The sequence below is a fragment of the Equus przewalskii genome, unplaced genomic scaffold, assembly GCF_037783145.1.
Source record: "Equus przewalskii isolate Varuska unplaced genomic scaffold, EquPr2 ChrUn-6, whole genome shotgun sequence".
Taxonomy (NCBI): Eukaryota; Metazoa; Chordata; class Mammalia; order Perissodactyla; family Equidae; genus Equus; species Equus przewalskii.
The window spans coordinates 2,882,129-3,026,307 of record NW_027228754.1 but is presented as its reverse complement, the minus strand read 5'-3'; the positions used below and the strand labels follow the sequence as shown (position 1 = coordinate 3,026,307).

The window sequence follows — 144,179 nt, the reverse complement described above, 5'->3', positions numbered from 1 at the left end:
AGAGCGAATGGAGATGAAACAAAGGAGTTAATAAGGACTTGAAGAGATTCAGTGATTCCTTTCATAGATAAAAATTATTAAACATGGACAAAAACATTAAGAAGAAAATTCTAAGTGACTAGAAAGTGACCAAAGTCAATGCGAAGTTTGAGAAAAAGGAGTGACATCATATCATGGTGGAGTGAGCTTTTCCCCTGGGCCCTAGCCCCTAAGACATAATGAAAAGGACGTTCATAATCAACAGAGGACATCCACCCAACACAATAGAAGTTTGACACATCCACATAGCAATACATCTAACAGTGGGGTTATGGACCCCCCAGAAGGTATAGGAAGGAGGTGAGCAGATCACCTCCCGCTCCCCAGTGGCAGTGATCTAGGTTGCAGGATTTCATGTGGTTGATAGTGTGCAACTCTGAGAGGAGAATGGGGAAAATGCAGCCCTCTGCAGGAACACTTTTGTTCTCAGAGTTGCTTCCCAACCTATGGGGACACCCCACAGGAGGCGGCAAAGCCATCATAGGGGGAGTACCCCCAACAAGCTGAGCAGAGCAGGTAAGCAGGCAGTGAGTGGAAAGCAGGAGCATGGGTAAGATAGAAGCCCCTCCCTCCCTCCCTATGCATCAATTTGGCTGCTCAGCCAGAGCAGGGGATCCTCACCAGACTGTCTGCACCTGTGTCTGTGAAGTAGCAGTGGCCAGATGCAAAGTCCTATTGTTACAACTTCCCTGTGATGGGCACAATTACCAGGGGTCACAATGGGCGTGGAAAACACAGGTCCAGTCCCCCTCATTGGTGGCAGGTGGAATCTGTGACAAGATCCTATCACTATTCAATGGCAAAGGTCCACCCCATCAATCAACATGAAGAAATAGATTAACACTCCAGACCAGGAAAAAAAGGCCAGTATGTAGAAACAAATCCTGAAGTCACAGAAATTTATGATCTAAAGGAGAGAATTCAGAATAGTTAACATAAAGTAACTCAATGAGTTAGAAGACAACTCAGAAAGACAGTTCAATGAACTCAGGAATAAAATTAATGAACTGAGGGAATTCTTCACAAAAAAGATTAAAACTATAAAAAAAAAAGTCAAACAGAAATGTTGGAGATGAAGAACACAATGAATGAGATAATAAAAAAAAAAAAAAGAAAATCTGGGGATTGGCCCTGTGGCCAAGTGGTTAAAGTTGAATGTGCTCCATTTTGTTGGCTCAGGTTCACAGATTTGGATCACAGATGTGAACTTACTCCACTCAACAGCAATGCTGTGGAGGTCTCCCACATAGAAAAATGTAGAGGAGGATTGGCACGGGTGCTAGCTCAGGCCAACTCTTCTTCAGGAAAAAAAAAACAACCCTGGAATCATTAAAAAAAGCAGAGCTGTCATTATGGAGGACAGAAATAGTAATTTAGAGGATAGAAATATAGAAGTGCTTCAGGTGAAGGAGAGAGAATAATGACTAAAAATAAATGAAGAAATTCTCCAAGAAATATCCAGCTCAATTAGAAACTGCAGTATGAAGATTATAGATATTCCAGAGGGAGAAAAGAGGGCGAACAGAGCAGAGAGATTGTTCAAAGAAATAACAGCTGAGAACTTCCCAAACCTGGAGAATAAACTAGTATAGATGTAAATGAAGCTAAGAGAACTCCTAATTACATCAATGTAAAAAGACTTTCTCCAAGCATATTAGTAAAACTGGCAATAGTCAAGGACAAAGAAAAAATATTAAGGGTGAGAAGGCAGAAGAAAATAATCTACAAAGGACTGCCTATCAGTCTCTCAGTGGATTTCTCAGCAGAAACTTTATAGGCCTGGATAGAGTGGTATGATAGATTCAAAATACTGAAAGACAAAAACTTTCAGCCAAGAATAATCCATTGAGTGAAGCTATCCTTCAGAAATGATGGAGAAATAAAAACTTTCCAGAGAAACAAAAGATGAGACAGTTCATTGACACAAGACCCCCTCTACAAGAATGATAAAGAAGGCCCTCATATCAAAAAAAAAAAAAAAAAAAAAAGAGAGAGAGAGAGAGAGATAAAGGGTTTACAAAGCCTTGAATAAGGAGATAACTATAAAGACAAAATCAGAAATTTGCAGATCTATATCATCACAGGTTAACAAACACTTAATTATAAATTAAAGATAAAGGGAAAGAAAGCATTGAAAATAACTATAATCACTTCAATCACAAACTCACAACACAAAATGGAATAACAATAACACAAACTCACAACACAAAATGGAGTAACAACAATAACTTAGATGGGGAAGAGGAAAGATATAGAACCTGCTTAGGCTAAGGACATAAGATGCTATCATAAAATGGACTATTTTGTCTGAGATCTTTTTATATAAATATCATGGTAGCCTCTAAAGAAAAAATCAGAACAGAGACACAAATGATAAATAAAGAATAAACTGAGAAAACCATCATAGAGAATCGTCAAACTGAATTGGCAGGTGGAAATACTTTGGACAAGAAACAAGGGAAATACAGAACTTTCAGAAAACAAAAGATAAATGGCAGTACTAAGTGCTTATATATCAACAATCAAGAAGAAGAATTAGACGACTTCCTTAACAGGCTGAGTAGATGATTGTGATAACTTAGGTAGGTCCCAGACTCAGTCACTTGATATCCATCTGCCAATCTCCAGAAAAAGATTAATGGTACAGGCTCCTCCAGATGTCATAGCGTAGATGCTTCACTGACTTCTAAGGACATTCAATCATGCAGCAATAATCCAAAACTATTTTTTAAAGGATCTCGTCTTTGCAAATACCTTTCTAAAAGCAGTCTTCATGTCCTTATTCCTGAGGCTGAAAATGAGGGGGTTTAGGAATGGGGTAATGACAGTGTAAGGAACTTCTATCAGTGTCTCATCTCCCCCTGAGCCTTCAGGCTTCAGATAAACAATAGAGGCAAAACCAAAGTGGATGGTGACCACTGTGATGTGGGAGGCACACGTAGAAAATGCCTTCTGTTTACCCTCAGCTGAAGGGATCTTGAGGACAGTGGAAAGAATGAAAACATAAGTGAGGATAATGAGCAGGAAGGTGCCCAGCAAACCTGACATTGAGATCACAGTTATAATCAATTCTATGAGGTCAGTGTCTAGACAGTTCAGCCTCACAACTGCCTGCATATGACAGAAGAAGTGTTTGACAAGTTTGGGGCTGCAGAAAGAGCCCTTGAATATCAGTGCAGTCTCTGTCAGAGAGATAAAGAAGCCTCCAGCCCAAGCAGAGGCCACAAGTTGTCCACATACCATGTTGGTCATAAGCAGTGGATATCTGAGAGGGTTGCAGATGTCCAGGAAGCGATCATAGCCCATCAACGTAATGATGACACAATTAGTGCCACCAAGTCCCAAGAAGAAACACATCTGCAAGCGACAACCTATGACTGAAATGCTTCTACTTTTGGCCAGAAGATCTGCCAGCATCTTGGGGATGATGGTCAGTGTGTAGCAGGTCTCAGAGAAGGAGAGTGCACTGAGGAAGAGGTAATGGGGTTGTGGAGAGCTCTGTCCAACCAACTAAGACCTATGATGGCCAGGTTACCTGTGAGAGTGAGAAGGTAGAGGCAAAAGAAGACCACAAAGAGGAATGTCTGTACATGTGGGTAAACAGAAAAGCCAATGAGAATGAATTCCTGCAGCATTGTCTGGTTGATCTTCATTGTTTGAATGTTTAGTATCTGAAAGAAACAGCAAGTAAACATTTACCCCTCAGTATGGTTTGAAAATTGTGATGTGAGTAAGAAAAATGATAAGAGTTACCAAGTGCTTTTTTAATTTAGTTTAGCAAAACACCATATATATGTAGGTGACGTGTTTCCTAATTTTTAATTCATTCACTTCCTGTTTATTCAGTAACCAATTACTGATTGGTTATGTCACAAGAAGACTTTTTCTGGACTATTTTTTAAAGAATTTTATTGGCTTTTAATATAATAGGGGAAATATTCTAATTGATATCCAGATGAAGGAGATGCGGGTGTATTAAGAAGCCAGATTTGAATCAGATTCTGAATGCTGAAAAAATTACCACATAGCTAATAGACAAACAGAGTCAAGGTTCAACATGGCAACTTTCATGTAATGTATGATCTGTAAATATCTACTGAGTGAAGTTTGATAGTTGACATAATAATTAGGGAACCAAAGATAAACAATGGCTTACAATTATTAGAGAAGTCTAAAGTCATTATTTCTTCTGAGAGAAGATATTTAGATCTGGTAATCTTAAAGGAAAGAAAGAACATGCTCCCTTTCCTCCACTCTGAGGATAAAGAAAGAAGATAACACATCCCAGGACCCCTAGGATAAATAGTGATTAAATAGAATATGTTTCTGTATTGATAAACAGAACATTTATCCAAGCATAGTGCAGCTGGCAATTGAGATTGTTCCCATTTCTTCAACACCAAGCTCGGCATCTGAAAATGATAAAGGCTAGTCATTCTATGAATTCTTTGATAATTCCACATCTGATTTAATCTCATCCTCCTCTGATTTCTACACCATGTTGTTTTTCTCTTATATTTAACACATTACTTCAGCTTTGTATTATATCATGCTATTGTTTCTCCTGTCCCACATGCCAACATGTTTAATAACTAGCATTTATAGAGTCTACATTTTGCCAGATTCTTTCAAAGGTGAATTGATTTTACTCTTCACAGCATAAATGTGAAGTGTATAGGACAGCTGTGAAATGTATAGGGCAGCTGTGATTATTTTACTTATGTTAGAAATAAGATAATTGTACCTATGAAATGGCATATTTGTAACTAGAATCAAGCTGTCTTGATTTTAAATGTATATTCTTTTCATTTATCAATGTTTTCTTCCTCAGGAAGGAGACCCTGAGCAATATATTTCTGTGTTTCTTAGGGTGATGATATAGAGCATTTTAAGAAGGTAATAATTCCCTATACATGTTGGATGGATAAGTTAATCATAAAAAAATGTCCTGAATCTATAAGCAATTTCTGTTTCACTCAGTTATTCAGCATTACTCAGTATTTGATTTTGAGCATGGAGATGAACATATTTTCTACTCCTAATGTAATTTAGTTCAGGCTAAAAATAAACTTTCTCATAGCAATGTCTAGCTGGTCACTGACAGAAGAGGAAGTAGGAAAATAGTCTAAACTGTAAATGGTTCCAGAAATAATCCACAGCCCTATAGACTTTACTTTATAGGTCCCTTTGATTCTTTTGCCTTAGAGCTGACAAGACCCTTATTCTTTCAGTCATACAGGAATCACATGACAATCTTTTCTTATTTCCTATCTTGCTCTTTTCCTGTTACCTCTTCTTCTTTTATTGTTTCCCCCTTCTCTGTATCCACACCTTCTTATCTGTGAGTAGTTATCTCCCAATGAGAAGACTAAAGTGTATTTTTGTCTTCTTGCATAAGTATAAACTATGAGGAACAGTGTCTAAATGATTCTTGAGCTCCCTCATGAGGCCTTTCAGTATAAGCCTCCTTAGTGTCCAAGTTTAGTGTGAATTTCCTTGGTATCCAAATCCATACTTGCAAATTATTATTTCACTCTTCCCTATAAACAAACTTCTGAGGAATTCTGTACTGTTTCAGAAGACTTTCTCTCCATCTCAAAAATACTTGGTCCCAATACATCCTTCTACTTATCCTTAAGCCATGTTGGAAAATTCCTTCTATCACTAGAGCACTTTATATACTAAGGTTCTTAAATTCTCTTAACTCTTCACAGTAAGTCTATAAGAAAGGAAATTATATGGATTGTGGAACTAAAAGATTAACTAAGTAAATAAAAGAGAAAAGAAGAATATATAGGCAAAACAGGAAGTTGTTTTAGTACCTGGTGCGATGGTGAAAACCTAAGCTCTTTCTAACGTAACTACCTGCAGAACAGCCTGATTTCACATAATATGCCATATGTCCTCCAAGACAGCCAAGAGGGTTGTTTTGAAATCCATCATGAAATTTAGAAGAATTTTGAAAATGTGAAGAATCAGCAAGACAAATTCCAAGAAAGGCTCTTTCTTATCTAATTCTTAACTTTGATTGTGTGCTAAATACCTACTTGGTGGACCATAAGAAGTGGAGTATGAACATCAGGATCTTCACGTACTTTTGGCATATTCCTAATGTTTGCGTAGGAGGTGACAGTGCTATATCCCACCGCACTCTCACCTAAGTCTGAAGTTGTCCCCAAATCCACTTGCATCAAATTTAATTGGAAATAAAGATCCACGAACAAAAGAAACACACACTCTTTCCAAAGTCAAAGAGAAATGACAATTTGGAGAAAATTTAGCGACAGTAAATTATAATGAATAGAGAGTCAAACCATGTAGAATATTTTCCCACCTTGTGTATTTTATCAGAGCTCCAAATCCTATTCAGTATTAAGAGTTATTTTCTTCCGTGACAGTCTTCACATTGGTGGAAGCATGCTTTGTTCTCCACTCAAAGCAGATAGTTTGACTTTGTATGAAAATCACTGGTCTAAGATTCTGGATGCTTAACTTTATCACTGCTAATTTAGTGACATTGGAAATTCCCTGTGCCTTCTGGTTCTAAGTTTCCTCAGCTGGAAAGTGAGGAAAAGTCCTGATTTGGTAAAAGCTTCAGCTTTCTATGACTCCAGAGTTTTTTAACATGAGTTGTGAGGGTAAGCCATATGTGCTGTGATCCATTCTCATCACTCACTAAGTCGCAATGGTTTAGACTCATTCTTTCTACTAGTTTAGAGAGATTGTCTGATTATCATGAGGTCCCAAGGTTCCTCAGCATTAGAGATTTAGTTCTCATTAGGAGACTCAAGGAAATTCCTGTCTTCTTTCATCAGAGGGAACAAGAGAATTTTTCCACTCAACTTTGTAGTTTGTTCTCATTAGTTACAGGGCTTTGTGTAACATATGACTTGGGGAATATGACTCCGGGAATCTCTGGGGATTTAAAACGTGCAGTCCATATCCTGCCCATAAACAAGGCTTCCTGCTACTTTATAAGTTTTATTTTGGCAGGGAGGAGAGTGCATGAGAAGTTGCATCCTAATGCCCATTGAATTCGCTCTCTCACTTGCCACAAACACACTTTTTCTCTCTCATCATCCCTTCCTGGATAGTAAGAGGCATTTACACTGTTTAAAGACTGTACTATGGGAGAACTCAGAAAAGTATAAGGAATAGTATCTTCTTAAAAGAAGATTTATACTTCAGTGGTGGAAAAAAGTGCCTATGAAAAATGAATTATACTAGTTTGCCTTTACTCACAGAGAATACGTTCCAAGATCCCCAGGGGATGCCTGAAATTGCAGATAGTACCAAACTTCATATATACTATGTCTTTTCCTATACATACATAACAATAATGAAGCTTAATTTATAAATTTAGAACAGTAAGAGATTAACAATAATAACTTATAATAAAATAAAAGAATTATAACAATATACCATAATGGAAGTTATGTGAATGTGGTCTTTTGCTCTCAAAATTTATGGTACTGTATTCACCCTATTTTTTGTGATTCTGTGAGATGATACACTGCCTACCTGATGAGCTGAAGTGAGGTGAATGTCAAAGGCATTGTGATGTAGTGTTAGGTTACTATGGGCCTTCTGACAATATGTTTGAAGGGGGATCATTGGTCCATAATCATGTCAGTGGTTAGGTATGAGGAACAGATGATGTCAATGGTTAGTTGAACAGAATCATTGTGATACTTCAACGGTCAATATGATAACTGAGATGACTAAGTGCCTAACAGGTGGCTAGCATGGGTAGCCTATATAGCATAGATATGCTGGACAAAGGGATGATTCACATCTTGGGTAGGATGAAGCAGGATGACTTGAGATGAATCATGCTACTCAGCATGAGCTGAATTTAAAACTTATGAATTGTTTATTACTGGAATTTTTCATTTAATGTTTTTGGACCATGGTTGACAGCAGGGTGACTGAAATCACAGAAATTGAAACCATGGATAAAGGTGGACTACTGTGTGTTGTAGTGTGCTGAAGACTAAAACAATGAACAGACAAGATAAGACAAACTGGACCAGGGTGGTCAGAGAAGGTTCCATGGAGGAGGAGTGTAGGGAAAGGCTTTTAAAAATAAGGGTTGGAATTCCCATTCCTCGTAGAATATAATATCTTCTTGTAGTCCACTACTTCCAATTATGTAATGACTACATAAAATTGATTAAATAAACATATTTCAAAAGTATATAATATAATGACAATGAGATTTTAAAAGCACTCAAAGAATATACATACTTGGGGTATAAGCACTTGAAGAGATGCCCAACATGATCAGTCACTAGGCAATAAAAATTTAAAACCAATGTGATTCTATTAAATGCTATTAGAATTTCGAGAAATAAAAAAATATTGACTATACTAGTGTTATTTAGGATTTGTAAGAATTGTAACTTATACACTGCTATTGGGGATGTAAAAATTATAAAAAAGCTTGGAATTTTGGAAAATAGAGTGCCAATTTCTTAAAAACTTTAATCTATTCAGATTCCAGAAAAACGTGGTATATATTCACTTTTCTCTACTCTCCCCTTTAAATACAACCAAATAACTTGGAAACAATTCAACAGACAATCATAAAATGACTGCATGGTGAATAGGAGAACATTATTTAGTATAATTAATAATAATGTATTGCATATTTGAAAGTTGCTAAGAGAGTAGATCTTAAAAATTCTCATCACAAGAATAAAAACAATTGTAACTGTGCATGGTGCTGATGTTAACTAAACTTATTCTGGTGATCATTTCACAATAGATACAAATATTGAACACCTGAAACTAATATAATGTTATATATGAATTATGCTTCAATTAAAAAAAATAAGTAATTTTTTCTAAAAGGAGAAGATGGGTTGGTTAGTGACCTCAGTACTTGAAGAATGATACCACAGTGAATTCCAAAGGAATTTTTTTATCCCCCATATATCCTACACTGGGGTGTGGAGGACGCTGACACTTGCATCCTGAAACTATCAACAGTCCTAGGCAAAAAAAAAAAAGAAAAGTAAAGTAAAAAGTAAGGTCCATTCTCTTTGGCAAAGACCTGGAAAGGGGTATCACAATAGGACTTAATAGGGAGACTCATAGCCATTGGCAGTCGGGAGGCTAATCTGCCTGCACCTGAAGTGTCAGCAGGGCTGATTTCCTAACTCAGCTCCCACCTCAAAAAAGCCCGCCAGGCCTTGTCTGCCCATAGTAGCAGTGCCATAAGAGCCAAGGGAGTAATCCATCCTCAACCTCACACCAAGATAAACCATATCCTAGACCACAAGATAAACTTCAAAGAATTTAAAAGGATGAAAGTCATTCTGAAGATACTATGTTTTCCAGCAATAATGGAATCAAGTTAAAAATAAATAACAGAAAGACAATCATAAAATCTACAAACATATGGAATTTGAACAATCCATGGGTCATAGAGGAGGTCTCAAAGGAAATGAAACATACAACTGAATCAAAATGAACTTACAATGTATCAAAATTTTAGGGATGCAGCTAAAGCAATATTAAACACAAAATTCGTAGCACTAAATGTTTATGTTAGTGAAGAGGAAAAGTCTCTAGTAAGTAATCTACATCTTATCTCAAGAAACTAGAAAAAAAGAACAAAATTAGTTCCCAATTTGATCTATAGGCTAATGCAATTCCTTTCAAGGTCCCAGCAAATTTTTTTGTAGAAAAGAAAAGCATTCTATAATTTATATGGAAAGTCATGAACCTTTGAATAGCTACAACAATCTGAAAAAGAAGAAGAAAATGTAAATAAGTACTCCTTCCAATATTAAGATCTACTATATAGATACATTAATCAACACAGTGTGATACTGGCAGCATTGAAGAAAGAATCTGACTCTTGTTTGATTTCTGATGTCTTTTAAACCTTTAAATGCCTTCCTCTTCTCCTTCTGCCACACGTCTTGGCACACCAATAAGAAAACCTAATGCACCTTCCTTTCTCACCTGCAGGAGGTTCAAACCGTGTGAACCTCTGCATAGAAAATCTCAACCTGCTTCCACTCTCTAGTCACTGTAAAACCCCCAAGCCAGTCTCCTTTCCCTGCCATCTCAAGTTATTTCAGATTTGCTTGGGAAGTGCCTTATAAATTGTGAGACACCTATATTTTTCTGTATATGGGCATAGAAAGAAAGAAAACAGGAAAGAAAGAAAGAAAGAAAAAGAATGAAATAAAGGATATATAATGGAGATATAAACAAATGAACAAATAAGGATATGTGCATATATAATATACATATTTAAAATTATCCCATATATAATATTCCCAGATACTGTATATATTGATATTTAACATATTGCTATCAGCTCATTTTTTTCTTTTTCTTTTCTTTTTTTTTTTGAGGAAGATTAGCCCTGAGCTAACATGTGCCATCAATCCTTCTCTTTTTGCTGAGGAAGACTGGCCCTGAGCTAAGGTCCATGCCCATCTCCCTCTACTTTATATGTGGAATGCCTGCTATAACATGGCTTGACAATTGGTGTGTAGGCTTGCAACCAGGATACAAAACAGCAAACTCTAGACATTGAAAATGGTATTAAAAGATTAAAAAAACATTCTGTTGACCAAGTATTTTATATCCAGCAAAACCATATTTCACAAATAAAGACAAAATGAAGACATTTTCAGATAAATAAAAATGGAGATAATTTGTTGCTAGCAAACATGCACTATAACTGAAGGAAGGCTGAAGGAAAATAAAACCCATGGTAACTTAGATATGCAGGAAAGAATGAAAAGCACTCAAAGTGGTAAATGTACAGTCAAATGTAAAGATCATATATACAGATATAACTTTTAATCTCTTTAAAAAGCCATATGCCTGTTTAAAAATTAAAACAAAGTGTTGGTAGATTTATATAAAGGGAGCTATGTCATTGCAAATTTTCTGTATTTTACTAGAAGTAATAAAATATTGTTTAAAAACATTAAGTTAAAAATATAAGCTTTAATCTCTAGACCAACAAATAAGACAATAGTGCAAGGAAAATATCTCTAAAGCAAACAGTTATACTAATGTTATACTAGTTTTCACTTCTTACTCAATTTTGGATCTTTCTAACTAATACAGGTTACAAGGAATGGTCTGATAGTTAAGAGAATGGGCTCTTTTATTTTTAAGTTTTTCTTGTTGTTTTTATTATTGTTTTAAATTTTACATACAGTAGAATTCATTTTGTTATGGTGTACAGTTCTGAGTTTTAACACATGTATCATTTCATGGAACTACCAGCACAAACATACAAAAAAATTCTATCACCTCCCTCAAAAGATATTTTTAAAAAAATTTAATTTAATTTAACTTAATTTCATGATATCATCCATCTATTCCACTTCTGGGTATTTATCCAAAGAACATGAAAAGACTAATTCACAAAGATATATGCATCCCTCTGCTCATTGCTGCATATTCACAATAGCCAAGACTTGGAAGCAAAGTATGTTCCCATCAATGGATGAATGATATATATATATAAAATTCATATTATGTATATGATATATATATCATTAATATATATCATTCATATTATATATATAATGGCATACTACTCAGCAATTGAAAGACAAAATCTTGCAATTTGTGACAGCATGGGTGGACCTTGAGTGTATTATGCTAAGCAAAATAAGTCAGAGATAGACAATTACCATTTAACTTCACTCTTGTGGAAGATAAACAAACGAACAAACACATACATGCAGAGAACAGATTGGTGGTTACCAGAGGGGAAGGGGGTGGGGGAAGTGCAAAAGGGTTAAAGGGGTGTGTATGCACAGTAACATATGACAATTAGACTTTTGGTGGAGAAGACGATGCAGTCTACAGAAGTCAAAATATAGTGGCATATCCCTTAAATTTATATAACGTTATAGACCAATGTGACTTCAATTAAAAAAAAGAGAGAATGAGGGAGTGACATCAGCATCATGGTGGAGTGAGGTCTCTTAGAAATCTTCTCCCTCCAATATACAATGAAAATCATCCATACTCCAACAAAGGACATCCAAACTCAACACAAAAAACATCAGAGAGATCTGCACAGCCATGCAATGAAGTGTGGAGAGGCTGGAGACCTGCCTGGAGGTGGAATGGAGTAGGAGAAATCTTCACTCCTTCCCCTAAAGACTGCGATCCATGACTGCAGGAGGCCTTCTAGAGGGAAGGAATGGGGGAGGGGATGTTCATCCACGGAACACCAAAGACTCCTGAGGGCCTTTGCCACCTTGAGGGAAGCCCACTACAGGGGTGAAAGCTTTCATTGGGGGTAACGTCATAAAGCCAACACTCAAGGAGAGCAGAGGGAGAAAACCCTGAGAGCACACAGGAGAAAGTGCCCCTCCTCTCATCCACTTAGAGTGGCTCCAGCCCCTGGGACTTCAGCTGAAGTCAGAGGGCTCAGAATACATGGCTCTTGACCCCCACCCAGTGGTGACAGCTGGTAACTATGATCTAATAATGCCAGGATGTGACAAAACAGAGCCTCTAGCAATATCAAACACAATATTAGATCTCCAGGTCAGAGAGAAAATGACAAGTATCCAGAAATCAGTCCTGAGGACACAGAAATGTGTAATTGAAATGACAAAGAATTCAAAACAGTTATCATCAAAAAACTCAACAAGGTAAAAGACAATGTAGAGAAACAATTCAACAAATTCAGGAGCTACTTCGCAAAAGAGATTGAAACTGTGAAGAAGAATCAATCAGAAATATCAGAGATGAAAGACACAATGGAAGAAATAAAACAAAATATGGATTCCCTGAACACTCAAGCAGACACCATAGAGGAGTGTGTCAGCATAATCTAAGATAGATATGTTGAAGTGATCCAGATAGAGGAGATGAGAGAACTAAGACTAAAAAATAATGAAGAAAGTCTCTGAGAAATATCTGACTCAATTATGAAATGCAACATAAGAATTGTAGGTATTCAAGAAGGAGAAGATAAGGAGAATGGAGCAGAAAGCTTGTTCAAAGAAATAATAGCAGAGAACTTCCTAAACCTAGGGAAGGAAATCCATGAGGAAGAGGCTGACAGATCTCCTAAATATGTCAGTGTAAAAAGACCTACTGCAAGACATATAGTAATGAAACTGGCAAAACTGAATGACAAAGAATGAATACTAAGGGCAGCAAGGGATAAGAAAATAACCTAAAAAGGAACCCCCATCAGGCTTTCTCTTCCGAAACCTTACAGGCTAGGAGAGACTGTAATGACATATTCAAATCATTGAAGGACAAAAACTTTCAGCCAAGAATACTCTATCCAGAGAAAATATCCTTAAGATGATGGAGAAATAAAAACTTTCCCAGACAAACATAAGCTAAGGGAGTTCATAGCCATGAGACCCGCCCCCCCCCCCCACAAGAAATCTTCAAGAAGGACCTCATATGTGAAAAAAAAGGTGAAAAGTGTTACAAAACAGAGAGTAAGGAGTTAAATAGGAAGACAAAATCAGAGCAGGATAGCAAATACTCAAATATAGCATTAAAGACAAAGAGAAGGAAAACACCAAAAACAAAGATAATCTTGTCATTTTAACCACAATCTCATAACACAACATGGAATAAGATTTGAGAAAACCACTTAGGAGGGGAAAAGAAAAGGGACTAAATCAGTTTAGTCTATGGAAATTAGAGGCCATCAGAAAAGGGATTATCTTATCCATGAGATCTTGCATAAAAACCTCAGAGTAACCACTAAACAAAAAAGCAGAACAGAGACAAAAATAATAAATAAGGAGAAAACAAGGAAACACAACATAAAAAAAAAATACATAACTCGATTGGTAGACCAAAATACATAGGAGAGAAACAAAGAAAATGCAGGAGAACTGGAAAATGAGTGACAAAATGGCAGAATTAAGCCCTCATATACTGATAATCACCCTAAACATAAATGGATTGAATTCTCCAATAAAAAGACAGAGTGGTGAGATGGATTAAAGAACAAGACCCAACAATATGCTGCCTCCAGGAAACACATCTCAGTTCCAATGACAAACGCAGGCTCAGAGTGAAAGGATGGAAGATGAGACTCCAAGCTAATGGCAAACAAAAGAAAGCAGCTGTCGCAATACTTATATCAGACAAGGTAGACTTCAAGATAAGATAGGCAAAGAGGGGCAATATATAATGATCATAGGGACCCTCCATCAAGAAGAAATAACACATAAATATCTATGCATCCAACACACGAGAACCAAAGTACATAAAGCATCTATTAAAAAACCTAAAAGAAGGCATTAATAATAACAATGATAGTAGGGGACCTCAACACTCCAGTCTCATCGATGGAAAGATCATCTCAAAATAAAATCAACAGAGAAACAGTGGGATTAAATGAAAAGCTAGACCAGATGAACTTAATAGATATGTATAGAACACTCCATCCAAAGACAGCAGAATACACATTCTTCTCACGTGCACACAGAACATTCTCAAGGATAGACCATATGTTGGTAAATAAGGCAAGCCTCAATAAGTTTAAGAAGATTGAAATAATAACAAGCATCTTTTCCAATCACAATGCTATAAAGCTAGAAATTAATTACAAGAAAAGAGCTGAGAAAAGGACAAAGATGTGGAGACAGAACAACATTCTATTGAATGAGCAATGGATCAATGAAGAAATTAAAGGGAATATCAAAAAAAATCTGGAGACAGGTGAAAATGAAAATATACCACACCAACTCATATGGGATGCCACAAAAGCTGTATTAGGAGAGAAATTCATTTCAATACAGGCTCACCTTAACAAACAAGAGAAAACCCAAATAAGCAATCTCAAACTGCTCCTAATTGAATTAGAAAAAGAAGTATAAACAAAGCCCAACGTTAGTAGAAGGAGAGAAATAATAAAAATGAGAGCAGAAATTAATGCTATTGAAACAAAAAAGCATTAGAAAGGATCAATGAAACAAAGAACTGGTTCTTTGAGAAGATAAATAAAATTGACAAACCCCCAGCCAGACTTAGAAAGAGCAAAGGAGAGAAAGCTCGGATAAATAAAATTAGAGATGAAAGAGGGGAAATAACAACGGATACCACAGAAATACAAGGGATTATACGAGAATACTACAAAAAAAGTATATGCCAACAAAATGGATAATCTAGAGGAAATGGGTAAATTCTTAGACTCATACAACCTCCCAAAGCTGAATCAAGAGGAAATAGAGAATCTGAATAGAGCAATCACAAGGGAAGAGATTGAAACAGCTATCAAGAGCATCCCAAAGAATAAATGCCCCGGACCAGATGGCTTCCCTGTAGAATTCCCTGCTTCCCTACCAAACTTTCAGAGAGGACTTAATATCCATCCTTCCCAATCTATTCCAAAAATTTAGGGAAGATGGAAGGATTCCTAACACATTCTATGCGATCAACATCACTCTGATATCAAAGCCTGACAAGAACAACACAAAAAAGGAAAACTAAAGGCCAATATCGCTGATGAACATAGATGAAAAAATCCTCAACAAAATATTGGCAACCTGAATACAGCAGTGCATCAAAAATCATACATCATGGAGCCGGCCCTGTGGCCAAGTGGTTAAGTTTGTGTGCTCTGCTGCAGGCTGCCCAGTGTTTCATTGGTTCGAATCCTGGGTGTGGACGTGGCACTGATCATCAGGCCACGCTGAGGCAGCGTCCCACATGCCACAACTAGAAGGACTCACAACTAAGAATATACAACTATGTACCAGGGGGCTTTGGGGAGAAAAAGGAAAAAAAAATTTTTAAAAATCTTAAAAAAAAAAGATCATACATCATGATCAGGTGGGACTTATTCCAGGGATATAGGGATGGTTCAACATCCACAAATCAATCAATGTGATACACCACATTAACAAAATGAGGAATAAAAACCACATGATCATCTCAATAGATGCAGAGAAAGCATTTGACATGATCCAACAGCCATTTATGATGAAAACTCTTAACAAAATTGGGATAGAAGGAAATTACCTCAACATAATAAGGCCATATATGACAAACCCACAGCCAACACCATACTCAATGGGCAAAAACTGAACATCATCCCCCTGAGAACAAGAACAAGACAAGGATACCCACTATCACCACTCTTATTCAACATAGTACTGGAGGTTTTGGCCAGAGCAAATAGGTAAGAGAAAGGAATAAAAGGAATCCAAATAGGGAGTGAAGAAGTGAAACCCTCACTGTTTGCAGACGACATGATCTTATATATAAAATACCCTAAAGAATCCATTGGAAAACTATTAGAAAAAATTAACAACTACAGTAAAGTTACAGGGTATAAAATCAACTTACAAAAATCAATAGCATTTCTCTACTCTAAAAACGAACTTACAGAAAGAGAACTCAAGAACACAATTCCATTTACAACTGCAAAAAAAGAATAAAGTACCTAGGGATAAATTAGACTAAGGAGGTGAAAGACTTATTCAATTAAACTATAAGATATTATTGAAAGAAATTGATAATGACAGAAAGAGATTCCATGCACATGGATTGGAAGAATAAACATAGTTAAAATGTCCATCTTACTTAAAGCAATATACAGATTCAATGCAATCCCAATCAGAATCTTGATGACGTTCTTCACAGAAATAGTGCAAAGAATCCTAAAATTCATATGGGGCAACCAAAGGCCCCAAACTGATAAAGCAATCCTGAGAAAAAAGAACAAAGCTGGAAGCATCACAATCTATGACTTCATAACATACTACAAAGCCATAGTGATCAAAACGGCATGGTACTGATACAAAACAGACACACAGATCAATGGAACAGAACTGAAAGCCCAGAAATAAAATCACACATATACGGACAGCAAGTCTTCAACAAAAGTGCCAAGAACATACAATGGAGAAAAGATAGTCTCTTCAATAAATGGTGTTGGGAAAACTGGAGAGCCACACACAAAAGAATGAAAGTAGACCATGATCTCACACCATAAACAAAAATAAACTCAAAATGGATCGAAGACTTGAACATAAATCCTGAAATCATAAAACTCCTGGAAGAAAATATAGGCAGTACACTCTTTGACATCAAACTTAAAAGGATCTTTTTGAATACCATGTCTTCTCAGACAAGGGAAATAAAAGAAAAAATAAACAAGTGGGAGTTCATCTGACTAATGAGCTTCTGCAAGGCATAAGAAACTAAGATCTCAACCAAGACAACCCACTAATTGGCAGAAAATATTTGTAAATCACACATCCAACAAGAGGTTAATCTCCATAATATATAAGGAAGTAAAGAATCCATTAGTTGGATTGAACAACAACAAACAACCCCATCAAAAAATGGGCAGAGGATATGAATAGACATTTTTCCAAAGAAGATATACAGATGGCCAATAAACACATGAAAAGATGTTCAATATCACTAATCATCAGAGAAATCCAAGTCAAAACTACACTAAGATACCACCTTACACCTGTTAAAATGGCTATCATCACTCAGACTAAAAATAATATATGTGGGAGAGGGTGTGGAGAGAAGGAAACCCTTATACATTGAGGTGGGAATGCAAACTGGTGAAGCCACTGTGGAAAATAAAGTGGAGATTCCTCAAAAAACTTAAAATAGAACTACCATATGACTCAGCTATCCCACTACTGTGTATCTATCCAAATAACTTGAAATCAACAATCCAAAGTAACATATGTACCCCTATGTTCATCGCAGCACTATTCACAGTAGCCAAGACATGGAAACCATCCAAGTGCCCTCAACTGATGATTGGATAAAGGTTGTACATATACACAAAGGGATACTACTCAACCAGAAAAAAAGACAAAGTCATCCCATTTGCAACAAGGTGGAAAGACCCAGAGGAAATTATGCTTAGTGAAATAAGCCAGACTGAGAAAGACAAACACCAGATTACTTTACTCATATGTGGAATACAAACAAGCACATGGACAAAGAAAACAGTTCAATGGTTACCAGGAGGAGGGTAAGGGTAGGGGGTAGGCCAAATGGGTGAAGGGGAGCACCTATGTGGTGACAGACAAGAAATAATGTACAACTGAAATTTCACAGTGATGTAAACTATTATGAACTCAAGTTAAAAAAAAAGAGAATGAGTTCTTGAGTCCACTTGCCACTGTGTCACCAACTGGCTGTGTTATCTTGAGTAACTTATTTAATTTTTCTATGCCTCAGTTTTTTCATCTTAAAAATGAGGGTAATGGTAATAATCTTTAAATATTGTGAGGGTTCATTTCATGTAACAACGTTAACAAAATGTCTAGCATTGAAAATATGTTAACAACAAAGAACTAATACAGCTCAACAACAAAAAAACCAACAATCCAATTAGAAAACGGGCAAAAGATCTGAACAGAGATTTCTCCAAAGAAGACATACAGATGGCCAACAGGCATATGAAAAGATGCTCAACATCATTAGCTATCAGGGAAATGCAAATCAAAACTACAATGAGGTATCTCCTCACTCCAGTCAGAATGGTTATAATTAACAAAACAGGAAACAACAAATGTTGAAGAGGATGTGGAGAGACGGGATCCCTTGTTCACTGCTGGTGGGAGTGCAAACTGGTGCAGCCACTAAGGAAAGCAGTATGGAGTATCCTCAGAATATTAAGGATAGATCTACCATATGATCCAGCTATTCCACTGCTGGGTATTTATCCAAAGAACTTGAAAACACAAAGGCATAAAGATCCTTGCACCCGTATGTTCATTGTGGCATTATACACAATAGCCAAGACATGGAAGCAACCTAGGTGCCCATCAAGGGAGGAATGGATAAAGAAGATGGGGTATATATACACGATGGACTATTACTCAGCCATAGAAATGATGAAATCTGGCCATTTGTGACAACATGGATGGACCTTGAGGGTATTATGCTGAATGAATAAGTCAGAGGGAGAAAGTCAAATACTATATGATCTCAGTCATAAGTAGAAGATAAAAACAACAACAAAAAGAAAAAAACATAACATTGGAGATTGGACTGGTGGTTACCATTGGGGAAGCGGGAGGGGGGAGAGCAAAAGGGGTGATTAGGCTCACATGTGAGGGGATGCACTGTAATTAGTGTTCGGGTGGTGAACATGATGTAATGTACCCAGAATTCGAAATATGATGTACATCCGAAAAAAAAAAGAAGGATGCAAACAGTCATGTGAACGTAATAATGATTTTTTAAAATATAGCAGATTCATTTTCTAAAAGATTAGTGAATTTAATGAATACTAAATAGGTGTATTGAATAAATGTTAAAAAAAGAAAATATGTTAATAATTATCATTATTGTTTCTATTGAATCAGTGAGTGTGTGAAAACGTGTATTGGAAGTATAAATCTTCGCATCATTAGTATATTAGAGAAAAATGCGCATTGAGAGTAAAGAATTAGATAAAGTGATAAACCTAGATGGACGTTCTGGACATTTTCAGGTTTTAGGACAATTTGAGCGGTAGAAAGTAGATTGGAAAACTGGATGCAGATATTGCAGTATAGTAGAAAGAAAAAAATAAAAAGAGGTTGAAAATAAGGTAAAGTTGCTTTCAAAAAAATGTGTCTGAGGGGCTGGCCCCATGGCAGAGTGGTTAAGTTCGCGCGCTCTGCTGCAGGCGGCCCAGTGTTTCATCAGTTCGAATCCTGGGCGTGGACATGGCACAGCTGGTCAAGCCACACTGAGGTGGCGTCCCAAGTGCCACAACTAGAAGGACCCACAACTAAGAATATACAACTATATACCCGGGGGCTTTGGGAAGAAAAAGGAAAAAAATAAAAAATCTTTAAAAAAAAAAAGATGTCTCTGAAAGAAATGCAGTAGATAGATATTGATACAGGAAGAAATTGAACCTAAGAGAAATCAGGATATTCTTCAATGTGTGAATATGAATACGTATGAGACTTTGAAACTCCAAACACCTCAGAAATGGTCCTCTCAAGCTCTTGAGACAACAGTAGGGGGAGATGAATTTCTGTTTTGTTACTATACATATTACAGTGTGAATTTAAAAGCATAATTAGAGTGCTGTGATCTTGAACTGACCACTTAAACTCTATCAGACTCAGTTTCCTCTTCTATAAAATGGAACTATTAGCACTTTCTGTTAGTTGGTTGTAAGTTTTAAAAAAGATTTAACATGTGAAAATAATATAATATTTAGCACATAATAGATATATAAATTATTTTTAAATCATGCTCCTAGCATCTCTTTGTTTACATTTCCTTTCCTATTTTCTCCAAAAGAATATTTCCAGATAATTAAAAGCACAATTACATGTGCTTCCCAAAACAGCACCCATTGGGACTGGAGAGCCCTCAGAGAGAGAAGTTGTTTTGATAGAAGCAGATAGGATTCACCACCTGGGGCTAGGGTGTGGAAGGAGATTTCCTGGTATCATTTGGGACATCACTCTTTGCTCGGAATGAGCTTCTGAGACGGGTCTCAAGTCCTTTCTCCTGCAGGCAGGCCTTCGTTGGGGCAGTCTAATGAGTGGCTGCTGAAAAGCAGGACTTTGCCCTTGCTGTGAGCCTGTTCAGGTGAGTGGAGAATCCTCCCTTACCTAATCTCTCACATGCCTTGGTTCACAGCAGATTTTTCAGAGGCAGTAGAGCCTGATGGCTGATCTTCTGGATGAGCGATACACAACTTGCCCTGAGCCTTGATTCTTCCTTTGGTGCTCCGCGTAGACTCACATTTAAAAGGACTTGGGGAGGGATAACATAAACACAGGGATTTTTTTTTTGAGATTGGTACCTAAGCTCACATCTGTTGCCAATCTTTTTTTTTCTTCTTATTCTCCCCAAACCACTGCCCCCCCCAAAAAAATACGTAGATGTATATCCTAGTTGTAGGTCCTTCTAGTTCTGTGATGTGGGATGCCACCTCAGCGTGGCTTGATGAGTGGTGCTAGGTCCACGCCCAGGATCTCAACCAGTGAAACCCTGGGCCGCCGGAAGTGGAATGCGCTAACTTAACCACTTGCCATGCCCCCAACACAAGGGATTTTTGTTGAACAAGCTGTTTCTTATTCTGTATTCATGTTAGTGAGTGTCCCACAATGTCCGAGAAGATTCATCATTATTGGGAGAAATAATGTTAGATTAGGATTCCAGACACTTTTCTAGTCTTGACTCTGTGTGACTTCAAGCAAGTCACTTGATCCTCTTGGTTCTGTTGCCTGATCTATAAAATAATATCCATCAAGCCACCCTACCTCAAGTTCTAACAGGCAATACGTATGTGTCCAGACGTGTACTCTTATGTGGCAGTGTATGTATTATGTTGGTATGTGTGGTACACATATCTACATATGCATGTGCTATATAAACTTATATGCATTTATAATGTATGTGCATGCCTGATATATGTGTGGATATGATCACTAATGTTAAATGTGCAGTGCATAGTTTTGAATGTGTGAAATGTGCATAATTATGTGTGAGTGCTTTGTATGTGGTATGCATGTTTATATGTGCCTGCATATGTGTAGTCATGTATGTGTTTTCATGCGTGTGTGTGTATCTTTGTATGTCTGCGTGTGCATAAGTGCATTTGAGAATGGACCCATACATCTGTGTATTTAATGTAACAAATACCTTCTGAAGTTTGATGGTTAGCTAAGTCAAAACTTCATTTTTCAGTTACAACAGGAACAAAGAAATGAGGATCCACCTCATGTTGTCTTCTAAAGAAGCTAGGCATCTATTGACAAAGTGGAAGGAATCAACAGATCTATCAAACATGTCACTTAGAATGGAGCACACCAATGCAACCTCCTGGAGGGGCTTTGTCTTCCTGGGCTTCTCTAGCTTTGGGGAGCTGCAACTCCTCCTTTTTGTGTTGTTCCTCTTCCTGTATCTTATCACCCTGATGAGCAATGTCTTCATTATTGTAGTTATCAGGCTGGACAGTCATCTCCACACCCCCATGTACCTCTTCCTTTCCTTCCTATCTTTCTCTGAGACTTGCTACACCTTGGGCATCATCCCTAGGATGCTCTCTAGCCTGGTCATGGGGATTAAGGCCATCTCTTACGTGGGCTGTGCTGCCCAGATGTTCTTCTCTGCCTCATGGGCTTGTGCCAATTGCTTCCTTCTGGCTGTCATGGGCTTTGACAGATATGTGGCCATCTGTGCCCCACTGCACTATGCCAGCCACATGAATCCTACCCTCTGTGTCCAGCTTCTTGGCACCTCCTTCCTGAGTGGATACATATTTGGGCTGGGAATGACACTGGTCATTTTCCACCTTCCATTCTGCAGTTCCCATGAGATCCAGCACTTTTTTTGTGACACTCCACCAGTGCTGAGCCTGGCCTGTGGGGATACAGGTCTCAGTGAGCTAGGGATCCTCATCCTCAGCCTGCTAGTCCTCCTTGTCTCTTTCTCCTTTATCACTGTCTCTTACACTTACATCGTGGCAGCAATCCTGAGGATCCCCTCTGCTGAGGGGCGGAAGAAGGCTTTCTCCACCTGTGCCTCACACCTCACAGTGGTCATTGTTCACTATGGCTGTGCCTCCTTCATGTATTTGAGGCCCAAAGCCACCTACTCTCTTGAGCGGGATCAACTTATTGCTGTTACCTATACTGTGGTGACCCCTCTCCTCAACCCTGTTGTTTATAGTCTAAGGAATCGAGCTGTGCAGAAGGCCCTGAGAAATGCTTTCCAAGGGAGATTTCTGGGTAAAAGATGAGACCTACCTTAATGGCACAGTCTTCTCTCTACAGGATCAACATAGACCAGCAACTCTGGCCAAGGGGCCAGGTATTCAGGGCCTCAGGCCAAAGTTTTCCCACCCCCAAGCCCTGGGAGAGCCCCATCCTGCCTCCTGCACTTCCTTTATGGCTGCTGGGGAATGCAGAGGCAAGACTTCCTGCTCTGTTCACTGTGCTACCTCATGCTAAGCTCAGAATCTGAATTTTCAGATCCAGCCTCATAGATGCCACCACTAGTTACTGAAACCCAACTCATTAAGAATTTTCTGAGTTGAACAAGATGAGGGAAGTTTGGAGTGCTCAAGTTCAAGACAGGGCTGGCTGGGGCCCTATCAAGGATACTGTAGAGATGTCTAAAATCATTACATAATTATATTATCCAATCTATACTATTATTTGAAGATCTGAAACTCATTGAATACCAGTTTGACAAATCAATTTGAATGTGTTGCTAAATGAAAGTTATTTTCTCTCTCTCTCATGGGGTAAACGAGTGTCTTTCATCTTTTTAGCTAGTTGTCCTCTACCTCTGGCTCATTATTGCTTTGCCCTCTTCCTTTTAATTGGCTATTCTAGTTGGGTAGAATCTATTTCAGAAAATATATTTATTGCCTATTTTCCTTGATAATTGCTGTTGTTCTCTGATGGCCTCATATTCTTGGGTATCAGGTACCCTCCTCACTTGGGTCACTTCCCAGCATGGATCCTGTTCTTTAGAATTTTTGGTGGAGCCCTTTACCCTGCCTATTTCACTTCCCACCTACAATACATCATGCATGGGGCCAGATATTCTTAGGGATAAGTAAAGGTATAATGAATTTACACAGCTCTCAGGTAGGAGTTTGAAGACAGGTTCTGAAATTTACTGTGTGACCCTGGGTAAATTACTTAATGTTTCTCAGCTTCAATGTCCTCATTTATAAAATGGTTGTAATTTAATGGTTTGCAGTGTTGACTAACTAGGATCATGCATGTAAAGAATTTAGCACAATACCTGGATCATAACAATATTTAAATAAATATTGGCTGCGGCTATTGATAATGTGCTAAGCAAATGGATATTGGCTTTTGGTTTAGGAAGAGGTTATTCTCAGTGGAGGATGAGAGAAGTCTTCATGTCTGAAGCAGTACTTGAACTTTCTCCTAAAGGATGGGTGAGTTCTGAAAGTAGTAAGTGGTAAGAAAATATGTTAAGAAAAGAGAACAGAATAGCTACAGTCTCCATAGCAAGACAATATAGGCCTGTTTCAGAGTGTGGTGAGTTGTCCAGAGGGACAATGGAATGTTTGAAAATGTCTCCCAGGTGCTGAGATACTAAGTTAGCTTGGGTTAAGATTTCTTTGCAGACAGTGGTTTGAATACTTTGCTTCAGACCTGATCCTTTTGGCAGAGGGGGATAGGACACAGTAAACCTTTGAGCAGAGAGTAGAGCGGCATCGGGGAAGTGATTTGGAGAATTAATCTAGCAGTAGAGAGGGTGATAGATCTCAGCAGGGACAAAACAGAGGCAAGGAGATCAGTAAGAAATCCATTGTCATCATCCCAAAGCAAGGTAAAGAGACCTGAAGATGGATAGTGGTATTGGAAACTGAAGGAAATTACAAACATAGGAGATTTTGAAAATGTAGGATTCACATGATTCAGCAATGAGTTAGGAATGGGGTAAGACTTGAGAAAGAAGGAGGAACTTATGTTGAGGGGATATTCAGATAGGAATCCATATTTTTCCACTCTTCCAGGGAAGAAATACATCCTATAGTTAGGATTTGGTGGAAATCAAATTTGCAAGGAAGAAAGATAAATCCCAGAGAAGAGAATACGTTGTAGAGAAGTTGGAGAGTTAATTAGTCAGACGGTAGAAAAGGCCTAGATCAGGGGAGAAAGGCCGTGTACTCTGGGGTGCTTTTCACTACAGGCTAGAAGTAATCCCCCAATTGCACTGAGCCTGTTTGAGCAAATTCATTTCTAAAATCTATTCTGTCCATCTAGCATAACGTTCCCTAAATTCACATTGAGTAATGTTGAGTAAAGGTGTTCTAAGAATTGCAAAGTAATACTCAAATGTCCGTCTAACTTCTAAATGTAGTAGTGTTAAGTATGGAAGGCTATAAAAATCACTTGGAGGGGTTTTTCAAAATACGTCTTCCTGGGAACCATCTCTATAGACTTTGACGCAATTTATCTGGGGTGGGGACAGGTTGAAATAGTTTACAAAATCTCCCTAGATGATTTGAATTCCCTTTTTTGATTAAGACTGTGACCATGTGCTCAAAAAAGAACCCTCCTTCCAGGTACACACACACACACACACACAGAAAAGTAGAGGTCCCTCTGATGTGAACATGACCACACATGCCCAACTCATGGTCCTTTAAAGAGCCAATTAAGGCCAGAGTCTCTGGAGTCAGACTTCCTGAGTTTAAAGCCTAGTCTTGCCACTTTTCAGATGTGTGACCTAGGACAAGTTTCTTAACATTTCTGTGCCTCCATTTTCTTAATTGTAAAATGGAATCATGATGGTATGTATTTTATATGGCTTTTTTGTGATGATTAATACAGAGTCTTTAGAACAGAGCCCGTATTACATGAAGCACTCAATATAACCATCTATTATTATTTGGAGTTTCCAGATGGTATCACTTTAGGCTGTCCTATTTGTTGCCTAGTTGATGCTGGCTGAAGCTAGAGCCAGCAGTGTCCACCATCTTATATTTCATGATATCACCAGTCAAAGAAAAGCAAAGTTCTGTTACCTGGCACAACGTGTGACTGGAGAAGGTAGGAGGATGGATCTAGACCCAGAGACTTGGGAAGATTAAGTACTGGGAGATGGCTCAAAATATAGGAAACAAAAATGGCTTCCAGGCCAATGTTTGGCATGAGAGAGTCCCATAAAAAGTAAAAAGGAGTGTTCAGTTAAGAGTGGAAGAGTTTTTGAGACCAAACCAAGCACAGGAATCATGAAAGAAAAATCAGAATGTAACCATAGGGCTGTGGCTCAGAGGCAGGCTCCAATCTATATGTTGTAAAGAAGAGAATTAGCAATAAGAAGTCAGAGATGCTGGTCTAAAGTAAGTGAACAGAAAGTCAAAAAAAGATAAGCATCAATTAGGGGAAACTTAACCCTGAGATTGAGAGACACATTTGATACAAGTTCTAATTGTCATATCATAAATTGAATATTTATAGTCCCCAATTAAATAATGTATGATAATTCCCATATTACAATTTTTTGCTTGAGTGCATAGGTAGTCAGAATTTAATTTCAGAAGGAGCTGTGTATAACTCTGACAGTTCCATATTCTTATGGCATTTTTGTTGATTCTTCAGAAAAACATTGTCATCACTAGCTTCTCTTTTATAAGATGGTATAAGTGGTCCTTTGTCTTAAAGAGCATTTCTTGACCTATCACGTGTCTAATAATCTGATTTAGTCCTTGTAGGGCAGGGGTCAGGTAGAGAATGGAACCATACTCACCTTTGCCTTTGGTTATTTCAAGCACACATTTTTTAGATTTTCCACAGTTGGTAAATGTAATATTAAATTATACTGATTTTCTATGCTATATCGGGCTATACTTTTTTCAACTGTAACCATTTTTGATAACTCATAATCAGATAATCAGACATTTAGACATTTATGAGCATTTTTTCAAATACTTTTCTACTGTCATATTTCATAGTATCCAATTGTTTAAGCAAAAATCAGTAAAACCACTTATGAGCAGCAAAGATAGCTTTTTAGTTTTAACCAAAATTCTTTTAAATGGCCTCTGTGATAAGATTTGCCCCGGACTAAGGAATGACTAATTTATATGCAAAGGATAGGATTGAGATTTAAGATTGTAATCGAGTGGCTATACACCTGGATTGAGAGGTGGAGACCGTTTGTGCAGGATATTAGCAATTTCACAACAGGCAAAGAAATGACCTAGGAATTCTCACAGCAAACGATACCATCAAATTTTACAAGTCTGGATGGAACATCACCATTTGAACCTGTTCAGACCAACATGACCTGAGAATTCTCTGAAGATAGTACCATCTCTTCCTGTTTTTTTCTTAATTCTTGATTTATAAATAATTATACTCACTCTTACACTAATAGGAGATGGAAGTAAATCAAAACAAATATTACTTTTTATCACATTAAAATTTAAGAGGAAATTTGGGGACATGAAGGATAAAAGGAAGTCCTGTTATGCTGGAATTTTGCTATTCTGAGAGTAATAACATTCACTCTAATAGGGAAGCATGAAAAAAGACAGATTATGAAGAAAATAGGTGCTATGCTGGCCTTCTCTGTATGGCTCCATTTTACAGATCAAAATATTGGGGCTACCCACAATATCAAAATCTTCATTTTCAAATGTAAGAATTTAAACACACTCCAAAGCTCAAAAGAAATTCTTTGTAAATCATCCTGGGTCTTTTTCATCTACTCTACCATGGCCCTTATTTACAGTGTAATTAGCTGCCCAGATTTATGTAACAGAACAATTCTCAAAAATGCAGAAGTGCAATTCGGTCAATAACATTTTATTTCACACTGCCCTATTAAAAAGAAATACTTAAAAAATAAATGCTTTTTTAAAAAAGAAAACACCTTAATCTATAATCAAAACAAAACAAAATAATAAAGCTATGTTGAACCCAAAAAAGTAAAAAATAGAAAGCTTGGCACCTCTCAGTAGTGACTAGCTTCATACAAAATAAGCCCATGGCCTCCTCTTCTCAAAGTCTGTTAATGCCTTATAGCTCCCAAGCTTGAGATTTTTCCAGGTCCTGCAATAAATGTCGTAAAACACACATACACACACACACACACATACACACACACACACTGGATTATCTTTCCACTCTTCATTCCTGTCTCCATCTTTCCCCAATACTTCCCACCACACCAAGATTTTCTATGATTCAGAAGAAGCTGCTTCTCCATTGGCAAAGTAGGAATTGGTGAAGCCAACATAGTCATAGCCAGAAAGGTGGCTTCGGCCCCGTGGGTCCACATATTGCTGCATATGTGAGGCACAGAATGACACTTGTTCCGGGGTTAGGGCCTGAAACATAAAAAAGAAAGATACAGTTATAAGGATTCAAAACACCTGGATCATTGGGGCTTCCATTATGCCCTAAACCCAGAAAGTGGACAAACTTTGGAAGAAAAAGCCAGCCCTGTTCCTATCGCACACTTTTCTCATAAATCCAAAATTTCTCATGAATAAGACCAATTCATTTCTTCAACTCAGCTCTGACCTCAAGAGTTTCATCTCACTTTGACTACATTATTTATCTCATTCACTAAATTTGATTTATTAAATAAATGGGGTTAAAAAATAGCCTTAAAAACTGAGTTGTAAGTTTGGGATTGACCCTGATAGTCACTAGAGATTGCCTGTAGGTTATTGAGCTTGGTCAAGACAACACGAATTGGTGATCTAAGCAAATGATATCTAGTATAAAGCCATATTTGAGCAAAAAAAAAAACTGGGTTTGGCAGGGATGGTAGTTGCCTGTAGTAGGCAACCATGCTCGAGGTGAGCAAAATCTAGATTATGATGAGACCATAATGAGAATGGACACAACTGGACTCTGACCTGTTTCATGTCCTCTTTGGTAATATAGGCCTTGCCCTCTGCCAGGGCTTCGAAAGCATTCTCTATTTCATTGCTGGACTTGATGTTCTCTGACTCCTTGTCAACCAGGAATGAGGTATAGTCCTTTTTTGAGACATAGCCCTTCCTGTGGGAGAAACGGATCAAGAACTGTGCCTTCTCAAGACAGAGTGAAAGCAGGCCCTTTTCTCATCTTATTCAGTGTGTCAGAGACAGAGGGAAGAAAGATTCTCCAAGTGACTCTTTCAATTCAGCTCTCTGAGACCATGGGCTATGATCTTTATTTGACCCCTCTCCTCATGCTCTTACAGCCAAATAAGCGGTTTCCAAAGTTCCAGCCTCTGTTTCTACAGGAGTCATTCTGCCTGACTCTCTACTTAGAATTTGGGAATTTCCCATCAACACCAGTCTTTAGATACTTCAAGCTCTTCCAGTTGAGTTGAAGACCTTTACTTCTGGTCTTCTTTGGTCCTTAGCATTAGTAAGAATTACTCCCTAAGATAACATGATCCCTCTATGACTCTATTCTACCCCTACAAGCACACAACAACCTCACCCCCATGAGTCAGCCTCTGAATCATCCATGTCTCCTTAGAATCTTACACATGTGAAGGGATTCTTCTCTCAAGGTCCATTCTCAGAACCAGCTGAAATTCATAGATCAACCCTAACCCAGGAATTAAACAAATTGCAGAGCTGGTGCCTGAGTTGTAGTTAGTGCCAGGAACTTCTGAGCTAATTCTAAAAGGGCACCAAAAGCTGCCCAATTCATTCAAGGTAGTCTCCATCTTCCTTTTCTTAAGGTGAACTAATTTCATATTTTATGACTCATTTTACTCTCTGTATTTGTCCCTCCAAGCCCCATTCCCTGCTATGGTCTGGCCCTTGGTCTTCCTCCTACCTTCCTGGATCAACAGCATCTAGGAATTTCTCAAACTTGGGCTCAGTTTCATCCTCCTCCACCATGGGCAAGTAGTAGTTGAGTGCTCTCAGGCAGGACCGGAAATCTTTGTGACTCAAGCGTCCTGTTAAATTCTCATCAAAGTGTCTAAAGAATAAAAAAAAAATTATCAGATTCAATAGAGATCCAGATTAGAATAGAAAAGAACAGCTGTTGGTGCATCAGCTGGGGCTTTATTAACATGTCATAAGGTTATCAGAGAACTGAATGGAGAGCTTGCCTGTGTTTCTGCATTTTTTTAACCTAATGAATGATGGAAAAAGCATAAAATGTTGAACATGAAAGATATTTGTTTTCTAAAGTCCAGGAATCTCACAGACATATTAAAAACCATGACTTGAAGCAAATAACATATTTAGATCTTCATTTAAGATTCTACTAAGCCATACTGAGGGAAAAAAAGAATGTTAGTTATTTAGAGATTCAATCTGAACGGTCTGCAAAACAAAGAACAAATCATCTCTGAAGTTATACTCACTGATATATTGTGCTAAACTCCTTTAGTGTCTCCTCACTCACACCTAAGGTGTCTCTAAAAGGAAAAACATAAATCAACCCATGAAATAAAACAGAAAAATAGCAGAAGACACGCCATTTGAAACAGAGAGGAATTTTAGTGGGTGTTATGCTATTTGAGTCATTTAGTTCAGGCGTTGGCAAACTATGGCCAGTGGATCAAATCCAGTCATTCACTTGCTTTTGTATAGTCAGTGAGCTAAGAATGTTTTTTACATTTTTACATGCTTAAAAATAATCAAAAGAATAAAAATGTTTTATTAAACATAAGAATTACATGAAATTCAAATTTCAATGTCATAAATAAAATCTTATTGGAACATCTCCATGCTCATTCATTATGAATTATCAATAGCTCTTTTCTCTCCACAACAGCAGAGTTGAGTTGTTACAACAGAGATTATCTGGCTCTCAAAGCCTAAAATATTTATTATCAAGCTCTTTACAGGAAAAGTTTTCCAATCTCTGATCTAGATAATAATGCTGTCAAAAAGCTATGGAAAGCTAAAGCTTGTGTTATATAATTAATTTATTTAGAAAAAAGTGAATTTTGCTCTTCTCCTCTATAGCTTGAATGTTTCTTGATTTCTAGACATTTTAGAGGGAATTTCACAAAAGGAGGTGCTTTCTGAAAAGATCCACATAAGATGGTGAGGAGACTCTGAGAACTAGATGATGAGTAGATTCAGGGAGATGGGAGCGCTATCTCCTATTTCCTAATAGATTCCCATATAAAGAAAAATATCATTCTGTGGGTCAATCAAGAGAGGGAATATTAGTTCTGGAGATGATTTGTGTACTATTTCTGAAGCAGCTCTTTTATCCAGCACCCCAAACTCTAGCCCTTGGAATTAAGTTCCTGACACCTAATACTACCCACACCCTTCCCCACCCCTGGCCACAGGTTCTCAGTACTTGGCTTGGATCTGTTGCTCCAGGTTATGTTGCATTTCCATCCCAAGCTGGGAGAGCTGGTCCCACTGCTGGGCCAGCCCAATGGTGCTGTATTTGATGTCCAGGACCACAGCCTCTTCTAAGCTGTCCCCCAGGTCCCCAGTCTTCATCAGATGACGCTTCATCGCCTGGATCTCCTTCTGCTTCCTCTGAAAAGAGACAGAAGAAGAGAGGCAGTCACTAAGGGTAGGAGATACAAGCATAAAGATGATAGAGAAGATAAGAAGTTAATGAGTTTGAGTTTCCCCTAATTGCTCCTCTTTAATTATTTTCAGAAATCTTCCTGTACTCTGTGAAAAATCATTTCTGTATTCCTCATTTATAAAATGGTAGGAAGGTTAAGCGATAAGACTCTGTCATTCTGGTAATATGTAATATATAAATCTAAGAGTTAGTAGTTACATACTGCAGATAGAGAAGAGTAGAATTTCCAGGATCGACGCACCATTAGCTCCCAGTGATCTGCATCACAACATATCTGCACTATTGATTGTGGTTGAGCTTTCAGGCCTACTTAAGCTCCCCATTGTTCATTCTTGGGCCTCCTTCATCTGCTTGGGCAGACTTCCACAGGCTGCTTCTATCATCCAGGTACATTATATTCCAAATTTCTGCATCCAGGCCATGCTTTCTCAACAGGGGACTATTTTTCTCCAAGGAGAGGAGGAGTGAATTGATTCTGATGATGGGGATGGGTGTGAAAACATTTAGATATTACAATGGCTTACAGCCCTCCGAAAATCAATCCTACCCGGTAACATCTTACTCTTTAGTATTTAAGTTCTTTCATTAGGGATAAATTAACTTTAACTAATTATTTTTTTCTCCTTGGTGGGGGCAATAATGAAAATAAATTTAAGAAACACTGTTCTAGCCTATTGCTTCATTCAATTGTCAAGAGATTATCTAGATTCAGTTGGATTATCTTATCATATCGTAAAATAACAGACGTTTGCTGATGCTCCAGGTTGTAGTCTAGGAGTTTTTGCATTTTTTTCTCTTAAAAATAAAAGTAACTCTATAATGTAGATATCATTAACTTCATTGTGTAGAGCAGAAATTGAAGTACAGAGATTGAAGTCCATGTCCAGGAAGTGGTGGCTGATGGTTAGAATGCAAATTGTTGGCAGGGTTGGCACCAGAGCCTTACGCTCTTGACTTTCAGGCCAGGGAGTTTACCTAAAAGTATCACTAGGGTTACCTTTAAGTGTTTTTTCCTTGCATTACTTGTAACTCTGGCAATATCTTCAGCTAATGAAGACCATTACTTACTTTATTTGCTTCCAACTTGGATTCCAGAGTTCCTGTTTCTTTGAGCAAAGATCTAGTTAAGAACGAGAGGACAACATTACTCATAGTATCAGAGGTCAACATTTCACAGAGACTGACCACCTTAAAGCCCCTGTACTTCCCTACTTCTGCTTCTTCCAAGTTATGTGGCCTCTCTGAAATGAGTTTTCATAACACCAAATCTTCACAAAACCAAATCCTTCTGTCTCTTGGCAGCCTTGCCAGACATGCGAGAAGTGAAACAAGGCCTGACCTGGTTCTTCTCTGTCTACAAGAAGGCTTCCCGACCTCCCTCCTAGTTCTTATTTTCAAACATACCCTTAACCTAATGTGGGCAAGACTCCACCTGGTGGAAGGCCAGAATGGTAGGAAGGTTAAGTGTTTCTCTTTTTCACGCTACATCTTTATCTGGGCACCATCAGATTGAGGTGGGATGAAGATGCCTCAGTACTAAGTTCTCCTTAACTAGTTCTTCCAGAATAATATAACAAAACAAGAATGAGGACAAAATACTGACCCATCCAGAAAATAAGCTCTGGACATGGAGGTCCGGCACAGGAATCAGTGGAGAGAAAAAAGAAATCATACGTTAACATGGATTATTTCAATAATCTTCTTTCTCCAAATTGATGAAACATTCTAAATCTTTGATAGCCATAAAATATGAACCTGTTCCACCTATGGATCCCAAAGTCTCTCCCACACTGAGAACCTCGGAGCCTTCTGTGCTGCAACTTACCTTAGGATGAAGAGCTCATGTGTCAGGTGATATGATCAATGTTGGGCGCATGCTGCCAGGGGTTGGGGGACCAAGACCAAGGCAGAGGAGGCTGAGCTATGTTTCTTCTGCCTCTTTCCACATGTTTTCTAGCCTTTACAGGGTTTCGTTTGGTTCACTGTCTGATTTATCCTTGTCAGTGGGTTTGTGTGAACAGTATATATCATAGATTTTCTAAACCACTACTTTAACTCTCAAAATTCTACAATTCTGACCCACCTATTGGGTACAGTCTACCAACTTCATTCATTTATTCTAATGTGTTAACACCTTATAAGTCTCCTCTTTTCCAGGTCACTTGTTCCAGAAGATGTGACAAACGTTATTTTCATATACAGAACATTTGCATTTAATAAAAGCAATTATCATATATTATCTCACTTGATTCTCACCACAGGTTTAGTAGGCAGGCAACAGAATAGCTTCTTATTAGGTGTTCATAGGAGGCTCTGCTTCTGGTTGTGCCAATAAATACACTATATGTAACCTTGAGCAAGTCAATTTATCTACTGAACTTCTTTTCACACTTGGAAACAAAGATAATAAGGTCTGCTCTGTACACTTTTCAAGGTTGCTCTGGACGTTAAGTGAGGCAATGGATACAGAAGTACTTTGTAAAGTACAAAGTGGTATGTAAGCATAAGTGACTGTTACTATTTTTGGACTGTAATTACAAGCAACAGGAGAAAAAGTGAAAGCATCAAGGAGAGAATACAGAATGATACACAATGGGCAACAGGATGAAATTCTCATTTCTTGATTTTGAAGGGATTGATTGAGAAAGCAATCAATTCCAAATATAAAGCACAGGCAGGATATGGTGATTTGGGGACAATATAAATGCTGTGGGAGTCCCTCCTCCTCCCTTCAGATATGTATTTCATCCCTATGGTGAATGGAGTGTGTGACAGGAGGATTATGAGTTTCAAGGTAGCACAACACACCTGTTCTCCGAGACCCATTGAAGGAAGGCACTGGCATTTTGTTCAAACTCCTGGCACATCTCAAAATTCTTGACCTGTCTTGCCTCTTCCTTTTGTAGCTCCTGCTCCCGTTCCTAAAAGCCCAAATCACAGATAGTGGGGTGCACATTGAAGATCTTTCTCTGCAGTAAAATAACTGTTTTGTAGGCTCAGTTACACATCTTCCTTCTCCCAAATCTAACCTATCTTCCAGAGGCATGTGCCTGCATGTTCATATTTCTTTCAGGCCACCTCTTCTCATCTCCAAAAGGTGAAGAAAGCTATGTCACTTCCCATAAGTATTCACAAGTGTCTCTAAGATGAAGCCCAGTCACAAATAAGATAGCAATAAAGGCAAATCTTTATCTTCTCAATTTTTTTCACATGAAAGTTTTATTTATTTATTTATTTTTCTGCTTTATCTCCCCAAACCCCCTCTGTACACAGTTGTATATTTTAGTTGCAGGTCCTTCTAGTTGTGGGATGTGGGACGCCGCCTCAACGTGGCCTGATGAGCGGTGCCATGTCCACGCCCCGGATCCGAACCCTGGGCCGCCACAGCGGAGTGCGTGAACCTAACCACTCGGCCACGGAGCCAGCCCCTGAAAGTTTATTTAAATGAACATAAAAACAGTCTTAAAGGGAAAGGTAATAGTAACAAGCGTTTCCATCTAAAATTGGTAATGTTATGGGATAATATTTCTTTGTTAAACTTTTTTATATTTTCCATAGTTTCTATGATGAACATAATTATAGACAGACAAAAATTAAATACAAACACACAAAAAGGTACTATTGGAGGTGTTTATAAGATAAAGAATGCCTGAGATGACAGGAATATAGACTCTGAACATATATACAAATCCTCATGAACTTTTCATGATTGATTTTTAAAGCCAACTCTTGGAACTTATTTTTGCTTCCCTGAATCACTGCTAAACATCCAGAACCTTAAGGCTCTCTAAACCATGAGGCATAGGGCAATACCTACTGTGAACATACTTCCAAATTTTTCTTAGAAAATCTAATTTGTCGACTGCCATCCCAGTATAATTATTAACAATTTTCCTTTATTTTTCAAAAGTCCCCCCAACTTGCAGAGTAAATTCATTGGTCATGCTCACCATAGCCAAAGGAACTCTCTGCCATGCCCCAAGTTACCTTGATGATGTCAGATAGGTGCTTCCAGATCTTTTCTAGCACCTCCATTGTTAACCAGGTATAAGGGCTGGAAGGCACATTTAAGGCCTTCATCTGCTGGTCTAGCTCCTGCAAATCGTTGAAATCTGCTTGGGCCTTTGCCAAGGAGGCCAAGAAGACCTCATGGTCTTTCTGCAGCTGCCGAATCTCATTCAGGGAGACACAGTGCACAGGCTCTGACAGGTTCTCCTCAGCATTTTCACACCAGTTGTTGAAAGCTGAAGCCTTTTCTGCAAATTTCATGAATAACTTCTCAGCCTACAGAGAAAAAAAAAATTTTTATCTTTCCCAATAAAGCCCCTCAGCAAGAGAAGACTGTGGAGAAAAAAATGGCTGTCTTTCAATATTTTCAAGGTCAGCACTCTAACAGGGCAGAACTAAAACTAATGAGGACCATGTGATCTGATAGATGGACTGTGAGTTCAAGGTACAAACCCTGGTCTTGGTCTCACTATGTTTAATTAGTCAAGTATTCTGTTACCTACAAGTGAGGAGGTTGAATGACTTCTAGAGTTATTTTAGCTCCAAGATTCCCAAAGAGGCCAGGGTCATTTTCAATGATAAGATTTCATGATTTCTTATTATGAAGACTGTGCTCCAATTCTACCCAGTACTTAGTAAACATGCAAAAATAAATGTTAAATGAATGAAAGGATAAATGATTGAATAAACAAATCTTTTATGAGATAGGCAAATCTAGCCCATCCTTTATCCACTTCCTCTTTCTCTCCTCCAATCTTCTGCAGACCGCGCCTCTCTGATGTCTCTTTGTCTACACTGAGTTGCTTTCCTATCTTCCTTCTAAACTTTGTTTATGACTCATCTCATGCACGAAGCCACTGCTTAAATCCATTTCCTACCCTCTAACTTGCATCCCTATCTCTGCATTACTCTCTGGAGTTAACCATGTGCTCTGGCTGACTGAATTTCTGAATTAGAGAAATAACATGGACTCCAGACAGTAGGCAATCAATAATAGCTTTAGATTTAAAATGCGTCATAGATTTCTGGTCAGCAGATTCTACTTCCAAAGAGATTTATGCTGTGCAAACGAGTTTCATCCCCAAACATAGGGGTTACCGCAGAAAAAATTGGCCCAAATAAATGTGAAATTACAAAAGTATTACACCATTACTTCTTGCCTGTACCCACTTCAGCAATGTATATGTTAAAATAGACCAATAAAGAAAAAGCTAATTCATCCCTAGACAGGAAGGACATGAAATCCTAAGTGTTTTGTATTATTTTCATAAATTTATCTATCAACCGAATATTTTACGAAGATTTTATAAACAGAAAATAAAATAACAAAACTCTTTGCAGTTTGAAAATCAAGTAAAATTGAGTCAGAATGTGAAATATCTTCCTAGAATAGATTTTATAAGTGTGTAAAGTTGCCATTAATTGATGTAAATTTTCCCTTAAGGTTTATTTCTGTACGTCCCATGTTCTTCAATAGAGTAGAAATTAACTAAGGGTCCAGATTGACTGATTTTTATTTTTGTTTCCTAATTCCCCTAACTCCATAGCTTAACTTGTTGTTAGGTACAATACTTCTTATGGTCTGAGAGTGCTCAGTGATTTCACTGACCATCTTGACTTCCTTTTACTGTTGATATTTATTTATGATCAATATCCAATACCTTGATGGCCACTACTAGAAAGAATATTTTAATCAGTTATATTGATATTAAGTTTAATGGTTTATACTGCATTTTCCCATCCATTATCCCTTTTAATAGTAGTAACACAGAACAGCAGGAGATGGGTGGTAGCATTTACCTATTTCATAACTGGAGGAATCAAGGTTCAGAGGCATATATGAATTCTCCCAGCTAAGAAAGGTCAATACAAGATGAGAACACAAGTTTTACTTGTCTAGTATTTGAGTTAGAGAAAAGCAAAGGTATAACTTTGACTCCTGCCTGCCAGTTTTAGTTCTTCCATACACTAAGATCTTCCACCCTCTTGTCCTACCTACCTCTTCCATTACACGTGCCTGGCTTTCATCTCAAGTCAGCTGGATAACTGATAAGTCAGTCTAAAAAATAACTTCCTATCAATCTAAAAAAATAAATTACTTCTTGCTCAATAAGAACATCCTCTTGATTCTTTTCAATGTACTAATTCAAATGTCTATGGATTATCCAAACATGTTTCTAGTATCTATTTCTGGATTCCGTGGCTAACATACAGAAAATCGAAGCCTGATCATGGCTCATAAATTTTTTTTTTACCTCCTCCAGGGGCAGCTGTTTCTCTAGCAATTTATGTCTGTGGGCTTTACAGGCTTCCAGCAGCTGTTCCCAGCGCCTCAGCAGGGCAGCATGGCGCTCCTCAATGGCTTCAGTCTGGCTATGCTGAGCTGCCACCAGTCGGTCCTTTAGGTCAGTTATCTTTGGCAGTCTCTCTTTCTGGAAGCTCTCCAGACTGGCATCCAGTGTGTCCTGAGAAAGCCCCACAGAGAGGGTGTGAACAAAGAAATAATGCAGATCCCAAGGAGTTATTCACACTTGGGTTCTATCAGATTTTTATCGTGAACAAGATAAGGACGAGACAAGAGTTCAAGTGATGATGAAGGAAAAGGAAATATGACTTAGAAACTTAAGTGAACACTTAGGATTGGAATTATGGTTAAATTCCAATGGACATATGTTCTGTAATTAGATTTTAGGTTAAGTGTAAAGTTAATATTAAGGGAATATGGGAAGATGCATGATACGATATTTCAAATTTTCCAAATCAAAACTAAATCCTTCCTACAGCTCATATCCTTTCTAAGCCTCTTTTTTATCACTTGTTAGATTTTGTGTTTTTGTTAGTAGCAGTGCACTAAAGGCCTTACATATGCAAACTAACAAAAGACCTCCCACAGGTGCCAATTATACAAATGATTTTTTTTGTGGAAATGTTGATATCAGAATCACAAAATTTGAGATGTTCCATTTCCAGATTTAACAGAATGGCTTATATTTGACCAATTCTCCCTTTGAGAACAACTTTAACTACTTGATGAAAGTACAAAAACTCAGTAGGTTTGAAAGAAATCAGAATGCAACTCAGGTAGCTATAACGTGAAGGATCAAAATTCCAGAAACAAGTGAATAGTATTGAAGTAAGATGGTAATATTCTCTGTTACTTCTCCCTTTGAAGAATAAACTAAAGAGGTTTAGTGGAAACCCTTGAAAGGCCCTAGGTGTAAGAGTAAACTGGGAAAGGTTAGCCCTAAAAAAAATCTGAGTTATTTCTTGTTTCATTTAAATCTCTTACCAAAAAGTAGGGGTTGGGTGGGATGGAGGGTGTTAGATTATAGCTTTAAATCAAAACTGATGAATTACTTTAAATGAAAATGGGCTCACTGTTCCAATGAAATAATCAAATTAGATAAATAAAGCAATGCTTAACCATATGATATTTATAAAAGCACTCTGCACTTCCATGTTCATTGCAGCATTATTTACAATAGCCAAGATATGAAACAATCAGAGTGTCCATCAACAGATGAATGAATAAAGAAGATGTGGTGTATATATACAAGGGAGCATTATTCAGCTATGAAAAAGAAGGAAATCTTGCCCTTTGCAACAACTTGGATGAACCTTGAGGGCATTATGCTACATGAAATACATTAGACAGAGAAAGAGAAATATTGTTTGATATCACTTATAAGTGGAATCTAAAAAAGCTGAACTTAGAGAAACAGAGAGTAGAGTGGTGGTTACCACAGGATACGGGGGTGGGGGATGGGGAAATATTGGTCAGAGGGTATAAACTTCCAGTTAAAAGATTAACATGTTCTGGAAATCTAATATATAGCCTGGTGATTATAACTAATAATACTGTATTATATACTTGAAAGTTGCTAAGAGAGTAAATCTTGTATTCTCACCACACACACACACACACAAAAAAGGTAATTATGTGATGGTTTGCAGATGTTAGTTAATTGGTGGTAATTATTTTGCAATATACAAATGTATCAAGTCAACAAAAATAAAATAAAATATAAAGACATAAATGTTAAAAAAAAACAACTAAAGGATGGAAATAGACACTACAAACACTAAACAAAAATAATTGAAGAGTATACTAGCATGTGAAAACAAGACTTTAAGTCAAAATATGTTATTAGAGAAAAAGAAGACATTTCATAATTAAAAGTATGAATTCATCAAGATGATTTCATAATTCTAAATATCAATACAACTTTTAATCTAGCCTCAATATATATATAAATAACAAAGTATTTAAACAACCTGATTAACAACCAAAATCTGAAAGGCAACATAAACCACTGAAAAACACAGTTTTCTTCAATTGTACATAGACTATTCAGCAAAACAGACCATTTACTCTATGCAAGTCAAGCTTATAAAACAATATAGAATATGTTTTTAAAGTAAAGTGGAATTAAACTTGATACAAACATCAAAAAATATAATGTGGAAATGCCCCATGTTTAGAAATCAAATCATATAATATTGAATAACCAATGGGTTAAACAAGGAATTGCATTAGAAATGACAGAAAATTAAGTGAATGATAACAAAAAAGCAAGAACTTTGTGCGATGCAGCTAAAGCTGTGCTTAGAGAGAAATTTATATCCTTAAATTGATATAATAGAAAAGAAAAAAATGGCTAAATATTTGATAACCTAAATATCCATCTCAAGAATTTTTTAAAAAAATCAAGTTAATCCAAAAGAAGGCTAAATATATAAAAAGGTATTAATGGAATATAATACAAAGGTATAACAGGAACAAAGCAAAAATTGGTTCTCTAATAAAAATGATGAACACCCAGCAGCAAGTCTGATGAGAGAGGGGAAGGGAGGGGAAAGGCAAGTGAGAGAGGGAGAAAAAACTAGCAAGTTATCAATATCAGGAAGGAAGAGGGAACAAGATTACAGGTCTTACAGAAAATAAAACCACAAAATTCAGGAATGAAATAATTCTATGTTTTCAGCTTCTGTGTGATATGGGTCTTGGAGTTCACTAGAACCTGTTAACAAGGAAGACTTGCTCTCACCTGTTTTGCCAGGAGAGCGAGAAAGCCAGCGAGGTCTGCACCATTTCCACTGATCTTCAGGCTTGCTTCCTTCTCAGCTAAAGAGCAAATGTCATTAATTAGAGGGGGAAGATAGTTGGTCTTGTATTAGTCTTGGTAAGGAGAAAAGGAGTATTTACTACAGTCCACAAGAGAGCCTCTTGACTCTCAAAGTGGGTGATTCATTGAAATATGACAGCAATGGGGACCAGTGGATTTTTTATCTAGACTTATAAAGGATAAAACTGACTATAATAGAGCTAGGGCCAAAAGAACTTCTGAGTGTTTCATATAACAAATGAAAATTGCAGATTATACATAAATAATAATTTAATCAAACACATAGTTTATTTCCTAGACTGTATATTTGCCATGGCTCTATCTTTCTGTATATCACATATGACATCACCAATTCCCAATAAATGTGTTTGTGTTTTTTGGTATTATGGTACTTAGTCATCCCATCAGCATGTTTCTGTGTGTGTGTGTGTGTGTGTGTACATGAGTGTAATTGTGTCCAGAAAGGATAGAGTGAGTCATGAAGAAAGCCTCTCTCTTTTTCAAGGTAAGTGAGAAAGCCCCAGGTAACATTCTATAAATAAAATTTAGCAGCATTTCTCAAACCTAAGGCCCCTCATACATCATACCTATCCAGGCTTCTACCACGTCAACCTTCCAATTAAATTGCTGAAAGGCATATTCATCTTCTAACTGTGACTTCCTGGCAGCTATTGCCTTGGCCAGAGAAGGGGCCTTTTCATTCAGAGCATATATCTTGGCAGAAATCTTCTCCTTGTGATGACTTCCCTCCTGCAAAACAAGGTTGAGGAGAGAAGGAGAGAGACAGATATATTGATGAGCATCCAGGGCTAGAAATGTGAATTCTTTAGTACGATTAAAAAGCTCTCATCTCTCTCATTCCAAATATATAATTAATCTTCTCTAGGTCTAGTGTAATTAATATATTATTCATCCATGTCCAAAATGGTCATTTCCATTCCAGCATTTGGACAATCTTCTCATGTTTGCCCACAGAAGTGTGATGTTTTTAGCTGGAGTTGTCTCTGCTTAGGCTTTTTTGTATATCACTTTGATCAATGAGAGTTTGCAAAAGCAAGCATTTAAATAAAAGAATGATTCTCAAATTACGAAGAGGTTTCTCGTGGTATTCCTCCATAAAGCCTCACAAAGAAATGTCTTCACATTCTTATAATACTCTATAACCAAAGCAAGTGATAAGATCTTTATAAATGCCACATTCTGCACATAGTAAGAGTATCAACAAAGGATTTAAGAAAATTTGAAAGGTGTACCTATAAGAACTTGAAAAAAGAATTTCCAGAAAACAGGAATTGAACAGATAATTATTTGCTGACAACAGCAACAAAGACAGCCAGGAAGAAATTGTTAAAGTTTTATGTATGATTTTAGCACTGCTCATGATTCTATATTTGTGCCAATCCCTTTTTGAAAATGATGATTTGACCTAGAATCCCTGGAGGCACTCACCTTGCCCAGGATGTCTTCTCCTTGAGCACACACACTTTGCACTCTGGTCTCATGGACAGCAAAGTCATTATCCAATGCTTCATGCTTCTTTAGCAAGCTCTGAGTAAATGAGTCAGTGAGAATCAAAGCATGCAAGGCTGAACAATCCATCCCACCCGTATTCTGAGTCCCTTTGATGCCATTCAGCTAACTTGGCAGAATTGGTGAGTGTCCACTTCTTCCTGTACATCTCCACTAAATTCTTTTCCCATAACTCTTCACTTGCCAAAAAGGACAATCTTTACAGAAAAAAAAAAAAAAAACAGTCACAGGAATTCAAGTGACACTCCTTCTAACTTACTATGTTGTGGGGGATTGGAATTGGCCACCCCAAGATATGTCTCTTTGGGATGAGGATTATTTTCGGCTGATTACTTTTAAAAACTGCAGACATGAGAGGAACTCTGGAAAGTAGAAGTTACCCTTTGTTAAGAGACATTTACATTTGTAAAGGAAATCTCCATCTGGAAAGGTGTCTCCCTCTCTCCACCAGGAAGAAGAGGGGATGACCTTATCTTTAGAAACTCTTAGCAATACAGAAGGCAAGGACTTAAATCTACATAATAACCTTACTCTTGTTTACTGTACTTTTCTGGTAATCTCCCATGACTGACACCCCCCCACCCAAACATCCTCCTTTGTAGCTGAAGATGGTATTTAAGATGAGAACATTTGCCATTTTGGTGAGTTGGTCAGTTTTCCTGAGTCTCTCCCACGTATACATGTTATAAAGCTTTGTTTAATTTTCTCCTGTTATTCTGTCTCCTGTGAATTTAATTCTTAGCCTAGTCAGCAGGACCTAGAGTGGGTAAAGGAAATGTCTTCCTCCCCTACAATGTGAACTTAAGCTTTTCTGGATTTTGGAATGAGTGTGTTGATCAAGGTCATGTATAAGGATTTCTCCACATTGAAACTTGTATAATTGAATGAAACATTGTATCTAGCAGAAAAATATCAAGAACATCCTATACTAAGAATGGATCCTAAAGGAAGGTAAAGCATTGAGCTGTCTTTGAATATCATTCCAAATCTTCTCTGTTTCTAACTGCTCTCTGGAACCATGATGTCTGTGTAGCTGGTAGGATGGAGAAAGGGGTGAGGAGGAAGCATGACAAGTAGTACTTTTCCATCTTTTGTTGTATTTTCCTAAGTGTCATTTATACCAGCCCTCACCACCATCACCACCATCACTACCATCCACAGCTACCACTGCTACCACTGCTGACTTTCTTCCTCCTGTCATAAAGGCATCCCACCCATTCTTTTCTTCTACACCACATGCTAATCCAGGCTAAGGGAAGAAATGGATTTTGTATGACTAATATAGTTTTTAACTATCACATTTTGAAAATAAAGGAATTTCTAACACATGGTGTTCTTAGGCATTAAAATAAGATGGTTATTCCTTTTAATACAAGATGTGCTACATTATATTTTATGATTTTATTATTTTCATATTTATGCAGAAACTGTAAATGATGATTGGTCAGATGATACACAATAAAACACTGTCTGATTTAGCCATTTTTATATATGTGTGTTTTTATATAATAAATGAAATAAAGTCTCTTTATTTAAGGAGAAGATGAGGTAATTGGAAGCAAAGCTAAATTCAATATTAAATAAACTCTCTTTTCTCATCTTAGCCAACATGTATGGGCCCAGGAAACTAAAAATGCAGAAAGTCAATTTTTTCTTCATGAATGAGGACGTAGAAGGACTATCTAGATAGATATCTTAAGGTAACTCATGAGGATTATTAGCAATAAGTTCTTATAAAGCCTTTTATTGGTATTTGTATGTCAGTTTTAAAACTTATTAAAATGAGCCTTTGAATGTAATGGTCTAAATATACTAATTAAAAGACAGAGATTGGTAGAGTTGATTTAAAAATTTGACCCAACTATATGCTTTCTACAAAAAACTCACTTCAAATATAATAATATAAAAAAGTATGAAAGCAATTCTTCTGCAGTAAGAAGAAAGCTTTTTCAATGAAAGGTGCTAGAGCAATTGGACATTTGTGGGCAAAATAATTAGCCTTGACCTATGTCTCGTATCAGATGAAAATGAGCTCAAAATGGATGATGAGTTTAAAATTAAAATGTAAATCTCTAAACTTTTGGAAAAAGGCATGGGAGAAGATCTTTGTGATCTAGGACCAGGTAATGAATTTTTAGACATTATACAAAAGCACAATCCATATAAAGAACTCTTAAGTTTCCTTCTATAGTTAAACAAATAAAGGAATGATCCAACTAGAAAATGAGCAAAAGACATGACAATATATTTCACTGAAGAAAATAATCAGATGGCAAATAAGCACATAAAATAACGTTAAACATCACTAGCCATTAGGGAAATGCACATTAATACCACAGTGAGACATCATAATAGGCAAGAAATGGAAACAATATCCTTCAACAGGTGAATGATTAAACCATGGTACATCCATACCATGAAATATTACTCAGCGATGAACATGAAGGAACTATTGTAACACACGATAAGCTGAATGAATCACCAGAGAATTATGCTGAGTGAAAAAGCCAGTCCCCCAAAGTTCCCTACTGTATGATTTCACTTATGTAACATTCTTGAAATGATGAAATTATAGAAATGCAGAACAAATCAGTGGTTGTCAGGGATTAAGGAATGGGTAGAGGCAGGAAGAAAGTGGGTGTGGCTATAAAAAAAACATGAGGGATCCTTGTGGTGATGATAATGGTCTGAATCTTGACTGCATCCATGTCAATGTCCTGGTTGTAACATGGTATTATAGTTTTGCTAGATGTTGCCATTGGAGGAAACTGGATAATATGTACATGGGACCTCTTTGTATTATTTCTTACAACTGCATGTGAATCTACAATTCTCAAAATAAAAAGCTTAATTTTAAAAAGGAGAAGCCTTTGAGAGTGTTTGATATGAAACCTTAAACTGCTTGAAAATGTACAGTGGTGTGCACATGTGACAGAAGACTTTCCAAATAAGAGGACTTGTTAGTTTGAATTACATGCTATTCAGGTTTTAAGCTTTCTTTTGCCAGTTTAGGCCTTTCCTTACAACATCTCATAAAAGTGAATTAATCTCCACAAAGAATTCTTGGTAAATCTCCAAGTTTTAAGGCTAGTGGGCACAGTTCTCAAGGTCCCAAAACAGTATTATCTTATAATCCTTCTCTCAAAAGCTGTAAAAATCCACCTTAACTCAAGATCACACTGAAAACTTGTTCATTTCTTTACTGGGAAACTGAATCCTGTATTTAAAAGTATCTTTAAATTGTGTAAATACTCTACGCACCAAACCCTTCTAAAGTTATATTTTCTACAAACTACCACCAAAGGCCAGACATAAGAATTTTTCCAATTCAGTGCAATATTAGCATTTGAGAGAATCTTAGGAAATCTGTCACTATAAGGAAAGACTTTAACTCACAGAGAGAGCACAAAGCATAGATTAAGCTTTCAGCCCTGCGTTCACACCTGATTGGTTCCATGATCTTGGGCAAGTCACTTACATCTCTGGACCTTGATTTTTCATATTTAAAATTGGTAGAATTAGCAGTATTTCCATCATCTTCTCCCACAAGGAAAAATATTATAATTTCCCAGGTGAAAACATGAGCTACTTAAGAAAAGATTCAAATTAAAGAGAAGAAAATTGATCCATTCAGCCTGTTGCTCACCTGAGTAGCAGCCAATGTGTCTCCAGACTCCCCTTGGGCAACGATAGCTTCCTTTTCACGGATCCAAGCTTCCTCTTCCTTAGCATTCTCCTTGAACTGCAAGTATTCTAGAGACTCTGCCAGTTGAAGCCCTCTATAACAGGGCAGTAAGCCCCAGTAAGGATAAGAAGAAATTAGTAGGCAGTGGGAGTGTAGCAGAGCAGCACAATCTCACAAGGCGGCCACAGTTGATCTGGGCCACAGAACAATCTGACATGTGCCTATTGGTCAGCACTGCTGAGCTCCTGTGACAAGCGGGAGACCCTTGCCCCCAGAAGTCCAGTTTTGTGGCATCATCTACTCCCTAGGAATCTTTGTTGGGGGAAGGAAACCTTGTCCAAACCAAATGTCAAGATTTCATAATTGGAGAATAACAGCAGTGAAGCAGTGTCTCTACTCTGAGCACCGCCGTTCTTCTTATACAATGAAAGTATCATAAAATGCTAGAATCTCTCTTTTATTCCCCAGAAAAATATGTCTTCCTACTGCCAACAAGCATGAAATTATAGGCAGAAATTATTCTTCTTGCCTATATGGTTCTAATTGGGCATATGGCTCTAAGGGAAAACATTATGAAGTGCTGCATGCAATGCTAAAACTAAGGACATATTTAAGTAGAACAGACATGGGGAGAATAACCCGGTATGAAGTATAGCATCTGCAGGGTAACAATGATAAAAGACAGCTACAAGTAAGTGCAGGAGTAGAGGTATATTCAGAACACAAGCAGTAATCACTTTTTCCTTGGAGAAATGAGGGAAAGCTTCATGGATGATGTGGCATTTGAGCAGTGACTTAGAAGATAAATAGAGATGCGTAGTTGGGGAGAGAAGTCAATGCTGCATTCAATACCTACAACCCAGGAAGAGAACTGAACCTCCTATCCCCATACTCACCGAGCCTTGGCCAACTCTTTGAGCTTCTCCCAGTGTTCAACAAACTGAGCAAGTCGCTTCTGGATCTCTTCTTGTCCCACAGCAGCCTTGTCACCTAGCTTCTCTGCCATATCCAGCACATTCTGAAGAACACACCCCCTCCATGTTGCATTATCCCACAGTCTCTCCCCATTTAGTCATAGTTTTCTGGCAAAGTATCTAGTCCTTCCTACCCTCCAGATCATTTCTAAACTCCGTGGTTCTTAGGGTTGTCCTGAAAATCTTGGAAAAGTGAAGAAAGTTGCAACAAGATCTATCATGCTAAACTTCCCCCAGTATTTGGACCAATCTCTCAGTGTTTACACTGGGCTACTCTCCATGATCTGCTTTATGGATTATTCACAGTCGCAGGCTGATCCTGCTGCCAAACCAGACCCAGAGTTGCCTTCTTCCCACATGGCTTGGCTCAAGTACAGCTTTTCCAGATGTCCCAACCTGCATCCCAATTGTCAACAACGGTGCCCTGAAGTATAAGAGTGCTCCATCCAGGGAAAAGCACGGGTTCCTGTGCAGAAATCTTCTATTCAAGGAGACAAATTGTGAAGGAGAAGAGAACACTTATGAACTCTATGACTGACTTTCTGTGTGACCTTGGCCTGCCCCTTCACAGTTTGTAGCATCATCCTATTTGCCCAAGAAGGTCTACTATTTCTGACTATCTATGTCTTTCCAGGTTCATATTTGACTATCCATACCTGGATGGCAGGTTCATGTGCCACCAGTTCCCCTTCTAGGCGTTTGTGCTTCTTCATTAGGTTCTGAACCCCCGGCAGATCCTTCACATCGTCCTCAGAGCTCACTCGACTCAACCTGTCCCTGGGACCAAGGAAGAAAACAAAAAATTTAGAGTTTAGACATCTGAGGTCATCCTGGAACAATTGTTTTCTAAGAGTGTATGTGTGGCTAGGGGTGGGGAGGTGGTAAATTCTGGAACATTCTGGTAAAAATAACCACAAAGATAATTAATGCCAGAGGCTTTCAGTGAAATTTCTGACTTATGCCAATACATACAAATTAAAATAACATACTAATCTCCATGATATGCACAGCCATAATAGCCTTCCCATTAGTTCCTCTTCCTGTCTAACTCTGTATCTTTCTGTCTTTGGTCAAGAACATACACTAATATTTTTCTTTCCAAAACAAAAAGTGAAAATTACACACACAGCATACACATATATAAAGAAACACATGTACATATATGACCTTCATGGCTTTTATTATTTTGGCCGTTAATATCAATAATGAGTTTAGGTAGAATGGGTGTAAAGAGCTGATGCTATAGAAGTCATGGCAGGTGGGTTGGTTCTGAGCATAAAATATTTGACCAGCACCACAAAGCACAACCAAACACTACACAGACAAAGTAGTATTATCCTACTGTTTCTAAAAAGGTTCCAAAATGTCCTACTTCTGCCCTATGTACAGTGCTTCCCTCTAATTCATTGATTACTAGTAAGAATCATCGGGTTTGTAGAAGAGGAACATGATGAGGCAAGCTTAATGAGATGTAGAGAAAATAATTTGATTTACTAAGATTTTCTCAATCATATTTTTTACAGCAAAAATAGAATTAGTGGGGCCATCCAGGTGGCACAGTGGTTAAGTTCACACGTTCCGTTTTGGAGGCCCAGGGTTCACCAGGTACGAACATATGCACTGCTTGTTAAGCCATGCTGTGGTAGGCATGCCACATATAAAGTAGAGGAAGATGGGAATGGATGTTAGCTCAGGGCCAGTCTTCCTCAGCAAAAAGAGGAGAATTGGCAGTGGATGTTAGCTCAGGGCTAATCTTACTCAAAAAAATAAAAAATAGAATCAGTAATGAAACTATAGCAGGTACCATGTAACATTCTCTGTACAGTGTCCAGTTTGGTGTCACAAAAGATACATAGGATACAGAAAGAATAACAACAGTGATCTCGTCAGCCTAGTAAGTTGTAAATGCCCAGCTATCTTCATGAGCATTACACATTCTATGAATTGTCTAGAACATTCCTTTTGTTCCCAGAACGTATGTGAACCATTGCCCACTGCATCCATGCTTGTCTCCCTCTGCCTGCATCCAGTGAGAGAATTTGGGTAAAATAAAACCAATGTTAACTTTAGGCTAAGGCACACATGATTAAGAAGTAATACCAACTGCAAGAAACGATTATATATTTCATTTCAGCATCAAATAAGAACATGTTTGGTAGATTATCTATTCTGGATTATTCACACAACATGAGTTGGCAGTACATACTGTATCCAGGATTCCTCATTATCCAGGTCTTGGAAGAACTGGAACAAGGCATAGTCCTCTTTCAGTTTCTCATGGTGTGCAGCTGCTAAGTTCTGGACATTCAGGAAGCGGTCGTTGACATTATCCCTTTTCTCCACAATCTGCTCAACGTTGAATGTCCCACTGGAGAGCAGATCCGTAGCCAGCTGATTCAGGTCCTTGAGTGCATCCTAGAAAGTCCCAGTGCACTCAGTGAATAGATTAGTACAGGCATTAAGTAGATCCTTGACTTTAACCACTGCTGGCTCAAGTTCAAAGACTGGGTCAAATAGATTGTTTTCAAAGATATTGAATTTGATTTTATGCTCTTTTAACTCATTGGATAAGGCCAAGTTCAGAAGACAATATAGATAGCGTGACTACATTACTCAAGCTGCACATTTGTCCTTCTGTGTCCTGTTCTTCTTTCTGATGGTTTCCCATATATTTGCTTCCTCTCCTCAACTAGAAAATAACACCTTGGTGGGTAAGCACACTGTCCCCAAACAGGACCGTCTTCTTCACAGTACTGAATTTGATGTAGATTGATTGGCTGAAATATATAACAAGAACTACTCTATTGGTAACGTTCTTAGACTGGGCACAGAGCAAACCCAGCCTCTTCTGTGTCTGTTTTCATTCTAACTCTGCCTGCTGTCACAGGGAATATCATCAAGACCTGAAATCTTGCACTTAGAATGACTTAGGCTTCTTGTCCTTTCTGTGAGTATCTGTATCACCAAATAAAACTGATAACATAAAATCCTCCTGTATAAAATTAACACCTGCCAGCATGTTTACCACTGTTCATGGGACAAATCTCTGCTTGACATTTGAATGCAACTTGAATTCTCCATAGACTTTCCAGAGTTTATATGTAGTTCAACTTTACCGCATACATCCCCATCTGATTTTATTGTTTTTCTCTCTGATTCTATGAAATAAACTTCCATTTTCTTTCAAAGACAGGTGAAATATGTGGCTTTGGGTGATGGTGAGTTTATATGCATGCATCAGTAAAAAAATTTTAAAAAGATAGCTTTCAGGATACACTTCCTGGAGTCTTAGAATCTATAGTTTAACGATCATTGGTTAACAGTGACTGTTGCAACAACTCTGCAATGCATGTGTTTGACGTGGTTATAACTGCTGGCTGAGAACACTAAGGTCAGTTTTGCAAGGCTATGTTCTTAAGCTATCTCTTAAGATAGAAGAGAGGAAAATCAGAAACATTTCCATTCCTCCCAGAGGACTTGGATTGCAGCACCACTTACCTCTCGGGTCAACATCTCTGTTTCCAATAGCTGATGCTTCTTGAGCAGGTTTCCTGCAGATGCCAAGTCCCTTGCCTGATCTTTCATGGCCAGCAGTGTCTCTGCCTGGGAATGGAAGAATAAGCAATAAAGCTTCCAGATGAAAACTATCTTTAAGGAGAACAAGATTAGCAACTATGCCCTCAAACTTTTCCCATGAAGAGTCAAGCAAACTGTTCATGCATAAATCCATTTATCTGACAAGTATTCAGTAGCTCCCATGTCCCCACCATTTTCAGGTGCAATCACCTCTGAGAGCCAGAACTCAAAGTCTCGGATGCCTGTGTTGAACCTTTGTTGGCGACTAGCCTCGTTGAGCTTCTCTCCTTTGTCAATTGTTCTTGTATACAGGTCATCCCAGTGTTTCTGCAGCTCTTCCAATTGACCCTAACCCAAAGAAATTGAGGGGTCATTATAGTTTTTAGGATCCTGGGTCCTATGACAACTTGAAAGGATAATGTAGGACGGCTCTGGAGTAAGGTACTAGTCAAAATCTGCCAGTATTTGAATGTCATACATTTTAAATAATTTATGTTTAATCTAGGAAAACAACAAGAAATGTTAGGAAAAAATTTGAAGAAAGGGTCCTGGGCTGATTACAGCAACTGATGTCTAAATGCCAGAAAACTTTTGGCAGTAGGGATAGAAAATGTAAAACAAGCATAATACTTAGGAATTAAGTCTAAAGCTTTTTTGGAGTTCTTGGTACTGACTATGATTGCAGTCATAGGATCTGAGCATCACTGTTTTCCTCCTTCTTTGTGCAACAATAAGAGGGAAGACTATTAACAGAACATCTTTCATATCCCTATACATGAAAACATTGAAAAGTAAAAAATTTCTCTTCCTGTGCCTTTGTAGCCCCCAACCCATCTTGAGCAGAATCCCTACCTTCACGATCTCTTCCTTGCCATCACATGCCCGCCGCTCAATCAGGGAATTCCCCATGTTGATGACTCGGTTCACATGCTCAGCTTGGCCATAGACATCATTTTCAAAGGTTTGGTGCTTCAGGTATTTCCTCTGAAGGGAAAGCAGAAACTAAATTGCCATCTTATTTAGAGAAGCAAGATAAGGTAAATTCTGTTTATAAAGAAGAGTTAGTGTTTCTATCATAACCAAAGTGATGATGACTTCTTTTTTTTTTTTTAAGGAAGATTAGCCCTGAGCTAACATCTGCTACCAATCCTCCTCTTTTTCTTTGCTGAGGAAGATTGGCTCTGAGCTAACGTCCATGTCCATTTTCCTCTACTTTATATGTGGGATGCCTACCACAGACAGCATGGCTTGGCAATTGGTGTGTAGGTCCACTCCTGGGATCCAAAGCGGTGAACCCTGGGCCACTGAAGCAGAAAGTGCAAACTTAACCTCTGCACCACTGGGCCAGCCCCGATAATGACTTCTGAAGACCTGCTCCCCATTTGCCTCAGAAGTCCCTGAGGTCACAGACAGTGGCCTCAACAGTTAAAGAAATATTCAGTATAGGGAGATGGCTAATCATCCAACAATCTGGGTATGCTGAAGTTTTCCAAGATTCCTATTTTGAACTTGCCTGAATGTTGGTGGGGTCTTTGTAGGATTCATCACAGGCTATGGGCAGCATACTGCTGATCCATTCTTCCAGGTCTTCAAGGTCACGGTAGAATTGTTTCAGGTCAGCATAGTCGCCGAGTTTCATCCGCTCAGCAGTCAGCTGTGCTTTCAGTGCCTTCCACCTGGAGGAGGTGGCCAGATCACTCTCTGCTCTCTACCCTTCTCCCAAACTCTGATACCATATCCATGAATCTTCCCATTTTCCAACTTGTTCCTTCTCCTCTCATTATTTATATGTTTATATGTTATGTATAACATCATTTCATCATTTTCAAGTATAAACACAGTGGCTAAGCCAGGTAATTTCTAAGGTAACTTCTCTGTCTTTATTTTATGAAGTCAGAAAGTTTTCTAAAGTTTCAAGATAGTTTTAGGCGTCTAGAAATAAGAAGAACTCAGTGTTACCCCAATCCTTAATGCTAGCAAAGAGAGCACTTTGCTACATCTTTCTATAGCTCACAAAACAATTTCTCAGGTCTGACCTGTCTAGCACATGTTGGAGCTGAGCAGCAATCTCTTCCTTGGCATAGTGGTCATCAGCTATGAGCCGTTCAGCAAAATGTTCTAGTTCTGTGATCTTCTTTTCCTAGACAAGGGAAAAATAAAAAGCCCAGGTGGCTGGAGATGATGCCCTTATTGCAACCCTGACCCCTCCTGGAAAAAAGCAGAGATATTCTTTGTGGCTAGACGAAAGGAAACAAAACCAGGCCAAAGGGTAAACACCTTACAAGGAGGTGGCTTTCAACTCAACAAGAGGAGAAACATTGATAATGATTCTGAGATGGGCTACTTGTGTAGTACTGAGTTCCTTAAAGAACACACACTTCCCATGGCCAATATCCCACTTCCTGCCTTGGGTGGGATATTGGAATAGACAGCACGCAAAGTCACTTCCAATTCTAAAAGTTGGGTTTTAAAAGGCTGAACTTAAAGTAAGAAATTTCAATGCCACATTATGTCTTCGACAAGACTAAGACACAGTGTCAAGAGATGGTGTATTGGGAAAGGGGTTGCCAAGTGCAACCAAAACTTTTCTGTAAGAAGTAAATGGGAATAAAAATACTTATAAATCATAAAACTACAGACTCACGTAAGATTTCTCTTATTATTACTAACAGTTATTATTGGAACTCTTGTATTACTTGTTATTACCTGGGTAGTGATTGCTGTGTCCAAATCATCACGTTTCTTCATCAAGGCCTCTAGACTGTCTAAGAAACCTTTATCATCTGACCTCAGGACATTCTCACGTGCCACCATCCAGCTCTCAGCCTGATCACAGTTCCCTTGGAACAACTATGGGGAATGAAGGTAGAGGTATATGATATATCATTCCAAGGGGACAGAGGAAATTATCTCACCCTCTCCTTTGATATTATATAAGAAATCCTCTAAGTGGTGCTTATATTCTTCCAAGAAGCATTCATACCATGAATCTTAGCTATACTTGACCTTTTACTCTTACCTGAAAACACAATTTTTATATAAGCTATATTCCTTTCTTGGGGTGTTATTTCCCATATCCTACATCTGGTGAATATTGGCTGGTTATTTCTTTAAGACTCTGGTAAACACTATGCTTCAGAGTAGTCTGTGACACTCTTACTTCCTTCTCTCAAAAACATTAATCACTCCCTCTTCTTTAGCCTCAAAACATTCATACATTTTGTTTTATTAATAGTCATCTTACTATACTAGGATGATCTTTCTACATGTATAATTTATCTTCTTAAGAAAATGGAAAATCCTACCAACTTTTGTGTTCGCAGGGCCCTGCACAGAGTAGGTTCTCAATAAAAATCAATCAATCAAACCCTCAATCAATAAATAAATTATAATAACCCCACTTCATGCCCAGGACTCCCTCTTATTTTATTTGGCACTTCTAATAGAGATAGGAGCAAAGAATATCAAATGATCAAGCTACAAAGCAGAGAATGCAATGTCAGATAGTCAAGAGACATCCTTGCATTTATAGGAGGAGAAGTCCAGTGAAAAGAGTGCCAGTACTAACCATGTAAAATTTCATAGACAGAACAGACTGAGGCCAATCCTGCTTAATGCCTAGGAATTTCCTGTACCTGCAATTCCAGACACTGATCTAGCATCTTCTTGCGTTGTTCCCAAGCTTTCTCCAAATCATCCCTCTCTATCCTGACAGCTTTAAGCTTTTCTTCAATTTCAGGACTGGCATGGTGACCACTGATTATAAGTTCTGTAGCAAAATCTTCTAAGTCCTGGAAGGTGGGAGCCTTGGCATTCATGTCAGCATGATGATCCTGTGGGAAAAATGAGGAGGAGACTGGTGAGGCCAATGACATCTCACCAAAGTTGTTAAGTGAGGGATGGTTGTGAGGTCATGTGATCAGTGGCTATGACTTTTGTAGCCATACCTGATGTCGCTCTATCAAGATCTCTGTGCCAATTAAATCTTCAGCCAGCTCCTGTGATGATACCATGCCATGAATGCCACTGATCCAATTCTGTAGGTCCCTAGAGAAATAGAAATGTTGAGAGTGACAAGAAAACCTTGCAACTTGCTACAGGGCTGTCTGTCCTTGGGCTTTTTCCTCTCTAGAAAACATTTCCAGATTAACACTTTCTATTTGGCTTTATAAACTTCACAGATCTTAGGTTTGTTATTTTCATTGCCTGACAACAGTAGCAACCCCTTGCATTTGAAAAATCTCTTCACATATATTATCTCTTTCAATTCTTGTAACTATCTTGTATAGAATTCTGAGAATTATTTTTCTTCCATTTTGGAGATGAGGGAGTCAGCTGACAGAAGGTAAGTGATTCGTCTGTGTGATATAACTACAAGACATCCGAACTAGAACCAAGACACTAGAATTCTGGACCAGTACATATTCCATTACTCTTAATTATTCCTGTTCCTTTAAAGTGGATTCTTGGATTTAAAGATCATCTTATTATGGAATCTAAAGGAAGACAAGTCCTTCCTCTTCCTTTTATTCCCAATAGAATCCAGCACATGCTTCTGCCCACCACACACACACACACACTCACACATGCACACACATGCACACACACAGACACTCTATGTTGTTACCTAAATCAGGGCCTATTTCCTACTCTTTTAGACATCAAGATGTTAGACAAGGAGGGCTAAGGTCCATCCTCACTAGAGGGTAAATGTCAAATAACCATGCATTGAGTTAAAATTATATATGATGGTCAAATTAAGCATCTCATAAAGAGTGCCCTACTCTTGATGCTAAATAGGAATCATGAACTCTAGGGCAGAAAAGTCTCCTCTTTTGTAAACTGTTTTATTCACTTATTCAAACAACTAAGTTTTGTTGGTGCTTACCAGCTAGCAAACATTGTGTAAAAGACATATTTATGTCTTCTAGGAGCTCACGCTTTAGATTAAAAGAAAGAAAAAAGCAAACAAAATTTAGACACTAATACCTACTAAAAAAAACCCTGAAAAGCAAAAGTGTCATAAAGAGGTAAAATAAGATATTAGAGTTGCTCTGTGAGTGGGATTATTACTTTTCCAAGATTGAAAAGTGTGACTTTATAAAGGAAAAGAGGTGGCCTTTAATTTGGAATCTGAAGTCCAGATAGACTCTGTATATACAGGGATATATGCACATTTATATGCTTTTGGGGAATGAGTATGGACGTTGTTTATTTATACTGTGTGAAAAACTATAGCTTTCCAGAGATGGTGTATTGGGAAAGGGGTTGCCAAGTGCAACCAAAATCATTTGCCAAAATTTGACTCGGTTTTTTCTTCAAAAGTATTGCATTGTGAGCTACTACTTTCTGAACCCTCAATCCTAAATTCTCCTCCTAGCAGACTGATACTATGGGACAGAATGTGGGAATTGTTCCACAGATAAAGTATGTATTTGCTAGACTGTGAAAAGGTCTAGACTCTTTAGTAAGACATTGAAAATTCTCTAGGATTTCATCTCAACATTTCTAAATTTCTCTCCTGCTACTTCTCCTTACCCCTCTGACACACAAACCCTGTGCTCCAGCTGCTCTCACTTCACAGACATGCTGCACCTTTCTTCTCCTTGTGTCTTTGTGTAGATCCATATATTTGTTAGGATGCATGTTTGGGTTGTATTATGTTCTACCATGGTTATCTGTATCCTTCTCTCTCTCTCTAATAAAATGAAAACCCCTGTATCCTACAACTCCTGACAGAACACATCATATAGTATGCACTCTGTAGAAGCTTACTTAATTGGCCTAGATGGGATTACATTTCTTCAAACCTCAGTATTTTATGGCTTAAAGTACTGAACCTGGGAGTTTTGTGCCTAACCAGAGGTGAGATCTGGACAGAAAGGTGCCCACCAAATCCAGCAGTGAAGAGTACCCATACAGGGACTGCTCCTGGAAGCTCTACTCAGAGGCTAGACATGAAAATTGCCCACCCCACCTGGTGGAGCTCTTCCTTTTGAGCTTTACCTGGCCTTGCTGAGGAACAGGTAGAATTTTTGGGCCTCATTTAGATTCTCCTTACGATCCTTTGTACACCCCAGCAGGTTGTCCCAGGCCTCATTCAGCTCCATTCGCTTCTTATTCAGGTCATCAATGGCATCTGGGTGGGCCTCACAGAGCCACTCTGCTGTTGCCCCCAATACAGTCACCTGGGAAGATGCAAGAGCTCTGATAATCAGCCTAGAGTCATGCCTAAATTCTAGCAAAAGAATCAGCCTGAGCCTTAGTGGTGCTCACTCTTCAAATAGACATCAGTGAGGTACAAGAACCTCTTATTACTTTATGAAATAACACCAACCCTTTGGTACACATGATAACTTGATGAAGCAGTCAAAATGGCATTACCATACTTTTTTAAGATTAGAAGGCTGTTAGGCAGGGTGGTTAAGTGACTGCTAGTTAGTAGCAATACAAATTATGGACCCAAAGGTCCTGAATTTAATGCAAACATCTTTCCAATATAGACATTTTCTGTGCTTCTTTTTGCTCTGCATGATAATGCCAAGATGCACGATGCCTCTGGTTCATCTGGAGCACTGGAGAGTGTATCTGGAATGCTTTGGAGTTCATTTTTGGTTGGAGTAGGATTAAGCTCATCTAATTACTTGTGAAAGAAACTCTGCATCATGCTCAGGCATAGTTCTGGTCATCCTGAGTATGGCAATTTCCTGTTTATCTTAGGCTGCTGGCCTCCAACTATCTTTTGTACATTCTGGTCACTTGGAACCCACTGAAGAGGTACTTGGACAACAGAAAGTTCATTTCCAATATGTTTTTCCTCCACGTTAATGTTCCTGGGGGATGTCCTTTTAGTGGCCTTGCCTTAGGGACAGTGTACAAGAACAAGTATGGAATAAGGTAAAGAGAAATGTAAGAAGAAAGGATAGGGGAACAAAACCGAGGACGAGGGTGTTGATAGGAATAAACATGAAGAGGAAAGTGCTGGAAAAGCTTGGAAGCACATGTCTCACCTTTTCCCCCAGGGGTGCGAGATCTCTCTCAAAGCCCTCATGCTGTCGCAGAAGAGCCTGAACACTGAACAGGTCTGAGCCAGGATCAGCGGCACTGAGGGTCTTGCACTTCTTTTCAATCTGCTCCTTCGTTTCATCTGCGTCTCTGGTACACAAGAACAGAGTTTAGGAGTAATAATGTGTACCAGAGGCAGAATAACTGGGCTCATAAGGAATTCATCACTACCAACAGCATCACCATCTTTTTTAACGTGTTAGAACTTGGGTTTATTGACTCTTCACAACGACTACTTGAGGCATGGTTACTATTACTGTTCCCATTTTACATATGAGAAAACTGAAGCTTAAAGAGGCTATTTGCGCAGGGTTATACCACTGCTAAGTGGTGGATCCTAAGTTTGAACCAGGCAGCCAGATTGCAGAGCCACATGCTTAACTATTATGTTTCAAGGCTTTCCATCTTAAGCCATTTGAAACAACCAGACTCATCTACATTTCAATTTTCCCTTTTCTGAATATTCCAAAATATATTTATACACAGTGAAAGTGTTTGGTTTCCATTTTGTTTGTTGGTATGTTTGTTTACTTATTTAGTTACATGTATGTTTCTTAGCGTAGACACAAATTTGGAAATCAGACATAAAAAATTGTTGAATCAACAGTTAGAGTCAATGTGATGTCTGTTGTCCTTTACTGTCTACTTCTGGTACAGGAATACAATTACTTAAACCTCTTGTTTCTACTTCAAGTTTCATCCACTACCATGAAAAAGTATATAGACTGCTAATTACATACCAGGGCCCAAACCTAGGCACTAGAAAATTGAAGTTGATTGTCTGGGAGTATCCTATGTGCGAAGTGAGGGATGTACTCCTGAAACACCTGATCTCCTACTATCCCTGTCTCAGGAAGAAGGGTTATACTAATGGCTATGACTGTTCTATAGTAATCACACTTAAGGATTTTTGAGTGGGTTCTAGAGCAGCACTGCTTTTTAGGGTTAAAATTCTCACCTGTGAAACATCTGGACAGCATGGGCACTGCCCAGCATCTGGCGCTGTTCATCTGCAAGCCGCTGCAAGGAGTCCCAGCGGGTATTCAACTCCTAAAAGAGGCAAACATATCACATTTTAGCTAGGGAGCTAACACAGATAGTTCTGTGGTGTGTGAAGGCTAGATGGGGTTTAAATTATGATAGTTTTCATGTTCTTTCTTTCATAAATTACATAAGCTTATTTCTTTCTTGGAAAGCTTGAGCTAGGGCCTCATTTATGCCAGTGCAGTTAAGAAAGGGATTACTTTCCTTCCCAAACTAATGTTCCAGGATGGAGCCATCAACCCTGGAGTAGCGATTGATGTTTGCTGCCACAAAGACTACATCACAACCCCTGAAAATAAGTGGAAAGTGTTGCCTTGGTAGTTAGAAGGTATTCTCAAGGAGAAATATAATAGCTTTCTGCACCCTGAATTGACTAAACCAAGAAGCCTCTTAGAGCCCTACTTTCTGCAGAGAATAAATAAATTGTTCCTATGCACATTCCTTCTCCCTCTTACCCCGTGTCCACTACCACAAAAAGAGGGAGAAAACTCATCTTTACTGGTTTATGACAATCCAGAGAGCTGGACTAGACATTGCATAAATATTCACTAGATCTTTTATGGAACCATAAGTCCAAATCTGAATCAGGTCTAGAATGCCCCTCCTCCATCTCTGCTGATCTATATTCTTCTCCTTCTTTCATCAGATTTTATCAGAGCCGATCTGTTTCAGTAATGTTTCTTGATTAACCCCTTCTTACTATCACAGCTCCTTTATCTGCATTTTCTTTGTATCATGTATGTAAGCAATGAATTTGTTGTGTCTGTGGTGGTCGGGGGGAGGTGGAGCATGTATTGAAATTTAAGGATTTCTGATCAGCTCAAATGTTTACATGGCTGGACTATTTGGACTATTGTCTTTGATCTTTCTTGTAGTCAGCTCCATGTTCCCATTCCCTTCTCCATGTTCTACCTGATTTATGGAATATGAAGTTGAGTATAAGTTAGAGGAAGACTCCCAAAGCTCAACCTAGTACTGAGGAGAAAAGGAAGGAGAACTTAGTTACCTTCCGTATTTGAGTTCCTTCTGGTGTTAGAAGGCCTTCAAATAGAAGATCATCAGCTATGTTGTTGATATCCTTCAGCCGGGGCTCATTGGTCTTCAAATCCTGGACGGAAAAATTTGTCCAAAGCAATGTAAATCCCCTTCTCAAGAATCTTTTATACTTATCTGCTTATCTCACCTTCAATTTGGCTAAATATTAAAACATATTGCTAACTTCACTTGCCATCCACAACAAACCACCTTACTCCATTCTACCACAAGTAAGAGAACCTTTAAACTCCCTGACAACTGGTGGCTATCAAAAACCTGGCAAGAAAACTTTTATTTACCTGGAGTATGGAGTACCTACAGTTTCCTTGATTTCTTAAAAATATCACTACAGATTAAATTACATCACCAGAGGTGTCTATACTTGCAGCATATAATATTCTTTCCTACCAATATAAACTCCTTCACCTTCTACAGAATACCACTGACTGAGTTGCAATCTCTTTATATTAAAGTATTTGTAAGAAACAGCTCAAGGGGGCTCATCACCATGTCTATGGTGATGATATTTTTAATTACGTTATACAATGAACTTTCAATGAGTTTTCTCATGGAAGTCTCATTCCTAGTTTTCTTTTATAATTTTACTCTTATTTTTCTCATTCTTATATTTTCCAAAACTACACACACACAGACACACACATATATAAACTCTATTTCTATCTCTATATTTATCACCTATCTATCTATTGCTTTGAATTCCATTTGGAAGGTATCATAAAAAAAGAAAAGAAAAAGGAGTTTATACTGATGCTAGTTAAGATAATAGAATGAATCTGAGAGAATATAGGAGAATGGAAGGGTTTTAGGTAGGCAGAAACTTAGGAATTGTCCAGCTGTAAAGTCAGGTTGTTATTCCCATCTTCTCACCCCAACTTCTGCCCCATAAATAGACCTTACACAGAGTCCCAAAACACCCCATCTCAACCTGGGCATCAGCATGAACACAGTACAGTATAGGACAAGTTTTTAGGAGACCAGCACTCCCAGTAGTATTTGGGAGTGGCAGGGACTGTGGCTGCAAAGTTAGGGTCATTAGTTTCCTCAGCACCCTCTTTGCATCTACAATACCCAGAGGAAGATGTGAAATATGGAACCGTCAGTGGCTTTGGGGAGGATATTTAGTAAATATGAAATTAAGGAGTTGCTTAAGAGGAGTTATAAGATAAAAGAGAAAAATGATAATCCTTAAAAAGCTGTCTAGAGGAGAAGGTTCCTCTTTCTCACCGTTTGGAACTCATCAAACTTTTTCTGCAGCTCCCAAACATCATCTAGGTCTACCCCAGTGTTTTCTGCCTTTTTCTCTCGGATCCAGTCCAGCATGTCTCCTGCCTCATAGGCCAGCAAAAACTCATTGTATCGTTGCAATAGACGACGTCTGCGTTCTTCTGCCCGATCAAGGAGGGAGCGATACCTGAGTGGAGAAATGAAAAGAATGGGAAAGATGGAAAAAAAAGTGAAGAAAACACAGAAGAGTAGAAGTAGGGTGAGAGAGGGAGAGAATGAAAGGGACAAAAAGGAGGTAAAGGAAAAATCAATTGAAGAATGGTAAAGGAGAGGAGGAAATAAAGATAGAATGAAAATAGCATTGCAAACAGAGACATACACACAGCGTTCCACCTAAAAATAATAAAAATATTAATGTTCCAGTAGTGAGACTGGCAACATCCCTTCCCCATTATATGTAAGTGAAAGTTCCACAGGGCTGTGGACAACTGGATATGAAACAGCCTGGTATAGTAAACAAAATTTATATGAAGGTCAAAAGACCTTTCAATAACCTTGAAAGAATGCCAGGTGGGGAGTCAGAAGATGTGGCTTAATTAAGTGTCTGACCTCAGGCAATTGATTTAATGGTTCTGGGCTTCCCTTTCCTCATATCAAAACTGAAGTATCTGAAGGACACTAAGTTTACTTTTAGCTCTTAAAATCTGCAAACTTGCAGGACATCTCTAGTCTAACAGATGCAGAGTCATGAGAAGTGTCTTTGGCCAGTAGGAAATGTTTGGCCAAAGACTGTCCAGTTCTCCAGCCTCCAGAACTTACTGTTTCTCAATCTGTTCCTGGCGCTGGGTGATGCTGCCTGGTTCTTCTCGCTGCCGCTGAGGGAGCATAGGAAACTCATCATGGGCCAGCTTCCTGACATAGACAGCTGGCACAAAGCCCTGGTGATCATCAGCTTCCACCTTCCACCAGTCCTGAAGGGAGAGCAGATCCCCACTCCTTCCTTAGTTCTTGGAAAAGCTACAAATAGGAGAGGCTTCAACTCTCATAACTAAGTCTTTAGGCATGGACATGGGCTAATGGCCAAGAGAAGCAAACCTTTGCTTATGGGTGGCAAATAATTTTCATACATTACAAATAAGGTAAATAAGGAGTTTCAGGAATTGCAGAGATGAGCCTTTGAAATCGAGGAATCTGACATTTGATGTTAGCCTCTTAATTTTGATGAGGTTTTCAAAAACTAGTGACAGTTCTTTTAATGATGGGGCACTCTGTCTACTAGGAATTTACAAAAAACCCACAGAGCCAGAATTGAACTGGGCTTCTTGTGGGTGGAGCAGCTGTATATGACAGTATTGTGCAAGAACTTCTCCTCCTCATCTCTCTGAAAATTGTGTGTTGCCCTGAATTTCACTTATGCAAATGCTTTATGTTTAAGTATCCCCCTGATCCCCGCAGAGTATTTTTGGAGTGTTGCTATACTAACCACTCTAGAGTTAAACTCCTCAGAGAATAATGTACTGAAATGGAGAAGCCTGTGGGCACTGGTACACAGCTTATTTGATAATAAAACATCTTGCTTCTCTAAAAAATTCACTTGCCTTCAAAGTAACGATATCTGAAACTCTCCTCTTTTCTTCCCAATCATTTTTGGAGATAAATTAATATTAGAATATAAAAATTACTTGAGCAATTATGAAAAATATAGTTAAAATCCTAGCCAATATTTTATCAATATTCTCACAGACATAAGGTCTAAAGAAAATCAAGCTGACAAAAGACTTGTCCTTGATCAAGCTTCCCTTGACCTCAGCCATTGTTGTTCCATCACTAGGAACACAGGTACAGAAGAGGAACATGCAAAGAGACAAAGAGAAAGGGACAGATAATTCTTGTAAATATATTACAGAATTGCCCCTCATAGCTTATATGTCTTTAGACTAGTTACTTAAGCTCCTTGAGTCTTCATCTGGTTAACTGTAAAACTGGTATTATTATCCCAAAAGATATGTGCGTACAGGATCATACATAATATCTGGAGGAAAGAAAGTAATCAGTAAATTATGGTTATTTAAGAGAGATAACAAGAGAAAAATGTTGGCTGGCCAAAATATACATATCTGGGAGGGTTGGGAGAGATGACTGTGGAAGAACTACATGGTGGGAAGAAGGTTAGAAAGGAAAGTCACCTTGTTGATGGAACTGAGCAGAGTTAAGACATCACCTTTCTTCATGGTGACTTCTCGGTTGCTGCGGGCCTGGAAGTCATATAAAGCCATAACCCTCACTTCTCGAGCAGCTCCTTCCACTGGTGCAGCCTGTTGTTGCTGAATAAAAACAAGAAGCAGAACATGTCAGTCACCCATTGGAAATATATTCCTGTACAGCCTAACAGTGGTAGGCAGTCCCTGGGCCTAACAGGAGAGAGTTGCCTCTGGTTGGAAGCTCTTACATAGCTGCCAGTACAGAGAGATCACAATATGTTGTTTTCAGCGATACTGCTCAATCCAACACTTCTCAGGGGACAAACGAGCTGGGAAGTTTGAACAGAGAGTAAGCAAGTAAGCATGTAGTTTGTTGGAAATATATTAAGTACTCTAAGACACCAGTTCTTAAAGCTGGTAATAAAGGATTATACACATCAACATTTCAAAAAATTGTTTGAGAAAGTGAAAGACCCACTATCTCTCAACACCATCTCCATTCCCTGGGCTTCTATTGAAAATCCTTCCAACCCCAGGCCTTTACACTATTATTTCAAGGAACTGTGGGATTTCTTTTTTAGAGATGAGTGATCTACAACATAGGAAACACCACAGAATTTTAAAAATTGAGAACATAAACTGAGATCAAATATCTTGTATTTCTCTTTAGCAAGCAACCTGCTCTCCACGGTGTAGTCGTCTCTGATTTTTACTTCCTGCAAACATCTTATCTCCGAAAGAATGAACACAATATACAGCCCTTTCATAAGTAATGACCCACACCTTCTTCAGACTGGAGTTGAAGATTGAAGGTTTACCTCCCCTTGCAGATCTCTTTGATTTTATATCCTTCAAGTACTGTGTTTCCTCATAATGTACAATTCATAAGTCCACCCATTCTTGTTTAGATACCCTCTGTGCACGGCTTGATGAAGGCACAGAGTAGAAATTCTGTAAAAATATATATGACTTGACATGTGGGTCCATGTCTTTTGTCTACCCCCAGTGTATGAATTCAGAGCCTCTCATTAGAAAGAATTCCTTGAATGTAAGAAGTGTTTTTCTTTTTTCTTCCACTACACACAGGAGACACTTGTATCATTTAATTGATCCCAGCTTCGTCACTCTTCGGGACATTCCTTTTCACCTTGCGCCCTAGCCATTCTCATATTCTCAACTATTTGTATTTCCAGTTTCCAAAAACTGCTTGACTATTTTATGCTTCAGTGCTTTTGCTCTCACAGCTCATTGACTACAAAGGCCCTTCTCATCTTTGTCTGCATAGCAAACCACCTTTTTTTTTAAGTAACTCAGATAAACTGGTTTGTCTCAGCTATGAAAATGTTCCTATCTTCGAGCATTCTTATTCCAAGAGAACGGAACACTCCTTTGTTTGAGACCATTTTTCCTGTTCATGTAGCTATTATGTGCACTTATTTGTTAAAATTTCTGATCACCTAATATACCGTAATTTCCCTGCAAGTCAGGATTATTTTTATTCATACTTGCATGTGTCAGACTTTTAATAAGTGTTGGTATAAAAAAAACTAAAGAAGGAAGGAAAGAAATCAGGAAAAACATAAGAAGGAGAGATGTGAATAAAGGAAGGAAGAAAGAAAGAGGAATAGAAAGATAAAAGGAAGGAAAAAGGAAAGCAAAAAATACATTAACGAACACTTGATAGCACTTATTGAGAACTTGTCTACTAAATTCTGTACATGCTACAAAGATGCTACAATTCCTGCCTATAAGGATCATAAAACTTACCATTTTCTTTGCAATTGCTTCCTGGGTTATAGGAAATAAAAATCAGTAACAAAGAGAATTCCTTTTCTTCTGTGGTGAGGAATGTGATTCTTGTCAACCCTAAGTCCTTACCTGGAAGGCTTCTGCCTGATCCCGTAGAGCTTTCATACTGTTTCCAAATGCTTTGAGATCCACTAGAAAGGCCTCATGCTTCTTTAGAAGAGCCTGGATTTGTTGATGGGAAGATCATCAGAAGCAAATACGGGAAGAACACTAAACATTCCTGGGAAGTGCTTCAACTACTATTTCGGGTTATACCAATTGTCCTAATTCCTGGTAAGAGACACTTTCCATCTGTATGTAAAGTTCTTTCTTTTTTTTTTAACTCTAAATTTGCAAGTATCAAATAGGAGTCAAATGAACAAAAATTTCAATATTTTGCTTTAATCAAAACAAGGTCAAAATTGCACAAGCATTTTATCAACACACCCCAGCTCAAAGAGGAGACTGCTGATAATGTTACTTTGTAGGATTAAACATTAACATTATATTAGATGCCCATTTCAATTATTTCTAGTGCCAAAGATTTGTGAAATACTATACTAGCTTACCACTGGACAATGAACAGAACAAAGGAATGGATATAAAGGGTAATTCTGACCTTTGACGTTCTTCTTGCCCTAACATGTCTGCCTGATTTTATTTCAATAAAGTAATTAAGGTGCTTATATCCTAAAGCCATGGTTAGTTTGTGAAATCCCAAGGTTAGTTTGGGCAGTTTAGGATGGGACCAAGACAGGCACGGATCTCTAGTCATGCTTTTTCAGGTTTAGATAATCTCTAAGGAATCTATGGATTTCTGTGGGATTAGGAAAATGTAGTGTATCTTTTGGGACCTCCATCAACTCTGAGGTTATCCCTGCAGAGGAAGGCCAAAGGCTATCACACTGGAAACTCCAAATAATGTAACAGAAACTGTAGCTGTCCTACAATCTAATTTGGTATCATTCGGTGAGTATTAGACAAGGTTTATTCCCATGCCCACCTTACCTCAGCTGCTTCTTCATCAGCTCCATAGTTAGTGTTGTCTACAATAGGTTCCTTCTCTCTAATCCATGCTTCTGCTTCATGCAGGTCAGCCAGGTACTGCTGGAACTGGACAATGGCCTCAAGATCATTCTGCCGTCTAGCAGCTCGAGCCTGGAGAGACTCCATATTCTCATTCAAACTCTTAACCTTTGAGGCCACATCTTCTGCAGCAAAGTGTCCTATGGAGTGGTTGGAAAATAAGTGAGTGTTACCTTCATTAATGTCCACTACACTTCAATCCTTTTGATTGAAGAGAGAAAGGAAGCATGAGAATGATGCTGCACGTAGTCAATATGACATTATTTTTACCTAAATTCCTGGGAATTGGAATGTTGTAAGCAAGATTAAGCACTAATAGGCACTAATGGAGGATAGGTGTGTACATGTGGTGGTGAATGGGGTGTTACAGCCTACAATATACAGACTTGAAAATGGAATACCTATGTGTAGGCACTAGTCAGAGATCCAAGAATATGTATTCTCTAGACTAAACAGAAATTCAGCAGATTTCCATTTCTGCCCCCAAGGGACTTATTACTACAGGAATTGTTATCCCCTCTAAACAGCTACAAAACAGAACAGACTATAGATGCAATGATTTTCAGACAATAGGCAGAGGACCATAACTGCCGAGAGAAGGGTAAAAATGAGATAGGCCCTATGATTGTCGCAGTTCATGCCTGAGGCAGGTCCTAGGCTGCAGTTCTGGAAAGACTAACCCAAGCAGAACTAGCAGCCACACTGGGTTGAGGAGGCAGAGAGCAGAGTTGGAAGAAGACAAGATAGTTGGAGCTTGTGGAACAGTCCTGAAGAGAAGGTACTGCACAGAAATGGAGCTTTGAAGATAATGCAGAAAGGCCCCCCTAGGGTATTTGACTGATTACTCCTTAGCACACATGTGTAAGAAAACTTCTCAAGGGTGAAGAAAGGATGACAGTAGGAAAGCAGTAGGCCAAAAAATTCCTAAGGGTCACATAGGGCTGTGAATAATTAAAATTAGCACCCACCAAGGTGGAAAGATGTTATAATGCAGGAGGTAGAGTCTTCAGAAGGGTTACACCTTAGTAGTGGACTAATCTCTAGATTAGTTCCAGAATAAAGGCTCCCCTAGAAGTACCATAAGAAAGCACATCCAAGAAGCTCAATGATTGCCCAAGCTGAAGAAACAAAGAAAACCACACCAAGTCATATGGTAATCAAAGTGCTGAAAACCAGTGATAAAAAGCTTGAAAGAGTCAGAGGAAAAAATATATACATTACATATGGAGGAGCAAAGATAGTTATGATAGTAGACTTCTCATCAGAAACGCTGCAAGTCAGAAGACAATGCAGTAGCATCTTTAAAGTACTGAAAGAAAGACACTGTCAACCAAGAATTTCAGATCGAGTGAAAATTTGTTCCAAAAATCAAGGCAAAGTGAAGTCTTAGACCAATAAAAGCCTAGAAAATTTATGGCTAGCAGACCTGCACTACAAGAAATATTAGAGGAAATATTTAGAAGGAAAGTTATAAAGGTAAAGATACGAATGGAGACAAAAGAATGAAGAACACAAATATGTGAGTAAATATTAAAGGATTTTTTCCTCATTTCTTAATCTCTTTCAAAGCTAATTTATTATTAAAGCCAAATTAATAACAATGCATGGTGGGCTTTAAAAGATATGTAAAATTAAAATGTGTGACATGAATGTACAAAGGATGAAAGGGGAGAAATAGAAACATGTTTAAGGCTCTTATTCTACACATGAAATGGTGAGATACTATATGAAGCTAGACTGTGGTAAGTTAAAGATCTATAGTTTAAAACCTAGAGCAGTGACTTAAATTTTTGCTCCTGGAATACCTTTATAATTTTTTCTAATTGCAGTAACATTGGATTATAACATTATATATCTTTCGGATGTACATCATAATATATTTCAAATTCTGTGTAGATTACATCATGTTCACCACCCAAAAACTAATTATAGTGCATCCCCACACATGTGAGCCTAATCACCCCTTTTGCCTCACCACCCCCCCCCCCCCCACCGCCCCATGGAAACCACCAATCCATTCTCCGTTGCTATGGCCCTTTATAATTTTAAAAATTATTGAGGACCCCTAAAAGTTTTTGATTATATAGTGATATCTATTAATGGTTACCATATCAGAAATCAAAACAAAATTTTAAAACAAAATACACAAGTATATATTCCATTAACCATTGAAGCAATGGCATTATCACACATCATGTAGACTCCAGTAAAGTTCACTGTACACTTATGAATGAATGTGGGAAAGGCAAATAACATCTTAGCATCATTATGAAAACCACAAAACCACAAATAGAGAATCAGTATCCTACAATAAACATACCCACACACCCCACACAACTATAGCTAATAAACAACTATGGAGATAAAATGGAATCATAACAAATGCATAATTAATGCAAAGAAAGTAGAGACTGACAAAGAAAAAATAGCCGTGATGCTAGATTTAAACTTAAGCATATTGATAATTGCTTTTTTTAAAAAATGGAGGTAACATTGGTTTATAACATTATATAAATTTCAGGTGTACATCATTATATTTCAATTTCTGTGTGGACTACATCACGTTAATCATCCAAAGACTAATTATCGTTCGTCACCATACATGTGTGCCCTTTTACTCCTTTCACCTTCCACCTTCCCCCTTCCCTTCTGGTAACCACCAATCTAATCTCTATATCTATATGTTTGTTTTAATTTTCCACATACAAGTTAAATCATAAGGTATTTGGCTTTCTCTGTCTGACTTATTCCACTTAGCATAATACCTTCAAGGTCCACCCATGTTACTGCAAATGGCATTAAATGTAAATGCTGTAAACACTCATTAAAAGGGAGAGATTATCAAATTGCATAAAAGAAAAGCAAAGCCTAAGGATATGCTATCTATAAGAAATCTGCTTTAAATACAAAAAAAACAGAGTATAAACAAAAGGATAGAGACAGCTGGAGTGGCTAAATTAAAGTTGCACTAAGTAGCCTTTAGGGTATCACCAGGGATAAAGAGGACTAGGTTATAATATTAAAGATTTAAATTCATCAAGAGGACATAACAAGTTTAAGTGTCTGTGCCAGCAATAACAGCTTCGAAATACATGAAACAAACTGATAGAACTGAAAGGAGAAATAAATAAAATCCACAGTTACATTTGGAGATTTCAAGGGGGGAAAAAAAAGACAGTCACTATAGTACTTAGGAACCCCAAATAAACATTTTTAGTTTTGAAATATTCTTGAAATCTGAATTGTTGCTCAGCAATCTGAATTTTAAACTATACTTTTTATAGCTGGACACTGGTTGGCAGCAATTTATTCCTGAATTAATAGAGGAAAAATCCCAATGCAATCTGCATTGCTTATACCATATCTGGCATATGATGTTAGATTCTGAAAACCATATTTAAGCAGTAAGGATTTTTGAAGATGGGAGACCAGAAGGAGGAGAGACATTAAGACTATACAAAGTAAGAAATTTAAGAAAATGTTGCTATTTACCATAAAGACAATAAGACATTGGAAACCTAAGACATGTCTTCACAGATCCGGAAGTTCCTATGTGGGAAAGGGACCTGACTTGTTTTACGGGACTTTGTAATTCAAATTCTGAATTCTATAACTTCTGTAGAAAACGTATTGATTATTAAAATAAAAATATTTTACTTAAATAATTTTGGCTTTACAGAATACTAGAAATGACTGGCTTATGAGGTAAGGAGGTTCCTACTACTAGAATATACAAAGAACATCGTATAATCTTCTGTCAGAAATGCCCAAGGGGAATTTCTGTACTGGATGGAAAGGTGGGGTCAGATATCTTTAAATTCCCTTGAAGCCCTAAAATTGAACAAACTTCTTCCATAAGTTTGGCATAGTGATGATTGGGAAACCCAATCTGAATCTTACATACCTTCCTCTACCATTTTGTTTCCTCTCTCCATTATCAACTGAATGCGTGGCTCATGGCTGGCAATGTCAGCCTGGATGACTTGGTGTCTGTTCAGAAGATTCTTGGAGGCAATCAAATCCTTGCCTACAGAGAAAAAAAATTTCAAGTTCTGGTATCGTTTTAGTGTTTGGAATAAGAAGAGACTATTCCCCTTCTTTATATCTCTTGGATCTTTGAGTTCTTCCCTTTGAGGTTCTAATGATTGAGTGGGCCACCTGAAATTTATACCATTTGTCTGAATTAATTCTGTTCAGCTTTGTTCTTCCTCTTGCCTCTTTGTACTAAGAAAATTTAATTCATTATTCTATAAAAGATAATGAATAAATCACTATTCTTTTTGGAAAATAGGTAGAAAGGTAAGTAACTTTTCAGCTCAAATTTCCAATATTGTGTAACCAATTTTCTTTCAGCATATTGTGGTGTAAAAAGCAGTATCTTCCACTTACTAGCTTCTATAGGTGTCAGAAAATTATTAAATTCTCTAAACTAGGTTTTTTCACCATGAAAATGGTACAATGTTATCTGTTCTGAAGATTTTTTTTTTTGGTTATGATTACAAATAACTTTAAAAAAGTGCCTCACTCATTGCTTAACATTAACAATCACATAACAAAAACTACGGATTGTTAATTTCCTTCCCCATCGAAGATCCCCAGTTCCAGCTGTCTACTTCATCCTCCCTGTCTTCTATCCATGCTTTACCTCTCTTCTTTCCAAAATTTCCCTCCCTGGCTTCACACTATATGCCTCTCCAGAAATTCTTCATGCCAGTCCACCCTTCAAAGAGATCCTTTCCTTTCTAGGAAGTTTTTCCAGACTAGCATCTCCATTGTTATCATTGTTCAGCCCCTTATAGATGTTCCCAACATATGCATATTGTTTGAATTATATTTATGTGCACTTTTTTTGTATTTCATTGCAAGTGTCCTGGCGCTGACAATGGTGAACTGATAGCTTCCAAATGAAGGAAAATTTGCACTTTATCCACTGCTTCAACACTTTTATCCTTGTAATAGCTCATATAGCTATAAAAGAGTCATTGACAATATAGACAAAAACACTTGGTACCTCAAACACTAACCATGGCTGCTCAGCCAACGACCTTGGCAATAAAAAAGTTAGAAGAAGTAGCAAAAAGCTGAGCATTCTAGCTCTTCCCAGAGGTGTTAAATTCATGGTGCTGTTCATGTCTGGTTTTAGGAGGTAAACTTTTCAGTATGAATTTTTAAAAAATCTTTTTATGGAAGACTGGCAAAGTTTTCATGAGTTGAGGGGAAAGAGCTGAGAGCAAACTTTTCCCCTCTCACTGCTGTATCTCAGACCTCTCAAACAATCTGCAGACCGTCGACTTCTCCTTACAGCTCAGCCTGCTCAGGCTGTACTAACCAAGGTAGGTGGAAGCTGCTGAGGGTTCAGTCTCTTGGATCCAGGCCTCCTCGTCCTCTGTGTCTCTGTAGATCTGATGCAGGAGGAGAAGGTCAATGAGTTTCTTCTTCCGGGTGGCCAGTGGCTCTTTCAGGCCTTCAAACTGGGACACCAGGGACTCCCGCATTTCCTGTATGTCCACAGCATCGGGATGGCCTATTTCTTCAAAATATGTTGCCAGGTCTTTAAGGGTGTTCACTTGATCCTGAGGGAGAAATAAAATGGGTGTCAGGAAATCCCATCATTTAGTAGAAAGAGATGGGGGTTTGGTGGGGTGGGTCATGGGGAGAATCTGCTCGCATATGTAATATGTTAGGACTTCTAATCAAACAGAGTGAAATAGAGTGGGAGGAGTTGCTACATTGAGGACTACTTCATCAAACAAAGAGCTATTTAAAGGAAAGTAGTTCTTAAACCATATTTCAAAAAGGACAAAATATTTATAGAGCCAAAGAAATTATAAAAACCAGACTATAGAGCCTTAATTGTTTGGTAGTATCGATAAATTGTGGCCCCAAGGAAAACAGTGTGAGGCTTTTTCTTAGTTCCCCATCCACCTACTTTCTCTCTCTTTAAAATGAGCCTTAATTGTAAACAACCTGGATACTTCTGAGGCTTACGTTTGTGGCATAGCAGGAACAATGCTTATGAGATGAAATGTAATGTTACAAAAACAAATGTCAGAATCTCAGAAAGAGAAATGCGAAGGCCCTGCCTGGCCCACCACCTAGTAGTGTGAATTTGAGTAAATCATAGCCCCCATTCAGGCTGTATCTAAGAAAGGAGGAATACAGAAACAGGATTTTGAAGGATCTTCCTGGAAATAAAATTTTAGCCACATTCCTATATGCTAAAATAGATACAAGATGTATTTCATCTTTATTAGTGAGGTCAACTATAACTGGTCTGGTAGAAGCACAGTAGAGATAAGATTTTTGTTTGTTTGTTTGGTTTGTTTTTTGGGGTATGAGGTGGTGGTACATAAGAAAAGTTCTTCAAGAGATAGATGAATAGAAGGCATTGGTTTTATTTATTCTATTTTGCTATCCAGTGTTCAACCTATAAAGGGTTTGATTTATCTCCTCTCGATTTGGAACAAACCATTGGCCATCAATGGCTTCTGAAAACATATACTCACTTCTCCATACAGAATTAAGGCTTCATAAAGAATTAAAATTAAAATCTCTCACTAAGGAACTGTTCTCATCTCTTAGGAGAAACACATTAACTTTGGAAAACATCATAGTGTAACAGAGTGAATTAAAACATCATAATTATCATTATCATTATGGATCCACTTTACTACTTGAAAATCTCTACTGTAGAGCAAGATGCCCTAGACTGAGGAGATAGAAGACGTGACTTCTATTCTTGGTTGCTAGTCAATTGCCATTTGATCTTGGGAAAGCTCTTTCACTTTTTTTGATCTTAGTTTCCTCATCTACATAATGAGGACTTTGGGCTAGAGGGTATTGAAGATCTTTTCCACTGTAATATTCCACATTGAAAATTTCCTCTTCAAGCATTATATCTCAGCCTCTATCCCAAATAGGAGAATGAATTCTTGGTGATTTGCTGCCCTAACTCTCCCAGAGTAACATACTTCTATTACATGTTTAAACAGGCTGTTCCTCTTCTTTGTATATTTTTGTTTACTTTTCACCATATCTCATCTTTTCCCTCCTTTGAAAATCATTGCAAACTCTCCTCCTCCACTTAGATTTAAAAGCTATCTTTATATGGTTTTCCAACCTCCAGCCTTTTACTTTATTTCAAACCCCATCAAGCCATTCTTAGAGCTATATGAGTGACTGTGTTTGTTTTGCTTTTTCTGTTTTCTGTAGATTATTCTTTCTTCCCTATTTCACTCTGAGTGACCAAAGAACAGACATCATAAAACTGTATTTTAACAAGATAGATCAGTGGGAACTTCTAGGAAACAGCAGAATCATCTTTACATACAAGGTAGAATTCCTGGGATGAGAAATTGAGTGAAGTGAAAATAGATTTCCACTGAGTTCTCCAGATACTCACATACAGTGTCTATACTCTAGAAACCTATTGGATACAGTATTAATAAATAATAGTCTGATGGGATGTCAGGGGATAACCATAAAACTAAGAGCCTGGACATCTGCATCATAGTCCCAGCTCTGTTGCTAATTTTCTCTGTGACATCAGAGAAACCAGTTTACTTCAATGGGTTTCGATTTTCTTAGCTAAAAAAAAAAAAAAAAAAAAAAAAGGTAAGATTAAAGATATTTTCAAACTTTGAGTTGCAGAATGCCAGAACAAGAAGAGGCAATTTTATCCAAATCCTTATTTCACAGATAAGGATACAGAGTTAAAAAGGTGAAAAGACACATGAAAGATCACATAACTAGTCAGTAACAAGGCTATATATACAACCCAGGTTTCCAGATTGAGAATATGGAGTTACATTTGGAAGATTCAACAAAGTCTTATCAGCTATGGGCTTCTGACAAAAGACATCAGGCACCCAGGAGAATGGTTGGATTAGAAGAGATATTGGGAAGAGACAGTTGACCAAGTAAAATTTTAAAATATTTACTTTTGGTTTCTTCTCTCTTTCTCTTTTAATAATAACTACTTATTACGAGTGTGCTCAGAGCATATACAAGTGTTTTAGCCTACAAGTCGCCAAAGAGCAAGCAACAAACCTGACGAACAGCCACAGCAGACTCCAGAAGCCCATGTTTCCTGAGTAGATTCTGTACATCTGCCAGGCCTTTCCCATAGTCCTCAGAGGTAGCCTGCCACTTAACCTCCATCAGCCAGTGCTTCAGATCTTCTGCATTATTTTCAAATTGCAGCAGCTTGTTGGCTTTCTCCAACTCAGTCCCTGGGAGAAGACACTAGGTGTCAGACAGGTAGCATAACTGCTTCTCATTGCACAATAATATAGCTTCCATCAACTTAAGGAGCAATATAACATTTTGACATTGCAGTGGGAAAATATACAACTGTCTCACGTTTGATTACGCAAAAAATCACCTTAAATTTGTAGAATTTAAATGGTATTTGTTTTTGAAAGTAGTAGTGCTCTCAAAACAAAGATAAACAATAAGTTTATTCCCTGATGAGGTATAGAGCTACTGCATTTTAACCATGTTAGGTATTTTCATATGTCACTTGCTACTCTCTTTGGAGACCTCCCTTTCAAAAGTATTCAAACCCAAACACTGCACTTTCCAAGAGAAGTATCAAACTTTGAGTTGGCTCAATTTGAAATTTTGAAATGTCTTTTTATAAATGCCTTTCTCAGAACCCTGTTACCTCCCTTTTTTGTACCTGTCCTTCATCGCAAACCACACCACACCACACAATTTTCTCTTCCATAAAATGTCCTAATTATCCTCACTGTACTCAGCTAAATTCTTTATTCTATGGCTTTATAGAAATTATTTGCATTATTTATGTAAAGCAATTATTTCTATCTCCTGATAGTGGAGAGTAGCTGCAACTTATTGTTATAGCCAAATTGGAATTTTTTCCTAAACCAAAAATCAGGGTGACATTCAACAAAATCAGTATTATGTACCTCTTCTGTAACCAAGGCAGAGTCTTATCTATAGATGATGTTCATAACAAGGGGAATATTCACAGGGGAACCTCATTATTTGTGTCAACTATGACAATTGATTAATTTTGCACAGGAAGATGGAAGGTTATGTGTAAGTAGAGACTGTTTAAGCAGACAGGTGGGAATTTTTTTTTTAAGAGCTTACAGCAGAGGCTGAACACTTTCAGACAGGTGACAAAAGCAACAAGTCATCAAGCCCTATTTATAAGAATGAAATATCGTAGGAACATCACATGTGGCATTGACAATCTTTTAATGTCTAATTTAATAACCTAAGTCATAAGATCTTGTCTCATCTTTAGAACCAAAATATATAAAATCTAATTTAAGGACACTAGTTTTAGGTGCATAGGCAATACTGAAGTCATGGTTCCTGAATATTTATTCAAGAGAAAGAAGAAAAAGTGGGAGAAGAGTGAAGAAAACAAAAGGAATTTCCCTTAAAAAATTCTACACACATGAAGAAAACATAAAATTATATAAATATATAGTGGGATAAATTTAGATTGGATTTCAAAAATTTCTTGACCAATAGGGGAAGCAAATGAGTAGCATCTCCTCTCATAGAGGTCACCAGGTAAATTCGAGGTGGTAAAAGATGAAAACAGTAGGTTTCAGAATTTAGGAAGTAACTTTTCACCAAAACCTCTGCTTCTAACCTCTCTGTGCTGTAGCCTGCAGCAATTTCTCCCAGAGGCTGGCAACTTCACTCACACGAGCGGCTGCAGTGTCAGAGGCATAGTGATCATCCTCAATCATTTTCTGGACAGTCATTTTTAGGTTATTGAGCAGAATCTCATTAGCTGCCAGTTCTTCTTCAAAGGCTTGTTGCTTTTGTACCTGGCTCTTCAAGTTCTGTATATCCTGAGACAAGACAAAAAATAAAAGGAAACCAGAAAATGGGGCAGAAATTTTGAGAATGGGGGTTACTTCTCACTGTAAATATAACTGTACTAAGAAGAGAAAACAAGCGAGACCTGTCCTGGTCCAAGTACAGAGCTAGAGAATGCTTAGGAAACTCTTGTGACCAATCCCTCCTTCTCTACACGTGGCGAACTTGGCTAATCAATCCCTGCTTTTATTTCTACAGAACCTAGATCTTTACTCAAGATCATTTTGAATATGACACTCCATGCAAATATTAACAATCAATCAGATCTGTCACAAAAGATGAACTTTTTTTCTATCCCTGCGCTAGTACATGAACCATCCATTCATTGGCTCCAAAGAGAGAAGATCTGTTTACGCTGTATACACTGGAACCATAACTCCTCTAAAGAACACTAACACATATTACCAAGTTTCACAGAATGAAAGGTACAGATAAGATGCTCATAGTTCTATAAAGATATAAGACCAAAGAGATCAGAGGTATACATTTAAGACTACATGAGATTTAGAAAAGTGAATATTGTGAATAGATATTGGCCTAGAAACCAAGAGACTAATTCTAGCCCTGACTGTAAATGTGAAAGCTTGTGAGTATATATATGTGTGAAATAATAGTTTATATGATATAACATTCATGAGTAAAAAACATCTGTTTTACACAACCACAGGGTAGAGAAATCTATGGCTCAGAGGTAATTCAGGAATTTCCCAAAGTCATATAACCTAAAACTGAAGAGGGAGAGAATTCAAGCCCAGGGGCACCTTCTCCAGAATTTGTGCTTCTAACGCTGATGTTAAACTGCCTTCTAAATAACTGGATAACTTTGGGCAATTCACTTTCCATTTAAAATCTCTGATTTCCTCATCTATAAAATAAGGAGTTGTTCCCTTCTAGCAACAAAACTGTATGTCTATATTATACCAAACTCTTAGGTTACTTTTAAGTTCACAGTAGATTTCAGTAAACTTGAATGCACATTGGGCTTAGATACAATATTTTCCTACTATAAGGGTGCAGAGGGGAGCAGAAGAGGTGATCCAGGGACAATAAGCAGCTAAATGAGGAGCAGTCCCTTCCTTCCACCATTCTGTTAAGAACCATTAGAAATTGTACCAGAGAAAAGGGGTGAGAGGCAGCAGCATATGTGGAAACAAGAAACTAGATTCTTGGCTTTTAGCTAGATATATAACCTTAAGGGAGTCATTGCCCTTCTCTGAGACTGTCTGTTCATCTGTAAAATGAAGTTCACTAGTTGAACCTTATCATCATTTCAACTTCAAGACTCTAATTCCATGAAACATAAGTCCAATGAATATGTCCAGGGTCTGAAAATCCTCCTACTTTGTATTCTTCATCATCTGCCAACTTTTTCTTCTTGTTGATCCAGTTCTTTAGGTCATCTGAGTCCTGATACATCTGCTGCAGAAGCAAAGACTCCTTCAGCAATCTGCGTCGAACAGCAGCTCTTTCACGTAGGACATCCCGCCGAACCAACAGCTGCAAAAACCATGAACAAACTCACTGTCAGCAAAACCAAATATGGACAAATGAGATTTACCACCCACCTTTATCACCGTCAACCCAACAGTTTCTATGACCCCAGTGCACAGGTAGATGCACATTTGGTACCTTGAACATACCAGGTCACGGATAGAAGCGATGTTCTCTGAATCATAATGCTTATTATCAATCAGTTTGGTTGCAGTCTTGTCTAAGGTCTGAAAAAACAACCAGAGTGATTTTCCCTCAGTGGCCACTGAGTAAGTGGATACAGTTTAGCTAGCTATTTAAAGAGCAAGCATAGCAATATGGGAGAGCTTCCCACATTGCAAAGAGCACAAGTTTCAGGATCAGAAGATCTATGTCCTAGTTCTGATTTCTATTATAAATTGCATTTCAAAACATATATCTCAGGGAAGTTAATTACCCTCTCCATGCCACAATATTTTTAAAATCTAGGTTATGGTAAGTGAATTTTAATGTGACTGAAAGATGAGTATTGGATTGTCTCTTAAATTTACAAGAGGAAGCACTCTCAATATAGCCATGTTCAGTTGCCAGTCTATTTACGTATCTATCCATCATATATTTTATATATATATATATACACATTTATATCTCTAGCTGCACAGGGAGAGGAGTCAGAAATTGTAGAGGTGAATTTTCACTCATCTTCATTTATGAACTCCTAAAATTGCTAGAGCTCAGGATGGATTAGTTGATTGAGAATAGGAAAATGATCTAAAATAAATTATAGCATTTTATAAACAAGACACTGTTTGCTTTTACCAATGAGAGTCATCAGAACAATCCTATGGATTGATAAGGACCGTATTAAGCTTGTATGACTGAGGATTAACAGAGAAGACTGGGAATCTTATTGTTTTTGTTGTTGTTGCTGGTGGTGATAGTATGTGTGTGTGTGAGCTTAAAGCCAGCACCATCCTGGAAGACAGTCAAAGACAGAGTATATTGGACCAAAAAAGTCTTCCTCACCCTTCTCTGAGCCCTGCATATACATTGACCAGTTTCTGGGACATTGTAAATTATAGTTCACAGGAAAACTGTAGTAGAGTTAGATTAGAAACACAAAGATGAAGATATACTTATACAGGAATAGAATAGATATTACTTAGATATTTAGATATTACTAGAGAAAACGAAAAAGACATTACTGGAGAAGAAAACACTAAAACAGTAAATTTCAAACATTTTTAACTTTTAAGTAGTGATTCTATGTCAGATATGGATTCAATAGTTTCTACTTACATTGCATAAAAAAGACAATCACGCACTTCATTAGACAATATAAATGGCTTGAACTATTTAAAAACTTTATAAACACGCTTGGTTGAATAAGAGATGTGGTGATAAAAATGGGTATGATTATTTTTCCTGATATCTTCTCTTTTAAGGATAATTCTCATGTAATGTCTGATAGTTATCAGTGATTCTACCTAAGGATAGGTATTGTATGAGATGATATATACAAACATTAAGTCAATTCCCCAACCAGGGCCCATTTCTTACTGTGATCTTCTCCTCCTGGGCAGTAAAGGCTTCCTCGAAGTCATCATGCTTCTGAAGAAGGGCTTCTACACTACCCAAGGAGTTTCCCAGGTCTTCGTTTTCCAGGAAAGCCTATAGAAGACAGAAACATATATCTCAGCTGTGCATCAATGGTGAGAAACATTCCCTTTGGAATATCTCTGAGACAAGGACTACAAAAAGAGGTGAGGGGGTTGGAGAGCAAGATGGGAATTAACATGAAGTAATGTAGTAAGTAGAGACTAATATCAAATAGCAGGACATTTAGACTTCCTTCCCAGACCTCTCATAAACTTTATCACATTTGTCCACATAGAATTCTCCCAACCAATCTAGATACCAGTCTGAGATCTCAAAGCTGCCTTGAGAAGACCAATCACCTGCTCCAGGAAATCTCTGGTTAATTCTGCCTGACTCATCACAAATTTCTCTCTCTGACTCCTTTTGCAAAATACTTTTCTTTGTGTTCAGTTGAGGTTAAAGCCACTCTGCTATGTATTTGGGTAGGTTTTCTATACATTTGTCCATGAGGGAATTCTGGAACCTTACAGAGAGGGTCAACCTTTTCTTCTCCTTGTGGATCACTCTCCAGTTCCCGGGAACTGCTTCAGACCACAGAAGTGCTTCTGAGGGTGCTGATAGTAGTCATAGTGGTAACGAGGAATGGGAGAAATGATTTTGGAGGCTTGCTGAGCCCCTCCTGTTACCTCTTGTCTACTCATCCAACTGTCCACTTGCTCACTGTCACGGTAGAAGAGGTGCAAGTCCAAGCACTGCTCATACTGATGCTGACGCTTGTCCCACAGTTCCAACAGCGCGGCCCACTGATTGGCAAGTTCTGTCATCTTTAGAAGAAAGAGATAATGTATTGAGAAGATATTTAATGAATTTATTTTATCCTACATTTACTGGGCATCTAGTAAATGCAAGGTCTTTCGAAGGATACAAAAAGTGAACAGGAAATAGGCTTTTCTCTTAAGGCTCCAACCTTTAAGCAAATAACTGTTGTCTAGGAAAAATGGGATAAATACCATAAAAGAGGTACAACACACTTAATATGTATAAATAAACAAGAAAAGATTAATTCTGATTGGAAGAATCAGGGAGAAGAAGCATAGGATGTATCATACCAAACAGATTTAAAGGGCAGGGAGGGGGGATCAGGATTACAGGAAGACAGAAAGCCATGAGCAAATAATTACTCTAAATAGTTGTTAGATTACACAAAGTGCTACAGAGTAAAGTGCAGTGTCTAAAAAGGGTGGACATTTGGTGAAGTTCAAGTTCTAGAGTAGTTAAAATATCAGACTGATAAATTTGCATTCTTCTCTGAAAGCAAATAAGAACCATCAAGAAAAAAGTGTCATTCTCACTTGTAAAAGCTTTTGTTTCTGCCCGAGCATCTGCCCAAGGAATTCCATCTTATTAACACATATGCTGTATTAACTCTATCAAAAAGAGCACAAATTCTCAGAATCCCAAGACAACAGATAAATTTTTAAGGACTTAGGGTCCTGCTATTCCTTTGGCAGAAAATTGTTAGTAACAGAAATCCATAATATAATGTTCCCATAGAGTTCTGGGGGGAATTCAAAATATGGTCACCTCAATCTCATCCATCATAGTGCTTAAGGCTGAGCTTGGAGTCTAATGAAATGCAAAGAACCTGCAAATCTTATTTTAATTATTATCCCAGGGAGTTCCTGTGACTCTGTGATTGGAGCAAAATCTCTCTGGGTCAGGGGGTTGAGAGGAGCCCCTGTGATCCAGGAGATTAGCGTAATGGCTAACCTGATTCTTCCATCAATGGAATTCTGAGTGTTTAAAGCTTTCTTGTTATTTAATGTAAATTTGAGACACACAGATATAGGAAAATCAGTTTGATCTGAGGTTGTATGGAGGAGAAAAGAAAAGGCACAGGTGCCAACCATGTGCCAGGCACTGTGCTAGCACCTTAGGGAACCCAAAGATGAATAAGGTGCAGTCCTCATAGAATTTACACTCTAGAGATAAGCATTGGAAAGTGATAAAGTGGAGCATATGTGACAAGGCAAGATGGTATGGAAGTTTCTTATTAGGTAGAAGGTATCAAGATGAAAGTAGGTAGGTTTGTGAAATGAAAGCTCAGACGTGAGGAAGCACACAGCATGTCCTGAGAATTTCATATGACTCAATTTAGCTAAAGCAATTTGAGAAGGAAGCAGTGTGAAATTTAGGCCCATATTATTAACACGTTTATATGACTTCTATCTTCTTCCCATTCAGAGATTATCATATTATTATGAGATTAAGTGGGGGCTAAATAGCTATCAAAATTTCATGAAATTTGTTAAACTACATTACCTTTTCCTGAACTTCCACAGAGGCTTCATGATTTACATCCAACAGGGCTTGACCAGTCTCATCAGCGGATTGAAATCGGTCATCGTAAGAGTCAATCTCATGCTGTGGCCGGAAGACAAAATATCTTAAAATGCAGCAAGAAACCTTCCAATATTCTCGGCATTGAGTCAGGGCACCTCCCTTTTCCTCCTACTGGGGAGGCCTTTCCTGTCTACCTTGTGCTGCTGATGCCTGTCTAGCAGGGCTTCCCCACCAGCCACATCTGTGGGCAGCTCATCAGCATTGATGAGAGTGGTCTTCTCCTTCATCCAGCCTGAGAGCTCATCATAGTCAGATAAGAACCGCTGGTACCTGAGGGAAAGGTAAAGTAAAGGACAGGAAGGAGAAAGTAGACGTAAATGGACTTTGAACAAAAAGTCAGGGTTGGGTTGAGCTAAGATGATTGCTCCCATTTCCCTGATGTGCTTCCAGTTCTGTTAGTGGCACAGGTTGCAAGGCCTTCACTTCGGGTTGTCTATTCCTTGAGTAGATGTGTCATTGTGTGATGAGGCACATGGGAATTGCATCTCCAATATCACGAGATCACACCTATCCAAGAGGCACATAAGGTGGAGTAAAATATTCTTAAAGAGGCCAATAAATAAGCAAATAATAGATAAATAACAGGAAGCACCTTGTGAGGAGGGGGCCTAGAGTTAGGATTAGGAGCCCTCATATATCTTAGTTCACCCTAAACTCTTTCAGTAAAAAACAAAAACCACTAAAATGGTTACCTATTCAAAAATTAAATGCTCATCATTTAATTTTAAATCATAACAATGAGATAGATAAATAATGTTTTCTGGTAATTTAACGACTAATTCTGAAAATTGACCACTGACATGACACCCAGTTTTTTGGCAAGCTAACCCACATTCAGGAAAAAATTCTAGATTTTTTAATTACTATTTTATTTTTTATTTTTTTTATTTTTTTGATGAGGAAGATCTGCCCTGAGCTAACATCCATCACCATTTTTCATCTTTTTTTTGTTTGAGGAAGATTAGCCATGAGCTAATATCTGTGCCAATCTTCCTCTATTCTGCATGTGGGTCATACCAAAGCATGGCCAATGAGTGGTGTAGGTCCATGTCCAGGATCCAAACCCACAAATTCAGGCAGCTGAAGTGAGGCTTGCTGAACCCAACCACTGCGCCATGGGGCCTGCCCCTCTAGATTTATTTTCATGCTCTTCAGCTTAGAAATTGAAATTCATTTCAGTTAGAGTCAGGATTTTGACATTTCTCCAGCTGCTTTTCCAGCTCCATGGGCCACTTCATAGCCTCCTACAACTATACAAACAGAGGAGGACAGAAGGAGTGCAAGAGAGGGGAGGCGTCATGCTGAACATTATATCAGCTTGCAAAGGACTTCCCTTGGCAAATTAAATCTTCTTTTGCCTCTACTGAGCAAGCAGGAAGGCTAAATCTCTCATTGTTTTACTTCTTTCACTCTTTTATTTCTGCTTTTTGTATTATACCTGGACCCTGTAGAGATAAGTAGAGCAATAGAGAGGAGGGTTTTCCCACCCGTAAGAAGCCTGCAGTTTTGCAAATCTGTTGGTATCCAAGGCCTGAATGTTCTTCCAGGAGGAGGCCAGATCCTCTTTCATTTGCTTGATCTGAGGTGCATCCGAAGGATGAGAAAGCTTAAGCTTCTCTGCTTTGGCATATAACTCTTTCACCTTTGGGACAAAACAAAAACCTAGTGGGAAATCCAAGCACTCAAAATCCTCCTGGCAAAGTTTCATGGGAGGGATGTAACAAAAAAATCATATGAATAATAGTAATACATCAATGAATTAATAGTGACATATTTCAATTAATATACTAATGCACTATATTAATAATAAAAATTGACTGAGCACTTTTTTGTCTCTTATTGTGCTAAGCACTTCACATGCATTTTCTTGTTTTATAATCTTCCTTTCATAATAAAATAAATTATAATTTATTTTATAGAGCTCCTTCGCTACCCTCTATACAATTTCTGTAAATATTATTGTAGGAATCAGAAAGAAATTTCTACCCAGGAAAATTTCTGCCAAGAAAGTTCCATTAGTGCCAGACCATTTTGAGTACAATAGGGCAAAAATATGAGTGAATATGAGTGACTTTCCACGTTTGCTATTAGTCCTTTCATTATACTCAACTATAATCAGGTGTTATCTAGAATTTAGTATTTCATCTCCATTACTCATCAAATCACAAGATTTTATTTTAGATTATTAGAAAAAAAGACAAAAGGTTAAAAAAAATGAGCCAGAATTAAAGAAGAAATAGAATGGTGGAAGAGTTTTCAGAAACTGGACTCAGGGACAGAGCTATGGTTAAAGCACAGCAAGTGGGGATCTGCCTGCTGGCTGACTCCACTGTAGACACTCAGGAATAATTTGCTTAAGTTCTGGTTAAAACTGTGAGGAGAAAAAGTTAGGATTGGAATCATTCAATAATACAAGCTTGCTCCAGGTTCTAGTATGCCTATGTCTGCTCCTCTAAGTATCAGAACTGGGTTTTTCCAGGTTTCAGAAGAGAACCCAAAGGTGGGTTTAGTAAGCTCCATGTTTACTATAAAAGGGGAAGAAGAAATGTCTTCCATTATCTACTGAGTGAAGGAAAAAAAGCAGGATTCACCTGCAACAGAAGAAAATATGATCAGATAAAAGGAAATATTCTCTGGCCACAGAGTACGGAGTGAGAGTAGCAAACCATTCTTGGAGGTATCTTTTTTTTTTTTTAATCATAAAATACATTACAAAAAACACAATATTTTCTGAAATATTTAAATAAAAGTAATTCAAATAAAAATAAGAGATATCCAATATCCACATACGAGTTATGAACTAGAAGGAGGAGGTATATTCAAGGGCCACAGAATTTCTCCTTCATTGAAAAGTGAATTTACTGTGTCCTCTGGAGGCAAGATGACCACTAAATGCTTCCTCTAGCTCAAAGGGCTAGCCATTCCTCCAAAAGTACTTACCTTGTCATCCATGACTGCGAGGTTCCTCTTAAGTGTCTTGTGGCTGTGAAACAGTGCCTCTGAGCTAACAAGATCTTTGCCATAGTCTTCAGAGGTAAGCTGAGGCTCTTTCTCCTTGGTCCACAGGATGGCTTCAGTCACATCCCTGGCAGATAGATATCCACATGAGCTCCAACAAAAGGAGATGCCAGGCATTGCAGGGCAAACAGAGCACATGGCAAGGACCACTCTACTTCACCCAGTTAGCAATTACCATGTATTCCTACACACTAATAAAAGGTAATGTAAAGAATTCTTGCTTTTAACTGTTTCCATTGAGATGTAGGGACCCAGGCATCCTGACTATTGAGCCTCCAGATATACTTCCCATGTCAGGGTCAGCTCTTCATGCATGTCTTTCTTCCCAACTCCACCTTCCATCCCATCCAATTCTTAATCTGCTTTCTTTGTCTCTGAAGAGCTTCCATCACTAATTCACTAGTGTTATTTTTATTGCTTTGAGATCCATTTGCCACAAACTTGGCTCTATGGTGGGTGTCAGTTTTCTTAACTATTCTCTCCATTGCTATCTTAAAGGCAAGCACATGATCTTCTTTGTTTTGAGATATTGGCCAAGGATTGCTAACAGTAGACACAGGCTAACACAAATAACAAACATGGTGCTGTTGCAGAGCTTCCTATACTGTGGTGGCAAGATTCATACCTTTTGAATCGCTGGAAGTCTGTAGCATCGGACAGTGTTTTCTGTCGCTTGAGAGCCAGACTGTAGAGACGTTCCCAGGCAGTATTCACCTCATCCTGCTTTTGCTTAATCAAAGTCAGCTTAGGATGGTTCTCCTGTGGGAGGAAAGCAGTGCTGGAATTATACAAAGATGAGATTATTCCAAAAATCATTTAAACGCTTCTCATTTCATATTGGTTCATACTTTATCAGAAGTGGAGAACGACCATTTAGCCAGATACTGACCTTCTCCTTAGCCTTGTTCCCTAGCTCTAACCTGATCCACATTACCAAAATCTAGGAAGCCAATCTTCCAGATATTGTTTTTTGCCCACAGCACTGGACTAACCTACTAACACAGGTTGCCCAACCACGTGGTTATTTTCACAACTCCACCTTGTTGAGGCCTGCTAAATCCCCTGAAAATCCTAGAAACCAAAGAACAGAAGAGAAAATTCCTTTTGTGAAATATGACTGAATTTTCCAAAACTCCTGTATGGTGGTTCTTAACTCTTTTGGGTCCTGACATCTTTGAGAATCCAATGAAAGCTATTTCTCTCTTCTCAGAGTTGTATACACATGAATACATATATAATTTTGCGGAAAATTTCACACCTTCTTGCAAACTATCTGAAGCAATGAGATTTATGAATACTAGATTAAGCTAGCAACATCAACTTATTTTGATACTTGCCAATTTTGAGTAGTCCCCATATGCCAAAGTCCCTGTTTATTCTCAGTTCCATTCCCATTCCAAAGCCTCTTCAGACAGAATTTTCTACGTTCTCCTTCCTGAGTGTATGGCCCTTTCCATTGTAGCTGTGTGGGCCCAACTCCAAAAGAACAGACAATACACCCTGTATTGTTTTAATACTTCCTATGGTAGATTAGAAAATGCGGTCACATTATTTTGCCACAAGGTCCTCTTTTCAAGAGGTGAAGTTTATTTCCTCACTTTGGATTCGGGTTGGCCTGTAACTTGCTTACCAATAGCATACAGCGGAAATGATATTCCCTGAGCCCCAGCACTTAGACCTCAGGAGGATTTTCAGCTTCTATTCTCACCTTCTTGGAACACTGACACAAAAAGGAGCATGGTTTACTGAAAAATGAGAGGCCATGTGGACAAAGGCTTCCTTATCCTTGCCAAGGCCCCAGACATGGGAGCAAGGCCATTTTGGCTCCTCCACCTGAACTGAGCCAACAATAAATGCAGCCACTTAAGAATACCAGGTGAGGTCTGGAGAACTGTCCAGCTGAGCAGCTGAGTCACTGAATCATGAATCGGTGAGTCTGACTCAATCAGAAGCAAATAACGTTTGGTATTTTAAGTTTCGTGGCAGTTTGGTACATAGTAATACATAACCAAAAAATCTCCACAATAAGAGAAAGGTGTTGGAGGGAGAACATTTAAGGACTGTTGGAAATGTGGCCTGGAAAAAAATTGAGAAACAGGTTACTTTTCCTACTCCAGTACCCATTTATCCTGTAATCTTGTTTTTTTTTTTGTTTTTTTTAACACAGACAGATCATTCCCATTATAGAGCTGCAGTGACAAAGAAATCATAAATGGAAAAATATAATAACCAACTGCTGGAGTTCCATTTTCCTTTATATACATGCAAAATCAGACAGGCTTCCCAGTTTTCTTGCATATACTAGGGTAATTATTCACACATTGAGTATTTGTCTGCTTAGATATTGAAAACTTATTTAAGAATTCTCTTAAGTCTATGAAGGTAAATCTGCCTCCTTTCCCTCCCACCTCACAAAAAATCATGTATCATATCATATATATCATAATAGCCCACCATTATTTCATATTCTTCACTACTTTATTATGGTTCTTCTTCATGAAGAAAGAGTGTTGCATAAGCATGAGTAATTAGTCTACTGAACAGTGCAGGAGTTATCTTATTGTGGATTTACTTCCTCCACACATGCACACACACATATACCACTCACACCTCTGAATCCATGGGCTGGCAAGGGATGAATCCAGAGAGAAGAAACTGCTCTGGGCATGTTACTCCAGGGACTTGAATCCCTCTGTTTTCTCACAATGTCCTATAACTTTCATGTCGCTCCTACTAATGGCCAGAAGTTACTCTTGAAGATCATACTCTTTCCCTAGAATGACTCTTTTGTTCCCCACCTCACCTCAGCACACTCATTGGCATATTGGTTCACTGCATCCACTCTCCTCTTTCGAGCTGTTAGGTCCCCTTGGAACTCTTCAAACTTCCTATGCAGAATCTCTGTGTGCTCCCAATCCTCACCCAGCTCCACGGATGTCACAATAGCTTCCTGTAGACACAGAAAATTTTACTGAGTCACCAGCAAACATTTAGGAATTGCTGCAGGTCAAATGCCCAAAATCCTTGCCTACATTCCCAGGATACCCTGGAAAGAGATACTGGTGGAGCCTGGGAGAATCCCTTCAGGAAAAAGCCAGAATCAGGAGTACATTTCCTGAGGCGACACCGTAGCCCAAAGGACAGTGTTCTTTGTGGTAACCCTTCAGAAAGACCAGGGGCATTGTTGGTCCCAGCCCATGGAAGGACCCTTTTACATTTTGGAAGATAAAACATACATTTGAAACATAAAAGTGAATTTGTCCTGGTTCTACTCAATTCAACATACTGAATAACTACAAAAGCGCTGTGCTAAGCACTTGCTTGTGTTAATCTTCAGTCCTAACTATAATATTGCTCTATCTATTTGGAAAAATGGAAAACTCCACAGTTATAGGCACTCAGATATAAGGTTCTAGGTAAAGTGCTGGCAATATCCTCAGCCTGGATCCATGATAAGAGCAAAAATCTAGGAGAAGGAATTAAGGATCATGGACAGTAGAAAAGAGACAAGACTAGATCATCTTTCAATGCACAGTTTCTGCATAAGTCCTGCCTTCTCTATATTCAGGTCCATACATTTAGACTTATGCCTCACATTTGACAAACAATGTTAATAACTCCCAAAATACTCCTAAATCTTCTCAAAATTCCTCCATCTTTCAAGGAACAAAGTCCAGGAACAGATACACTGACTTCTTTATGAATAGTCTGCATTAAGTTTACATGAATGCCTAGGACACAGAGGTAGGAAGTCTTGTATGTCCCCATACCTTGTCTGCAATCCACTCCAAGATGTCAGCACACTCTTGGAAGTACTGGTGGAACTTCAGGGCCCGCAGCAGCAGGATACCCTTCTCCTGAGTCAGCTCTAACAACAGGTCCCACAGACGGCACAGTTCATCCAGATGTTTCTGTGGGGAGGAGAAGCAAAACCACTCAGTCACAGAGAATGTGGAGCAAGTGCAGACTCAGAGACTTGTATAGGGAGGGACCTGGATAAAAACGTCTCCTCCCATTCATGTGTGCATTAATTCCTCAACAAATATTTAAAGGAGGAAATAGGATTTGTATGGAAATAGCTATTAAACCCAGCCATATATTATCTTTCATAAGATAAAACTTTTTAGCAATGCTTTGGGGTTTTAGAGGATGAAGTGATTACAAACAATAAGACAAGATAAAGTAAGTATTTGTGGAAGAATGCTCATTTTAACTGAACCTTGAGGAACAGATAGAATTTTGATAGGTAGATGATGAGCAGAGGTGTTCTAAGCCCTGGCAAAGTCACATAAGAAACAGCACGAACTGTTTTCCAGAAAGTATAAGAGCTACAATTTTTCGGGCTTATAAAGGGAATCAGCAGTACCAAAGCAATAAGAGGATTTTGAGACTATATACTTGAGGGCTTTGATGCCAGGTTAGCTTGAAGATCCTGTAGTACATATCTTGTAAAATTGAAGTTGTTGTCTATGTCATGTCTTCAAGAACCTTGTATCTTTCAACTACTCGATTGCTCAAGGTAGCATGTAGACCACATTTTTCTCTGAATCCTGCACAATACAATCTGACATAACCCCAGTGATTCTGATGGATGTGAAGATGTTTCAAACATTTTTCAAATATTTTAATTAAAGTAGGGAATTCGTGGCACAAAAAAACTGCAAATAATACAAAAATGATTTCTATCTTATATCAAGAAATAAGTTTTGTGATTTTCTTGTTAGAGATTCCTCTTTCTAATAAGGTTTTATTCTAGTTAAAGTCTATATTCCTTGACCATATTTTGTTGACAGTAAAATGGGATAGAATTTGTATGCTAAATACAGAAAGACCATTCTCAATTTTTGAACATGTAATACAAATTTGTTTTAACAATTAAAAAACTAAACAGTAAAACATTCACTCTTACAAAAAAGATCCTGAGTTGGCTATATCAACAAAAACATATTGGAAGCATACATAGATTAAGTCAGAAAAGAGCTGATACATTAATAATGTGCTCCAAAGTGGTGGTGATCTTTAGTGTTCAGGGAGGACTTTCTGAAGACGAATGATTTTAAGAGTTTTTCAACCATGAAGGTTTAGAGAATTACTATAGTGGTTATAGCATTGGGCTGTGAAGAGAACGAGGCATCATAGACAAAGGGAGAAAGATTTCAGAGAAAATTCATATGGGAGAGCATCCCTTGTTTGAAGAGTTTAAGGGACAAGGAATCTGAAGTCATACAAATAATTAGAAAGGTCATTTGGGAAGCCAATTCATCTGGGACATGTAGAACCAGGTTGAAGTGGGCTTGATCTTGAGCCAATTTATCCTGCATGGCATAAAGAGGAATGTGATGCCATCACAGACAGCATTTGTATCTTAGCTCTTCTCCCCACCCCAAGGGACACAATGACATTCCATCATTTTTCCTGCCCCAATCCCAGTAGAAGATAAGAGGCAGAAGCCCTTATTCTAAGCCAACTACATCAAGGTTTATATCCAATATAATCAATTAAAACCCTGATAACATAATCAACAACTAGAAACTTCTATTCAAGAACCCTACCATACATTTACCTTCGTGTCCTCATGGGCAAAATGTCCCTCAGTAAATCGAACTCTCCAGATTTCTTCCAGTTCAGGAATGACCCTTGATTTTGCTTGTACCTCTGCTTCAAAGGATTCATACTTCTGATATTTCCCCTGAAGTTTAGAAATTGGAGTTTATAGTGAATGAAGCCCAGTCTCCTGGACCATGAAGAGGTCCTCTTGCTCTTCATTTTGCTTTTAGGCAGAACTACTTGTTTCCCAACCTAGCTTAAGTGATAACCCATGACCATTGCTGGAAGATCACATCCTAAAAGAAATGGTTACTCTAGGAAGAACCACTGCACGTAGGTTTTCAAAGGGCCCCAGGCTCAGTTAGGAAGATTTTTTCCTCCCCCCACTTCTTTTGGGGAATTTCCACTACATATCCTGTTGTTTTAAAGTCTCAATTGCCTTCTGTGGGAATGAAAGAATGTAACACAGAGGTTTTCCTCTTCAGAAAAAAGGACTTCCTCTTCAGAAAAGAGCTAAGTGCTGTTGAAAGTAGAGCACAATGAGGGAGATGATCATAACAATAATGGCTTTTTATTTTTATTGAGAGGTTTTTGCATGCCAAATTATGCTATTGTTGTCATATATAAATTACTCCATTTAATACATATCATTTTGTCCCTGTTCCAGGTGCTCTTTCGCCAACATCAATTACCCCTTTTAGGCATGTAACCTTTTCTTCTGATCATGACTGCACCACATGTCATAATACAGGTAGCAGTGAGAGCTTCTGCTAAATCTCTCCTCCTCGGACCTCTCATTTGGACTTCACAAGGGGCATGAATAGCCATTTGGGAAAAAAAAAAAAAAAAAAAAAAAAACAGGAAAAACCTTGGTTTACTCATGTCTTTCTGAGGAGAGGAGAGAGCAGTTATTTCAGAAGCATAGATATCTATTCACCTCAATTCCATCCTTCATGTCACAAAATACTGAAATCATTTTGATCTCTCAGTCACTGTTTGGCCCATAGCTTAACTTCAACTGAATATTACACTCACAGAATGCTATCTAGAATGAATTTCCTTTGTACATCAGACACTGAGGCTGAAGGAGTTGAGGACATGGTCTATTTAGAGGCAGAATTACTGTCCTTAACATACAGTCTAATCTTTCTATTACGTCATCCCCCTACAATTAACCAGATGTACTCTTATATTAAAAGGGTGTTTCCCTCCCTAGAGATCTTAGGGTCTGCTCTGGGGAAGTCAATGGAACTGAGTGACCTGTATGTTAGTTGGGTCTTCATAGCTCTTATCCTCTGCAATCTTAAGTTTCTCCATGATCCATTTCTCCAGGTCATCTGCATCTCGTCTGAAAACCTGGTAGTGATAAGACTCTTCAAGCTTCTGACCCCTCTCAGCAACCAGCTCCTTGAACCTCTGGTACCGATTTAACACCTCGCGACGCCTCTCCTGGATCTCCTCTGCTGTTTCCAGCACCTTTGGCCCACCACTCGCCATAGCCTGCAAATTAAAAAGCTTCTGTCTATTGCTGGTTCTCAAATCTCTAATTTGTTGTCCCTTTTATATGTCCCAAGGCATTTATTCATATTGGACTTATGTTAAGATATCTTTAAGCCTGTAAATTCTGTTAAAAGGATTGTGATACATTTATATAATTTTAACCATACACAGCTACCATCTAGGCTAAAATATCTTGATCATTCAGAACACTTCCAACTTTTCACATAAACTTATGCCAACATTGATTCAGTTCTACAAATAGAATGAAATTGGACTAATGATGGAAGAGAAGTTTAAAGTAGCAAAATCACAGAGTTTTAGATGGATAACATAAATGCAATTTTATTGTTTTCAAAGGTTAAAAAGGGTGTTGACAAGTACTGATCATTCTGAACGTAATTTAATGAATAATTAAAAATGACTTGCAATTAACTTGATGAGTGATATACAAAAAAGTTTGGAAATATTTTCTTATTACTTAAAAGTATGTCTCATATATCATTTACTCTTTTATTTGCTTTATTCACAAACACTACAAGTCAAAAGTTCAGTACATCTTCTACACAAGTATTACAAATTTTAAATTATTAGCATCTCAATAATTGGCTTGTGCAATATAAAGCTAGTACTGTCAAACTGCATAAAATATCTCTTCCCTTATAGTGAGATCCAAACTGTTTGTGACAATATCTTACAAAATCTCTGTAGGATCCACCTTCATTCGTCTGGATTTAGGTATATTTTCCTCTAGCTTACCTCAGCCAGAACATTCAATACAAAGTTTAAATTTTAGTTTCCTTTTTCCTAAGTGTAATCCCTACTCTGTGGATGGCCTTTACTAGTTTGGCTGTAGAATTAAATCATCCTATGAAGATTCAAATCTTAATTGTGTATTATTTTGCTCCAAGTTACCTCGTTATTCTCTGCATGGAACCCTCATAAACAGATCATTGCGGAGGTTTGGTGCTATATAGCTAAAGCTTAAGGTCAGCTTTTAGAAGACTAGACATTAAAAAAAAAAGAATTAAATTGAACTTCTCTATTTCTTAAAAGCCAAAAAACAATTCTTAATTATCCTGTCAAAGACAGTAAAGAAAGTTCAAAGGAGAGAGACTTCCTAACTATATTAGTGACAAATTACACTGTAAGGAATTCTGTACTCACAGTTTCCTTTGGAAAGTGTTCTGCTTTTCCTAAAAGTCAAGAGCGTGGCAAGATAAAATGTATCCAAAAGAGACAGACAGAAAGAAAGAGAAACAATTCACATGGAATTGTCTAGTCTAACTCAGATAGAGATGACAGAAATGTTGCATACGCGGCAGAGACCAAAAAAAAAGTTCTCTTACTTGGGCCCAGAATCCCGCCAGCTACAATCAACATTATCTTCAGGAGACAGATTCAGCAGAGGCAGCCGCTAACTTTCACAGTTGCTGGGTGACTCAGCAGTTTGGGTAACTATATGGCTCTCAAACTTTCTTAATAAGACTTCAGAATAAAAAAAGAAAGCAAGGTTTTTAGATCAAAAATCACAAAGGAAAAACATACTTATAGATGTAAGAGAAAGTGGCTGTGTTAGGACTGTGTTTTTTTTCTTTAATTCATTTTAGATTTTGTGTCTGAGAAATATAAATCAGGAAAGAATTCTGGGTTGTTCATTCTTCTGTCTTTGTAGAGAATTACAAGAACTCAGGAGTCCTTGTTCCAACCTATCTCTAGGAAAAATAACTCAACAACTTCATTAAAACCCAACTGCAAATGTTTAACAGTCTTTAAGTCAACAAAATATCCTAATTCTTGCTGTAGAGTCTTTGTCAAAGTAGGAAGAAAATTTTAGTCTTGGTCTCACAGATTACAGTTTAAAAAGTCTTATTTAGCTGTACCCTAATCATTTAAATGGAAGGAACAAAAGAATTAGGATATATGTGTATTTATTTGTATTTGATGAAACAAAACTTAGGATACCTTACTTGAAAAACTAACGAAGTCACAAAATATTTGAAAATGGGACAGACTTCTAAAATGTGAGATAAAAGTCATCCTATTTTATATATTATTTTTAGTGGAGAGAAAAGGAGGCAGAAATTTTTCTCCAAAAGCATGTGCTTTTTTGGCAACTTTACAAGAATGCAACAAACAAACAAAAAGAAAGTAGTGGGATAGTTCCAACCCTCCTACAAGCCTGTGGGGCTATCCATGCCAAATTTCATTTCAGTATAAATCCAGTTTAAATGATCTAGCTTTCATGGTCTACTAGAGTAGATAGTGGTTCTACATTTCTGGTTTTCCCTGTTCCTGGATCATCTCACCCAAAGAAACTGAGAGACATTTAAATTCCCCTCTTGAAAGTCTAATATTACTTCGCTTTTCCACATAGGTTCATTATATTCAAACCAAATTTGGGTACTAAAGAAAGGAACACAAATCTTAGACAGTGCATTATAGCACATGAACAGAGGAACCTCTATCTGGAGTTGGGATGGGGAGGTGACATTATTTAATCTTTATCTAAGAGATAAGAACCACTATTGATTAGAATCTACCATATCTTAGTTCATATATTGACATGATTAATATACATTAATGTCTAATCTTTAGACAATTCTGTGAAGCAAGTATTATCATCCCCATTTTTATATGAGAAAACAGTCTCTGAGAGGTGGTCTCATCCCATGGTTGTTTGGTTTATAAGTATTTAAACAAAGCGTGAAATCCATGCCAGTGTGACCATCAAGACACTCTGCTCCTCATCTGTTTTAGTCAACCTTCTTTTAGTTCATCAACATTTCTGGTTGTCCTTTTTCAGGATCCTCTCACCAAGAGTGCCAACTATGTGATAACCTTGTCTCCAAAGAATAGGGCCCAACCAGCAGGATTGGTCATCACGAAATAAAATAAAAGTGGATAAGAACAATAGCCTTTAGAGCAGGTAGCAATGTGGAAGTGCACAGGAGACAGTCAGAGAAGAGGTTTTACACATTAAAACAAGAGTTCTTTGAGTTTTCAGTCATTGCAGCCAAGATACTCACGGTAAAAGTTTCTCTAACAGCACTCAAGCTGTTCCTCTGGCAGCTGCTGACGTTAAATTCAGTCCCATCCTATCTTCTCAGGCCCTTTAGATTGACATGGTTTCTCCAGTCCCTGAGCATTGTTTACCATTGTTACTGTGAGTATTAGGGTGCTCTTGGGATTGATAGGAGGACATGATGAGAAAATCTTAAACTCTGGTGGCTTAACACTTGGACCACTGACCTTCTTGCCACTTTTATTGTTTCCCAAGAATTATTATTGGCTCTGATCACATAAAGACCATAATAAGAGAAGACTCAGGTAAAGAATGCATGAGAGATAGCATGGAGGTATAGAATCATGTACAATCTATAAAACCGCATGTTGCACTGTACCTAAATGAGTGCTGAGAGGTTACAGAGGAAGCTAGAGTTGCTCACAACCAGCTTCATTAAAGAGAAGTCTTGTATTCAGTTTTACAAGGGTGGGAGTAATTTGGAGGGCTGTTGCACTTGGTCATGGTTATCAGCTCTGGGCAGATCTGTACTTCACACATTACTTTAATCAGCACTACCCAGCTTGCCTCAGCCTCTGCTCAGTTATCAGATCTTCTTTTCTCGAACTCAGAAACTCTAAGAGATGCTTTATATCTGAAACTTCTGAAGTCTCTCCAAATTGTATCACTAACATTCACATGACGTTTCCCGTAGATTTTTTGGAGTCCAACTTTCTCAGCTCATTTACCAACAAGGAAAACTAGGTTAACTTTAATGTAAAACTAATTTCTTCTCTATGGAATAGAAATCATCATTATTTTATTATTTTTAAAATTTTATTTCTTGTTTCTCCAGAATTAGTTCTCATTTAAAAATGTCTCCAAGTTTGACTTCCAAATGCGTCAGAATATTACACAACATCATTTAAAAAAAAAAAAAAACAACTTTCTGCAATTAGCTGTTTCCACTCTAACTCTTACTACTTCAGGTCCTCTAAAGTCATTTGTCCCTAAACTGTATTTGGAAATTTATATGTTTTTCAAGTTTGCAGTCCTTTTTTTCCCTACCTTTATCAGTTCTCATTCTCCTTTATTTATTTTATTATTTTTCTGTTTTATTTATTTGGCATTACTGCATTGAATAAGAAAAACCAAACCCACAATATTTCCTTTATACAATGAACCATGTGATTGAAAGCTTGAGATAATGGAAAGTATTCTGTATTTGAAACTGAACCATCTAATTTGAAAGCTTTCTTCCACCATTTAATTGTCAGATGATCACTGGAAGTTTGCTTAAATTTTATTAAGTACATTATGGGGATAGTAAGGACTAATCTACCTACTCCAGAGAATTATTATTTGACATGAATTAGATGGGTCATTTAAAAACACTTTGTATTTAAACTTACAGAGTAAAAGAATCACTATAGTTAATTGACATAAATAATGCCAACTGCATATATTTCAACTACTTCAAGTCATACATTTCACTTTGAATCATTAATTTTGAAAATCAGAATGTAAAGAGCAAAGATATGACATGAGATACTTTCTCAGAAATATGTGCTTATCTTTTAAAGAATGATTTGCAATGTATCATTAGAAGATCTCAGATAAAATTGCTTGATGTCCCCATCCACTAATAATTATCTCTGTGTAGTGACCCTGAAGGAAGCCATGTAAGCCTAAATCCTTACAAACCTTATAAAAACAGCATATTTGGTGACATGGCCCAACTCAGGGTAAAAATAGCTGGGCTAAAAAATATTATTTTTCATTAGAATAAAGGAAAGTAGGAGCAAAGTGCCTGGACTAAACATTATTTTCCTTAATAGCCATTCAGACTGAACTATGAAATTTAATTCTTTTATTTAAGGGACTGAATTCCCAGGATATCAATGAAAGTCCTATTTAGCATCTAAGTATATGCCAGTCATAGAAATTTGAGTGGATTATCTGTGACATGTTTCGGGAAGAAGAAGAAAAGAAAAAAGATTGGCAACAGATGTTAGCTCAGGTGTCAATCTTAAAAAAAAAGAAGAAATGAGACTCCTGGACAGTGAGTTTAGAGATTTAATTGGATATTCAAATCATTCATTTATTATATTTTTCATTCATTCATTCACATATTTGGTGAGAGCCCGCTATGTTCCATGTGCTCTGCTTAAAGCTCGAATGAGAGGGATCCCTAAAAAACAGCCAATGTTCCAAACAGACAAATTGCTATGCTCCTCCTGGCCAGCCACACTATGAGATTCAGCTTATGTAGTCAACTGCCTGTTACCTAAGAACACACTTTTATAATTAGCAGAATTTTTTCTCTTTATATTTCTTTTCTGCCTAGAAAGAATTAATATCCTTCACCTTCCCTTCATATCACCCCCTCTCTTGCTCAGAAAAAGAATAAATCAGAGTTAAGCTCAAATACTACCTCTTTGTGAATGATTCTACTTAGATTAAATTTTTCTCTTCATGGTACTCCCATGGAAATAAATTTTGCACTTTCTGTGTCATGGCTAATATTGCAATATCATATCTGCTTCTCCAATCACTTTGTATACTCCATTTTAACCCGATGTTTTGCACTAAGTGCTAGTAGATATGGGTGGGAGTGAATTTTATTAAAAGTAGACAGATAAATAGCATATGGCTGAGCAAGTTTGATTCACAACTATATGGCAACTTTGACCTGAATTCTAAAAACAGAGGAAAAATTTGTCATCTCCGTTTTTTCTGGAGATGAATGCAACAAATTCACTTCTTCTGAGTGGGCACATCCTATGTAGTCCAAGCAAATAACATGTAGAAAGAGAAAGATATAATTGGAGTAAGAGAGCATACTTGACAACTTGATCTCCAATACATTTTAGAATAAGGTAGGAAATAAACAAATACATATATGAAACAAATGCCTTATCCCAGTTAATGGAACCATCTCCTTCCAATTCTTCAGGCCAAATTTCTTGGAGTCAGTCTTGTCTCCTCTCTCTCACAATCCACATCCAGCCAGTCAGCAACGTCCTTCAGTGACACCTTCACAATGTATACAGCATCCAACTACTTCTTAAAACATTCACACTGCTACCCTGGTCCAAGCCATCAACCCTTGCCCAGATTCTTGCGATAGCCTCCGAGCTTCTTTACTTCTGCCCTTGCCCCATTTCAGTCTGTCCTCAGCACCATGAGAAAAATCCTACTAAAAAGTAAATTAAATAATGCCATAAAATAATTAAATAATATCTGCCAAAAACCCTCCAATGGATTCTCACTTTGCTCCAAGTGAAAGTCAAAAACCTTTACAGCGGTAATTTAGTTTTTACATAATTCTTCCCCCACAATGATTTTTCCAACTTCATCATCTATTTCTCCACACTCACCTCAGTCACTCTATCCACATGACACTGGAATGCCCCTACCTCAGAGCCTTTGCACTTCTATTCCCTCTTCCTAGAACATTCTTCCTTGAAACATCTACATGCCTAGCGTTTCTTTTCCTGCACTTCTTTTAGTCATTACTCAAATACCAACTGCTGAGAGAGGCCATTCCTGATTTGCCTATTTAAAATTAATCATATGCCAGCCCCAAAACTCCCTATTCCCTGACCTATTTACTATTTTTTCTCCATACCATCACTTCTTACCATTGAACATACAATTGTATTTTATTTAGGTTACTGGCTACCATTCACTCATATTCAGATTTCATGAGTGCAAAGATTTTGGGGGTTGTTTTGCTATAGTTTTATATGTAATGCCTAGAACAGCAATTAGGATAGAGTAGGCATGTAATGAATGATTAACCAATTAATCTTTATTTATAATTATACCATATATACCTTTTCTACCCTTCCCAGGTTGCTCTTGTGTATAGAGCAAGTTCTTTGTAATGCCCAAGACAGGGTTAGTTTAAAGTCCCTATGGTTGATGGGAATGTTATAATCAGGTAACCATAATGAGAATTTTTGTATTATAGAGGAAACGTGGTGAAAGTGTTAGTGGTATCAGGCTTTGAATATGTATAAATGAATAGGTTAGACTAGTGGTTCAAGAAGAAACTTTGAGCTTAAGAGTAAAATACCAAAGAAATATATAATTTCCTAGGTGTATAATGACGAACATTTTAAAGCGTTCAGCCTGCAATGAAGTTTTAGAATGTTCGTGCATACATACTGTGAGATAAATTAAGCTGTATTAATTTTGGGAGACACTGATAATATATAGGAAAGGGCTATATAATTAAAATTAAAAAAGAACAGATAAGAAAATTGTGCAACACTTTCATATACTGGAGATTTATGTGTATCAATTCTGTAACAATATTTCACTTAGAAAAGTACAATTAACATAATTAATTGGTCAATCTATCAATAAGCTAATTTCATTTCTCATTTCTTTTGAAATACATTGAGAATAGATATACTACTTAAACCCAGCAACACTTCTTGTGTCCCTTTTTCTCTCTTCTTTTATTTTTTACACCAGGTATTCTCCAAAGACTTTCTTTTACCAAGACCTCTCCACCCTCAACCTATAGCTTTTCTCTCATTTTCCTTCTCTTCTCTGTCAGAGCTCTTTATTAGATAGCATTAGCCTCTTCTATAAGAACTTTCCCTTCACTTCTGTCTTTCCATCTGACTTTTACGTATCCTAAGATTTAGGGATCAGGATGAGGTAGTGGCTATGTGACAAGAATGGGAAAATGAGGCTGACAACTATAGGATTCAGGTAGGTGGCTAGGGAAGGGTGAAAATCTACTAACATTTGCATAGTAATAAGCTTTATCCCATCCCAGCTGAGGACCGAGTCCTAGAGAAAATCACCCTTTATGAAGCATGTATTAGAAGAAGCATCAGCAGGAGAAAGAGCCCTCAAACAAAATAGGATGAAAAACAGAGTCCTGCATTCTGAAAGAAGAGAGAGAAAAGATGGAAAGGGAAGAGCTGTTGTCCACTACAGTTGATCAACTGTCTGGAACAATCAGAATGCAGCATGGTGGTATCAGTTTATTCATTCAACGGATATTTATTGCTTAACTAATAAATACCATACATTTGATTACAGAGAAAACAAAGATTATGTTTTTTGATTTATCATGAAAAAATACTGATTAGTTAATAAATACATTAGTTATATTGGTTTTCTCTTTAAAGTCAATTTTTTTACATTCATTTTTGGAATTTAAAGTATTCTTCAATAACCTCCTTAACCTGAGATTCTCTGCCATAGTCCTTAACTATCACACAACTTCAACCAACCACTTTATGTCAATTTTTCTTCTCTCAGTTTTGAAGAAGCCTACACATGCTCCTAGCTTCTTGCTGTCATCAATATTGATTAAGTTGATTTGGTGTTTGACAAAATGGCCTCTACTAACTTGACACACATAGGCTCTCTACAGTTGGATGCAAGCACACGAAGATGGTCTTCACACCTGTTATCCACCCAGATATCAAATTAACATTGTGTAGTATTGCCGAGGTACAAATGGTGAAAAGACTTCGTGATAGAATCTGCTAAAATATGTCTAGACTGCTATTGATCAATACATGAATACTCGGTTTAGAAATTATTCTTCGACTATATCCATTGGCAGTACCGTGGTGACAACTTATGCTTTTTTTTTTTTGAGAATATTAGCCCAGAGCTAACTTCTGCCAGTCCTTCTCTTTTTGCTGAGGAAGACTGGCCCTGAGCTAACATCTGTGCCCATCTTCCTCTATTTTATATGTGGGACGCCTGCCACAGCATGGCTTGCCAAGTGGTGCCATATCTGCACCTGGGATTCGAACCTGCGAACCCCGGGCTGCCGAAGTGGAACGTGCGCACTTTGCTGCACTACAGGGCCGGCCTCAGAGAACTGATTCTTATGAAGAAGATTTTTCAAATACCATATCTTACAAAACAAATGTTTCAAGGGTGTTAAAATTAAAGTTAATATTTACCCAGATCATCTCCACAAAATGAATTTATCATGAATAAATCGAGTGGCAGAAAGTATAATTAACAAAGTCAGATCCAAAAATACATAAAATTGGATAAGGACTGAAAGAAACTATTGAATTCAGTTATTAGTGAATTTTATTTATTGATGACTTTTGAGAGCCCAGTTTCAGTAAAAAGGTGATGAGAAAAGAAAGATTACAGAGAGTTAAGGATAAAAGGAACCAACAACTATACAGACTCCTGACTATTAGATTTTACTTGGGGTCCCTGGACTGATGAAAAAAGATTTTAGCTTGACCCATGTGCTTTTTTATAGCTTCCTTTATCTCTTTATTCCTCAGACTGTAGATAATGGGGTTGAAGAAGGGGGACAAAACTGCAAAAGCCAGAGCAATGGCTGTATCCCAGAATAAGGAGTAGGTGGCAGAGAAGCGTAGGTACATGAGAGCCACACTGCCAAAGAAGAGCAAAAAGACAGTGAGGTGGGAGACGCATGTGGAAAAGGCCTTGCGGCGGCCTTCAGCTGAACGAATACGTAGAATTACAGCCACGATACCAATGTAGGACATGAAAATGAGCATCACAGCTGTAACAATCTCCACTGCGTGGACAACATCCACTACCTGAATCATGATGATGGTTTGTGTGTCTGTGCAAGCCAGGCGTAGCACTGGGAGGAAGTCACAAAAGATGTGCTCAAGGTGATTCGAGCCACAAAACGGTAGTGTGGAGATCCAGGCAATCTCAGGGAGGGGTGTGATAAAGCCACAGACACAGCAACTTAAAGTCAGTTGGGCACATAGCTGGGAGGTCATGATAGTGGGATAATGAAGAGGGCTACAGATGGCCAGGTAACGGTCAAAGGCCATAGCTGTCAAGAGACAAACCTCACTGATGCCTGTGGCATGGAAGAAATACATCTGCAGGAGACAACCATTTAAGGAAATGCTTTTCTTCTCACTAAGCAGGCTAGAGAGCATCTTTGGTATGGTGGCTGTGGTATACCAAATCTCCAGGAAAGAAAGGGCATTGATAAAAAAGTACATGGGAGTGTGGAGGTGAGCATTCAGCTGGACCACTGAGATGATGACCAGGTTTCCAATAATAATGAAAGTATATATGAAGAGAAGTGGAACAAAACACATGACAGAGTCTCCCCAAGAATAAGGGAAAGCAGAGAAGATAAACTCCTGAGTAGCAGTTTGATTGAGGCTCTCCATCTCAAGGTGGGAATTGAGGAGTTCAACTCTCAGTGCACTCAGGCCTTCTAGGAGATGTCTAATATCGGTCACAGAATAAATACACTTACCAAATGTCAGCCTCTGGATAGATCCCTGTATTGCAGATGTAGAGAAAGACAAAGGATGAAGGAAATAGTCCATATTCCATAGATGTTTACAACTGATGTAGTATGGAAGAAAACCAGTCGGAAAGCACAGTCAATATTTTAGACCAGTGATTCTCAAATTTTAGGATGCATCAGAATCATTTGGAGGGCTCGTTAAATCTCAGATTGCTGGTCCCCATCCTGAGAGTTTCTAATTCATTGGGTCTGGGATAGGGACAAAGAATTTGCATGTCCAGCAAATTTCCAGATGATGCTGATCCTGCTGGTTAGGAGACCACATTTTAAAATCATTACATTTAAACACGCATTGAACTAAACAAGGCATTGAAGGAGTAGCAAGGTCATGTTCTTTCCCATATTCAAGTCTTATTGATTCCCTAATGATCTGCCTACAACTGTTTCAAAATTCTTTCCTCAAGTTTCCAGTTCCTCATCTGATTCTTGGCATATGATTTAATTGAATATTTTGATGACAAAGACAAACCATCATTTGTGAATTCCACTCTCTTCCTCTCCTTTCTGCCTCTAAATCCTCTCTCTCTCTCTCTCTATATAGATATAGATATAGATATAGATATAGATATACATACATACATACATATAAACCATGATTCAGAGAATATTCAGAGGAGAAAAACTATCACAAGAGAGTAAATACCTACTGTTTAAGCCACTTAGTCTATGATACTTTGTTATGGCAACCTTAGCAAGCTAATACACCATCCTTACGCCCAGCCCTCAACTAGTTTTCCTTACTGACTTTCTCATTTTTGTTCCTTTAGATACCAACTTTACTCATTTTTATATATATTGTCCCCTCATTTCTCAAACCCAATGAATCATCAAGGCCTGCTTCACTTATTTTTTCTTGCTAAATCACTATATCTTTTATTTCTGTTGTCTTCACCCTAATGTGATGCCTGGTCATAATGTTTAACACTATTGTAACGGATTTTCAAATGTCTCTGCTTCCAGTCTTTTTTCACATAACCTCATTCTCTCAGGGTTAATCTTGCCAGAGCACCAGATTGCCCATGTGACTTCCCTTCTATACTTAAGTTTTACATTCTTATCATTCTATTCCTTCAAATTTATTCCTTCTTTAAAAAGGAAACAATCACAAATCCTCTAGGATAACTTTTTCCTAATCACTGAAATAGGAAATAATAAACTCTATTGTCTGTCATTGATTAATAATCTTGCTTTATGCATGCCTTAGGAAAGGTCACTTTATTAATAGTTTCTAATTTATATTAACTATAGATGTATTTGTTCATTGATTATGTGGCTAAACCCCATCAAACTCTTAACTATGTCATCTCCCTTTAATACAGTACTGAAATTACTTTTTTGCTATGTCTGTAGAAAACAAGCCATCTTATCTCCTGTTGCTATGGCAAATTGTTAATTACCAATCCAGTTTAGCAAACCTGTTGTTATTCCAAACATATCACTTTCATTTTCCGATCTGTGAATATTCCTAAAGGGAATCTTTCCTACCTGAAAATCCGCATCTCCCTTCCAATCTGTGCCTCCTTTTTAAGCTAACCAAATCCTACATGCATCTTTTCTAGTTCTAACAAGCTAAGCCCACATATCTCTAATCATTCTATTTCTATTCCCTGTGATATATCTATATCTTTCTATCTGGCTATAGTTATATAGATAGATGTATTTTTCTTTTTAAGTTTTCTTGATTTTTCATATACATATCTGGTCTTTCCCATAAGTCTCGATATCCCCAATAGTAGTCACCACATTTGCTAACTATGACTCTCAGGACAGACTTCTATGAACTGAACCAGGATACTATTTCAAGAAGATGCCTTCTGAGCAGACCCATGCCTAATTCCCTTATCTCCTGAAGAGATATGGTCAAGCTAAAGAAAGGATAAGGAAGATCTGAACCAAAAAGAAAAACTATTAGACTTTACCCATCCCACACTCCTCTGTTTTTATACAAACTCAGTGATAAGAAGTCTAGTCAAATGTCAATGATGTTAATGCCCAACAGCTAATTGGAAATCTTATTTGATTCCTGAAATACTGATTCCAGAAACATTTCAGAAAACAGTCACAATGCTCATTTGTGATTTTAAAACAATCCCTCGAGCTTTGGCCCCATTTGAAGCTCACCCATTTCCTGAGAAATTCAGTGATTGAAACCTTTACACTTTGTACTAACTTTCCCTATAACAATATTTCCTAATTCCTCCTTGCTCAACCTTCCCAACAGTTGCTCACAATATTTACATGCACTCTAGGGCTATCTTTTGTTCTATGGGTATGTTGTTCTTTCTCTGTCTACCTCCCATTTCCCAAAATTAGCTAATTCACTGACTTTGCTGCTGTTGGGTTCCAGAGTTGGAATCAGCATGAGTGAAAAGTCTCTCTCTCACTACCCTGATGTGGTCAACTATACAGAGCTACTAAGACAGTTGTCTTTTGTCCTTCCGCTATGCTTCTACCCTGAGTCGTCCATCTAAACTGCATTTCCTTCATGAGTCAGTGATATATAAATCTGACTGTCCCTGCAGAGCTCTCTCCCTGTACAACATGTGTGTATGTGTGCATTTTTCCCTGAGCATGTCTAGCATGGGAAGATAGATTCTTTTGGGAATTCTACACAGGTGAATTAAGATAAGTAGGAAAACAATCATTCTCATGATGGTCCAATTAGGAAAAATAGTACAGGCTGGTAATTAGGGAAGTGCAAAATCCAGGGAATTCCAATCCAGCACAAATGAGATAGCCTAGAAGCTCGAGGCATTGGAATAAATGTTTTTCTTCCTATTTACTTTTCTGTGGCACTTCTGGTTAGATTGGCTTTAAATGAATCAAAATGCTGAATATCCAAAACTCAGATTTGAAGGACATTGATACAGTAGAGGGGAGGAGATTTGTGGAACAATGTAAAGAGGGATCTGGGCTTATATCCTGCTTACTTATTTCTAGGTAATTCAGCTGAATTTAGGAAAACCAACTGGCCTTTTTAATGTTCCACCTACTAGTCCCATATTGAAATTTAGAGGCAGTGTTTCAGCTAATAACATTGATTTTTTGCCCCTGTTTTGTCTTTTTTTGAACATAGAGGTCAGAGGCCTTTTCAGGAAGAGAAATGACAGGCAGGGTAGTCTCCCAAAGGTTAAAGCAAATTAACAGCTTTGTATGGTACTCTATCAAGATTGTTTCCACTGTCTTTCATTTATTCACTAAAACTTCTGAGAGTAAAAACGGTTAATGTAATGTGATTCCTTTCGTTCAGAAAATCACAGTTTAACATAGAAATGGGTACAAATGAACACATCACAAAATAATAAGCTCCCTAACAGATACAAGAACAAAGTGCTTGCAGAGGGCAATTAATTTTCCCTCATGAATTTAGAAAAGGGTTTGTCAGGTATAACTAAGTCTAAAAGAACATAACTTCTTAAGGTTCTTGGTCTGGAAATGGTGAACTGAAGATTCAGTCCCAGATCTGCTCGATTCCCAGAGAACTCGCTCTCATATAGATAAGGCTCGGAAGAAGGAAAAGTGGGAGGCCTCCCTGATGTGCCGGCAGGGAATATACTCTCTTTGTATTCTCTACAAAGTTGTCTCTGAAGTGACTCTCACTGTCTTATGAAGTCAGAATCTGACAGCTTACCTTTTATTTTAGACACCAAGTCTACTGTTTACTTCCCCAGATCTCTCTCTATTGTCTTTTACCAGTAATAAGAGGTTTCTAATGTTGAATTCACAAAGCCAAGATCCTACAGTATTTTATGTATTCACTTTTAACTAATAACATATATTATTTTAAGAAGAACAATACACAAGTATGTCCTGGAGTAGAATTCTTCCTACATTCTTCTCTTCTTGTTAGTTTTCTTTGTGTGCGTGGGTTGGAGGGCAGCAGGGAGAAGGGTAAATTAGAGGATTTCTATGAATTGTCAGACTTGGGAAGAAAAGGATGCCATTAGTCTTGTAGAGACAGCAATGCAATGTTAACGAAGAGAGTTTGGCAGCCCAGGGATGATATGGATAAGAGAAATGAAGATCAAAGACTAGTGGTTACTAATACCTTAGAAAAACATTCTATGTTTACTGAAAGAAAACTGCGTGAGTAGGTTGTTATGTATAGATGACCTTAATAATAAAAGACAACATTTATTGAGCACTTACTATGAGCCAGGAAGTGTATTAACTGTATGAATTGATTTAATCTTGAAAAGAACTATGGGTTATACTAATTTTACAGATGATAACACTGTGGCATTGAGAGGTTAAGTAGCCTGTTGAGAGTCACACAAGTAATAAACATTAGAACCAGATTTCAACTCTAGAAGCCTGGAATCAGAGCCACTACTATGCTTTTATGTCCTGGTTTCTGTTATTGGGAGAATCTTTTTTGGCAGAAAAATGGTTCCCGGACTGGTACTATTTCTTTAGCTCTGTGCTCTGTGTTACAGAGTATGTTTCAGGAAAATCTCTTCTCTGTCCCATGGACGAAACTCATTAACTATTTTCTTTTGTTAGAAGAATGGTGATATCAGAGAAGTCTCTCACTTTTTCTGAAGTTTTAATTGCAAACTCAGCTTTCCAGGGCTCAAGACTGAAGCTGGTTGGTGTTAGATATAAAAATGATGAAGTTTTGGGTGGTTAGTAATTTGGAAGATATCTGTAGTGGTCTTATGAAAGTAGGTAAATTCAGGGACTCTTGTGGGCCTTACTGTCCTTTAACTGCAATTTCTAACTTTGTTTGAGCTGTGTCTCTGGATGAAACTTGACATGAATTTATCCTATAGATTATAAAGATAATAACATGGATTATTATGATCTGTCAGAAGGGCTATTTACTTCTGGGAGTGACAAACGTTAACACAGTTCTACGTGTTTTTTATAATCTACTTTAATACTCTTTAACATATCAATAATAAGTATAAGCATAATATATATAATAAGTATAAGCATATGGCCATTTGATATAATAGAATTTCTCAAGGTCTATCCATAGTGCTGATCATTTGTTTATTTATTTATTTGTTTGTTTGTTTTATTCCTGAGTGTAAATGTACTTTGATAGATTTTGCTTATATTTTAAATCTTCATATAATTCTTCTATAGAGTTATATTTTTTCTGAATAATTTCAAATAACCTACATTAATTATTTGATGAGAAAAACATTTAAATTGAATTGCTGTATTTTTGAGTATCATTATGGACATAAGATTTTATAAGCTTATTTTTAATTGATAATATGTGTATTTTTCAAATTTTAATTTATCTTTTTATATTTCACTCCAGAATCTATTGAAAGCAACCTTGCCTGAGGCCACAAGACTTTCTCTCTTTGACTGTCTCCTTCCCCATGATATAGAATAAGCTCTCCTTCGAAAAGTTCTGATTTCTTTATTGAAAAAAGCTATTAGAAATCCAAAACTGAATTTTAAGAAAATAAATTACATTTTTTTTCCTTTGAGTATATTTCACATGGGAATTGACAGCTAGACATATATTTCACTAAAAATCATGTGTTCACATTGATAACTTATGCTAACATTGTTCTTCAAAAGATGATTTTTTATTGATTCTAACTCTGTAATTAAACTATACTTTATACTTGTATCAGTTAGTAATGCTCTTAGCTTATTTGATCCCAAACTGACAAATCATTTTCTTGGATTTTCCTTATGGTTGCAAAATGAATCTCTAAGTACCAGGTATAATTTATTCATTCAAGGCACAAACTTGTCTGATTGGGAGTCAATCAGCAGAAGCTCTCTCAGAAATTCTAGCAGATTTTTGCCAATATCTCAGTGGGGAGAACCCCTTAACAGCAGTGGATAAAGAATAATGAGTTTGGGTATGGGTTTTGGATTAGACAGCTGAGCCAACAATATCTGCTATATCCCTTCTCACCAATATTAAAATATGACTGCAAAAATTAAATTGGAATTTAAAGATTTGCATAATTTTAAGTATTCTATTTGTTTTATGAGACTCTATAAAACACAGTGGTTATTTACATAATAACACATTTAGTTGAAAACCCACAATTACATTTAATTCTATATCATCCATTCCAAACTCAGATAATGGTTACTTTTAAGTAGTACATAACATAAAGTTATGTCTAAGAAACTGACATAGTTGCAGCCATTTTAGATTTATTGAAAAAGTCCAATATTTTCATACATTATAATATGCCATGTACACATTTTAATTTTTTTTGCACCTTGAAACATTATAACAAGAATGAAATATGTAGTTATTTTTTAATGAAGTAAGATTTATAAAACAAAGGGTTCAATAGAAAAATTGGAAACAGAATAATTAAGCAGTTAAAAACAACAAGGAAAAAGAGCTACTACTGGCTATTAAATGTATACAAGATTATTCTACTCTGGTAATTTTCAAATACATGTATATTTAAATTTGTCTTGTTTTGCCTAATTAGATTGGCAAAGATTACAAGCAGTGATATATACACTATGTGGGATGATGTATTGAAATATAAACTCTCAACGTTGCTGGGCGTGTACATTTTTATGATATTTGGAATGCTAATTTGATATTATCTATTCAATTTTTAAATCTCGAATACTATTGGATACTGTAGCTATATCTCTAGAAACTGATCTTACAACAATATTGCAGCATGCAAACGTATAAGGATTTTCACTGTGGCCTTGTTTATAATTAGAAGTAATTGCAATAAAATTAAATTTGCACCAGTAGGGATTAAATTAATAACGTAAGATATGACCCTAATACAGAATATTATGAAGCAGTTATTTTATGTGGAAATAATACATACCCATGCTGTGACTTGGAGAGACATTAAAAAATGTATTGTTAACTCAAAATTTCCAAGCACTGATCACATGTGATCTCTTTTTGTAAAAAAAAAAAAAAAAAATACATATTTACATCTAAATTTACATTGAAATTTGTTTTTTATTTATTTTCCTCTCGCTCTTGTTTTTCCCTCTGTATACTATTTTAATTTGTTTGAAAGATATTTTCTCTTTGTATGAATTCTCCTAAAACATGCATTTGTTTTTCGTGTACGTTTACTTTTAGTTTACTTAAATTCTATTGAATTGATTTCCTTGTATTGCTGACTTTTTTCACCCAGCATTAATTTTTAGCAATCATTTGTGTCTCTGTGTTCATTAAGTTCATAGCATCTAACACTTGTATGATCCTTTGAAATATTCACTCATCATATGTTAAGTACCTACTTTCCCCAAAATAGGCCACAGATTGCTTCCAACGACCCAACACCCAAATGTCTTCATGCATGCCAATTTATAAACATATGCGAAAATATGTCTTCTGGAAATATTCCCATGATTACTAAGACAGAGGATACACTTGAATTTAATTTAATTTCTACCAGGTTTTTCACTAGAATGGCTACTTCAGTTTAGATTCTCATCAACTGGGCATGTGTGTTTCTTTGTCTCTGTATCCCCTCTAACACTGAGCCTTAGTAAAGAGGTTAAGCATTTCTTTATGTAATTATTAGCTGTTTGAGTTTCTCTCCTTTTAAATTGCTTGTCTATGTCATTTGCCAATTTTCTTCTGTTTTCTCAATTTTCTTGTTTCTTTGGAGGAGTCCTTCTCTTTAAGTATAATGACTTTTCTGACCCCAAATAAATGAAATAAATACGCAATAAGAAGTGATATTATGGTTTCAAACAAAGACATACTAATTTACCTAACACGGCAGTTTCTACTTAGAGAATATAATATAGAATTCATATGAATTTTGTGCTATATTTGGACTAAGCCAAAATATTTTGCTAATGTACAAATGGCAAGCCACAAAGACAAAAAAGAAGAATCTTCTACAATTCTTCAATATGTTGTGCATATTTCTTGTCTCCACATGGTTTGAAGAGCTTTTGTACTTAGCATTTATTTCACATTAAAAGATTTTTAATGCCATAAACTTATTTTCAAGCACAGATCAAGTGCAAGATGACTATAAGCCACAAAAATGATGAAGAAAGTGGTGTATAAAGGAGAATGTAACTGCCCAAGAATGACTTCCTTACATCTTTTCCTCTCCCACTATCCAATTTCAGGTCTTCAGCACCCGGTCTATTTCTAAGTGACCTCAAATCCCTTTAATGTGTAAAAGTTCCTTAAAGTGCAAAACAAGCAGCATGGTTAAATAACTACACATTTGATGTGGGTAATCTTTCTGAAAATGATAGAATTACTTTTAAAAAATAATCAAGAGTACACTTCTAAAATACAACACAAAAGAATATCTTAAAATTCAATCATAAGCACTAGTTATCAAATTTTTGCAATCTTAGGATCATTCAGTGTCAGACAAAGCCCATACAGTAGAGTACAGAAATTTATTGTTTCACACAAGGATATTAGAACAATTATCACTTAGCTTCATCTTCATGAGTCTATTAGCTGCAACAGATTGAGTTAGACTGTACTTCAGACTCTGGGCTCTGGGTTTTGGACTCCAAGCACCAGTTTTCAAGCAGGTTATGTTCAGGTCAGCTCCACAAGTCTCTCATTTTCTGAACCAGTGACTCTCAGAATTATGGTCTCACATGGGTTCAATGCAGAAAAGGAAGCAGCTACCTGGAACAAACCCAACTACAAAGGCACATATTCAGTTTCGATAAAGTCCATCAATATCCCAACAGTAAAATAAAGAAAAGAGCCAATTAAAGTTGTGGGTCAGGAGAGTATACACTGTCCACCATGATTCCATTCATTGCAAGGTTGTGGATTTGTAATTCTCTTACCGGGATGTGCAGAACTAGGGCCAACAACTCAATTTACCCAAGTCCCTTATTATAATGGTACTGCAATTTCAACTAGCCAGTAACAGAACTGATATGCTCTACAGAATAACTGGACTTTTAACCTAATCTATACATCAGTTGCCGTGCTATTGAAGTTGTATTGAAAGTGTTACATTAATGCATTATTTATATAACTATTTACAAAAGTAATCATTTTTACCAAGAGTGAGCTATAAACACATTTGCACACTTTCCTTTAAGTCCACTCCTTGAAATTTATCTTGAAGCACAATTTTTTTAAAAACAGAAAGAACTTTATGCAATAAAATGATAACTGTCATATATGGAAACATGAATAAATTTTAGTATATATTTCTGAGTTTTAAAATATTGATTATCAAATCACATAAGTATCACATTAAAACTACCTTGCAAATTATGTATGCACTGATGTGAAAGGGAAAATAGACAATTTTTTAGTGGTGAATTAAATTGTTAATGTTTGATTGACTATAGATGTAAATATATGCTTTTATTATGTCTTAACACTCTTATACACTCATGTTACATGAGATAGTAAGTTCCCACGAGTAAGGATGTGATCTGCTCTATTGCTCTTTATAGTAGTTAACATGGCACCAAATTTAGTCCATGTAGGCCCTATTCATGACGGCATCACATGCAGATCACACCAGTACATGTATCTTAAATTATCAGCAAGGCTGAATGGAAAGAAGAAGAAGATAGCAGGAAAAAATATATGGTCTGGGTGCCAGGAATTCTTGTTTCTTCTTCATGTCCAGTAACTTACTGAAAAGCTTTAGACAAATAACCTTAGCATCATGGAGAGTTAGCACATACTTTCACTATACTGCATGGACTATATAAGGACACTAAGAGTACGGTAAAGACATTAGATATCAAAGAAAGACATTGAGTAGTGAAAGTAATACCTGTTAGTATTATTAGTATTTGTACAATAATCACTTTTATGTAAAAGAGTAAATTAAAAATGAACAAAATTAGAGATACAGAAAACATTCCATTACGCTAGAAAGTAAGGAGTGGAATTGTTATTTTCATCATCTCTTAAATCCTCAGAGGACTTTCTTTACTAGTTTATTCACCAGTTCATGGGAAAGAAAGTTAGACTAACTGTATAATTCTTTTAAATTCTAGTCTCTTTGAAGTCAATATTTTGTGAAGATGTTCCATTTGTATAGAGAACTGCAGACTAAATTACCTGCTGGATACGTTAAACACCTTTTGAGCGCAAATGAGTTTCTTAATAGCATGTTTCATATCCTTATTTCTCAGGCTATATATGATGGGATTGAAAAGGGGAGCAAATACAGAGAATGTCAGAGCAATGGTTCTGTCCCAGAATGGTGTATAAGTAGCAGAGAATCTGAGATACATGAGGGCCACACTGCCGAAAAACAGCAGGAAGACAGTAATATGAGAAGAGCAGGTGGAAAAGGCCTTTTTACGGCCCTCAACTGAAGGGATACCCAGGATAACAATGAAAATTCTGATATAAGAAAGAGAAATAATCAGACCTGTTATTAGAATGGCAAGAGCATGAATCACATCTTGTACCAGGATCACAGAGGCATCCGTACAGGCTAAATTTAATAAAGGCATGAAATCACAGAAGATCTGATGGATTTGGTTGGGGCCACAAAAAGGTAGAGTAGATATCCACACAATCTCAGGTAGAAGGACGAGGAAACCAAAGATACAAGAGTCTGCAGACAGCTGAGCACATAGTCGAGGGGTTATTACCGTTGGGTAGTGGAGTGGGTTGCAGATGGCAACATACCTGTCAATAGCCATGACAGCCAGCAAGACTCCTTCAGCGTTTCCAAGTGAATGGAAGAAGTACATCTGCAAGAGGCAGCCACTGAAAGAGATGGTCTTTTGCTTGCTAATCAGATTGGAGAGCATTTTAGGAATGATGGCCGTGGTATACCACATCTCAAGAAATGAGAAGATACTGATGAAATTATACATAGGATTGTGAAGGCGGGCATCCAACCTTACAGCGAAGAAGATCATTAGGTTCCCGATCACAATAAAGGTGTAGATGAAAAGTAAAGGAAAAATGTACAGGAAGCCACGTTCCTGGAGCTGGGGAAATCCGGTGAAGATAAATTCAGTCACTGCTGATAGATTTCCACTCTCCATATCCCCAGAAGAGCTACCTATGAATGAAGGAGAGGGTATACCCAGCTGACAGAGAAGGAAATCAATGTAATGAAAATGTAAATATTATTTTGGTTAGCTGATATTTTTGTTTTTTAACATTTTTCAGATTCAAAATAAGCACTAACTTGCCTATATCTCTAGTTGTTTTTTCTATTTGGGAGACAGTGTAGCATAATTATTAGTAACATGGGTTCAACTCAAACATACTGAGGCTGAATTCTCATTCTGCCACTTATTAGTTGAGTGATAAGGGACAAGTTACATAATCTCTCTGAGCCTCAGTATCTTCTTTTGTAGTTGAAAAATATTAGTGCAACCAGAGTTGAGAGTATCAAATGAATTAATATATCAAAGTACCTAGTATTAATGTTCAATATCTTTTATTATAATTTCCTTCCTAGAACAGTTTTCTGAAAGAATAATATTAACAACATCTTCTTTAGATCTTGCTCATTCTTCAACTAATTGCTGCATGACTTCTTTCTCTACTCCCACATGGAAGCCATTATGTCCTGTGTATCAATCACATGATAACTGCAAAACAATGGAAAAGTTTCAGTCTTTATATTATGACTAAACTTTTGCATCAGAAACTACCGATTTCTACTCGTTGAAGATTTTCTCCCTTGGCTCTCATGAAACCACTCTTTCCAGGTTTGCCTTACTTCTGTACGGAAGCTTCTGCTCAGGTATTTTGTTGTATCATTGTTTTGTTATTTTATGTGTTATGGACTCATTCTTTACCCATCCATTCTATAAATGGTTGTGTACTCCAAGTTCCTCCTGTGGTCTCTACAATCACGTCCTTCCATATTGTCTGCTGATGAACACGTACTTTCTATAGTTTCCAGTTCTTTCAAATCTCTATCTCCAGCACAGATATGTTTCCTGAACTTTAGACCCACATATCCAATATTGCACATCTGCCACTCTCTCATGCAATTCTCAGAGCTCACCGTGATTTTTCCTAGATCGTTGCTTTTGTGAATGTTAACGCTTTTTCCGAAGGCCTTCTTACTCACTCTTCTTCATTTGAACAACTCCTTGGCTTTCTTCAAGTTTCAGCTCAGCCACTGCTTCCTATCAGAAGCCTTAGGACTGCTGAAGTGTTCTTATCTTCTTCTCTGTATTCACACATACGCACACACACATATAAACAAATACACACAAATTTGGATTTATTCTCATCTATGTGTCCTCTAGAGGGCCTCTGCCATAAACTTTACTGTGTTTTATGGTAACTCTTGTTATTTGTTTAACTTCATTAGATTGTGAGCCTCTATTGGGGCAAGACCAACCTTTTGTCTTTCACAAACCCTAGCATATATTAAGCCTTTAAAGTAGCTTCCTTTTTAATGAATTCCTTTTTCTGATTGTAAATATACAGAGCCTGGAGCTCCAAAGATGGAACTTTCTTGTACGTTCTAGTCCAATGACATAATTCAAGCATCTCCAAATCTTCACATATTAAATGTTTAGTGTGTGTCTCATCCTAAGCATAGGAAATGAATACTTTATCCCCAGATCTCAGTGACCATAAACTCACCTCTGCCAAATACTGTGGGGTTCTTCCATTTCCCTGAGTTTCTGCACTCCTAAATGTTCTCTCAACCTCTCTGGAATGGTTGTTATAGCCAGCTTAAGGAAAACACTAAAGGGGAAATGAGCTCCACTGAGGCTTTATTCTGTGGTAATAAGTAGAAGCCATCTTTTTTCTCATGAGATCAATTATCAGAGCACCTCTGCACATTCTTCTTGTTAGATCTCCAGGTCAACAGGGAATCAGTGCTCCAAGGAAGACTTACAGATTCTGGTGACGATTGTTATCCTCTTTCTTGTCAACATTATGATTTAACCATCCAGTCTCCATCTTGATATGGAATTAGGGGGGTGCTATACAAAGAACAGCTTTGATAGGACACTGTTCTTACCAAAACACAAGAACTAGGACAGTATTGAAGGTAATAACTGGCATGTTAAATACTGCGGATGAGTTAATCAATAAAAAATAGAACAATTTCCATGAAAATATGTTATCTGGAAAAATCTGCCAGTACTAAAGAAGAAGATGGAAGAATGCTGAGTTTATTGATATGTGCTTCATTTTTTTCTCTTGAGGAAGATTAGCCCTGAGCTAACTGCTGCCAACCCTGCTCTTTTTGCTGAGGAACACTGGCCCTGAGCTACCATTCATGCCCATTTTCATCTACTTTATACATGGGACGCCAACCACAGCATGGCTTGTCAATGAGTGCCGTGTCCACACCGGGGATCTGAACCGGCAAACCCCCAGCTGCTGAAGCAGAATGTGTGAACTTAACTGCTGTGCCACCAGGCCAGCCCGATATGTGCTTCTTGTGTATCACTTTCTTCCACTCATTCTTTCTTAACTTTCTATAATTTTCTTCTCACTTCTTGGTCATGAAGAAATAATAGCTCCAGAAACTTTATGACCATATCAATTTGTGCCAAAAATGGAATTCTTCTGTGTGTAGGAAGACATCATAAAACAGCGTTGTTCCAATGTAATAATAGATATTTTGCCATTCAAAAGCAAATTCAGTGAAGTTTCTTTGTGGTAGGATGAGTAACTATGGAAACTAAATTAAAAGTTTATGTGACAGAGTAAATGTCTGAAAATGGCCATAAAAATGTGGGAAATGAAGACTACTGAGAGAAATTTTTAACTACTAGATATGGAAACTTACCATAAAGCTACAATTATCCAATCAATACAGTGTAAGGACATGCATAGGTCAATAAATTAGAAAACCAGATAACCAGTCCAGAGACAAATAGGGGGAAAAAATGAAAGACTTCTTATAGGAAAAAGGTGGTATTTTATCACTGGGGAAGAAGACATTTAATATGAGATCTGGGCATAAGTATATCCATCAAAAACAAAATAATATGAAATCCTTACTTTGTACCATATCCAAAAATTTCTTAAAAAATATTAAGGAACAAAGAGAAGAAACAAAAAGTTTAAGGAGATATCTATCTATCTATCTATCTATCTATCTATCTATATAGATAGATAGATAGATATATGTGTATGTATATATGAAGAAATTCTAAATCAAGACAAAGACATAAAACTGTAAAGAAAAGATAGCTAGCTAGCTAACTAAAATTTAGAAGATGATATCCCTCTCCAATGGAAATATAATTGTGTATTTTTTTAGAAAAAATATTTAATTATACATAATTCATGTACAAAAAAAGTGCACAAATTATAAATACATATCTCACTGAATTTTTACTCTGTGAACATACCTGTTTAATCACTACACAAATCAAATATTCTATTTTATCACTTATATAGTTTGCTAACTGTTTTTCGAACCTTCACGATCATTGTGGATTTTTCTATTGCTCAGTATAATTCCATCAATTTTTGTCATAAATATTAAGCCTATGTTGTTTGAAACATACAAATTTAGAATCGTAAGTCTTCTTGGTGAATTGACACTTGTATCATTAATAAACATTGCTTGCTTTAAGTATATTTTGTTCTGACATTAGTATAGTTATATCACTTTATTTAATATTGGCATGGCATAACTTTTTCATCTTCTAATTCCAACTTCTCTGTATCTGTATATTTAAAGAACATATCTTATAAGCAGCACATAGGTTGTTTTTAATCAAGGCTAACAATCTATTTTTTAATTAGAATAGTTCAATTACTTTAAATATATATCTGTACATGTGTATTACATTTAAATTAAATATTTACTTTAAAGTATATATGTAATAATCAAAAATACACATAATGTATATAAATGTTATATATAACACACACATATGTACTTATCTACTGTGTGTACTTTTTGTGTCTTCTATTTTCTTAAACATAATAATCCCAAGCTAAAGTGCACGTCTGATAACTCCAATATCTGGATCTCCTGTAAGTCTGTCTCTCCTGTTCATTTTTAGTTTTTTGATCTTGTCTCTCAGTTTTTCAGGTAATTTTTAAATCAAATGCCAGAAATTGTTTATGAAAATTATAGAAATAACTGAGGCTGTGGACTATGTTATTTTCCTCAAAGAGGATTGACTTTTGCTTCTAGCAAGCAGTCACGCACATTAACTTCACCACCATGGATTTAGCTGATTGAGAGACAGGCTTCAATATTTTTAAAGGCTAGTCCCCTTCTGCATAGTCTTTCAGCAAGAAAGGAGCCCTTCTGCAGTCCCTACTGATAGCCTGGTAACTTATAAAGTCTTTTTCCTTTTTTATGGTTACTACTCCCATTTTTGCTCCTGCCTCAAGCACTTTGTGCCTTGCTGCACTCTGTTTAGACTCTCAGCCTCCTAATCCTCAACTTTAGTGGAGCTTCTCCACCGATCAACTTGGCCTTGATCTAATTGTTCACTTAATATCTGGAAAACATCTGAATAAAAATTTACTTGCTGAATATCAAATTCTACCGTGTGTTTCTCTTCTTGCAAGGATCTTGGCCCTTAAGTGCCTCAGTGTTGATAGCTGTCCAATACCTCCGAATAGTTTTTTGTTTGTTTTATCCAGCTTCCTTGGTATTTTTAGTGAAGAGTTAAGTCTAATACAAGCTATTCCATTTTAATTAGAAACAGAAATGGTTTTTTTGTCTGGCTTTGTTTTACGGTATTTTTTCTATTAGAATCATTGTAGAAGTTTTAGAGTCTCCTCAGTTTATGATACTCTCTCTTTCTGGAATTTCAATTTCGTTAATATTGCATTTCTAGGATTTATCCATGTCATCAATCTTGCAGGACACTTTATCTTTTTCTCCTTTGAATTTTATGATATTTTCTCGATTCAAAATTTTAAGTCCCTAGTTTGGCTTTCTAGAGTGTTCAGTTTTGTCTTTATTTCTTCCATTGCATTTTTATAGTTTGTAATTATTTTTTATTGATCACTAACCTTACTGTCACAAACTGATACACTTCAACTATTAAAAGTCCTCTATAACTTCATTATATATTTAAATTTAGAATATTTAAAATTACTTTTTGTGATCCTTTCTTAAGTTAAATATTTGCTATTATTAACAGTCTATGCTCATTTTTAAGCTGCATTAACCTCCTTCCAATTGTTGCATCACATACCTGAAAATGCATGCTCCAATACAGTGTTGTCTTTTACACACATGCACACACACACACACACAAATCCCCAAGTGGCACACACTAAATATACACAGAAATACATACACGGTGTTGGGAGTGGGGTAGGGGACTTGTGTAAATTCAAAACAAACAAAATATATAGACATTAAAAATTAATTGGACACATTTCCGAAATCATTTTTTTCCCAATTAGTCATGAAACAGAGTTACACATCTTACTCCCCTGTGGTAAAGTTCATATGAGTTTTAGATTATATAGAATGTATCATGTCTTAAGAATTTTCAAACTGAGGTTTTCTCATTAGAAATATAGTATATTTTGGAGGGTCGTACACTAAGAGAGGGCATGGAAGATCCAAGACCCAAACCATCTCCATATATTGCTCGATGCATCTTTTCCACTGGGTTATTTTTACGTTGTATTTTTTGTAATAAACCTGTAGATTAAGAAATACAAAAGTGTCCCAAGGCTCATGACCAGTGAACAAAGATTTGAAAGGGGCAGCCAAGTGCCTATGTCTCCTGATCAAGAAAATAGTCCATCCAAAGTACCAGTAACATATGGTGAACTCATTGCCTTATAATATTACGAATCTCTCCCAAATGATGATGGAGGAAGGAGAAAAAATAGATTTATTTTGTTTTAAAGATCTAAAGCAAATGGGGCTAAGCCCAGCACTGTTGTCCTTAGGCTGCAAAGGCAATAAGCAACAAAACCTAGCCTAGCATAGCATACACATTATCTAGGGCTCAGACAGTGGTGATCGAATATATTTTTGACAACACCAGAGATATTTCCTCCATCTAATTACTGAATTTGGTAAATTAGAATACTTTGTCAAACCAAATTCATATTAACTACCATTTTGCCAGACATGTTTATTTTTAACCTTTGAAAATAATCAGGAAACATTTTTTTTCCTTAAAGTTTCTCTTGAGCGTAGTACAGTAACAGAAATTTAATTCTAAGAAACATTTTATATCCTCCTTTGAATATGCAATTTAATGTAGATTATCTATGTTTCTACCGTGATAACTAAACTGTTTTTAGTATCAGCAGCATTTGGCAAGCTTATTTTTCAGATATAATCTGAAGTTCATCTGTTCACTGTTTCTAGAAATAAAATCATTTCTATGAGAAAAAGCATAAATTAACAAGGAAGAAGAGTAACTTAATTTGCTTTTAGAAAAAGAAATGCTTAATTAATTTGTCTGTATTTGTCCTTATCCAAGGGTTAGGAAATCTAGACATATAAAGTGTTGAATGACAACAGTGCCCCCTTTTTGTGACCTCGCAGACTAGCCTTACCTGTGGGCTTGAGTCCTAAAGACAGTTGCCACAGTACAACTCAGCTTCATGTTTGGTTGGGCAGATGGGCACCAATGACAGCAGTGCAGGAGGACGTGTTTGCATGGTCTGTTTATTCTCTAATTCCAATAAGTTTGTTGCTTTCAGAAGCAAGAAAAAGTTTCTTCTCCTCGCCCATGCCCATTTTTTTAATGCACCACCAGAAAAGGATAAACAATTGCACTATATCAAGCCCTTTGTGACATTTGTAGAAATCAACACACTTTTAGATTAGACAGAATCATTTTTAAATCTTAGTGTGTGTGTGTATGTGTGTGTTTGTGTGAGGGAGATTGGCCCTGAGCTAACATCTGTTGCCAATCTTCTGTTTTATGTGGGATGCTGCCACAGCGTGGTTTGACGAGCAGTGCTAAGTCCACGCCCAGGATCTGAATCTGCAAACTCCAGGCTGCTGAAACGGAGCATGCAAACTTAACCACTACAGCATCAGGCCAGCCCCCTCATTTTTAAATCTTTTGATTTGTTTTCCTTTAGTTTGGAATGTTCTGTATCACTTAACTGACAATAGCAAGCTTTTGTACTTGGCAGCATCTCTTTAATGCATTATATGTGCTCCATGGTCTCTCTGTGAATTCTCCTGCACCTGTGGTCCATTTTCCTTTCCAACACATGCTGCTGGAAACTTAGGATCTAACATATCAGTTCTGATTTCTGGTTGCCCATGGAACAAGAATACAGATTTCCTTGGGAGTCCACCATGAAGCCGTGAATTGCAATCCTTTGTCAAGTAGAGATTTCATTGGTGTAATTTTTTGTTTGCTTATTGGTTTTTGTTTGTTTTTTCATTTGTGATTAATCTAATTCATGTTCAAAATTGTTGGATACAGTGTCAAATGCCATATAGGCTGGAAATGTGTAATCGTATCAAACAGCCTCCTCTCCATTCACAGATGCATTTATCAGCAATGCTTTAATTTTAATGGTTTCCTTGTTAGGACTCAGAATTCTAATTCTTATGGCCAATGTGGAGGCAGCCACTAATGTGCCTTTTTTCTCTTGGTTGTGGAATCTTAAATGCAGACTTTTTAAGCTAAGATGTCCCAACTTTACTTAAGAACATCATCCACCAAAGGATGACTAGGAGAAAGATATCTAAGCCAGCCACTTGATGAGTAGAAACATTCCAGATATCCATTAATTAACCCCTGCCCCAATCTACATCTATCAAAATCCAAGTTGTTCTGTTTGGAATTTCCAACACTTTTACCAAAAATGTTACTCCAAAACATTTCTCAAATAGACCCTTCTCTTGCCTATACTGAATTCCCTTGTATATATACGTATACACTATGACTTTAAGAAATCATTTAAATTTTCTCCATTGAAATCGCCTTTTCTTGTTTCTCAGGACTTACCCAAGTTTTCGTTTGTTTTGGGGGGATTAATGTGAAGGTCTTGTTTTGTGTTTTGTGTATCTTTATAGGTTCGAGGCCTCTAAAGAAATTAATATGGATTTGGCTTTGGTCATTTTATTGGATTTATTGAGGGAGAAAATTTAAATGTGGGATAAAATTATTATCTTCATACCAAAATTTGTACTTGTGTTTTATAAAGGTAATTATAATGGTTGTGCATAAATGATGATAAAAACTTAAATTAAGGCAATAGTTTTGGCTATGGCAAAGAAAGTTTTTAGAGTTATTTAGTTAAAAAGTAAAATGAATCATGTGTTTTTTGAAACTACCATTCAACAGATGCAAAGGCTTTTGACTAAAAATGTTAAAGAAATTGAAGATACTTAGCCTTGGAAACGCGTGCAATGACTAAAATTCATATCTGTGTGTATCTGTGTGTAACAAAGTGTATTACTGTAAATAGTGTTCTACATTGTAGTTTTCCTATGAACATGTCTGGCAATATTAAAAATTTAGACCTACTAAATATATGTGCTTACTATTCTAATGGAGTTAATTGCATAGCTAAAAATAAAAGCATAATTTACTTTAAAAGTATTATTTTTGCTTTTTCTTATATATCTGCATCTGGACAAACCTACCCAGGTAATCTATGATCCGTAATTAAATAGAAAACTTGCCCAAGATCTATTACCTGAACAGAGACATAATATCTTGAAGCACATGGCCAACTTCTGAAGTGCAATTCTAACTCTCCACAGTGGCAAGCAATTTTTTCTTTAATTACAATTTTTTAGAAGAAAGAAAGCAAAACTTTCAACCCCATAATAAAGTTCTTGATTATATACACTTCAAGTTTCATAATGGTGACACAGAGTATAGTTATGTTTTCCTAGATATAAGGGAAATAATCAGGGTAACAGACAAAAGGGTCAGTGTAACAAAGAGCTAGTTATAGAGTAATTTCACATTTTAATCTGTTAGAGAAACATTAAAACAGCAGAAGGAAACCTGTGGTTCCTTCCTCTGTTTCTTCCTGTGTTCAACTCCTTTTGAAGACAGAAGAGTTTTCTAATTGCATTCTTCGTGTCCTTGTTTCTCAGACTGTAAATGATGGGATTGAAGATTGGGGCAAGGACCATGAACATCAGTGCAATGGCTGTGTCCAAAACTAGTGGGTAAGTGGTATTGAAGCACAAGTACATGAGAGACACACTGCCAAAGAATATCAGGAAGACTGTGAAATGGCCTGCACAGGCAGAAAAAGCCTTTTGCCGACCCTCAGCAGAAGGAATCCTCAGGATCACAGCAATGATTCTTATATGAGGAAAGGCGATGATTAGGACCGTAATGATGATGGCCACAGCATGGATCACATCCTCAATCAGGACCAAGGATGTGTCTGTACAGGCCAGGTTCAGCACAGGGACCAAGTCACAGAATATCTGATGGATTTGGTTGGGCCACAGAAAGGCAGTGTGGAAATCATTACAATCTCAGGAAGTAGGATGAGGAAACCAAAGATGCAAGAGCCTTCAGAGAGCTGAGCACACAGCTGGGTTGTCATGATCATTTGATAGAAAAGAAGATTGCAGATGGCAACATATCTGACAATAGCCATGGTGATCAGCAAGACCCCCTCTGGATTCCCAAGTGAATGGAAGAAATGTATCTGCAAGAGGCAGCCAGTCGTGGAAATGGTCTTCTTTTCACTGATGAGGTTGGAGAGCATCTTGGGAATAGTGACCGTGTTGTACCAAATCTCCAGAAAGGAAAAGATACTGATGAAATTATACATGGGATTGTGGAGAAGGGTGTCCAGTCTTACAGCAAAGAAGATCAATAGATTCCCAATGACAATAAAGGTGTAGATGAAAAGTAAAGGAAAGAAGTACAAGAGACTACCATCCTGGATCTGGGGAAAGCCAGTGAAGATAAATTCAGTCACTGCCAATAGGTTTCCACTCTCCATATCCCCAGCAGAGCTACCCATGAATGAAGGAAAGGGCACACTGGCTCACAAGGAGGTGGAAGAGAAAAGAATAAGTATAGCTAAATAACTTGAATGAATAACAAGGAATAACTTGGAGGTTTTATTTTTTTCCTAATTTCACACTATTGTGCATATTGACCAATATTTGATATTTTTTTCTCACCTACTCCTTCAGAAGCACAATCTCAGAAATAGGTGTCTCCAAATGTTTTTAATGGTACACAAATTAGTTAAAAGTATTTTCAGTTTAGCCTCTAGTGTAAGTATTTGCATTTATAAGTTATACACATATTCTATATTATGACATAATAATTCAAAATATTATATTATATAATAATAAATTTTAAAAGTAAGAAGCATGAATAAAAATAAACATAATAGAAGTTATATTATTTTTCCTTCCTACCAATTGGACCATCTTGCACATTTCTCTTTGGAGATCTCTGTTCTAGGGGATTAGAATGTAGAGCTGGAATCTACACTGAAATTCCAGTTATGCCTATCATTACCTCTGTGTCTTTTGGCAAATTGCTTAATCTTTCAGTCTTAAGTATTCATTTGCAAAATGAGATTAAAAATAGTACCTATGTAAGAGGGATGCTGAAGGATTAAGTAAATACCTGCAAAGGACCTAAACATTGCCTAACTGGCAACTTCTTGATATGGTAATAAAGTATAACTCAGCACACCTCTCATTCTTCTGTAACACTTTGCTGCGTGCTTCCTCCCTGCTGTTCCACGGAAGCTCTCCTGACCAGGTTAAGCCGCACCTTGCAGATTACTAAGGGAAACTATTCAGTCTTCTCTGGCACTACACACAATTATCACTCCTACTTGAGGCTTTTCCTCCTCTGCTCTGCAATTTCATTCTCAATAAATTTGACTCCCAGTGGCACTCAGAGGTGGTTCTGGCTTTGGCTTTTTCATTTGTTTCCCTTATTTTTATTCATACTCTGATCCTTACTCTTCGTTTCCATCTTCTCTCTTGCGTTAACTTGGCTGCTTTTCTTAAACTCTTCCCCAAGTGTTTATGCCCCCCGGGTTCCCATCATCCATTCCAACCTCTATAATTCCATATGCTCCCTTGGTAACCTCACCCACTTACAAGATTTCAACTATTATTACTCCCAAATATTTTTCTTCAGCCAAACTCTCTTTCATAAGCTCCAAACCAACATATTTGACACTGAACTCTCTTCGTATTCTCTGACTCCTCTCTCCCTGTAATCCCAATAATGTTTGTGCTGCTTTGTGAAATCATGAAACCCTCCTGTGTGTGTTACCTCCTCTAACTGGAAAATAGCGTGCCATCCCCTCCCCTCCTCACACAAAAACACTGTATAATTCTGGTGAAAGTACGGATGCCAGAAATAAATTGCCGGGGTTTAAATTCTCTCCACCGCTTTCAAACTCTGTGACTTACCTCAAGCTACTTAGCCTTTCTATGCCTTTACTTCCTCATTTGTAAAATGGAGAAAATATTAATACTAGCTAATAAGGTTCTGAGAATGGCCAAATACTTTAAAATAACAATAATAGCATAGTATAGTACGATACTGTATTGACTCACTTACTGTGGCAAGCACTGTCCCAAGCACAAGCATACACTTCTCATCTAATGCTCATAATGTTCTAGTGAGATAAGATTATTATCTCCAGTTTACATATGAGAAAACTTAGGCACATACAGGTTAAGCACTTTGTCCAGGGATTCTCAGCTGATAAAGGGCAAAATCAGAATTTAAATCCATGCACCATATTTCTAATGGCATGCTCTAACTCACAGACACGTGACTGCCTCTACCAATATGTCTAAATATATTTTAAATGCTCAGAGTAGTGTCAAGAATACAGCAAACACTGTAAAATATTGGGCATTAATACTTGGAGTTTCTGTATTGTATTTATCATGTTGCATAATAATCATCAACTTATTTGTTTTTCCTTCTCTGGACTGAGTTCCTCTCTTAGGGTAGTGAAATGTCTTTTATTTCTCACAGCAACTAAAACAGGGTTGGCGTGTAAAAAATGGTTGGTGTCAAATAAATTAACTTGGAACCAAGCTACCAGGTGCAATTATAATTAAACCCACAAGACAGCCGTGGATAAGTGAGCAAAGAAAACTGGGGACTGTTTTGAAAGGGAAGCACCACAATGCAGTTTTGATGAGAGTTCTAATTAAGTCTGGATAAAATGACCTCTCAAAAGATGGCATGATAAATGGGGTATCTTGTTTCATATATACCTGTGCCCAGCACCCAAGTGGGTAGAATTTCTTCCTAAACTTGCCATTACCTCCAAGCAACATTTGGAGCTTCTACACTCTTTCATAATGCAGTCTTCAGGTTATTCTTATGCATCGTGAGTGAATTTTTCCTCTCCAAGCCTTAGTCTTCTGCACTCACCTCTACCAAAGGCCACAGGGACTCCTCTGCCTGTCTGGGTCTCTGCATCCTTGATATCCCTTCAGTCCCTCTAAAAGGGGATTTACAGTTATCTTCATGGGCATCCCAGGGAATAGCAGCAAGGGGAAGCAGGATCTATAAGGGATTCCTCCCCTGCATCGCAGTGGAGAGCTTCACTTTCCCTTACGGAGTTAATTAGAAGAAAGGTCCCCACTGTAGTCTCTTCTCGTTAAATTTCCAGATCAAAGGTGTCAATAAATATTTTTTGTATTCATCTGTACTCATCTTCCTAAACATTGTAAGCTACCCTCTCCAACACTGTGGTTATTGTCTCAGCTGTGCGTGCCTCTACCAGGGCACCATGTAAAGAACATTTCATGGTCCTGCTCTTCTTACATGAATATATAGATGTGAAAAGTCTTGAAGGAAATATACAACCACCAGAAAAGCCTCTTGAAAAAATATTTAATAGAAAATAACACCATATCATAATAAACATGTCATTGATATTTTGTGTCAATATTGAAATGAAGGAACATCGCCATTTTTCACTCATGCCACAAATGCATGTGGATCTCTACCTTAAACAATTCACGTTGGTGCTGTCGATCTCTCTATTCACAGCCAACATCTCACCTTTTATCACAGGATTATTCTGTACTCCTTGTGCTCAATCTACCGCTCTGTTGAATATTCAAAGTTCTTATTTTTTTTTCCAAACCTAGTTGATTTTATCATATAATCTTCTTGGAAATATGTATCAGATTTTGGGCTGGGGAGATACCATGCTTTCCTTCTCTCTGAGTTTTGTCTAACATTTTTTCCTATGACTTGGGGCCTACTTTCCTCAACTGACTTCTTACAATATTTTTTCTTGAAACTCAAAAATTCCAACTGGAAAAATTGCATTTCTAAAGATTTAGCATAGCACGAAAAAATCTCTCTCTCTTCTTTTAACAGCTTTATTTATGTGCATTCTGTATACAAAGAATTGCACATATGTAATGTATATGATTTGATGTTTTTGAACATATGCAAACACCCATGATATGATCAACACAACCAAGGTAACAGGCATATCCAACCCCTCCCACAGTTTCCTTGCATCTTGTTTGTGTGTGTGTGTGTGGTTTTTTTGTCCTTTGTTTTCTGTATATGTTAAAAACACTTAACATGAGATCTATACTCAAGAAATTTTGAAGTCACAATGCCATATTCTTAACTATAAGCACTATGTTGTACAGTAATGTCTAGAACTTATTCACCTATCATGACTGAAATTTTACACTCATTGAATAACCACTCCCTCTTTCCCCCCACCCTTCAGCCCCTAACAAACATAATTCTATTCTCTGTTTCTGTTAGTTTGACTATTTTAGATACCTCGTATAAGTGGAGTCATCCAATAGTTGCCCTTCTATGACTGGCCTGTTTCGCTTAGCATAACGTCTTCCAAGCTTATCTATGTTGTTGCAAATAGCAAGATTTCCTTCTTTTTAAAGGCTGAATAATATTGCTCTGTATGAGTATACTACATTTGCTTTATCAGTTTATCTCACAATGGACACTGAGGTTGTTTCCATACGTTGGCTATTGTGAACAGTGCCACAATGAACATGGGAATGCCGATAACTCTTTGAGATCCTGAAGTCAATTCTTTCAAATATATACCCAGAAGTGGGATTGCTGGATCATATGGTAGTTCTATTGTTAATTTTTTGAGGAATTCCCATAACTGTTGCAACATTTTACATTCCCACCAAAAGTGTATAAGGGTTTCAACTTCTCCACTACCTCAGTAACACCAGCTAATTTCGTTTTTTTAGTAATAGCCATTATAACAGGTGTGAGATGATATTTCATTGTAGTTTTGATTTGCATTTCCATGATGATTAGTGATGTCACGCAACTTTTCATACATCTGTGGCTATTTGTATGTCTTCTTTGGAGAAACGTCTGTTCAAATCCTTTGTCCACTCTTTAATTGGGTTATTAGGGTTTTTTTTCTGTTATTGAGTTGTAGGAGTTCCTTCTAGATTTTGGAAATTAACCCTTTATCAGATATAAGATTTGCAAATATTTTCTCCCATTCTGTAGGTTACCTTTTTATTCTGTTGATTGTTTCCTTTTCTGTGCAGAAGTTTTTAGTTTGATGTCGTCTCACTTGTCTATTCTTGCTTCTATTGCCTGTGCTTTTGGTGTCCTATTCAAGAAGTCATTGCCAAGACCAAAGTTGAGACAGAAGCTTTTCCTTTTTGTTTTCTTCTAGGAGTTTCACAATTTCAGGTCTTATGGTCTTCAGTCTCTTTTGAGCTGATGATTCAAATATTCTTTAACTCAGGAATATTTTCCTTTACTTTCAATTATTATTTTTCCTCTGTTTTTTTTTTTCTTCTGGAATTCCTATAATCACGTATATGATCTGTAGAATATATGAATACATTCCCTGTATACTTTTTTCTTTCCTTTTATTTAACCTTTACCTCTTCATGTGGCTCCATTAAGTTCTGGAATATTTTCTCCAGGCAGTCTTCTACGTCATTTTTCTCATTTTCTGTACTGTTCAATTTATTCTTCAATGTTCCTTTTATATTTTTTGCCAGTATTTTTTACTGACAGATACCATCTTCACAAATCTCCTTGAAAATTTAAATAAGAAATATTTTAATTCTTTTTATAAGTTACAGTTAGTCTGTTTGATGAAAGAGCATTTGCTTTCAATCCCCAAATCTCTCTGTCTCCATCTCTGTCTCTCTTTAATTATAGTAATCTGTCAAGTAATTATTGGGCCATGCATTTAACACAGTTAATGGTCTTAAAACATACAGTGTAGGGGAAGACTGAAGTGATTTTTTTAAAGGCAATCTGTGTGTGTGTGTGTGTGTGTGTGTGTATGTATGTATGAGATAACATATATGGATACAAAAACTTACTACAGAACAAATATGCCAAAGATCGAATTGCTCATAGAAAATATGGAAGTGTCTGCCATGAAGTCTAATATCAGCTATGGATGATTGCTGTTGTGCCAAGGAGTTGCACTTTTTGTTTTTGTTTTAGCTGCCTGAGATTACCTGGGTGTTTCATCACTTCTCTAGCTCATGTATTTCAGATTTACTTTTCATACACTTCTCCAAATACAGCTCCATTGTGATTCTATTTCATTCCATTCCTTCTATCCTGAGTTCTGAAATGGGCCATGGTTCTCAGCATCTGCTTTTCCAAGCTTTGATCATTTTTTTCCATAGCTTATGTGTAGAACCCTATCCATTTAATTCCTGGGTTCTTCTCTCCTATTTCCTTGTCCAATTGGATCTCATACCCATTCATATAAGTTTAGGGATCAACTGAGGGCACTCTTTTTCTCCAGTACTTATAATATTTTAGTTTCATTTTATTTTGTTTATTCTTTGTTCTGATGTTGCTGTTAGGTTTTAAATATACATCTTTATTCATTGCTGGACTACCCAATAGACAGACCCAACTGGTGTTTTAGGTACTTTATCCAATAAGATGCATGATTACTTACTTTTTATTGAAAGGAAAGTGATATATGGCATTTTGGGGTGTTAAAATAGCCATCACGAATGTTCTTGGGCAACATTATGTATATTTTAATCTTTGTTATTATATCCTTAACACGTTTCAGTGTGTAGGATATCTAACAGTTTATCTAGTCCTGATTTTGCTTATTTCTATAGAATTTTAGAATTTCTATAGAATTTCTATAGAATTCTAAGAATTCTACATAGAATGCTTCTATATAGGATATAGAAGAAAATCTAAAAATGTAGGTGTAAGCTGTTACCTAGTACAGAAATCTAAACTTGCATTTTAGAAAATTAATTCCTGGTGGCAATGCAGAGAACATATTTCAAAAGAAACAAAAATGAAAGCAAGAGTAATAGCTCAGAAAGGTATATATCTATATCTATCTCCATCATCTATTTATCTCTCATCTATCCACTCATCTATTATCACTTCAGAATGTGTTTGAAACTACCTTCAACCAAATAGTTTAATTCAATCAAATTGAATGAATTCCACCTAAACAACCAAAGCAAAATTAAAGTTGAACTTTACTTGACCCCAGAAAAATAATAGTAACAAAAACATTATAATAACCATAATTAAGTATTCCTAAGTATGAGTTTTCATTTTTAATATATAACTCTCTCTTTTAACATTTTTTAAAACATCCATAACAAATGCCAGCAATTATTGACAAAGAATATTAACAGCAACACTTATTTTTGCAGTTGGTCTGTTATGCACTAATCTACACACTTACATAGAGTAACTCACTTAATTTTCATAATAACCATATGAAGTTCTACTTTTAAAATATATTACTTTTACATCCATATCATGGATGTCAAAACTAAGATACAGGAAGATTAACTAATAACTTGTTCAAGGTCACAAAGCTAGTATGTGGTACCAGTGAAATATAAACCTTAACCTCTTCTACAGATGTTATACTCTTAAGCACTGTGTTTTATAGTCTGTAGCTGTTACTAATGCTTATAGGATAATAATAATGGTTATATAATAGCAATAAAACTAATGTCATAAAATATATATTTAATGGCTTAAACATCATATTCCCTTTCTATTATTTATCCATCTGTGCAAGTCTAAACAAGTAGTCTGTGATATCTGAATTGAACATATATAAATAGAATAAACATGTATGTGAGAAGAAGAGCTGAGATAAATAAACAGAAAATATCAGTGTGAAAAGGAATGACTTATATGTTAATTTTATGATTTAATATGTTAGATTAACATCCAAAGTAAGAGGTGCCTATGAGCCAGCATTATCTTGCAAATTCATTAAACACTTTCTGAAGGCAGAGAAGCTTCTTTTTTTTTTAAGATTTTATTTTTCCTTTTTCTGCCAAATATCCCCAGTATATAGTTGTGTATTTCTTTCAGTTGTGGATCCTTCTAGTTGTGGCATGAAGGACACTGCACCAGCATGGTGTGACGAGCAGTGCCATGTTCACGCACAGGATTTGAACCAGGGAAACCCTGGGCCATGAAGTAGAGCATGTGAATTTAACTACTCCACCACTGGGCTGGCCCCCAGAGAAGCTTCTTAATTGCAATATTCATATCTTTATTTCTCAAGCTATAGATGATAGGGTTGAAAAAGGGAGCAAGAACTGCAAACATCAGTGCAATGACTGTGTCCAAAATCGGTGGGAAAGTAGCAGAGAAACGCAGATACATGAGGGATACACTGCCGTAGAACAACAGAAAGACGCCAAGATGAGATGCACAGGTAGAAAAGGCCTTCTGGCGGCCTTCAGCAGAGGGAATCCTCAGGATCACAGTGATGATTCTGACATAAGAGAGGGCAATAATCAGGACAGAGAAGATGATGGCGATAGCATGGATCACATCCTCAAACAGAATCATGGATGTGTCTGTACAGGCCAAGCGCAGCACAGGCTCAAAGTCACAGAAGATCTGATGGATTTGGTTGGGGCCACAGAAGGGTAAAGTGGAAATCCATGCAATCTCTGGGAGCAACACAAGAAAGCCAAAGATGCAGGAGCCTGCAGAGAGCTGAGCACACAGCCGGGGGGTCATAATAGTTGGGTAGCGAAGAGGGTTACAGATGGCAACATACCTGTCAATGGCCATGGTGGTCAGTAAGATCCCCTCTGAATTTCCAAGTGAATGAAAGAAGTACATCTGCAAGAGGCAGCCAGTTATGGAGATGGTCTTTTTCTTACTGATTAGATTGGAGAGCATCTTGGGAATGGTGGCTGTGGTGTACCAGATCTCCAAAAATGAGAAAATGCTGATGAAATTATACATGGGAGTGTGGAGATGAATATCCATCCTCACTGCAAAAAATACAATGAGATTCCCAAGAACAATGAATATGTAGATGATGAACAAAGGAATGAAGAGGAGGAAGCTACCGTCTTCAAACTGGGGGAATCCAGAGAAGAGAAACTCTGTCACCATAGAAGTTTGGTTACTTCCCACCATGCTCTCAGCAGCCTTAATTGTTCTGGGTAGAAAAATACAGCTCACTCCCTAGATGAAATGTAAAGAGTCAGATCACTTGATTCATATGAGAGTCAAAGATATAAATGCTTTAGGTAGATGATTTACCTCTATCATTTTTGAATTCATTAAACAGATACTCATTTAGTACCTACTCAGTGGCAAGCACAACTGTAGGTTTGTTGAATTCAGTAGTGAGGAAAATATCTCTAATTTCATGAAGGTTATAGGCTAATGAAGGAGACAAAATAATAAATAAATATTAATAATGTCATGTTTATAAGCTATATTAACTAAAATAAGAGATTGATTTCAGTTAAGGAAGGACGTAAGTAGACTTTATAGGAATAGAGAAGGTTGTTTTCTAAGGGAAAAAGTGCTATTGGAGATTCATAGCAAAGGATAGGAAAGAATAAGATTAGTTGGGAGTAGTAAGAATGTAGCTATATTGGAATGAGACTCCTGGACAATGACAAAATACTGTTAAATTAGACAATGGCCAAATATGTCAGAATTGAGAAAGAATGTCCGAGCATGATCTGGAACCCTGGTTTAAAGATTGTTCTATGTTGGTTCAGAGATTAGCTTCCCAGGCTAGATGGTGTTTTTTTTATTAGTAGCTTAATTAACAAGTCTTCACTCAAGCTTCCAAGTACAACATCTAAGTGAAAGTATTTTGTTCCTAAGAAAATCTCAGCTCTAGGTAAATGAAATTTTGTAGTGATCCACATCTTTAGGGAAATCATCAGTAGTAGCTTTGACTCATCACTCTTGCAAAACCCAACACCAAGTGGAGAAAGAGAGTGGTGTGAGCCTGTGGAAGTCATTGGAATAGACTTGCCTTTCCTGGTCTTCTGGACTCTGCAATGCTTAAAAGAGGTGAATGGAGGCACTTGGAGAAGCCCAAGAAAAAAAATGTAAGAACTAGGGCTGCCTTGAAATTCACAGGAAGGTTTAAACTGGCTCCGACCCAAGGAGAAAGAATCAGATTGTGGTTGGCAATTGACTGAAAGAGAAAGGGAAGAAATTTAAGTCATGTAAAATTTTTGAATAAAGGAGTTGGACTTAAGTTCAATGCATAGGAATAAAAGAAGAAGGGAGTAAATCCTCCTACTCAACCCTCCACCTGAAAACTACATACACACTAAGGATTCTGGTTCCTGGCTAAAAACCTTTCTGATTTTCCAGGCCTGACCATGGACAGATACAAAGTCTTTCCCAGGTAGGACTCCCAGGGGAAAGCTGCCCTACCCACCGCAGACTTGGTGCAAAGCCAGTGCATTGCAGTCAAGGACTCAGATTCCCCTGGCCAGTCATGCTCTTTGCATGTTTACCTTCACTCCAGAGTCTTCATCCTAGCTGTCTGTATCTGAAGACTTGGGCCAATGTCTTCTTCAGGCACCTCTGCTGAGGTTCCTTATGGGAGGAGGAAGGGAAAAGCTTGAAAACACTTTTCCACACTCTGACTTAGTCTATTCCACGTCCTCCCCTTTATGTCAGGGTCCATAAAACTACTGGAGCCTTCTGTTCAGCACTTCTTCAATGGTGAAATGACCTCCATGTCTGTGCTGGTCCACCTGACCATTAATCAGTGCTCAGTTTCATGGGGGAGATGAAACCAGGGTGAGGAGACTCGGCACTTTCTCTAGTTTTAGACTTTTGCTCATTCTATCAAAGTGACTGATTAAAAGCTTCACTGTAACTTTCATTTAGGCTCACTGTTGCTTAAATCCACTACTAACACCTGACAGTTCAATTCTCTCTTAACAATAACAGTGAACCCTTGACACATTAAGACATTGGGGAAGGGGCAAAGAATATTTACACCATCTCTATTTGCAAATCACTATACAGATGTCTACTACTAATTCCTTAGAACTGAGACATTTTGGACCTCTAACGCAGTCACAAATATTGTCTTAATTTATTTCTAGAATCTCTATTTATTTCCCCTAAGCAACTGATGTTAATTCTTTTAATAGAATCTGGATGCTTACATTTTAGCAAAATCAATGTTCTTCTCTACAGAAATTATTGTGCCAATTAGAAGCATATCTGTTGAAGACTTGGAGGTGAGAAATGAGCTGACCCAATATCACTGGGAGAAAGGAAGATGAGCATAAAAATTTGATCTGAGGGTAGAGATTCGGTTCAACTTGAGTCAATATTCTGGGATAAGATTTTCAGTAATTGGCTTCCCTGATATATCTGACCTCTCTATATTCATGATCTTGTTTGGTTTATATTCATTTGACTGGGAACAGAGACCAGTATGTAAAATGGTATCCAACTGGATCAGAATTAACTTAGAAAAATTTGAGGGTGTGAAAGGAGAGGACCATTGATATAATTACTAGAGGAAATGTCTTAATTATTCAATCCATCACACCCCGGACAAAACATAACATCATCACTGATTTTTAATCCTATAAGTGTATCTCCTCCCTCCGAGCCTAACTACATTCAGCCACTCATGCAATCTCAAATATGTCCCCAAATATTGTTATTTAAGTCAACAGAAGGAACACTAGTTAATTGTCTTTTCCTTCTCCCCAGAAGGAATTTACTTTCTCCTTGACTCAGGACAAGCCAGCATCTTGAACTCCTGTGCATAATCCTCTTACCTCTGGCAGAGACAATGAAGTCCCTTCCCTTTCCTGCATTTATGCAGTTTAAGTCTGGTTCATCAACAAAGACTATTGTAACTATTTCTAAAGCCTTCTTGGGGAGATTTCTTTACTGGAGGATTTTCTCTGATGACTAGAGAAAAACAGCAATTCCATTTCCCCATGGATTAATTAATGGAAACCTCCTCCTCTGATCTTTTTTCATTAGTTCTCTTTAGTGTTAGGACTCCAAGAGTCTTCATAAATTGTGGGCCTCCTTTGATAAATCTATCAAATTTCTCAGAATAAATACACATGAATACAGATTCTTATGAAGTATTGCTTTCTACAGATTAGGGATTTTTTTTTCACTTCCCTACCTTCTGAAAGGATAATGGCATTTTTTAAGGCCTGTTGAGGTTCCCTGAGGAAGACACATTAACATTGTTGCCTGTTAGAAGCAGTGCTGTGAGAAGTTTACTTTGCTGAAGATACTTCTTTAGCACAGATTCTAAATGTAGACCACTACCTCACTGTTTGAGCCCACACATACCTAAATAGTTCCAGTGGTTCCGATGAAGACTTTAGCATGATGTGAGAATACCAATAATCTCTATATTGCAAAGAATATGGAACAATCTTAATAATCCCCTGTGTCCATGCCCCTTGCAAGGTGATTTGGCAGCAATTCCCATCGAGAAGTGGAAACTCTTTCTGTCCCCTGGGTCTCCCTTGGGACTTGGTTTGGCCATAGAATGCAACAGAAGGCTTTGTACGCCAGTTCTGAGCCTTGTCCTCAAGAAGCCCTGCACATACAGGCTCTGTCTCAACATCCTAACCAACCATCCTGTGAACAACGCAGACCAGCCTGCTGGAAGATGAAAGACCATGTGGAAGAAAGTATACTTATCTTAGTTAATGTTGTCCCAGTTCATCCAGCTATAGACAGCCAGCTACTGACCCTAGATACATGAGTGAACCAGGACTAGAAGAACCACCTATTTGATTCTAGCCTAAATTGCCAACCTATAAATTATGAGATAAATAAACTTCCTCTTTTAAGCCACTGATTTTGGGGGTGGTTTTGTTTTGTAGTACAAGATAATCAATAGGGTCACTTAAATCACCATTTCCACTTCCACTTTTGCTCCACTTCCATTCACTATTCATACTACAGTAAGAATGTTAATCTAATATAATTTCTTACTTAAATCTCTTGATTGTCTTTGCTTGGCAATTGGAATAAATTCCAATATCTCACAACATGACTTACAAAATTCTGCATATTGGCTGCACCTGGTTGATTGCTTCTTAGTCTTCAAGCATCAGCTTAAATGCTGCTTCATCAAAGAAGTGCTCCCTGCCCCTACTTCTAAATGAATATCCATATTTATGAATTCTTTTTACTCTTATCATTATATTGCTCTAGAAAGGATTATACCATTTTGACATCCCATCACTACTGTCAGAGAGTGCATATTTTCTTCATCACATATAAATTGTCATTATTTTTAAAAATAAAACTTGGTTTTTAATAAAGTACAATACTTTATTATAAATAAATGAGAAATGACAAATAAATGCAAAGTTAAAGATAAAACCCATCTATTAAATGTGTACCCAAAGTTATCAGAGTTAAAGACCTAAGTTCATTTTGTTTTCAAATTTAGGGTCATAACCCATACGTGACCAGTGAAATCAGTTTCAAAAGTATTTTTACTTACTTTTCAGAAAGATTGGCCCTGACCTAACATCTGTTGCCAATCTTCCTCTTTTTTTTTTTTTTTTCTCCCCAAAGCCCCAGTACATAGTTGTGTATGCTAATGGTGGGTCATTCTAGTTCTTCTATGTGGGATGCCGCCACAGCATGGCTTGATAAGCAGTGCATAGGTCGTGCCCAGGATCCGAACTGGGGAATCCTGGACCTCCAAAGTAGAGAGTGCTGATTAACCACTTGGTTACGGGACTGGCCTCTAGAAATGTTTTTAATGAAATAGAATAGAAGAAAAAAGAATTGAAAAGATGCAAAGCATCATATGGAATAAGCATGTTTTTGAAAAAAGTTTTTTTGTTGTAAACATGGATATGAATATGTAAATGTATATGTGCATGAGTCCAATATTATGATTTAAAATACATTCTTTATTATGAATCACAGCTCACAAATTATTTTTTGATCTCACTTGCTTCTGAATACCCCATTTCTCCGCTTTCATTGTTAGTTAAACTCCATGAAAGAGTTGTCTGTACTTGAAATTTCCAATTTGTCTTTGATTCTTCTCTATTAAACTACTTCAGTCAGAATAATGTTGTCCTAGACCGGTGCTCACTACAGTATAAGCTACATGAGGGTAGGGACTTTTTTTCAGTTGTTTAAGCACATAAAATAGTGCCTGGCGTAGGAGCCTCAGTAAATATTTGTTTCATGAATAAAGAAATGGGCCAAATGATTATTCCTTAGTGGTTTAGTATCTTTTAAAATCAGCAAGATTTTAGAGCTAATTATAGCAATATTTATTAGAATCAAAACTCATTATTCAAATTTTGCACTGAGGAATTTGGGTATATTTAGTATTTTATGTATTTTCATTACTTAAGGTATTTTTATCTATTACAATATCAGATCTACCTTGTAATTCTAATTTTAAATTTGTAATTAATTTATATTTTTTAAACCAACTTTATTGGCGTAAAGTTTATAGTCAATAAAAATCACACATTTAGTCAAGATATTACGCTTGTTATTTAAAACAAATTTTACTATGTTTATCACAGTATTGAAACTTTTAAAAGGATTTAGGTTTAGACATATTTATAAGAGTTTTGTTTTCTGTGTGTTTTTTTTGTTTTTAGACTATAAAGATTATTTTTTAAACCTGGGGAGACTTTGTTTATTGGGTCAGAAAATTGAGATACTTAAAGAGAAAAGAATGTACATCACCTTTAAATATAGTTTAAAAAGATTTAACTGCCAAGTTTATAAACCAGTCCAAAAATTTGTCAAACACCTTTAAAAGCAAATGATAAAATTGGATACTAATAGATTTTAAAGCAGGAATTCAAAGATCAAAGAATTGTGTTTCTGAATGTTTACCAGAAATAATTTTAATTTTGTAACCAAAGAAATTTCTATGTAATTTTCTGTATACAAAATTTTCCCTTATGGATATTAAAAAGCTCCATTAATGTAGGAGAAGATTTCAATTTACAAGCGTGAGAGGGGATAACGTATAGAGTTGGATCCCTGAGGCATGGAAGGGAATGGGGTCTGGAGCTGACCTGAAGTTGACAGCTAGCTCTTTCTTCCACTTTAGCACTCCTAAAGGGGTCCTAAGATTCATCTAGCTGCTTGACTGAAGTTGATGGAGGCTTTTTTCTTGTGTCCTATACTACTGATATTTCCATTCTTTTCTTCCATCACCTTCTGGCTGGCTTCCTGCTTTTTATGATATCACTGACAGTTGCCCTGTGTCCTTGGTTTTTTTCCCATATGCACTGGGCCAAAGCTTCTTTTTCTAGAGACAATTTACTCAGTCCCTGAAACTATTAGTGTAGTTTTGTAGGAGGAAGGCAAGGACATTTGTCCCAGAGGATAAAATATGTATGAACTTTTTAAAGGTGAGTATAAGCTCCAAGACAGAGAAAAAGGACAGGATGAACATTCCAGAGCAGAAAAGCAATAAGAACAAAGGCACTGAGGTATGAGACTGGCATGGCAATTTAACATAACATAAGATAGAATGTATTTAATAGTAGTGATAGTAATTTTAAAAAAGTGAACACATCAAGGTATAACTATATATTTTTACATAATTTACACATTTATTTTTTTGGTCCTAAACTCATATATTTTATCTACTTAAACTTCAAGTTTCCAAGAGTGTTTGTTCTGGAATTTTCAAAACAATATGAAAAATAACCCACAAAAGAGTTGATAATAACAATGGGACACAAACATCATGAGGTCAGCAGCTATATGTGCCGAATAATCATTGTAATATATCAGAAGAATATATTCTTATGGCGGGATAAAGGTCTCTGAGCTGAATGGTAGGAAGCCAGCCTTCTTGGTCTGGCTAAAACCACTTCACTGATGCATATCGTTAATCTTTCTAAAATAAAAAGTATAATAACTGATTTAAGGATATTGTGAATATAGAATGAAAGAGTAGGCAAGAGAAATTTTTAGGTGTGCAGGGAATAAATATGATTGTTGTTTAGCCCTGTATCCTCTATTGATTCATAGAAGATACTGCCATGCTATTTGGATTTACAAAGCAGAGGAAATATTCCATTATAATCTGCAAATGAAATAAAGGTAGGTAAATCACAGAAGACATCCTCTGTCAGATGAAACAATAGGTCTTAGGTTACAAAAGTGGAAAGAATACCCAAGCAGTAACATGAAAACAAGACATGCACAGTGATTCTAGAAACTGATTTGTTAGAATTTTAAACTTGTGGATATGGTATTTCTTTAAACAGATGTGTCTGAACTCTTATTGGCTTCCAGAGACATTGAACATCTTTGGAGAACACAGGACTTTCTTGATGGCATCTTTCATGTCTCTGTTCCTCAGACTGTAGATTATCGGGTTGAAAAGCGGGGCAAGAACAGCAAACATCAGTGCAATGGCCTTGTCCAGTATTGGTGGGAATGTAACAGAGAAGCGCAGGTACATGAGTGTCACACTGCCAAAAAACAGCAAGAAAATAGTAATGTGAGCCACACAAGTGGAGAATGCCTTCTGACGGCTTTCACCAGAGGGAATCCTCATGATCACAGTGATGATTCTTAAATAGGAAAGGGTAATGATGGAGACAGAAGTCAGAATGGAAATAGCATGTATCACATCTTCAACCAGAATCATGGATGTGTCTGTACATGCCAAGTGCAACACAGGTTCGAAGTCACAGAAGAGTTGATGAATTTGGTTGGGGCCACAGAATGGAAGAGTAGACATCCATACAATCTCTGGCAGCAACATAAGAAAGCCAAAGATGCAAGAGCCAATGGAGAGCTGGGTGCATAGTCGAGGGGTCATAATGATTGCGTAGCGCAGGGGGTTGCAGATGGCAACATACCTGTCGATGGCCATCGCCGTGAGGACTAGAGCTTCTGTGACCCCAAGTGAGTGGAAAAAATACATCTGCAGAAGGCAGCCAATGAAAGAAATGGTCTTCTGTTCACTGACCAGGTTAGAGAGCATCTTGGGGATGGTCACTGTGGTGTACCAAATCTCCAGGAAGGAGAAGATGCTGATGAAGTTGTACATGGGGTTGTGGAGACGTGTATCTAGCTGGACAGCAAAGAAGATAACGAAATTTCCAACAATAATGAAAATATAAATAAAGAGCAAAGGAATGAAGAAGAAAAGGCTTCCATTCTCAAACTGAGGGAAATCAGAGAAATAAAACTCAGTCACCATTGTCAGAGTCTCTTGATCCATGTTTTCAGCTGTTTCACTTTTTGGCTGATAGAATAAAATACAACAGTTAGAACTCTGTACATTCAAATAATAAATAGGAACTTCCTTTTTAAGCAATTAAAACAGCCTTAAAATGAAATTTATCAAATAAAATATACTATGTGAGTTGCTTTGCAAATTATAAAGTGAACCCGTTTAATTTGAAAATATGTTTTAGTAATTATTACAACTATGTTATCAACTATTCTGTTAGGTAAGCAAACAGTTTTACTAGTTGGACATATAAATTGGCACAAATTCTCCTGACTGTCACTTTGGAAATCTTTATTAAGAACTGTGAAACTACTTAAAGTCACCTTTCACCATATAACCTAACAAAAATGCTTAAAATATTAAAAATTATGTACAAAAATATTCACTGAAACATTTATTATAATAGCAAATTAGAAACAACTTAAGTAGGTAGTCTTTTTTTAAGATGAAATATTGGAGACACAAAGTGAATTATGACAAATGATCTCATCTGTGGATAAAAATAAGATCATTTTAAAGTGGGCATCTCCAAAACTAGAGTGCAGGTGTCATCTTTGCTTGGTCAGCCTCATTATTAACAATCAAGTAAAAAGAAAAAGCCAAATATCGTGCTGAATTTCATTTACTTTAAAACACAACAGCTTAGACACAAGTGATACATCTGTGTGTGTAAATTAATCTTACTCTGTACTCCAAAGAGGGTTAGTTAATAGTTGAAGTCTAGTAATCTAGAAATCACACTATGGAAGTGGTTTGGTAACATTTGAAAGACTTTAATTAGCAGTCAACATTCAGAGGCAGTTTTGGCAAGATCTTCAAATATCCCTATCTGTATCCACACTGTGGGGCTTATTGAGTATCATAGAGCAGATCTTCTCGACTTTAGCACTAATGACATTGATAGCTCTGTGCACTATGGACCAGATCATTCTTTGTTGGGAATGGGGAGTAGGAAGCTTTCCTGTGCTTGTTACGATGTTTAGCAGCAACCCTGGCCGCTACCTACTAGATGTCAGTAGCACAGATCCTTCCCCAGTCATGTTAACCAAAAACTCTCTAGAAATTGCCAAATGTCCCTGCAGGGGAGGAGTGGGAGCCAAACTGCCCCAGTTGAGAAGCATTGGCATACAGAAGTTTAGAATTTGGGGGGGGGGGCGGGTAGTGGTGAAAAACCAGGTGACCAAAATTTGTGGTTTGGGCCTGAAATATACCTAAACCCTTGCTTGAAGGGACACAAGAATTTGATGACCCAAACTGTCTATTAAGCTTGGACAGTACAATAGCCCGTGATTCATTCATTTCACAGAGGATCCATCACCTGATCTTACCAGAAGATTGGCTTTTCTATCAGTGAGAATTTTGTTACATTTGTCTTTGATAGAAAGCTTCAATCATTCTACTAATCAGTGAGCCTAAAGAATAGAGAGGTGTGACTTCCATGAGCTTCCAAGAACAGATTTGATAATAGTTTTTGTGCCTGCTTGCTAATAAATGTTTGTATGCATGCAGAATTCTGAGTCTTGCCTTCATTGCATTCAACTGCCTGGTAGTGATATTAGTGGAGATGAACCTCTGTAATTACAGGACATGCTAGAGGTGTTAACCAGTGCTGCAAAGGTAATCATATTGCAACACAAAAATGCATCAAGTCAACGTATTGTACACCTTAAATGTACTCAATGTTACATGTCAATTATATCTCAATTTTAAAAATTAAAATAAATAAAGAGAGAAAGCTACTGATATCTATGAAAAAGAGTCCATTGTGAACTAGCCATAGATACAAAAGACAAAATTATTTTGAAACCAGAATACCAGAGGCTTTAAACAAACAGAAAATCAGTTTGTTGTACAGCAAGCAAATATTTTTATAGTATTTTTTTTTTGCTCCTGCTTTTTATAGACACAGCAGAATGTTAAACCTGTATTGAAACAAGAGAAATATGAAGGACAAAATTTCCCTTTGTTTTTGTTTGGGAAAATTTCTACCTAAAAAAAAACAAACGTTCACAATAAAAAATAATTTATGCCCTGATCATTTCTTGTCTTAATGATTCTTATCTAGATTCATTATCTTCAGACTTTTTTCACTCCAATTCATCCTTTACTCAGCTACTGGAGTGATTTTTCTTAAATGAACAGCTGTCAATCCTCTGTCTGAAAACAGACTTTTTAGTGGCTCCTAGAGGCTTTCAAATAAAATCTGAACTTGTAAGCATGACAGATAATTTGAATGTATATGAGGTTTTAAATCATTGTAATGTAATGATATCCCAATGTCATTTGGCTTTATTATGCCCAATATACTTCCTCCACATGACAGAAAAGAACACCCTTGTGACGTTCTCAATTCCTCTTTCAGAGGCAGCAGAGAGATACAAAAGGGAAACTGGCATTATGCTCTATGATAATTACATTTTGGAATTAGAAAATTAAAACTGAAAAGGGAAAAATTGTCAGGTCTTCAGGAACTCGAGTCTTTAAAAAAGAAAGAAGATACATATGGGAAGGCAATTTGAAGCAGACAGTTGAGCCCAAAATTATATCTGACATATTTTCTGGAAGAAGGGATAGCCCAGAATCTCAACTAGTAAGCTACAATGGTTGTTATGGTATGTCTTTATTCTTTTTTTTTTTACTTTTTTTTTTTTTTTGCTGGGGAAGGCTGACTCTGAGCTAACATCAGCTGTCAGTCTTCCTCTTTTTGTATGGGACCCACCACCCCAGCATGGCGACTAACAGACAAGTGCTGTAGGTCCATGCCCAGGAACTGAACCGTGCCAAATTTAACCACTAGTCCACCAGGGCTGGTCCTGGTATTGCTTTATTCTTAAGGGCATTTTATGGCTCCACTAAATAAAATGCAAGCATACTAGATCACAATTTAATCCAGAAATCAGTGGAGGTGCAAAGAGTCAGAGAGCTAGTGGCTCAGACAAAATTTAATTCAATATTTCTCCCGGTGTTTGTTATCGTCTGACCATCTCTAGCTCTAGGACACAAATTCACCACAAATCCTCAATCCTGAGCTATGATCTTTTCCCTTACCTCACACACCTGCAAAATCTCAACAAAGTTTCCACAAGTCTTTCTTCATTGAACCAGAAAAAATTCTGGTTCTGTGAGAATCTTCCTCAATATATAACAAACAAAGCCACTCACCCATATGCCAAAGTACAGAGCCAGTTCTGCCTCCCATACCCACCTTTTCCAGAAACCTAGAGGGCCCCTCCTGTCTCCCAAATGTCTTCATCTTCATTGTTCTGCAGTCCAACAAGTAGGAAGATTTATAACCACAACCACAACATGAGACTTCTCAGGGAATAGTCAAATGGGAGGAAGACTTTCTTCTGATGGGTTCTCCCCCAGTGCCAGGAGGAAAGCAACCCCGGGTCCCAAGCCGTTAATTAGAGGAACACTTGGTGCCTTGCTCCCTTTTATGAGGTTGCCACACCCGTGGGAAGATAGTTCTTTGAGTCAGGCTAGAAATCAGATGGGAAGGGATACATGGTTTTCCTTTCTGTCGAAGGGGTAAAAGAAGTGTTTATATACAAAGTGTCTGCTGAGACAGAGGAAAGATAAGGAACAAGAGAATCAAGCTAATGAAGTGTGATTCAAAGGCAGAAGGATTTTCTCCACTCTTTATTGAAGCAGCTTCAGAGCAGTTCAGGGATATTATAGAAGATTCTGCCAGCAGGCGCCCAACATGACTCAGCAGAACTTCTTCAGAAGGATCCAGAGAATCAAAGGGCAATTAGTAGTAGTGGCAGGAATGAGGGGCTCCCATGAGATTTCACGGGCTTCAGTGGTCCCAGCGGCAGATGCCCCCAAGGAGCTGGAGTCAGGAAAGGATTTGAGGACAGTTTTTCTTGCTACATGAAAGCTGTATTGATGAGCACACGTGAGCTAACCCTCGCAGAGACGTGGGAATCAAAAATTTCCCCACATAATAAGTGAGGAATACAACCAGAAAGATGCTTTTCTTTCTTTCTCTTCATCTGCTTTTTTTTTTCTTTTGGTAAGGAAAATTCACCCTGAGCTAACGTCCATTGCCAATCTTCCTCTTTTTTTGTGATGAGGAATATTAGGCCTGAGCTACCATCTGTGCCAATCTTCCTCTATTTTTTGTATGTAGCTTTACCTTGGGTGAAGCCAAGGAAAAACAAATTCCCAACACATGATTTTTTTTTTCTTCTCTCACAAAAAGAGATATAAAACAGGCATGAAGTGTTAAATATCTGATGGAATGATATCAGTGGATATGGAAAGAAAATATAACTTGAAAGCAGATTTGACTTAAAATAAGCTGATAGGACACAGATATAGGGTGCAAAAAAGAGCCAGAGCAGAAGTGGCTCTGAATGACTAGATTTAAAAGATGTGATATTTAAAAACAGATACTTAATAAGCATTTGATGAATGAATATACAGTTGAATAAATGAATGAATGAACTGATTTTAAGAATCAAATAGTGTCCCAGGAGTAGACTAATCTGTAGTCATTTTCATGTTTACCTGCTTTGCTTTGGTTTCACTGGAAGAGTCTTACCATCTGTCTAAGATAAATTCCTCCCCATGCACACCGAAGTTCTGTGTCTCAGGTCATCTCATCTAAAGACATTGCTTCCTCAGTTGTCCTACTTACCTATATATCCTCAAATTCTTTCTCTCATGTAACCTGTTCATTCTGTTTATATATATTTGAATATAATCATCTTAAAATATATACTCTTCCTCTGTTTATTGTTGCTTTAAGGCTACCATGCTGTCTTTATTCTCTCCTTTATTTTCTTTAAAGAGTAGATTATCTTTTATCGCTATTTATTTTTTCACTTTTTTACCTCTCATTCACATGAACCTATGACCCCACTTAACAAATAGAACATTTTCAGTAACTTTTAAGTTCACTAAATGCTCCTCCTCAATCCAATTATTTTTCCTCTCATGTTGCACATCACCATTAACCTGAATTTTGTGTTTATTATTCTACAAAGCACACGGATATATAGTCAAAAACAGTATATTATTTAGTTTGACCTGTTTAACTCTATATAAATTGAGTCATATTTTAGGTATTATTTTACAACTTGCTTATTCGCTCAATATTGTATTTTTGAGAATCATTCACGTAAATGTATCTAGCTACGGCTTTAAAAGAGAATGTGATACAATTTAATCATCCGTTAGGCATGAATTTTTTGTACTGTAGACTATTTGCATCTTCAACTTTATTAGATACCACAAAATTGTTTTCTGAAGTCTGTATCCTGTCAACAATGCATGAATTTTTATTGCTGTACATCTTTTCTAACATTTTGTGTGGTCATATTTGTTGCTGTTTGGTTGCTGTAGGTAAAAATAATGAACTATTGTTTTGATTTGCATTTCTCTACTTATCAATGAAGTTGAGCACATATTTATATATATATAATATATTTTTTCACTTGATTTTATATATATATATATACACAAGGATATATATCCTCACTTGGTTTTTTATCACTCTCATTAATTTGTAGGAGCTTTTTATATATTCTGAATAATAATCACTATCAGTTATGCACGTTACAAATACACACTCCTACTATGTAACTTATCTTTTTCCTTTCTTTATGGTACCATTTGGTAATAGGAAGTATTAATGTAGTTGAAAATTATTGGTCTTTTCCTTTATAGTTCATATTTCTATCGAATTGTTTACAACTTTTTCTTACTTGAAGTGATAAAAATAGTCTCCAAAATTTTATTCAGAAGTATTAAAGTTGACTTTTCACATTAAGTCTTCATTTTATGTGTAAATT

At 37.2% G+C, this 144,179-nt stretch overlaps 7 protein-coding genes and 1 pseudogene across 10 annotated transcripts; 1 reads left to right on the top strand and 7 right to left on the bottom strand.

The window, feature by feature from the left end:
* Positions 1 to 2,760: 2,760 nt before the first annotated feature.
* On the bottom strand, positions 2,761 to 3,734 carry LOC139081684 (olfactory receptor 10X1-like; annotated as a pseudogene).
* Positions 3,735 to 21,802: 18,068 nt separating this feature from the next.
* On the top strand, positions 21,803 to 22,744 carry OR10Z1 (olfactory receptor family 10 subfamily Z member 1). The gene has a single exon (XM_008532147.1). It carries the CDS (start codon positions 21,803 to 21,805, stop codon positions 22,742 to 22,744), a length of 942 nt encoding a protein of 313 aa, XP_008530369.1.
* Positions 22,745 to 27,284: 4,540 nt separating this feature from the next.
* On the bottom strand, positions 27,285 to 92,089 carry SPTA1 (spectrin alpha, erythrocytic 1). Of its 3 annotated transcripts, XM_008532148.2 has the most exons (52): positions 91,948 to 92,089; positions 90,544 to 90,783; positions 89,300 to 89,425; positions 87,507 to 87,647; positions 86,540 to 86,686; positions 84,362 to 84,495; positions 83,659 to 83,803; positions 82,206 to 82,360; positions 80,853 to 80,988; positions 80,638 to 80,739; positions 79,002 to 79,139; positions 78,277 to 78,387; positions 76,887 to 76,964; positions 76,588 to 76,743; positions 75,014 to 75,218; positions 73,432 to 73,613; positions 70,712 to 70,955; positions 69,287 to 69,409; positions 65,305 to 65,522; positions 64,387 to 64,479; positions 62,494 to 62,631; positions 61,127 to 61,278; positions 60,308 to 60,494; positions 59,034 to 59,135; positions 57,942 to 58,033; positions 56,929 to 57,073; positions 55,925 to 56,106; positions 53,866 to 53,965; positions 53,554 to 53,751; positions 52,625 to 52,768; positions 51,955 to 52,058; positions 51,432 to 51,594; positions 50,771 to 50,902; positions 50,129 to 50,266; positions 49,841 to 49,945; positions 48,549 to 48,757; positions 46,999 to 47,119; positions 46,265 to 46,386; positions 45,330 to 45,462; positions 41,603 to 41,701; positions 40,741 to 40,903; positions 40,076 to 40,152; positions 37,283 to 37,492; positions 35,007 to 35,303; positions 33,828 to 33,940; positions 32,623 to 32,640; positions 32,088 to 32,139; positions 30,777 to 30,964; positions 29,824 to 29,877; positions 29,286 to 29,432; positions 28,367 to 28,511; positions 27,285 to 27,829 (listed from the first exon to the last, which is right to left on the bottom strand). In XM_008532148.2, the coding sequence occupies exons 2-52, from the start codon at positions 90,778 to 90,780 to the stop codon at positions 27,680 to 27,682; spliced, it is 7,251 nt and encodes a 2,416-aa protein (XP_008530370.2). In that variant the 5' UTR covers positions 90,781 to 90,783; positions 91,948 to 92,089; the 3' UTR covers positions 27,285 to 27,679. The 3 variants fall into 3 exon arrangements, with proteins under 3 accessions (XP_008530370.2, XP_070464326.1, XP_070464327.1); XM_070608225.1 differs by lacking the exon at positions 28,367 to 28,511 and having other exon boundaries at positions 27,693 to 27,829; XM_070608226.1 differs by lacking the exons at positions 27,285 to 27,829; positions 28,367 to 28,511; positions 29,286 to 29,432; positions 29,824 to 29,877; positions 30,777 to 30,964 and adding an exon at positions 31,310 to 31,494.
* A 7,895-nt stretch (positions 92,090 to 99,984) lies between these two features.
* Positions 99,985 to 100,950, bottom strand: LOC103558919 (olfactory receptor 6K2). The gene has a single exon (XM_008532149.1). The coding sequence runs from the start codon at positions 100,948 to 100,950 to the stop codon at positions 99,985 to 99,987; it is 966 nt and encodes a 321-aa protein (XP_008530371.1).
* A 10,133-nt stretch (positions 100,951 to 111,083) lies between these two features.
* On the bottom strand, positions 111,084 to 112,064 carry LOC103558921 (olfactory receptor 6K3-like). Its single transcript, XM_008532150.2, has one exon. It carries the CDS (start codon positions 112,029 to 112,031, stop codon positions 111,084 to 111,086), a length of 948 nt encoding a protein of 315 aa, XP_008530372.1. The 5' UTR covers positions 112,032 to 112,064.
* Positions 112,065 to 120,868: 8,804 nt separating this feature from the next.
* LOC103558922 (olfactory receptor 6K3-like) lies at positions 120,869 to 121,860 on the bottom strand. The gene is given in 2 exon segments (XM_008532151.2): positions 120,869 to 121,353; positions 121,356 to 121,860. Coding segments are annotated over 2 exon segments (990 nt in total).
* Positions 121,861 to 129,106: 7,246 nt separating this feature from the next.
* Positions 129,107 to 130,292, bottom strand: LOC139081689 (olfactory receptor 6K3-like). Its single transcript, XM_070608277.1, has 2 exons — positions 129,391 to 130,292; positions 129,107 to 129,155 (listed from the first exon to the last, which is right to left on the bottom strand). Exons 1-2 carry the CDS (start codon positions 130,290 to 130,292, stop codon positions 129,107 to 129,109), a joined length of 951 nt encoding a protein of 316 aa, XP_070464378.1.
* A 6,075-nt stretch (positions 130,293 to 136,367) lies between these two features.
* LOC103558924 (olfactory receptor 6K3-like) lies at positions 136,368 to 138,366 on the bottom strand. 2 transcript variants are annotated; one of them, XM_070608278.1, is made up of 2 exons: positions 137,461 to 138,366; positions 136,368 to 136,370 (listed from the first exon to the last, which is right to left on the bottom strand). In XM_070608278.1, the coding sequence occupies exons 1-2, from the start codon at positions 138,364 to 138,366 to the stop codon at positions 136,368 to 136,370; spliced, it is 909 nt and encodes a 302-aa protein (XP_070464379.1). The 2 variants fall into 2 exon arrangements, with proteins under 2 accessions (XP_070464379.1, XP_008530376.2); XM_008532154.2 differs by lacking the exon at positions 136,368 to 136,370 and having other exon boundaries at positions 137,416 to 138,366.
* Positions 138,367 to 144,179: the final 5,813 nt, after the last annotated feature.

Bases quoted from the DNA above. Each gene is read 5' to 3' on its own strand.
- OR10Z1 (XM_008532147.1), top strand. From the start codon at position 21,803: ATGGAGCACACCAATGCAACCTCCTGGAGGGGCTTTGTCTTCCTGGGC.
- SPTA1 (XM_008532148.2), bottom strand. From the start codon at position 90,780: ATGGCGAGTGGTGGGCCAAAGGTGCTGGAAACAGCAGAGGAGATCCAG. The intron at 56,107-56,928 runs GTGAGACATGTG...GCATCTTCCCAG, and splicing joins TCGCACCCCTGGGGGAAAAG to GTGACTGTATTGGGGGCAAC. The intron at 30,965-32,087 runs GTAAGTAATGGT...GTCTCTTTTCAG, and splicing joins CCAAGTTGGAAGCAAATAAA to AGGAAGCAGAAGGAGATCCA.
- LOC103558919 (XM_008532149.1), bottom strand. From the start codon at position 100,950: ATGGAGAGCCTCAATCAAACTGCTACTCAGGAGTTTATCTTCTCTGCT.
- LOC103558921 (XM_008532150.2), bottom strand. From the start codon at position 112,031: ATGGAGAGTGGAAATCTATCAGCAGTGACTGAATTTATCTTCACCGGA.
- LOC139081689 (XM_070608277.1), bottom strand. From the start codon at position 130,292: ATGGTGGGAAGTAACCAAACTTCTATGGTGACAGAGTTTCTCTTCTCT. The intron at 129,156-129,390 runs TAAGAAGCTTCT...ATCTTAAAAAAA, and splicing joins AAAGATATGAATATTGCAAT to AAAGAAGCTTCTCTGCCTTC.
- LOC103558924 (XM_008532154.2), bottom strand. From the start codon at position 138,366: ATGGATCAAGAGACTCTGACAATGGTGACTGAGTTTTATTTCTCTGAT.